This window comes from Macrotis lagotis, chromosome 1, assembly GCF_037893015.1.
Source record: "Macrotis lagotis isolate mMagLag1 chromosome 1, bilby.v1.9.chrom.fasta, whole genome shotgun sequence".
Lineage (NCBI taxonomy): Eukaryota > Metazoa > Chordata > Mammalia > Peramelemorphia > Peramelidae > Macrotis > Macrotis lagotis.
In genome coordinates, this window is record NC_133658.1 from 782,986,274 (window position 1) to 783,130,452 (window position 144,179).

Consider the following 144,179-nt stretch of genomic DNA (forward strand, 5'->3'; position numbering starts at 1 on the left):
ACTGCTGTTAACTCTAAAAATACCAAAGAGCTCCCACAGGTTGTCACAGTCACAGTTAGCTCTGAAAAATAAAATGAAAAAAACAAAATAAAACCAAAGAGATAACTCGATACATACACTAGAGGCTCCACAGGGAGCAGTAGACCTGACAAGGAAGGGAAACAGCAACAATAAGACACGTTTAATACATAGCAGGTCTTCATGACCAGAATACCAGTACTACAGGTATTTGTCCAAGCTCAGACACCACCTGGTTCTAGTGTGAAACAATTCTGGGATTCTTCTGTGTCTCCTAACAATAAAAAGAGAGGAGTAAAAAGAGGGGGATGGTCTTGACATGGGGATCCTGACACTTCTAATGACATCTATCACCCTTGCACACCTCACTTGGCAGGTCTCTCAAATATGTAACTAAATCATAATCTTCTTTTCTTTAGGAGGTAAAGCCTATCTACTGTCTTTTGGGGATAGATAGCTAGGTATTCTTTACTATTCAATATTCTTCTTTCCTAATCAAATAACTACAGGAAACCTTTCAGATTTATGGATTCAGCATTCAACTACAATCTATTTCTTCTAATCACTAACACTCTAGACTCTGATCCACCATTAAAAGGAGGATTGTTTCCAGAGTCCTCAGTTTCATTGTTGCAGCCAAGTCATCCATGATAAAGATTTTCACCCATTAGTGCCTTAGTAAACAGTTCTTTAGTAGCCAGGTAATAGAGTGAATAGTACCAGGCCTGGAGTCAGGAAGACTGTTTCCTGAGTTCAAATCTAACCTCAGACACTTGCTAGTTGGGTAACCATGGGTAAGTCATTTAACTTTATGTACTTCAGTTTCCTCATTTGTAAAATGGCCTGGAGAAGGAAAGAGCAAGCCACTCCAGGATCTTTCCCAAGAATTCCCAAATGGGGTCACAAAGAGCTGAACATGACTGAAACAACTCAACGACTATGAACAATTTTTCAGAGCTCCATGACTGAAGAAATTCACTAACTAAAGTAATATTTATTCTTTAGAAACTCTGTTCTTGGCCCTAACAATCCCTTCAATTTATTAGATCTCTTCTCTTACTCAGAACCAAACTTGGAAATAGTTTCATATCTTTACTTTCTCATTTTTCACTTCTCTACCCTTGAAATCCAGCTTCTGGACACATTATTCTCCTCCAATATTGCTTTCAAAGTTACCAGTAGTCTAATTGCCAATGGTCATTTCTTGACCATTTTGCCACTTTAAATACCTCTTGTTCCTGATATATTCTTTTCTTCCTTGGCTTCTGTAGTTTCACTTTCTGCCTGACCATACTTTTTCAATCTCTTTTATTAATTCACTATTCATATCCCATTCCATAAGCATAAGTATCCCACAATATCCTCAGCTTCCTATTTTCCTCTTAATTTTCTCTTTGTGATCTCATACAATTCAATAAATTTAATTATTATTTCTATATCAATGATTTCCAGATCTATTCATCTAGTCATAGTCTCCCATTCTAGCTCCATATCAGCAACTGATTACATTTGTATTCTCATATCCATTTAGATTGACATTACTTTAAACATAGGCCTTTATCATTTCTTGCCTGGTCTATCATAACCTAATTGATCCTCCTTTTTCACATTTCCCTTCTTCAATGTATTCTCCACAAAGCTGACAAAATCATTTTCCTAAAACACCAATCTGATAAGGTTATTCAAAAATCTTTAGTGATCCCCTTCACCTTTAAAATAAAATAAAATAAAACATAATATTCTCAACCTATCAGTCAAGTTACCAAAGGCTTACTATGTGCCGAGCAATAAATAAAATCTGGAAATAAACAAACCAAAAAAAACCCAGTCTCTGTCCCCAAAAAGCTCACATTTTAATGGGGAAGACAATATCCAGGTTGATATTTGAAGTCCTCCATAATCTGACTCCAAACATTTCAAATTACTCACCTCATATAATCTATATTCCTACCAAATAGACCAACCGACTGTTCTAAATTCAACATCTCTGTTCCAGGCTATTCCTTATGCCTGCTCCATTGAATCCAATTAACTTCCTTCAGGACTAAACTTAGTTTCCAATTTCCTTTCCTAATTTTCTTCAATTGTTATTACTTTCTTCATCTTTAAATTCCCTTGTAGTTACTTACCTGAGTACATATTATATTTCCTCAGCAGAATGCAAACTTCTTGAGGCCAAGGGTAGCTTTCTTTCTTGTCTTTATTATTCTCAGAAAATAGCACAGTGACTTAAACAAATTTAGCCATACTATCATCTTTTTCATTTCTGTGGATTTCTAAGGGCCCAGTAAATTTTTCACAAAGGAAGAAAGAACAGAAGTTATAAGATATATCAATGGAAATGTAACTGCCCAAGTTGCCTCTAGGATAGAAAAGACAAAGGACATTAGGCACTAAGTGTGCTCTAGGGGAAAACCCACAGGACTCAGACTTTTGGGAGAGGAAAAAAAAGAGGGGGAGCAGCAGGTGTGCCTGGGGACCAGAAGGAGGCCACAGTGAAGACACTGTGACTATACCTGGCCAAAATATACAGCAGCATATTCAGCTTTCAAACCTAGGGCAGAGACAAAGATCTTAGGGTTGCAAAGGGGGAAAAGAGTGGCCTATTCTACCAGATATGAATTCCAGTGGGTTTCTGATCTGAATCTGAGACAGGAAGAAGCCCTCTTCACCTAATCTTTTCCAAGCATTTAGGTTAGTAAAGATTGCCTCTTCTTATTGGAAAGTCTCATTCAGAAACAGGAGGGATAGAAAATAGTTGGAAATAAGTGTCCTCATATGGAATGTTTAATCTACTTATCATTTTATTCTATGCATGATAAATTATGTAATTATAGACTTCTAAATCTCCATATCTATGAAGGAATTGAGAAGTGACCTGAAGGAATGGCATCTACTGTGGATATATGATTTCATATTTTAATATTATAAGCAACATCCCCTTCTATTTATTTTTATTTAGATTATTCAATTCAATTAGATTATTCAATTGTCCTACTCTTCTATACCCTAGATTAAATCCAGACCTGGAAAACAAGGAATCAATTCAAACTATATTCACACCACAGGCACTTGGGCTTGTTGAGTGGAGAAAGCCAAGAGATGAGTATCCTCTGATGATCAACAAGGATACAGCAGACTGTTAGGAACGGGCTCTCTCCACATGCACAAAGGAGTAGTAACTTTTTTTTCCCATTGTTGTCATTCCCATAATTTTTTTTCAACATTCAGTCCTATGCACATGCATATTTTTAAGTTACAAAATTTCCTTTCATCCTCTCTTCCCACCCCACTCCTCTCAGGAGGGAACAATCAGAACATTGTGCATGCATATTTTTTTTATTTTTTTTAGAGATTTATTTTTTTTGAGTTTTACAATTTACCCCAATCTTAATTCCCTCTCCCCACCCCCCCATAGAAGGCAATGTGTCAGTCTTTAAGAGGAGTAACTTTTAAGATCAGGGTTGATCAGGCTAAATTAGTGCAACACCTGGTGGCAAATTCAGGTATTGAATCTAGTCAATTAAACTCCCTTGCAATGTAACTAACACAAATGGCAGAATTTAGAAAGCACTCACACCACACAACCAAAGGGCTCCCTAACCCGAGCAAGTGTTACACAGATTACTGGCCAGTTGAATTAGTGAGGAGTCTCTTAGAATTTTTGAATGCACACATAGAAACCACACAGAAGAATGCTTCTGACACGGAGTCTGTCTCTTTTCTAGGCAGCTTAAAAGTAAGATTTTAGCGGAGTTAAGAAGACATCAATAGATTTTATAGATATCAAAGACTTGAAAGCAGTACTTCAAAAGATCCACTGTAGGTATTCCCTATTTAGAGAATTTTGGGGTCATTAAAAATTATTCTTAATAAAGTAAGAGACTCATCTGAATTCTTCCAAATTCCCTTCCAAACAACTTTAAAATAACACCTCAAAATGAATTCTGACACAGCAGAACTAAGAAAAGGAAAGGATGAAAAGTTTTTCTAACTCAACAACTTAGAAGGTTAGCAGGGAAGGGGGAAAAGTGGAAAGTAGTCCAGTGCAGGCTGCACCTTGGCAAGCCAGCAGTAGGCTTAGGGGATAAATGAATTGGTAGTGGTGGCTTACAGATCTCCGAGCCCAGACACGGTAAGGGGCTCATTGGACAATTAGTCAAAGGGAGATTATTAAGGATCTCTTTGCTGGCACTGGGTGCAAAACTGTTGCAATAGTCACATGTGCATCCAGGTCACAGTTCTGGGTCTCAGTCCCAGAACAAGGAGAAGCACTAACATACCAGAACTTGTGACTGATAGGGAGCAGGGATATTGCCCTACTAATGGTTGGAAAAGAGTGCCTATGGTCATTCACAGACCAGATCATAGGCCAGGAGAGGTTGTAAACATACCTCTCCTTAGATTATACCATCTTGAAAAAGCTGAAAATTAAAGACCCCAGAACTAACTCTGAAAACAGCCGCACGCACACACACACACACACACACACACACACACACACACACACACACACACAGGAAGCTTGGGACAGTGCCCCCTCTGCCATGAATGTTTCACCTATAAATTCTTAAAGAATTTAAGCAATATTGAATAAATGTAAACAGCAACAGAAGCTTCATCTATCTTATGGAAAACTTATATGAGACAAAAGGCAATCCCTGGTACTCTGCCTTCTTTTTAATCCTTCTATAAATTACCTGACCTGTTCTAAGGAAGGTTCATGGATCCATCACTATTGTCCTATTGTCATTACAAAGACTAGTCATGTGAAAAAATTCTCTTTTAAAACCTAATTATTCCAATAAATCAACATATCTAACACATGCAGGTATGGACTCCTTCTATCTTCAATATACTTGAATCTTCCCAGTGGGACAGATCTTTAAAAACATAAAATTGAAAGTCAAGAAATAGTCTGGAAAAGTGAGAAAACAATAATAATGAACCTGACCATAGGAAGTTACTATGGTGATAGGGAAGATCAAAATACAAACTCAGAAGAAGACAATAAAGTCAAAACAACTACCTTTTAAAGCCTCAAAAAAAATGTGTGATTTTGTTTCAGGTCCAAAAATAATTCTGGAAGAGATCAAAAATGATTTTAAAAATCAATTAAGGGGGCAGCTAGGTGGCACAGTGAATAGAGCACCATCCCTGGAGTCAAGAGGACCTGAGTTCAAATCCAACCTCAGACACTTCATAATTGCCTAGCTGTGTGACTTTGGGCAAGTCACTTAACCCCTTTGCCTTAAATAAAATTTTTTAAAAATCAAGAGATTTCCTCTTGATTTTCTCTCTCTTTTTAAAAGAGTGGACTGATGCAGGAAAATCATGATTAAAAAAAGAGTCAATGGTTTGCTAAAGAAAGCACAAAAAAAAATACTGATGAATATAACACCTTAAAATGGTCAAACAGTAAAAGAGGCACAAAAATTCAATGAAGAGAAGAACTCCTTAAAAACCAGAATTGGCCAAATGGAGAAAAATGAAAAAAAAAATAACTGAAGAGAAAAACTTCTTAAAAAAGCAAACTGGATACACAGAAAAGTTGATACAAAAGCTCACTGAAGAAAATAATTCTTTAAAAATTAGAATTAAGCAAGTGGAATCTAATGATTTCACGAGACTTCAAGAAACAATAAAACAAAATAAAAAGAGAAAAATAAAAGAAAATTTGAAATATTTCATTGAGGAAAAAAAACTGATGAATAGAGAGAGGTGAAGCCAAGTGGCAGAGTAAAGGCAGGGACTCCCCTACTCTTCCCCCAAATTCCTGTATATGCTTTTAAATAATGACCAAACAAATTCTAGAGTGGCAGAACCCACAAAAAGACAGAGTAAAACAATTTTCTAGCCCAAGAAAACTTATAAGAATGGCAAAAAAGCCTGTTGTACCAAGGTGAGAAGAGTGCAGTCCAGTGCAGGCATAGTATGGGCCCCAGTAAACCAGGAGAAGGCCTCAGGTTAACTGAATCAGTGGCAACACTGGTGGTTTCTGGACCTCTCAGTCCACAGATGTTAAAGATAACTTAGAAACAAGAAAGGTTTGCCACACTAGGGTGAGAGAGGAACACAGTCTAGTACAGGCTATGCCAGAAAACCAAGAGCACTGAATCAGCAGTGGAAGCAGCTGCCTTTGGGGCTTTCAGCCCACAGACTTACTTGGTCAGGGAGTTAAACAACTGGACAGAAGGAGATTACAGGAGTCTCCTTGATAGCACTAAGGTCAGACTCTGTTGTTTTACCCATGATCAGATCCGGATCACAGTCCTGAGAGGCAGGTCCAGGGCAAGGAAGAAGATGAGCATACCAGAGCTGATAGCCACAGTGGAAAGAGAGCTTATGGTTGCTAACAGGCCAGAGCACAGACCAGAAGAGATCAAACCTCTTTGAAAGAACTGAAAACTTACAGATCCCTATAAGTATCTCTGAAAACAGCTATACAAAAACCCCTGAAATTTAGGACAGTGCATCCTCCACCCTGGGAGCAGAACCTTACTTCAACAAAGATTTCAGTAATAGGCTGGGGAAATGAGCAAAAAACAGGAGAAAAAAAAATCTGACCATAGAAAGTTACCATGGTGACAAGGAGGGTCAAAATCAAAATTTTCTCAGAGGAAGATAACAAAAGTCAAAACTCCTACATCCAAAGCCTCCTAGAAAAATATGAATTGGTCTCAGACTATGGAAGAGTACAAAAACAATTTTGAAAATCAAGTAAGAGAGGTAAAGGAAAATTAGTAAGTGAGTGATACAAGAAAATGACAAATATTGGAGGAAATGCTTAAAAACTGGGACACTGTCAGTGGAATTGTAAACTGATTCAACCATTTTTGAAGCATAATTTGATTTTATGTCTAAAGAGTTATAAAACTGTGTATATCCTTTGACCCAACAATACTACTATTGTCTGTTTCCCAAGTGATCAGGGAAAAAGAAAAAGGAAAAGGACTCATATCTTCTAAAATATTTGTAGCAGCTCTTTTTATGGCAGCAAAGAACCAGAAATTGAGAAGATATCCATCAACTGGGAAATGGGGAATGGACAAGTTTCAGTATATGATTGTGATGTAAGAAATGATAAGCTGCTAGTTGATCTTAGAAAAACATGTAAAAATGAATAAATTAACAAAGAATGAAATGAGCAGAATTAAGAGAATGTTGGCTACAGTAACAACAACATTATTCAAAGAATGACTGTGAATAAATAAACTATTCTAAATATTAGAATTATTCAAATCAATGATAAAGGATGTAGAGGGGAAAATGGTATTCACCTTCAGAGAGAAAACTGACAAATAGAAGTATACATGGATGATTTTACACATAAACATATGTACATATATGTATATGTTTATACTGTATAAGTGTGTGTATGCATTTCTGTATGAAATGGTGGCCTTTGATGCAGGGTGGGGAGGGAGAGAAGGAAATGGTTTGGAACAAAATGTAACAAAAATTAAATTTAAAAAAAAAGAATTCTTGGACTACCTGAAAGCCTTGCTCAAAAAAGGAACTTTATCATATTTCAAGAAATTATCAAGGAAAACTGCCCTGATATCCTAGAACAAAAAGATAAAATAGAAATTGAAAGAATCTACCATTCATGTCCTGAAAGAGATCCCACAATGAAAACTCCCAGGAATATTATAGCCAAATTCTGATCTAGAAGAAAGTAATGCAACCAGTCACAAAGAAACAATTTAAATATTATGGAGTCACAGATAACAAAATTTAGCAGCTTCTACATTAAAATACAATCAAGAATTCCCTACCAGCAAAACTAAGAATAAGCCTTCAGGGGAAAAAAATAATATTTTCTTGTATTCAAGATTCAAGCATAAAAAGATAAATAAGAAAGAAATTATAAGCGATTCAATAAGGTTTAACTGCTTAAATTTCTACATAGGAAGATGATCCTTATAACTCTCAAGAACTTTATCATTGTCATGGCAATTAGAAAGTATATACATTGACAGAGGACATGAGTGTGAATTGACTATGATGGGATATCTTAAAAACTAAATTAAGGAATGAGAAAGAGGTATGCACTGAGAGAAGGTAGAAGATGTAAAATTGGATAAATTATCTCATAAGAAAAGTGTGAAAGCTTCCACAGTGGAGGACAAGATGAGGAGGGAATAGGGGAGAGGGAGAGAAGGTAGTCAACACTTGAACCTTATTCACATTATTTTCATCAGAACTAGTTCAAAGAAGGAATAATATACACTCAATTGAGTACAATAATCTCTCTTACCTTACAAGAAAGCAGAGGAATGGGATAAGAGATTGTGTATGGGTAGGGCTGACAGAAAGGAGAACAAGTTGGGGGGAGGTGTGATCAGAAGCAAAACACTTTTATGGAAAGACATGAGGAAAGGAGAGAGAAGAATAAAGAGGAGAAAAAATGGGATAGAGGAAAACACAGTAATCATAACTGTCAAAAAATTTATAGCAAATTTCTCTGATAAAGGCATCATTTCTCAAATATATATAATTGAGTCAAATTTATAAGAATACAAGCCATTTCTCTAGTTGATAATGATCAAAGGATATGAACAGGCAATTTTCAGATGAAGAAATCAAAGCTCTCTACAATTATATGAAAAGAAAATCACTAATGACTAGAGAAATGGAAATAAAAACAACCCTAAAGTGCTATCACACCTATCAGATTGGCCAATATGACAGAAAAGGAAAATGACAAATGTTGGAGAGGATGTGGGAAAATGAGAAATTAATGCATTGTTGGTGGTAGTGTGAACTGATTCAACCATTCTATAGAGCAATTTGGAACTGTGCTCTAGGAGCTATAAAGTGCAAAAGATGGATTTCCTCCAAATGAGGAGAGGTCTTGGTTGAGTTTAACCTATTGAAAATAAAATGTTAACTTTCCAGAGTTAATCCTAATTAAGGACAAAAGTTATCACATCTTCAAGAAAGAGCAAAATAGAATTGGGCTAACAAACATGTTTAATGATACAGTAGTTTTCCAAGACAAGAAATATATGCTAGCACCAGTTCCCTTGCCATGAGCCAGTCTTCTAACTAAAATAGAAGAGACCATCAGGTGTGATCTGAAACATTACTTCTTGCTTGTCCAAAAGTAGGTAGGGAAGGGAGGCAAGGTTTGAAAGAAAAGGAAGGATCCCAGGAAGGGGGTTGGGGGAAACAGGACACATTTCTTGTCCCTTGTAAGACAAAGACAAACCTAGAGAAGCTTCTGATGGGATTAGAAGAGGAGCTCTTTCATTTGTTTTACATTAAAAGATTCATCTCTAAGCACCCTTCTCAAATGCTCATTGGCATTACCAAGAGATACTTTGGTTGGATCTTCCCCAGTCTTCCTGTTCTCTAATCTGATCAATAGATGGATTTATGAAATAGGACAATTTCTAGACATTGTCATAGAAATATGTTAAAATTTATTCTCTCTGACAAAAGCCATGCATATCCTTTGACCTAGCAACATCCCTACTAGGTCTGTATCCCAAAGAAAAAAGAAAAAAGAAGAAACCTATATGTACCCAAAAAAATAGTTATAGTAGCTCTTTTTGTGCTGGGAAAGAATTGGCCATTGAAGTGATGCTCATCAATTGGGGGGGGGGCAGCTATGTGGCACAGTGGATAGAGCATTGACCTTGGATTCAGGAGGACGGGAATTCAAATCCAGCCTCAGACACTTGTCACTTACTAGCTGTGTGACCTTGGGCAAGTCACTTTACCCTGATTGTGCCTCATCTGGGACTATCTCCAGTTGTCCTAACTCATATCTGGCTACTGGATCCAGATGGCTCTGGAGGAGAAAGTAAGGCTGGTGACTTAGCACAGCATCCCTCTCACTCAAATCTAATTCACATACTTATCATGGCATCACCTCTCGAATGCAGTGGTCTTCTTCAAAATGAAGGACAAACATTATTATCATTATTATTATTATTATTATCAACTGGGGAAGGGGTGAACAAGTTGTGATATACTATTGTGCTATAAGAAATAAGTAGGATACTTTCAGAAAAATCTGGAAGGACTTAACATGAACTGATGCAAAGTGAAATAAACAGAACCAGGAGAACAGAGTATATAACAACAGTATTGCAAAATGATCAACTCTGAATAATAGCTATTCTCAGAAATACAATGACCTAAGAAAATCCCAAAAGTTATTTGATTTAAAAAAATGCTATCTACCTGCATAGAAAGAACTGGTAGAACCTGAATGCAGCTTGAAGCATACTTTTTTAAAATTTTATTTTTCTTGCATTCTTTTGGTCTTTTTTTTATATGGAAACAACATGACAATGCATGTATAATCTATATCGTATTGCTTGCCTTCTCAATGGGAGGGAAGGGTGAGTAGAGAGAATTCAGAGCTCAAAATTTTAGAAAAGTAATATTTAAAATTTTTATATGTAATTGGGAAAATATTTTTTTTCAAAAATTATTCCTTAGATTTAATATTTTATTTTTTTCCAATAATACATAAAAACAGCTTTAACAGTTTTTCAAATTTGAGTTGCAAATTCTCTCTTCCTCATTCCCTCAATTGAGAAGTTAAGCTATTTGACATAAGTATGACGTATTTAGTCATGCAAAACCTATTTTCATGTGATTTGTGATGTGAAAGGAAAACACAGACAAAACACCTAAAGAAAAATAAAGAAGTAACTTTAGTCTATATTCAGACTCCATCAAGTCTTTCTCTGGAGATGGACAGCACTTTTCATCAGAAGTCCTTCAGAATGTTCTTGGATTTTTATTTTGCTGACAAGAACCAATTTATTCACAGTAGATAGATCATCATACAATATTGCTGCTACTGTGCAACATGTTCTCCTGGTTCTGCTCATTTCACTTTGCATCAGTTGATGTAAGTCCTTCCAGGTTAAAAAAATTATTCTTAAACTAGTCTATTTGGTGCTGTCTACATAGGGAGGCATATCCTCTATACTGTTTCCAAGATCTAAGAAGGAAGTAAGGGAGGAAGAGAGGAAGGGAGGAAGGGAAGGAAGGGAGGAAGGGAGGAGGGGAAGAAGGGAGGAAGGAAGAATTAATTTATTGAGTTCTTCCAAAGTGTCAGGCACGGGGGAATAAAAAAGATATAAAATTAGTATGGGCCCATATACTATAAGTATGCCCACATGGGCTATCTAAATCCAACTCAAAAGTGGGTAATACAAATGGAAAGTTCTAGAATCTGGCTGTACCCTCTCCAAGAAAGAATGCTGTTTTGGCTTCGAAGGAAGAAGGAGGAGGACTACAACTTTTGTTCATTCTTGTCGGTCTCCTAGAGGGGTTTTAACTAGGAATTATTGTCTATCTGCTGCTCCTTAAATATTGCTAGGTTAAGGGTTATGAATCTTGATCAGAATAAAAACAAATTCTTTGGTCATTTGTCTTTACTTTAAGCTCATTAACTTTGCCCCCTTCTGAAAGTTATTGTTTCAGACAATGAACTAGCATTAAGAAATGCTGAAAAAACTACTTGTGGAAAGCATATTTTGATTGAGATTTCAAGGTAGCCAGAAGTAGAAATAAGGGACAGCCTTTCAGACTCAGACATGGAGTACAGTCAGTGACAATTTAAGAGTCCTGGGATGTAAAATTATTTAAGGAACATGGAGGCCAGTGTCACTGAGCCTGGATCACTGAGTACCTGTTCATATCCTTTGATTATCATATCACACATATAGTTTCATATATATATATATATATATATATATATATATATATATATATATAGTGTGTGTGCGTGTATCACATTCCTGTATATAAAAGGTACTTAATAAAATGCTTATTTTCTTTCTCTCCTTTTGCTCTTCCTTATAGATATCATTGCTGTAGCTGGGAGTTGGGTTAGAGATAAGGTGATATTTCTGATGTAAAGATTGTGAAGTTTGCATTCCCAAAGGAATATATAACTTCTCCTTCTTTGGAGAATGAGATAGCTAGGGTGATGCATGTCTAGTTTTCTTTCTTTGTTGAATGGGCATGCTTTTACAAACTGTGAAAGAATCCCAGGGCTATTTCCTGGGTCTTCTTTTCTTTTCACTCATCAGTTTTCATAGATTCAATTATCAGCTCTATGCTGATGAATCTCAGATCTACCATTAAATTCCCCTAAACTTTCTTCCACATTTCCCAGTTATTGTTGGACAGTATTTCCTGTTATTGGGAGGATAGTATCTTCCCAGAGCCCTTTCCTCCTCAATTCTTCATAATCTTTCTCCCACATCCCATCTATTGCTAAGGCTTGTAGATTTCATAATACTGATTTTCTCTGGAATACCTATTTTCTCCTCTGCTACTGCTTCCAGTCTAATGCAGGCCCTCACCTTCTCATTCCTGAACTATTGTAATAGTTTGCTGGTAGGGCTTACCTGCCTCAAATTTCTCCCCATTCCAATCCATCCTCTGTTTTGCTGCCAAAGTAATTTTTCCTAAAGTGCCAGCCTAACCACATTTCCCCTGTACTCAACAAATTCCAGTAGCTCTCTTATTATTTTCAGGATGAAATACAAAAATGTTCTTGTTTGGTATTCAGTCCTTCATAAGTGAGCCCTCTCCTACCTTTACAATCTTCTTTCACCCTACTCCCTGATACATATTCGATCTAGTGCCTCCAGCCTCCTGAGAGTGTTCTAAGAACGAGGCCCTGTAGCTCTCGGCTCCTGGCTTTTTCTCTGGCAGTGGCCCATGCTTGGAATGCTGTCCCTTTTTCACTCTACCGACTGACATCCCGGGCTTCTTTCCAGTCCCATCTAAAAATTCCACCTTCTACGGGAAGCCTTTGCCAACCCTTTATTCTAGTGCCTTTCCTCATAAATTACTTCCTATATATCCTGCAGATTGCTTTTAAGTATGTATTATTGGGGACAGCTAGATAGTGGAATATGTTCCCAGCCTAAAGTCAGGAAGACTCATTCTGAAGTTTAAGTCTGGCCTCCGACACTTTCTAGCTGTGTGACCCGGGGCAAGTCACAGCCACCCTGTTTGTCTCAGTTTCCTCGTCTGCAAAATGAGACGGAGAAGGAAATGGCAAAGCACTCGGGTATCTTTGCCAAGAAAACTCCAAACTTACAATGAAGTCAGCGTCAGATAGTGAACAATAACGAACGTATTTAATGATGCCCATCGTGCTCTGTGCCAGGCTGGGCATGTGGCACATTTCCGTTAACACTTAGTTTTCACTTCACACTCCCTGTCCCTGGACGGTAAGCTCCCCGAGGCCAGGCACAAGGCTGGAAGGGCGCAGTCTGAGTGTGCTGGGTCTAGTCGGCCTGTCCGTCAGGAGGCCGGAGAGGCGGGCGCGGCGGCGGGCGGCAGGACGGGGCGCCGCCTCATCTTCTCCCGCCCGGCCCGGCCGGCCCGGGGGCCTGGCCCAGTCCTTCGCCTTGGCTCAGCTTCTTCATCTGAGAGGTAAGGACAGCAGCCACCTACAAAGCAGGCGGGGAAGCAGGGAGAGAATACAGTTTGCAGGTCCTCAAACCCCATTACAATGCTGTTATTGTGAATAAATACTCTTTTTTAAGTTTTTTGCTTGCCCACGGCCGCCGGCTAGGTGATGATTGGGCGTCGGAGGTCGGATTTGCACTCGGGGCTCCGGGCTCCGGGCTCCGGGGCTCCATCCCCTCCCAGCCGGCTGGGCGGGGGCCTGGGGCCAGGAGGCTCGCAGCGGCCCCCCCACCCCCCACCCCCCGACGCGGGGCCTCTGCGCCTTTAAGGTCACGGCCGGCAGCCGGCTGACCTCGGCAATCCCCGCCCCTCCCTCCGCGGCCCCCCCTCCCCGGCGCGGAGCCTCTGCGCCTTTAAGGTCACGGCCGGCAGCCGGCTGACCCCGGCGCTCCCCGCCCCTCCCTCCGCGCCCCCCCCCCCCGGCGCGGGGCCTCTGCGCCTTTAAGGTCACGGCCGGCAGCCGGCTGACCCCGGCGCTCCCCGCCCCTCCCTCCGCGGCCCCTCCCTCCGCGCCCCCCCCCCCCCCGGCGCGGGGCCTCTGCGCCTTTAAGGTCACGGCCGGCAGCCGGCTGACCCCGGCGCTCCCCGCCCCTCCCTCCGCGGCCCCCCCCCCCCGGCCCCGGCGCGGGGCCTCTGCGCCTTTAAGGTCACGGCCGGCAGCCGGCTGACCCCGGCGCGCCCCTCCCTCCGCGGCCCCTCCCTCCGCGCCCCCCCCCCGGCGCGGGGCCTCTGCGCCTTTAAGGTCACGGCCGGCAGCCGGCTGACCCCGGCGCTCCCCGCCCCTTCCTCCGCGGGCTCCCAGCTGCCCCCGGGGCTGGCCCAGGCCGGGCCCTCCCCAGCTCCGGGGCCACGTGACTCGGCCCCAGCCTGCGCCGCGGGGCGCCACCGTGACGGCCCGAGCCGGAGGCAGGGCAGGCTCGCCCCGGCTGCGGCCCGGCTGCGCCCCCCGCCGCCCCCGGGGCCTCGCCCGCAGGAGCCCCTCCCCGCGAGCATGTGAAGGGGAGCCGGCGAGCGAGCCTGCCCGCGGGGCCCGAGCCGGAGCGCCCCGCCCGGCGGCAGAGGCCGCGGCCCAGCCGGCGAGCCCTCGGACCGCTCGCGCGCTCTCGCGAGAGGAGAAGTTGAGGGAACATGGCGACGTCTAATCTGTTAAAGGTAAGAAGCGCGCTCCGCCGCCATCCCGCGCCGCCCCTCCGGGCTCGGCCTCTGCCGGCGCTGCCCCCGGGCCGCACCCGGGCCGGGTGCCGCGCAGGGCCGCCCCGACGGCGGCGCCCGAGGGGGCCGCTCCCGGGCGCTGGGGCGCCAGCGGCCTTGCCGCCCGGCCTCGCTGCCCACCGGTTGCCGCCTCCGTGGCCGCCCGGCGGGGCCTCGGGCCTCGGGCCTCGGGATCGGCCCGCTCGGGCGCGGAGCGCGGCAGGGGGTGAAAGCCCTGCGGAACCGCGGCCCCTTCCCCGGGCCCGGAGGGCCGGCGGACCCCCGCCCCTTCCCCGGGCGCGCAGCCACCCCCAGGACTCGAGCCCCGGCTCTACCGCCCTACCCAGGTGCTGCCAGAGGTTTTCGAAAATCCCTAAAGAAAGGAATTGCGCGTACCAGCAAACTTTTAGGTTTATTAGAGGCTTGGCAGGCGTCCTGGAGGGAAGGCTCCATTAGCCGGCTAAAGGGAAAAGGTCAGCGCATCCTTCTGTTCTTTTGTAATAACCTTCACATTGGAAACTTTTGGCCTATGTGGACCTGGAAGGGGTCCATCAATAACAGAACCCCGGCGTGTTCTTTCATCGAGGAGGAAACAGGCCTGCATAAAGAAGTTAAGTGACTTGCCCAAGGTCACATAGTCAGGTGGAAGAGTCACTGGACCTCACCTTGACTCTAGGGACCTTTTCTTCTTTACTACACATTATTTCTGAGTGGTTTAGGTTTTCGCTGATTTCGTTCTCTCTTTTTAGACTTCTCAATTATGGTCACCCCCCATGTCACAAATCACTTTTGCTCCTATCAGATCAGAGCACCGATTGAATAAATTTAGTTACCAATCACGATTTGATGTTTGAAGTCAAGACTGACTTGAACATGGTAATGGTTTGGATACCATTTTCCATGTTATAAAAATAGTTTAAATTAGTATGTGTATATATATTACACATATTACATATGTGTGTATAAATAAATTCTAAAGTTGATTTTTTTTAAAGGGATGATTAGTATGAGCAGATTTCTTTTTTGGTGTCATTTCAGGCTCTTTTAAGTTTGAAAGCTGTTTCTCTGTTGAGATTCTGTTCTGCTTTTTACCACTTTAATACATAGGGCCTGTCTGTCAACTTTGCTATACCTGTTATTTTCTAAATCTGGAGAGTATTAAGTGATCAGGGGATTTATGCACAATTCATCTAGTTCATTCAACAATTATTAAATACTGTGGGCTGAGTCTTAAGAGGGTCAGTAGTCTTAGAGCAGGGGTTCCTAATCTTTTTTGTGTTATTTACCCCATTTGACCTATAGACCCTTTCTCAAAATAATATTTTTGAATTCTTAAAATATATACAATTTCAAATGAAAACTAATTATGTTGGAATAAAGTTAACATTTTTTAAAAATCACATTCATGTACCCCAGTTAAAAGTCTGAAGACCTATTAGAGCCTAGAGAGGTAGAAGACTAACAGAAAACTAATGTACATTCTTCCATAATGAATAATTTGGGACTTGGGGATTTTTTGTGCCAAGAATGTCATCAATGAATCCAGTTCAATAAGTCATTGCAATTTATAATTTTAGAGACTTCCCTAAAATTAGGGAAGTTGTTCATGATCAAGCAAAGACAGACAGACACAGACACAGACACACACACACACATCCAAGGCAAGACTTGGAATTAGTTCTTCCTGAGCCTTCTTTTTTTTTTAGGTTTGTTTGGGTTTTTTTTTTACAAGGCAAATGGAGTTAAATGGCCTGCCCAAGGCCACACAACTAGTTAATTGTTAAGTGTCTGAGGCCAGATTTGAACTCAGATACTCTTGACTCCAGGGCCAGTGCTCTATCCACTGTGCCATCTAGCCACCCCTCTTCCTGAACCTTCTAGCCATACATTAACTTTAACTATCTGTCATGATAAATGCATTAGAGAACTGCAAAACAGGCTTCTCTGTGAGGTTCAGGTTGGGGGAACAAAAGAGGCATGTTGGAGGAAGGTTGATATTTGAACTGGATTTTAAAAGAGGGAAGGAATTAAACAGGTTAAGAGGGAAATGGAAGGTTTTCCAAGCATAGTAAACCATATGTGCAAAGGCACTAAGCCAGAGAGTGTTAACTGAGTGTGTTCAGTTGGCAGAGAAGAGTCCAATTTAACTCTGGGACAATAATGGACAACAACAAATAGGACATCAAGGTGGTTTATTGTATGTCATGCAGGACTCCTCTCTCAGATATCAGCAGTGTGATCCCAGGCACTTAAATCGATTTAACTTTTAGCCTCCATTTTCTCATCTGTAAAATGAGGGTGATAATGATATTTTATCTCCCAGGATTGTTGCAAGAATTAAATGAAATAATATATGTAAAGCACTTTGGAAACTTTAAGACAAAGCCCTGAGTGACAGGCAGAGGAGTTTTAATTTGGTGAAATAGGCAACAAATTGGTAGCCACTGAAGATTTTGGGGCAAAGTAGTGAATTTGTTAGATCTAAATATAGGAATATTTTGGCAGTAGTGTGCAAAGTAAATTAGAGGAGGAAAAAAATGGAGGTTCTTCTCAGTTGACATTGAATGCCTATTTTATGTTGAGGGATAAGACAAAAAAGTGGATGGGTACTCTCTATCTTTGAAAATAACATTTAATAGATTTTCTTGGTATACTTAGATTAGAAATACCTACCATTACTATATCTCCCAAACTCATATGTGTATATCATGTATATTTATGTATATATGTGTATATATATATATGTTTTAATTTTCAAAGAATTATAGTGCCAAAAAAAAGAATCTCTTATTTGAAATTAAGAACTATCTATCAAAAACATTTCAGAAAATAAGACTATGGGAACAGTGTTGAAGAAAATTTTAAATGTGTTGTGGGTTTTCCTGATTCTCATGGTGTGGGGAAATGCCATCTTTTTTGGTATAACTTTTAAGTGCTTGGAAGTTAAAGTAGTCAGATAATGCTAGTGTAACTGAAGTGAATTCTTCCATCTCTTAATTGAATTAAATTGTTGTGCATTTTGTAGGACTAAAGACTTTTAGAACTAGAAAGGACCATGGAGATCATCTAGCATAAACTCCTCATTTTTTCAAATGAGGACACTTAAACCTAGAAAGGAGAAGTGACTTGCAGAAGGCCACAAAGGTAATAGTAAGGTCCCTATGATTCTAATATTTGTATATTGATAGGTTATACTATATTAATCAGGAAATTAATTGAGAGAATTTCCAGCCAGTAACATTTCTTCAATGAGAGTTGACAGCTTGAGATAATATTTGCAAAGTGCCTGTCACAGTGTCTACACCACATAGTAGATGCTTTATAAATGCATGCTTGCTTCCTTCCTGCAGTTGGCACTTAATAAATGTTCATTTCCTTCCTTCTTGATCACTCAGGGGGAAAAAAGAAACCTAAAAATTGCATCAGAGCAATTAGTGATCAAGAAATCTACTGAGAAGAAATCTAAAAACTGTCATCTTTCATCACAGAACTGTACACAAATGTCATATGGATTAAGGGCAATAGGAAAGGAGGTCCCACCCTCAAAGTCAGTTCTCAATCTAGCAGTCTTCTAGGGAAACCAGAGAGACTGACTTGTAACTGGACACTTGTAGCTAAGAAGACTCTATCCAGAGACAGAGAAAACAGAATGGGTGTTGGAAGCTACTGGAGCAGCAGTAACATGTCCAAGTGTGGCATTACTCTGATTACTAGATCCAGGGACTCTGAGAGATGCTGAAGAGGGCCTGTGAAGTTCCAGCACTCCAAACTTCAAAGGGTCAGGCCTGGTGCTAATCCTGTAAACTGAAAGTTGTAGAAACCCAGGTCAAGATCAAAAGGGGCTGAACATCCCACCCCAAAGTATAGAGCCTGCCCAGACACAAAACCTCAATTCACAAACTAAGACTGGAATGCTGAATAAATATAAGAACATACAACTATTTACAGATTTATAATAGATCCAGAAATTCCCAATAATCTCATCCTAGAAGAAGAAAGTAACTTCACAATAGCTGTAAGCAAGGTGCAAAAGAAAAAAACTGATTTTTTTTTCACAAGTACTATATAAATTACTAAAGGGAATGAAGCAAAAGATAAAAAAAATAAAAGTTTTGGGAAAAAACTAGGAAAGGGTGAACAGTCTAGAACAGAAAATGGCAAAGAACTCTAAAATTTAGAATAGATAACATAAATAGTGACTTCATGAGACAGCAGGAAATAGTTGGAAAAAAGCAAAAGCCTGAAAAAATAGAAAAAATGCCTCTAGTTATTCTCTAAAACAACTAAATCTAATAAATTTGAAAACAAGTTAGAGAGAACTTAAGAATCATTGGGCTCTCCAAAAACCACATTTAAAAAAATTCTGGACACCATGTTTAAGAAATCATAAATTAAACTTCAGATTTGAAGTGTATTACTTTTCAGCTTACTTCTAGGAAGCGGTTGGGCATTCAATTGATCAAAAATCCATTCATCTGTGCACCTCCTTTGATCCAGCAATACTGGTTAAAGAAAGAGCATGAGTGCAAAAATTTATAGCAGTTCTTTCTGTGATGACAAAGAATGGAAATGGAGGGGATTCTGATTAATCTGGGCTAGCTTCAGAGAAACTTGAGTAGACTTAAATGAACTGATGAAAAATGAAGTGAACAGAACCAAGAGAAAAATTTTTGCAGCAACCACCATATTTTAAAGACAACTTTGAAAAACAAGAGTTCTAATCCCCACAATGACCAACTACAATTCCAGAGAATTTGAAATGAAACATGCTATCTACCTCCTGATAGGGAATGAATACAGTAAAGATTGAGACTTTCAGGAAAAAAATACAGTCAGTTCAGGAATTAATTTTAATTAATAGCAGATGATTGTTTACAGGGCTGTGCGATTTCTTCCCCTTTCCTTGCACAATTGGAGAATAGTTTGAGGTAATGAAGAGTGTGAATCTGAAGACAAAATAAAATTTATTAAAAGAAAAAAGGAGAGAGCCAAAGAACAACATAAATCTAGAAAGAAAATACTGGTGGTTAGAGAAATGTTAGATTCCTTGTTCCTCAGTTAAGTTTCTTTCCTGTTGTTTAGCCATGACAAAATATTCATAAAGGTCAAAAGACTTAAATGGCTTTAGTCTTATTGGCCCCCTTGGTATTCTTTTTCATGATATTCTGTCTCCTGGCACTGGACACAGACTGTTTCTCATACTTAAAATGTGTTCCCTACTTTATCTTTACCTCATAGAAGCCTCGATTTCTATTATCACCATTTGCCAGAATAGAACCAGATCTACTAGAGCCACTCAAACTAAAATGGAGAGAGGACAAGCAATAAAGGACTTTTGGTATTTTCATATTCAGACTAGAAAAGAGTAAAAATGAAGATGAAATTGTTGAGAAATAAATAAATTCAATATACTTTTTTTTTTTTAAGCTTTCAATAGTTGTAGGGAGAAAGCTGACTTTGGAGCCAGGAAGACATGGGTTTAAGTCTTGCCTCTGACATATACAGACTCTGTGACCCTGAATACATCATTTAATCTCTCAGTGCTTTAAGTAACTTTCTAAGCCTTTAAAGTGCAGAGAAAGTGCTAGCTTTTTATTGGTAGAAAAAAATTTACTTATCTAAGAATTCTATAGCAATAAAATCACAGCTTAAATGAGATCTCTAATACAAAATATTCCAGATGTCTTGGAATGATTTAAGGTAGTCAAGGGAACAACTTGTATTTGCTAGGAGGCATAGTGATGGTTCAAGGATGGATTAGATTGTCTCTGCTTCCAAGCAATTTACAATCGAAAGGGACAACATATAAAGTCCTCTTTGATATTCCCAAACATTTTACTAAATAACGGATTGGGAAGGATTGGTTTACCAGCAGTTCATATTAAAATGGCTTAAGTATATTAGATGAATATAGTTTCACTATAGTAATTAAGTACTGTTGACAGGAAAGTCATTTTAGATTTAGTTTGCACTGGAAACCATTTAATATAAGAATATTTCAGTACTTAAATAGGTTCATGATCATTGATGGTCATGTAGATTGTTACCACTCCAAAAAACTAAAATAACGAAAGGCCTTGAGTTCATGTCATTTTAGAATCATTTTAGGAAATGGTATGTTTAGCCTAGAGAAGAGAAGACTTGCAAGACCTGTTACTGATTTTAGATATTTGAAGGGCTGTCATGTGGAGGAAGGATTGATTGATTTGTTCTCTTTGGTCCCAGAGGACAGAATCAGGAGCAGTAGAAGCAAATTGAAAAGAGTCCAATTTAGGTTTGATATCAGAAAAAACTTGCTAACAATTACAGCTGTCCAAATATGAAATGGGTTTTCTGGAGAGATGATTGGTTTCTCCCTCCTTGGAGGTATACACATTTGTCAACTAAGTTATAGGGATTATTTTTTCCATCTTTCAGATTCTGTGATTGTGTGAAAGGCTGACAGGTAGAAGAGAAATTATTTTTGAAATTCTACATGGCAGAACAAAAACCAAAAGGTGGAAGTTGCAAAGAAGTAGACTTGAACTGTGAAGGTCTTTCAATGAAATGGAGTGAATGAGAGGATGAGCTCCTTGTTACTAATTTAGAGTAGATGCTTATCTGTGAAAGAAGTCATAGAAAGTTTCTTTGTGTGGAAGATTAGCCTAGATCTTTATCTGACTCTTAGGAGTCTGTGGTTTTATGTTTTGCTTGCCACTTGAAACTAGATTATTAGTAAACTAGCAAGCAGCACAACTAATCTAGTTTTTGAAGTAGTAATATTCTCCATCTCTGAGCTTCCTTACAGATACTCATCAAAAGAACATATTTTTGCACTAAAATTCCACCACAACAAATGTAAGGAACCTATTAAAAGTTGCCTTGTAAGGATGGAGATTAAGCTGTGACGATAACAATAATAAATTATTCTTCTCGTTTATTTGAAATAGACTAGAGGTTCTTTACCCTTTTTTGTGTCATTGACTCCTTTGGCAGTCTGGTAGAACCTATAGATCCCTTCTCAGTATAATATTTTTAAGTAAAATTATTTTTAAAATTTAAGATTAAAAAGGAAACTATATATTGAAAGTTATCAACACATCTTTTAAAAACAAGTTAGGCGTGGCTAGGTGGCTTAGTGGATAAAGCACCGGCCCTGGAGTCTGGAGTACCTGGGTTCAAATCCAGTCTCAAACACTTAATAATTACCTAGCTGTGTGGCCTTGGGCAAGCCACTTAACCACATTTGCCTTGCAAAAACCTAAAAAAAAAAGTTAGACCCAGGTTCAGAAGCCCTTTAATATTGTTACTTAGAAACCTTTTTTTTTGTTATATATAACTCTTTGTTATAATATTTTAAATCTAAATGTAGTTTGACCATTTTCTGTAATCCTGATCTAATTTTGCTATGTTCCTCTCATTTGATGATGAATGCACAGTGCATTGATTAATTACTGGTCTGAAGTCAGGAGACCTGAGTTCCAATGTAGGTTGTAAGAAGGGAAGAATAATAATAGCTCCAGTCTAGCAGCGTTGTGAGGAAATGAGAGAATTGTAGAGCAGCACTTGGCACATTGTAAATGCTGTGTAAAATATCAACTATTATTAACTATTCTAAGGGAACAGTTGGAATAGCCAGGCTAAAAGGGTAGACCAGGCCAGTTTATAGAGAGCTTTGATTGCCAGACGAAGGAATTCGGGATGACCCAAGATTTTCTGCAGGGGAGTGACATGATTGAAGCTACTGCTTTTGAACCACATTAATATCTGCACAGGCAGCCTGCACTGTAAGATCTTTAAGTACTTTATAAATGTTAATAGCTAGTAAAAACTATCTAAACATAAAATATTTTTGCATCTTTAATCAAATTTTTTACTCATAAATTCCAAGGAGAGCCCTCAACTATTTTTACTTGATACCTGTTCTTCCCTCTCTTCTTTCTGAAAACCAAATAAGAAGTTCCTTCCTTTGAAAAAAATGGACCTAAGATGGAAGAGAAATTGGTAGAAGATTCCCTTCTACCTACCTCATTTTTTCTATCCCGAAGAATCTGAAGTTGCCGAGGGAGAAATTTGAGAGAGTTATATTGAGCCTCTTCTCTCCTACCATTTTGCCAATTAAAGATAGTTGAGATAAATTTAGTAATTTCTGTTTAAAAAAGTGAAACATCTTAGATGGGCTAACACCCCTTCACTCATATCTTCCTATGTAGTGTTCAGATAGATTACCTAATACTTAGGCTAAAATAGGAGTTTTAGTTGGAACTTTTGAGAGGGAGGATTAATTTTGAATCTTGGAGGTTGGCCTGGATTGGGATTATTTTGGACATACAGGATGGCATTGAAATCAATGAGCACATAGTGAGTAAGGAAAAGGAATATCAGACAGGAAAAAGGCTAGGAGGTACTGTCTTCATGGTAGCAACCACTAGTGTTATATTTGAAGTCATGCTACCTCTCCAAGAGTTTTTGCTTTTGTGTCAAGGAACCCTTTGACAGTGTGGTGAAACCTATGAATCCCTTCTGAGAATATTTTAAAATACATTAAAAAATAGAATTACAAAGGAAACCAATTATATTGAAACACAGTATCAGAATATTAAAGAAAGCAACACTGAAGAGCCTAGGTTAAAAATGTTTGCTTTAGAAGATACTCATCCAAAAGATATTTGTCTAAATATACTCCTCAAAAGAACAACAATTCCACACTAGAATTCTATCACATACCTGGCATATCATTATAGAAAGTACCCTGCAGAATGAAATTTTGGCTTGTGTTATTTTAGTAATGGTGTTTTGACCTTATCATATAATTTGTTGTTACATTTTAATGTGACTTACTTTGTCCTGCAGTTATATGAACTTTTTTTTGTAATTTCAGATAATCCATGTTTTTATAGACTATTAAGCATACTGCAAGGGAATAAATATTTACTGGTAACAATAATTAGAAAAATTTATAGAATTCAGTCAAGTATGTATTAATTTTTATGTACCAGGAATTTGACCATGTGTTTGGGTTGCAAAGACAAAAATTAATCATCTTTGTCCTCAAGGTGCTTAGATTTTATTGAACAGAAACAACATACATACAGATTAATAAATTCAAAATATTGGTATTTGGCATTGGTGGCAAGAGAACAGTAAAAACTGGGAGAAACAAGAAAGAGTTTGTTAGAAGTAGCACTTTAACATTTAGCCATCTTAGGAGTCAAAACTGAGGAGAATCAAATCTGAGGAGGAGAGCAGAGATATAAAGGTGGGAATCATATATGACTATCTTTGAGCCTTACCAGTTTGGTTAGAATGGGAAGGATAAACCTGGCAGCAGTCATTGTAGAAAGATAAGTCAAGGGGTAGCTAGGTGGCACAGTGGATAGAACACCAGCCCTGGAGTCAGGAGGACCTGAGTTCAAATGCGGCCTTAGACACTTAATAATTACCTAGTTGTGTGACCCACTGCCTAGCCCCACCCCCCAAAAAAAAAGAAAAATTAAGCCAAATTGTGCAGTACTTTAAATTCCAGAAAGAAGTTTGATGGGTTTTGTTTTTCTGTTTTGGATACAGTAGGAAACTACTTCAAGCTTTACATAGAATTTCCTTTCAAGTTCATCATTATTTGAATTTTTTTCTGTGAAAATATGTGCTTTATTAGTATATGGTTCAGTATAGTAACATGTTATTAAAAAGTTTTTGAATTTATCATATTTTTGTTCATTTAAAATATATTGGTTTTAATGATATGTAAAGTATATGTGTATATATGTATGTACAGCAATTGTTCTACCTGTTCTGCCTTCCTGTTCTGTGTTTAATGAATATTTAGTTGTCAAAGAGTAAACAGTTCCTTATGAATAATGCTTTAACTTTAAAGATGTACTGATCCTGAGTAATAATAGAACTAAAAAATATTTATACATCCTCACCCTACCAATTTTGAGAAGAAAATTTTAATTTTTCCTCTCTGATTTCCCTTTCTCCAGCACACATTTTTTTCCTCCCTGCTTAAAGCCACAAATCAAGGAGGTATGCAAAGGTTATGGTGCTTGAATCATTAAGCACCTAGTCTTTGCTATTGCTAAGCAGTAATAATACAAAATGGGAGATTGAATTGGTCCTGCCTCTAAGTTCTAAATAGCCCTCTGTCTCACATGATAAAAATGATTTTGAAGTGAAAGGCACCATTTAATTCAATTTACCTATTTTATAGATGAGAAAAATAGTGCTTTCAGGTTTAAAAGTACTTTCTTCACAACCTTTTAGAGCTTGGTGGTGTTATGTATTATCTCCATTTTTATAGATTAAAAAAAAAGGTTTGCTCATAGTCAGATAATTAGTAAGTGGCAGATCTAGGCCTAAGTTAAGTTTATTATTTTCTCTTGTGACAGAATGATAGAATTATAGAATTTGAGTTGAAATGTATTTCATATAATTTTCTCATTTTATTTTATTTTTTGCTTTTTTTAGACTGACTTATATGGAAATATGATTTCATGTGTATAATTGATATCGTTCATTACTTACCTTCTCAGTGGGTGGGGAAGGGATGGGAGAGAATTTGGGAATTCAAAATTTTAAAAGAAAAGAATGTTATAAATAAAGAGGAAAAATAAAAGAAAAAAAATGCATTTCAGCAGTGATCTAACTCAACCCATACATCTAGTCTCTTGTTGAAGACCTTTAAAGAAGGGGAACATATGCTATCTCTGGTCAATCCTTTCTACTTTTGGATAGCTCCAGTTAGGAAATTTTTTCTGACTAACTTTACCTCTTTGCAATTTCCAACCACTGTCATTGTTTCTGGCTTTAGTCAGAACAGGTATAATACATCTTTCACAATACAGTCCTTCACATATTTGAAAAGAAGTATTATATTCTCCTCTGAGTCTTCTTGAAGATAAAAATTACTATTTTTCCTTCAACCTTTCCTCATGGCATAGACATAAGGCTCTTCACTATCCTAGTTGCCTTCTGGACATATTGCCAGCTTATCATTGTACTTCTGCAACTGACACCTTCAACAAAATTCAAGGTTCCAGGTTTAACATTTTATAAACTCAAGTTTATGTTATAATCTCCTGGGAAAAACATGACTAGAAATAGAAATATATAAAGTAACTAGGAGCAGTGAGTGGAAGTTACAGGTTCTTTGTGAAAAAAAACTGCAACAATTTGAGCTAAGTGGAAATCATATGCTTTAGGAAAGAGGCATTGACTTCCCTGTCATTAAGTGTCTTGAAGCAGAACCTGGAAAATCTGTAGTCAATAATGTCAACAGGAATCCATATTGGATATCAAGTTGCTCTAAGTAACTTTTTATATTCAACTTTTGAGTTGCTTTGATTATTGAAACTTATGTCAGATGAACAATTAATAAAAGTACTTAGCTTCTCTAAATGAGTTTAAACCCCAAAACTAGATATGTTGTATCTTAAAATGCTGAATATGCTTATAGCTGTGGGAACCTGTTGGTAACCTTTAAGGAATTATGGAGAATAGATATTTGAGACAGGGAATTGTTCACCTTTTAAAACCTGGAAAATCTAGATTGCCAAAATTATATAGCTGTTGAAAGTTGGTTTAAATTGTGCAGATTTAATTCTCAAAGAAATTAGAAATATCTGAAGTTGGCTTTTGAAGGCTTTGGAGAGTACTGACAATCTTCAATTTACTTTCCTCCTTCAATGCTAGCTTCTTTTCTCTTCTCTTTAGAATTTCCTTAATGATTTATTTAACTGCTGTTCCAGGAACTAGTGATCATACTGTCTGATGAAGGAGGAGGGAGTATATCCATTTAGTTGTTTTAGTCACTGTTCTCCTTTTCCTTCCTCCTACAATATTGATCCCATTCTTCCTCTGACTTAATTTATTAAATGTGTTTTGGGTCTGAGGACTATTGCTAAACAATTGAGGAATAGTATCTCTTGTTGGCATCTAGGGACCTCTTCTGGTTCACAGTGACAGAACAGCAAGCTCCCTTTCTGGGATGCTTGGCTTGGCCTGGTTATTCCTCTGTAGTTTTATGACTTGGGCTAAAAGTTAGAACTGAAACCTCATTCTACTCCTGGGATCAGAGCCACACTAATGTTTCTGGCTTCTGGACTTGGTTTTCTCTCTGTACACAACTTTGGACCAGAAATTGTTAGTTACTAGGATCGCCATCCCCAGGTACTGAAGTTTCCTCTCCTCATTCTGCCCCAGATCTGCCCTGCTTGTCACTATCCATCATGGCTCTACTCTGATGGGTTCTTATGGGAGTTACTATATACCCCATTACCCCTTTAAAAGTTCCTTTCAACCAAAAAAAAGTTCCTTTTCCCCAACTTCACCCTATATCATGTCTCTTGAACCTGGTGGTATTTTTTGCATTTCACCTTGTAGGCTGGAGCTACAGGAGTTTCAACCTAAACACAACAGGAGGAAATGCTTTCCTGACATTTCAATTTAGAATTCTTGTCTAAATATCTTCTAGAAACATTGTTTCACCTGGTGGTTTGGTTTTATTTGTATCATTAGGACAGCTTGATGTTTCTGGTACAAATTGTAGGTTGGCCTGAAAAACCTGCCATTTATAACATGGTTTCCTTGGAAAATTCAATATACAAACTGTTATTAAGTATCCATTTGGGTAGGGCAATAAAAAACAATAGCAAGGACAACAATAATACAGAAAAGAAAAAGATAATTCCCTGTCCTTCAGTAAGTTTAAGTGGATTTTAGCCAAATTAGACTGTTATTTTCCCTTTAAATTCAACCTTCCATCTCCACTACCCCCTTCATTCCTGAAATGAATTCCCTCCTCATCTCTACCCTTCAAAATCTTTTTCTTTAAGGATTAATTCAATTGCCTCTTTCTATTTGATGTCTCAGATATTTCAATCACCTTGTATTTAACTTTTCTTGATGTATCTTGTGTTTCTTCTTTAGAAGGTTAGGTTGCTTCTTGAGGCAGGAACTTTGTCTTTATATTTCCTGGCTTGTGTACCTGAGGGGGCCTAATCAATGTGTTTTGGACTTGCAGAGTTTGGGTAAACTGTAGATGTACCACAAGCATTTAAAGATTCTGTTCCGGAACTTGGAAAAAAGTTCAAGGCCAGAGACAGAGATTGGACTTGTTTATGTGTCATTCATAAAGTCCTGGGTTAGAGGACAGCAGTGAAACAGTCCTCCTTCAAGGACGCTCATAACTGGAGTAAACATGCATTCATTAATTCCTTCTTTTGTGCCAAGCATTAGTCTAAGTACTAATATTTCATTTGAGATTTACCACAACACTGGAAAACAGGGTGTCCTAGTTATTCAGTTACCCCTATTTTACACTTGATGAAACTGAGACCAGCAGGTTTAAGTACTTGTCAAGGGTCACCCAGCTAGTAAGTAGGACCACATTTGAACTTGAGTTTCCTTCACTCCAGACCCAGCACTCTATCTACTGCACCACTGTGCCTCTGAGAAACAGAACTTGAGCTAAACCTTGACAGAGTGGTAAAGAAATGCATTGCATGGTATGGGAGGCAGTTTGTACAAAGCAATGAAGATAAGAAAGTACAGTATTGTATGGGGGGGGTCAGTAAGTAGGCTGGTTTGACTGGCAGTTTATAATGGGAAATCATGTGCAATAATTCTAGAATGGAAAACTGGAGCCAAATACTTACTACAGGAGTTGGTTGAAAAGATTGACTAGAGAGAAGCAGTTGTGAAAATATGGAGAATTTTGTATGACTCAAGGAGAAGGACATTAATCTCTTATAATCTCTATGTTAAAAGTCATAGTTGGAGCAGGTTCAACTTCCAGGGCTTCTCTCTAATAATAATCTCTATGATGTTCATCTCTACCCAGGTTCCCCTGGGAATACCTAATTCTGCCTTGTCTCCCAATACAAAAAAAAAATTCTTTTGAACTCTTACCAAAGCAATTAGGAAAACCTCGTTTGGTGCTTTACACTTAACTCCTGTATCAGATTAAACTTGATACAAGTTGATCCTATCTAAAGTCAGACATTGAAATGAAGTAAGTTGTTTCAGTAAGTTAATACAATGTTTACTTTGCCACTGCATAGTAAAAACACTCATCTAGGCTATAAACCTGTTACTGGGGGCCCCCCCGCTCATTTTTCATATGCAGTTGGATAATGATGTGATTATTGTTGAAGTACAAAAGATCTTAGACCTGTCTCTAAACCTTAAAATGCTAAATAAATTATAGTTATTTTTCCGTATTGGATATTTGTCTGATAATAAGTTTGGGTATAGTGACTCAGGACATCTGGGGTCCCTTTAGACCACCTAGAATCAATGATTGTCTTGGTGAGTTGAGCCTTAGTTCTCTTGATTTAATCAATTCTTGGAAGCAGTCTTTTAGGAAAAGAATGAATCTTAACCTTCTTGCCGGAAAATCCCTCTGCAATGGGATATTCAAAGCTATCCCAAACAATGTGTAAGACATGATACTGAAGAAAGAGGCGGGGGAGGGGGGAATAAGTAGTTTAATAATCAAAGTGGGATACTCAATCAGGGTGATTTGGGGTGGCCTGTTGACAACATATTTGATCCCTCGCCAAAACCCCCCTCAAACTTTATGATATTATAGAAATCAGATAAAGGGAGAACTTACAGAGTATGTCAGTGCAGACTGGCCAATGTTTTTGGATTTATACTGCTTAGCATCAGCCTAAGGTCCCAAATACCTGGGAGCCCTATTAGTGCTGTTTGGACTGGAGTCCCAGGTATGTGAGGTATGGATTGAACATATACTGGTCAATGCTTTCTTTTGGCTTATTTTAATCTTGGTTTATATTAGACATGGCTTTCACTGATAGAAAATTTTGCTAGGAAACCTACATTATTCATGGCTTTTGTTGTTTTTGCTGTCCACATTTTGACTTCCACTAATAGGGACCCTACACTGACCTACAATAGAAATGGGGAAACCCAAAGATATCCTGATAAATCTGGATCATTTCAGGCCTTCTCAGGGGTTTAACACACAACTCTCACAATTCATGATGCCAGTTGGTGAAGTCTTGACCTTGAGTATATGGAGGAAATGAATTTATGAGGCTTCTGAAGATGCAGATTTAGGGTCTGAATTGCAAGCCCACAGGTTCAAGGACTTCATCTGCTTGTCCAATCCAGAAACTATTCAACATTTGCTATGCTTCTGCATCTCCTGCCTGACCTTAGTTGTACTTCAGATCTGAAAATCCTGTTACATACTTGTTATAGTCAGTTTAACAAGTATTTATTAATTTAATACTGGCTATTAAAAAGAATTGAGGATCTGAATTCTAGATAGATGGAGAGCCTCAGACACTTAATAATTACCTAGCTATGTGACTTTGGAAAAGTCACTTAACCCCATTGCCTTGCAAAACCCCCCAAAAGAAAAAAAAAGATAGAAGAGCAAAGGATAACCATTTGTTATACCTATGTATTCCAGAATGTTTCCTTCGTGTTGTATGGACCCCCCTATGATAGACTTATAAGAGGACATGGGCAAGAATTGCAAAGGATGCATTATGATTTACATAGCTGAAGTCAAGAATGCCTCAGTATGCAAAGTTGAAGGGGAAAATCTGAACTGATGGACTCACTCAACCATTGTCATATTGTTTTAGCTAGTATTTATAATGAAGTGTTTTAAGTGATAGAAAGAGGGGTCCTTGTAATATTGCTGTTCTTACTAGAAACACTTCATGTTTTTCCATTGGAAATAATGCTGACTCTTCTCTCCTTAGGGCAATGTTGAACACATGAACAGGTATTTTCAGGATATACTTTTTAGGACTTTATGAATGAATAAATGAATGAATGAATCCAGTATTTTGTCAAATGATTTTTCTGCATCTTTTTATATAATCATGTGACTTTCGTTATTTGATTAATTAGCAGGTTTTTTTTGCCAGTGTTGAACTATTTTTATATCCCTTATATGAGTACAACATGGTTGTAGTGGATGACTTTTGTCTATATTGCTGTATGTGGTTTCTTTAAGGTTTTATTTAATTTTCTTTTCTGCATTGATTATAAAATTGGTTTTTGTTATCATTCTCATTTTCATTTCAGTTGGTATGGTTACTTTGAGGGGAAAATTTGTTAATTTATACTATTTAAAAATTAAAAATTATTAAATAAAAATTTTGATTTTCTATACTTTTATGAATTTTAAGTAGATTTTACTGATTATATATCCTAGCATATTAAAATTGTTCTGTGACCAATGTACTGTTTCCTTAAATATTTTAAAAATTGATCATTCTTTTTATATCACCATTATTTTCAAATAAATCTTCCCATAGTCATCCCTTGTAATAAAATAAAAGAAGAGGGGAAAAGGCAGTCCAGAAAAAACAAAAACAACCCATTAAAAGAGCCTGAAAACAAATTAAATGTTGCAAGAGTGTGGCTCCCCATCTTTTCAAAAAAGGTAGAGCAGAGGGTCCAAGTTAGGTCATAATAATTATTGTAGTCATCACATACTCTTTTCCTAGTTATGTTTACTTCATTTTGTATACATGTTTTCAATAATGAGCAATTTCAACTTACCAAGGTTCTTTTTTAGGTAAGATTAAAAAAAATCTAGAATGTTTCTGATCTGATTTTAGATTCATCATCAGGTCAGGTATCTATACATGGATCTCAACTAATATCTGGAATTAAATCCATCCCTTCAACTTAATATGTTTTTCCTTTAGAATAACAAGGTCACTGGTGATTTTACTGCTGGGCTCACTCTGATTTCCAGTGGTATTGAATTCTGCAACCAAAGACTTTTGACTGAGACCAGGTTACTGCTAATTCCAGCCAGGTTAGTATGAGCAGTCTTTTGATATTAGTTGAGTTTATAGGGGCTAATCTAGACTACAGTGTAAACATTTAAAGTTAGATTTTTTTTTTACCTATATCATGAAAACTAAAGCAAATTAATAATGTCTATGACTTAATTACAGTATATTAGTGTGAAAATGACTCCAGGCTCCCCAAGACTATGCTTGCAAGAATATAAATCTTGCATAAATATATATGCATGTGTATAGATGAACATATTTATTATATATAAATTTGTACATAAAGATAAATATTTACATATTTGTGATAAATATATGTATAGATAGATAAAACATGTATATATAAACACTTTATGAATGTTTAAGTATATCCCATCAAGCTGGAAAGGATTTGATTGTTCACCTGGTGATAAGACAGATATCCAAGGGTTAGCCTAACCAGCCAAATCAGATATTGGGAGTAGGTGCTACTATATTGATACTAGATTTAATCAACCAGTAAGAATAAATTGAGCATGGACTATGAATAAATCCATGTGCCAGGTGTGGTGAACCATGATTAGCTTTCCTTTGTGGTATAATTCTAAGTGACCTTCAAGAAATTCACCTAGGTTGTGCAGTGGATAGAGCACTGGCCTGGAATTAGAAAGATCTGAGTTCAAATTCAGCCTCAGACACTTAATACTTAGCTGTGTGACCTTGGGCAAGTCACTTAAACCCATTGCCTTGCAAAAAAGAAAAAAAAATCCACCTTTCCTGGATATTTGAAGTAAAAAATTTGATGACTTAAGGCCTTATCTCCCTCTAAATTTTAGAGTATCTTGGGACAATAAGACCTTATCATTCATTATCAACAATACAAATTTGCTAGGTTATAATTTATCCTTTCCAAACTGCAGATTTTGATAGAGTGACAAAATGAGAACGCTTGATTTGGAAAAAAGCAAAAAAAAAAAAAGAACTTTGCTTACTTTGCAATTTTACCTATTGTTGGTTTTATGAGGTGTATAACTGAAATTATATTTCCTCTTTTAAAAACTGTTTTCACTTTACAAAGTATATCTCTACGTATGTATATAAACGTGCATATACATACTCATATATATAAGATAAATATAAACCCAAAGTATCAATAAATGCAGAATATCATGCAAATAAAGGTGGCTTTAGGCAGCTAGGTGGCACAGTGGATATAGCACTGGCCCTGGAGTCAGAAGGACCTGAATTCAAATCCAGCCCCAGACACTTAATAATTACCTAGCTGTGTGGCCTTGGACAAGTCACTTAATCCCATTGCCTTGCAAAAAATTTAAAAATTTTTTTTTAAAAATAATGAGTTCAAATAAAGGCAACTTCCTAGAGATGCTGAGTTTTGAAAAGATATGTTTGGCAGAGGTGGTTATGATGGGTGAAGGAATTAGTATGTACCTCAAAAGCATAGAGACTAATGCTTGTTCTTTATAAGGCCTGACAGGCGGATTTAAGTACCTTGGAGTAGTTGGATCCTGTTGAGAAAAAAATGACTGAAGAAGAAAGTTTCAATTTGAGTGGTTGGACCCAGAGTTTGTTTGAAACATTAGTCCTTTTTAAACTTTATGTTGTAACCTTTTAAAAATAGATTTTACTGATAATCTTTTGTTTTTACATTGCCTAGATTGTAAATCTGATGAAGAGGAAGTACTGAGCAGAAAGCAAATAGTTAACTTGTCTTTAAGCTGACTTTCTGCATCTTGGGTAACTTAAAGGAATGTTATATTGCTGTCATATCTCTGAGAAAACCTGTTATTTTGTACCTCTCTTTTCCACCCTTGGTAGAGACTGTCTCATTATCCTGTATCTGATCATAATCTTTCCCTTATTATGTACCTTGTTATTTGTACATTATGTCGATATCCCCATACAGATAGGGACCAGAACCATTTGGTCCCTGGAAGGAGACTGAGGTCTTCAGACTGTGTTGAGTTAACAAAATGTAGTTGCCTAAGTCATAAGCAAACTATCCTCTACTATTTTTGACGTGATTAGCTAAACCTCACTTGGTCAGAAGGTATCTTTCCCTTTAAATCTTTTGCTGTCCTCTCCCAAGTTGCTAGTTCTTTCCTGGAACTCAGCCTGCTTGGAAAAGCATAGATATATTTATCTTTCCCTCATATCTCTGGGTCATTGAGTCTTCATGAATTCTTTACCTATCAAATCCTAAAGCACTGCAACAAATCCAAATCCCTTTCCTTCTCCTCTCCTAGAGAGTCATCCTTAATTTTAAAAGGAGAGGCAAAACCAAGAACACCTCCTAATAGATTTAAAAAAAAAACACCTGTCATTGTATTTGATGCTCCCATTCCTCTGTTCTTTGTAATTTGACAGTATACATTTTCAGTTTTTATTTTGTTTTTAAGTTTAAGAGGAATTTAGTTTTTAAAATTATATATAGTAAAGATATGAAGAACAGAGGCACAGACATTTCCTCTTTAACATTATGGGGGTGGGGGAGGTACACATTCTCTTCTATACCCCTCTGATGAAAGTGGTTTCAAACTTAGTTTCCAGTTAACATTGGTCCACTTCCACATGTGACATAATTGATGGATAAGTCCTTATTTCAGCTATGATTGAGCCACCTTAATTCTTAGGACCTGACTATTAACAGGACTATGTCCTGTTCCTCAGAGCTGCCCTACTAGGCTATCTGGCTGTAAAATGCTGGCTTGAAATTTAGCCCTTGGGAATTCACAATTCTAACCTTTCAAAACTTAGAACATCCTAGCTGTCTCCAGTACTTCTTCACCTAATTTTGAAAGAGCAGGCATAACAGAGACAGAAGGAAAAGTTAGATTATGTCAAGGACAGTAGGAAAGATAAAGATCTTTCTAAGAGTTTTCAACAAGTTCTGTCACTTCAGAGGAATGTATCCAGACTAGAATGAGAATTAGCTTTAAATTGTTTTGTCATTACTGTTCTTTCTATTTCCATTGTCAAAACATATATATATTTAATTGACTATTCTTCACTTTGTATGAATTTTCTATATTGTTTTAATATAAGAGGCTTTAATGCCCTTTGGAATGAAACATGTAAAATACTGAGATATTCAGGGATCAAATTTTGAGATATTCTTTAGGGAAGGGAAAATAAGAAAAGTGTTAGAAAAATTCTTGAACCTTAGTATTTTGGGGTCTTAATACACAAAAAAGTGACTAAGAAAATACAGCTCCCAGTTCAAGAAGGCATCTGAAGAAACTCTTTCCATATCTTTTCTTAAAATTTTATTTATTTATTTTGAATTTTACATTTTCCCCCCCAATCTTGCTTCCCTCTTCCCACCCCCACAGAAGGCAGTCTGATAGTCTTTACATTGTTTCTAGACTATACATTGATCTAAGTTAAATGTGTTGAGAGAAAAATCATATTTTAAAGGGGAAAAAAACAATATAAGAGATAGCAAAATTACATAAGATACCTTTTTAAACAAAATTAAAGGTAATATTCATTGTTCTTTGTTCAAACTCCACAATTCCCTCTTTGGATATCCCTCTATCACAGGTACCTCCAAATTGTCCTTGATTGTTGCACTGATGGAATGAGCAAATCCATTGAGGCTGATCATCACCCTCATGTTGCTGTTAGGGTGTACAGTGTTCTTCTGGTTTTGCTCATCTCGCTCAGCTTCAGTTCATGTAAATCCTTCCAGGCTTCCCTGAATTCCCATTCCCTTCTGGTTTCTAATAGAACAACTTCACATACATATACCACAGTTTATTAAGCCATTTCCCAATTGATGGAAATTCACTCAATTTCCAATTCTTTGCCACTATAAACAGAGCTGCTATGAATTTTTTTTTTGTACAGGTGATGTTTTACCCTTTTTCATGATCTCTTCAGGGTATAGACTTAGTAGTGGTATTGCTGCATCAAAGGGTATGCACATTTTTGTTGCCCTCTCAACTTAATTCCAAATTGCTCTTTAGAAAGGCTGGATGAGTTCACAGCTCCATCAGCAATGTATTAGTGTCCCAGATTTCCCACATCCCTTCCAACATTGCTCATTATCCTTTCTGGTCATATTGACCAGCCTGAGAGGTGTGAAGTGAGATGCTTTAATTTGCATTTCTCTAATAATTAGTGATTTCATATGATATGGATCGCTTTGATTTCCTCATCTGTAAATTGCCTTTGCATATCCTTTGACCATTTGTCAGTCGGGGAATAGCTTGTTTTTTTAAAAATTTGACTCAGTTCGAGGGGTGACTAGGTGGTGAAGTGGATAGAGCACCAGCCCTGGAGTCTGGAGTCCCTTAATTCAAATCCAGCCTCAGACACTTGATAATTACCTAGCTGTGTGGCCTTGGGCAAGCCACTTAACCCCATTGTCTTGCAAAAGAAAAAAAAATTGACTTAGTTCTCTGCATATTTTAGTAATGAGTCTTTGATCAGGAAGACTAGTTATAAAAATTGTTTCCCAGCTTTCTACGTTTCTTTTGATCTTGGTTACAGTGGTTTTGTTTGTGCCAAAGCTTTTTAATTTAATGCACTCAAAATTACCTAGTTTGTTTTTAATGATGTTCTCCAACTCTTCCTTGGTCATAAACTGCTTCCCTTTCCATAGATCCGACAGGTAAACTACTTCTTCTAGTTTGCTTATAATATTGTTTTTTATGTCTAAATTCCCGTATCCATTTTGATCTTTTCTTGGTATAGAGTGTGAGGTATTTGTCTAATCCAAGTTTCTGCCCTGCTAACTTCCAATTTTTCCCACAGTTTTTGTCAAAGAGAGAGTTTTTAATCCCAAAAGTTGAACTCTTTGGGAACAGCAGATTACTATAATTATTTCCTGTTATTGCACCTAATCTATTCCACTGATACACCACTCTTATTTCTTAGCCAATGCCAGACAATTTTAATGACTGATTCTTTATAATATAATTTTATATCTAGTAGGGCTAAGCCGCCTTCTTTTGCACTTTTCATTAAATCCGTGGAAATTCTCGATTTTTTGTTTCTCCATATGAATTTACTTACAATTTTTTCTAACTCATTAAAGTAGTTTTTTGGAATTTTGGCACTAAATAAGTAGTTTAACTTAGATAGAATTATCATTTTTTATTATATTAGCTTGACCTAGCCATGAGCAGTTGATATTTGCCCAGTTATTTAAATCTGCTTTTATTTGTATGAGAAGTGTTTTGTAATTGTTTTCAAAAAGTTTCTTAAAGTTTTTGTAAAAGTTTTCAAAAAGTATTTTATATTTTGTCTGAAGTTACTTTGAATGGGATTTCTCTTTCTAACTCTGTCTGCTGTATTTTGCTATTCACATATAGAAAAGTTGATGATTTATGAGAGTTTATTTTACATCCTGCGACTTTTGCTAAAGTTACTAATTATTTCCAGTAGTTTTTTAGATGACTTTTTGGGATTCTCTAGGTATACCATCATGTCATCTGCAAAGAGTGAGAGTTTTGTCTCTTCGTTCCAAATTGTAATTCTTTCCATTTTTTCTTTTTCTTCTCTTATTGCTGAAGCTAACATTTCTAATATAATATTGAATAGTAGTGGTGATAATGGGCATCCTTGTTTCATCCCTGATCTTATTGGGAACGCCTGCAGCCTGTCCCCATTGCATATAATGGTTGTTGTTAGTTTCAGATAGATAACTCCTTATTATTCTAAGGAACAATTCTATTTATTCCTACACTCTCCAGTGTTTTTAGTAGGAATGGGTGCTGTGTTTTGTCAAAAACATTTTTGGCATTTATTGATATTATCATATAATTTCTGATAGGTTTGTTATTGATTTAATTATACTAACAGTTGTCCTATATTGAACCAACCCTGCATTTCTGGGATAAATCTTACTTGGTCATAATGTATTATCCTAATGATAACTTGTAGTCATTTTGCTAAGATTTTATTTAATATTTTTGCATCTATATTCATCAGGGAGATAGGTCTAATTTTCTTTCTCTGTTTTAACTCTTCCTGGTTTAGGTATCAGTATCATTGGTGTCATTACAAAGAGTTAGGCAGCCTTCTGTCTTCTATTTTTCCAAAGAGTTTATATAGCATTGGAACCAATTATTCCTTAAGTATTTGGTAGAATTCACTTGTGAATCCATCTGGCCCTGGAGATTTTTTTCTAGGGAATTCATTGATGGCTTGTTGATTTTATTTTTCTGAGGTGGGGTTATTTAGATATTTAATTTCCTCTTCGTTTAACCTGGGCAACTTATATTTTGTAAATATTTGTCCATTTCACTTAGGTTATCAAATTTATTGGCATGGAGTTGGGCAAAATAATACTGAATTGTTACTTTAATTTCCTCCTCATTGATGGTGAGTTCACCTTTTTCATTTATGATACTAGCAATTTGGTTTTCTTTTTTTTTTTTTAATCAAATTAAGGGGTGGCTAGGTGGCATAGTGGATAAAGCACTGGCCTTGGAGTCAGGAGTACCTGGGTTCAAATCCAGTCTCAGACACTTAATAATTACCTAGCTGTGTGGCCTTGGGCAAGCCACTTAACCCCGTTTGCCTTGCAAAAAAATAAAAATAAAAAAATAGTGTAAATCAAATTAACCAGAGATTTATCCATTTTATTGGTTTTTTAATAAAACCAATTCTTGTTTTGTTTATTAGTTCAACAGTTTCTTGCTTTAGATTTTATTAATTTCTCCTTTAATGTTTAGAATTTCTAATTTGATATTTAATTGGGGGGTTTTAATTTGTTTTGTCTCTAATTTTTTTGCTTGCATGTTTAGTTCATTGATTTCCTCTTTATCTAATTTATTCATGTAAGCATTTAAAGATATAATATATCCCCTGACAGCTACCTTGGCTATATCCCATAAGTTTTGGTATATTGTATCATTATTGTCATTGTCTAGGATGAAATCATTAATCCTTTCTATAATTTGTTGTTTGATCCACTCATTCTTTAGAATGAGGTTATTTAATTTCCAATTAGTTTTGGGTCCATATCTCCCTGGCCCAATATCCATGTGATTTTTATTGCATTATAATTGGAGAAAGACATTCACTATTTCTGCCTTTCTGCAATTGATTATTAGCTTTTAATGCCCTAATACATGGTCAGTTTTTGTGTAAATGCTTTGTACTGCAGGGGAAAAAAAAGTAGATTACTTTCTATCCTCATTCAGTTTTCTTCATAGGTCTTAATGCCTAGGTTTTCTAACAATCTAGTTACCTCTTTAACTTCCTTGTTTATTTTATGGTTAGATTTATCTAAATCTGAGAGCAGAACATTGAGGTCTCCCACCAATAGAGTATTCCTGTCTATGTTTTCCTGTAACTCCTTCAACTTCTCTAACAATTTGGATGCTATACCATTTGGTGCATACATATTTAGTATTGCTTTATTGTCTATTTTACCTTTTAGGAGAATATAGTTTTCTTCTGTATCTCTTTTAACAATATATATTTTTGCAGCTGCTTTGTCTAAGATAAGGATTGGTATCCCTGCTTTTTTTTCACTTCGACTGAAGCAAAATATATTTTGTTCCAACCTTTTACTCTTACTCTGCATATCTCTCTCTGCTTCAAATGAGTTTTGTGTAAGCAGCATATTGCAGATTCTGGTTTTTAATCCACTCTGCTATTTGCTTTTAAAGGAGAGTTCATCCCATTCACATTCAAAGTTATAATTACTAACTCTTTATTGTCCTCTGTGCTATCTTCCCTCTATTTGTATTTTCCCTTTTTTCACTTTGTTCATTTTCCCCAATATTTTGTTTCTAAATACACCACCTTCAGTGTGTTTGCCCTCTTATATCCAACCCCCCCACCTTGCTTTCCCCTTTCCCTTTTCCCCTTCTTCCTTACCTTCCTTCTGTTAGTTCCCCTTTTCTTCCCCCCTCTCCTTTCCCCCTTTTAATACTTGAAAGGTAAATTAGGTTTCTTAACTGAGTGTATGTCTGTTAACTTTAAACCAAATCGGGTGGCTAGGTGGCGCAGTGAATAGAGCATCGGCCTTGGAGTCAGGAGTACCTGGGTTCAAATCCGACCTCAGACACTTAATAATTACCTAGCTGTGCGGCCTTGGGCAAGCCACTTAACCCCATTGCCTTGAAAAATCTAAAAAAAAAAAAAAAAACTTTAAACCAAATCTGATGAGAGTTAAGAGTTAGATTCAGGTGGTTCTCACCTCCTCCCTTCTTCCCCTCTGTTTCAATAGGTCCTTTGTACTCTTAATGTAATGAGATTTACCCCACTCAATCTCCTCCATCCTCCCATCTCTTTACTGTCCCCATTTTTAAGGAGGTATTGTTTTTAAATCATTCTATCTGAGTCACAGAAAAATCATGAATGTCTATCACTTCTGGCTAAGTATATTCTCTCTAATAGAGTTAAAATTCTTGAGAGTTATTAGAGTCTGTCTCCCAGGTAGGGATATAGCCAGTTTCATCTTATTGGATAGCAGTTTTTTTCTTTATCCTTTTTTTTAACCTTTTCATGTGTCTCTTGAGTCTCCTGTTTGAAGTCCAAATTTTCTTTTAAGCTCTGATCTTTTCATCAGGAAAAGTTAGAAGTCTCAGCACACATTAGACATCAGCACTGTGTGGCCTGGCTCAGCACTGGGTAAGTTGCCAGACCCCTGTGGTCTCCAGCAACACCACCCCCATCCCACCCTATCCCTTCAGTGCAGTATCAGATACAAAGGCACCACCTCATGGGCCTTAGAGCAACATCAGTGCAACACCAGGCAAATAGGGCCGGTTAAAGAATCTTGAGACAATGACCATTTCACCCAAAGAACAGTGTGCAAATTAAAAATAAGGGGAAAGTCCAGAAAAGATGAGCAAAATAAAGCAAAAACAGAAAAGAATCTGACCATAGGAAGTTATACTGACAGGGAAACTCAAAACTCAAACTCAGAAGAGGACAACAGTGTCAAAACACCTATGGGCAAAGGTCTCAAGCCCAAAAAGAACTCTTAGAAGAGCTCAAAAAGGAGCTTAAAAATCAAATATGAGAGAGAAAAGGAAATTTGCGGAAAGAAATGAGTGAAGAAAGAGAATTATGAAAAAAGAGTTAATAGCATGGAAAAAGAAAACTCCTTAAAAAAGTAGCTTTGGCGAAGTGGAAAAGGAGGTACAAAATCCACTGAGGAATATAACTTTAAAAATTAGGATTGGGCAAATGAAAGCTAATAACTATGAGACATAAGAATCAATCAAATAACATTAAAAAATTTTTTTCATTTAAAAAATAGAGGAAAAATGCAAAATAACTCATTGGAAAAACAACTGTCTTAGAAAAGAGATCCAAGAGAAATTATGTCATACTCACTGGACTAAATGAAAGTCATAATCAAAAGGAGGACCTGGACAGCATCTTTCTAGAAATCTTATCAAAGAAACTGCCCTGATTTCTCAAACCCAGAAGGCATAATAGACATTAAAAGAATCATCCAGTTACCTCAAGAAAGTCATCCCAAAATAAAAACTCCAAGGAACATTATAACCAAATTTCAAAACAGGTCAGGAAAAAATTAGTGCAAATATTCAGAAAGAAGCAATTAAAATATCAGTTTTACACAGAGCTTAACAACTCCAACATTAAAAGATTGGAGGTCATGGAACATGATATTCCAGAAGGCAAAGGAACTAGAACTACAATCAAGAATCACCTACCCTGGGGTGGCTAGGTGGCATAGCAGATAAAGCACCAGCCTTTGAGTCAGGAGTACCTGGGTTCAAATCCAGTCTCAGACACTTAATAATTACTTAGCTGTGTGGCCTTGGGCAAGCCACTTAACCCCATTTGCCTTGCAAAAACCTAAAAAGAAAAAAAAAGAATCACCTACCTGGTGAAATAAACATAATACTTTGGGTTGGGGGGAAGGGGGAGGCCATTCAGTAAAATAGAAGGATTTCAGGCTTTTTTTATTTCATTTTTTAATTTAATGTTTATTCTCATTTTGTACAAATAATGTTTTTATACATTAATAAAATATTCTTGTTTAAGAGCAAACAAAATACCCCCTCCCCCAAAAAAATATAGACTTGCCAGGGATCTGTCTGCTGCTCAGCTACCCTACAGCAGATTTCAGGCTTTTATAAAGAAAAAAAACCACAATTGAACAAAAAAAATTCTCTCTCCATTGTCAAGACTCAAGAGAAGCATAAAAAGGAAAAAGAAAACAGATTCAATGTAGCTAAATTGTTTTTATCCCTTCATGGGAAAAAGATACTTGCAATTCTTAAGAATTATACCACTAAAGGTGCAATTAGAAAGACTATGCATAGAGGGTATGAGTATAAGGTGAAATTGAGGAAATGACAAAAAAAAAATTAAGCAATGAAAAAGGTATACATTGGATGAGGGCAAGAGGTAGATTGAAGTAGAAAGTTTTAAAAAGCTAGGGTAGCAGTCTTGATCTCAGACAAAGCAAAAGCAAAACAGATCTAATTAAAAGAGATAAGGAAGGAAACTACATCTTGCGAAAAGGTACCATAAATAATAAAGTAATCTCCATACTAAATATACATGCATCAAATGGTATGGCATCCAAATTCTTAAAGAAGATAGATGAGTTACAGGAAGAAATAGATAGCAAAACTATACCTAACTGTTCACCGTCAGTAGAAGAATGAACAAGAAAGAAACCAAAAAGGTGAATAGGATATTAGAAAACTAAGGTCTGACAGACTTTTGGAGAAATTTGAATGAGAACAGGAATATATGTGTATATATATATAATAATAATATATATATATGTGTGTGTGTGTGTGTGTGTGTGTGTGTGTGTGTATAATATATATATATATATAATCTTTTTTTCAGCAGCATATGGCAACTGCACAAAAATTGACCATGTATTAGAATATTATAAACCTCAAATTCAAATATAGAAAGAAATATTAAATGTATCCTTTTTTGGATCATAATGCAATAAAATTATATTCAACAAAGGGCAACGAAAAGAATGATTGAAAATTTAAAAGAAAATAATCCTAAAGAATAAGAGGGTCAAAGAATAAATCATAGAAACAATTATTTCATTAAAAAGAATGATGAGACTGCATACCAAAATTTAAAGGATAGAACCAGAGTAGTACTTAGGGGGAAATTTTATTTCTCTAAATTCTTAAATCAACAAAATAGAGAAAGAGTAGAGCAATGAATTGGGCATGCAATTTTAAAAAGCTAGAAAGAGAATAAATTAGAAATTGCCAGTTGTGTACCAAATTGGAAATCCTTAAAACCAAAGATTAGATTAATAAAATTGAAGGTAACAGACCTATTGGGCTAATAAATAAAACTTGGAGTTAGTTTTATGAAAAAATAAGATAGGTAAGGTTTTGATGAATTTGATTTAAAAAAGAAAGCAGAAAACCAAAGATCCAGGATCAAAAATGAAAAGGGTGAAATCACCAATGAAGAAGAAATTAAAACAGTAATTAGGAAATATTTTGCTCAATTATATGCTAATAAATCTGACAAATACAGTGAAATCAAGGAAAATTTATGAAAACATAAATTATCCAGATTAACAGATGAGGAAATAGAATACCTTAAGAACCCCATGTTAGAAAAAAAAATTGAATAAGGCATTAATAAATTCTCAGGTCACAGGGGTTCACAAGTGAATTCTGCCAAACATTTAAAGAGCAATTAATTCCAAAATTATAGAAACTATTTGGAAAAATAGGTTAAAAAAATAGTCCTACCAGATTCCTTTTATGAAACAAATGTTGTGCTATACCTAACCCAAAAAGAGCCTAAACAAAGAATAAAACTATAAACCAGGGCAGCTAGGTGGCCCAGTGGATAAAGCACCAGCCCTGGAGTCAGGAGTACCTGAATTCAAATCCGGCCCCAGACACTTAATAATTACCTAGCTGTGTGGCCTTAGGCAAGTCACTTAACCCCATTGCCTAGCAAAAAACTAAAAAAAAACCCTATAAATCAATCTCCCAATAATGAATATTGGTGCAAAATTTTTGAATAAAATACTAGTAGGTTGATTATAGCAAGATATTACAAAGATATGCTATAGCCAGGTAGGATTTGAATAGGACTGGTGGTTGGTTCAATATTGGGGAAAATATTTATTATTATTATTTGGAAATAATCAATTTAATTGACCATCTCAATAACAAAACCAATAGAAATTACATAATTATTTAAATAGATGCTGAAAAAGCTTTTTGACAAAGTATAGCACCCATTCCTTTTAAAACACTAGAGAGGCAGCCCAGCCTGGCTCAGGGATCACCTGGAACAGCTTGAAGGGGCAGTGATAGAACTCTGCTGCACCAGAATGAATGTGGAGAGGAGCACCAGCCTCAGAGCAGCCCTGTGGTGAGAACCTGCAGTGGAAATCTGGGGAAACCAGCCTGTACCTCCAGAGCACAGCTCACAGGTGGTAAAGGAGTAAGGGGAGACTGCAGAAATCTCTCTGCTCTCCCTGGGGCAGGACTCTGCTGTTTGCTCATGCTCAGATCCAGGTTGCAGTTTGGCCTTACATACTAAGGTAGCAGGGACCCTCCTCACAGCTCCAGGGCAAAGGGGAGTGCCTGTGGTCATCTACATATCAAAGCACAGGCAGGAGAGCATAAGACCTTGGAAGAATAAAGGTCCCAGTGGGGTATCTCAAAAAACCCCAATGTCCCAATAATACTCAAAAACTCAGGAAGCACCCAAAACTAGGCCCAGGTTGGAGAAATGAGGAAAAAAGAGGAATACCATTGAGAAATTCTTTGTCTGTGATACCAAGAAGGATCAAAATACTCAATCTGAAAATGAGGAAGTACAAGCTCCTCTGTATCTAAAGACTCAAAAGAAAAATGGAAGTTGGGCTCAGGCTGTGACAGAGCTCAAAAAAAGATTTTGAATATCAAGTAAGGGAGATAGAAGAAAAATTGGGAAAAGAGAGAGAGAGATGCAGGAAAAACATGAAAAAGAAGTCAGCAGTTTAGTCAAGGAGATCCAAAAAATTGCTGAAGATAATAACATGTTAAAAACCAGCTTAGGTCAAATGGATAAAACAATTCAAAAAAGTTATTGAGAAGAATGCTTTAAATAGCAGAATTGGCCAGATGGAAAAGGAGATAAGAAAACTCTGAGGAAAACAAATCCTTCAGATGTAGAATGGAACTAAAGGAAGCTGATGACTTTACAAGAAGTCAAGATACAATAGTTCAACATCAAAAGAATCAAAAATTAGAAGAAAATGTGAAACATCTCATTGAAAAAACAACTGATCTGGAAAACAGATTCAGGAAAGATAATTTAAAAATTATTGGGCTACATGAAAGTCATGATCAGGAAAGGAGCCTTGACCTCATTTTTAAAGAAATCCTATCAGAAAATTTCCCTGATATCCTAGAAGCAGAGGGCAAAATAGAAATTGAGAGAATCCGCTGATCTCCCCTGGAAAGAGATCCCCCTCCAAAAAAACCCTAGGAATATTATAGCCAAGTTCCAAAACTCCCAAGTCAAAGAGAAAATATTACAAGCAGCCAGAAGGACACAATTCAGATATTGTGGAGATGCAGTCAGGATCACACAAGGGCTAAGCAGCAACTACATTTAGGGCTTGGAATATAATATTCTGGAAGGCAAAAGAGCGTGGAATGCAACCAAGAATCAACTCCCCAACAAAACTGAACGTCCTCTTCCAGGGGAAAAGATGGACTTTCAATGAACCAGGGGAATTTCAGATGTTCCTGTTGAAATGACCAGAGCTGAACAGAAAGTTTGATCTTCAAATACAGGACTCAGGTGAAGCATAGAGAATGGAGGAGAAGGGTAAAATATTAGGGAATTAATGATGATGAACTGCATGTATTCCTGCATAGAAAAATGATACTGATAATACTCATGGAACTTCTCATTTAATAGAGCAAGTAGAAGGAGCTTTTATAGATGAAGCACAGGAGAGAGCTGAATTTGAAGATATAATATATTGTAAAAATGGAGTCAATGGCTAAAAGGGAAATGCACTGGGAGTAAAAGAAAGGAGAGGTGGAATAGGCTAAGATATTTTGTGTAAAAGTTTTTGGGTTTGTTTTTTTTTTGTAATGATATGGCATGGGGAATGAAGGAACCTTCACTCTCATCAGAAATGCCTCAGAAGGGGCTGTTAGGTGGCGCAGTGGATAGAGCACCAGCCCTGGAGTCAGGAGTACCTGAGTTCAAATCCAGCCTCAGACACTTAATAACTGCCTAGCTGTGTGGCCTTGGGCAAGCCACTTAACCCCATTTTGCCTTGCAAAAACCTTTAAAAAAGGAGAAAAAGAAATGGCTCAGAGAGAAAACAGCATACTCAATAGGGTATAGACATCTAAAGTAAAAAGGAGAGAAGGGAGAAAGGGGAAAGGTGGGGATGTGGGTGATAGAGGAGAGGGTAGATCATAGGAGAGAATAGTCAGATATAACACATTTTCTTTTTTACTTCTTGCAAGCTGGGATTGGGTGACCTGTCCAGGACCACAGGGCCGGGTGGTTACTGGGTCTCGGGCGTGCTATGTAGGCTCTGGGTCTCTTAGCCCCAGGGCCAGTGATCAGTCTGTTGTGCCACTCAGCTACCCTTACAGCACATTTTAGAAGAGGGACAGAGCGAAAAGAAAGAGAAAATATAATAATATGGTAGTGGGGAAAAATGGATGGAGAGAATTACAATCAGCTATAGCAACAGTGGAAAAAATATGGAAATAACACTTTTATGTTGTCCTTATGATAAAGAATGTGATCCACCTGAGACCGAGCTAATGGTATCAGAACACAGAGTGAAACACATTTTTTTTTTCTCTCTCCTTTATGGGGTTTTACTCTTAAACAAGAATATTTTAGTAATGTGTAAAAAAAATCACTTGTACAAAAATATTCATAGCAGCCCTGTTTGTGGTGGCAAAGAATTGGAAATTGAGTGAATGTCCATCAATTGGGGAGTGGCTTAATAAACTGTGATATATGTATGTGATGGAATACTATTGTTCTATTAGAAACCAGGAGGGATGGAAATTCAGAGAAACCTGAAAGAATTTGCTTGAACTGATGCTAAGTGAGATGAGCAGAACCAGAAGAATATTGTACACCCTAACACCAACATTGGAGCGATGATCAACCTTAGTGGATTTGCTCATTTCATCAGTGCAACAATCAAGTACAATTCTGGGTTATCTTCAATGGAGAATACCATCTTTATCCAAAAATGGAATTGTGGAGTTTGAACAAAGAACTTTAATTTTTTTTTAAAGTATCTTATGTAATTTTGCTATCTCTTATATTTTATTTTTTCCTTAAGGATATGATTTTTCTCTCAACACATTCAATTTTGATCACTGTATAGTATGGAAACAATGTAAAGACTATCAGACTGCCTTCTGTGGGGGGTGGGGGGCAGGAAGTGAGATTGGGGGAAATTGTAAAATTCAAAAAACAATAAAAAAATAAACAATTTAGTTAAATAATATGTGAATATAAATGTGGTAGCTTGAGAAAAATGGAAAGAGGCAGGGCTTTAGAGACTTGAACAGAATGTTTTATCCTACTGGAGTAGCTAAAGTTAGGAAGTGAGAAACTATCTCGGAAAATGGACAATTAAAATGTGACTTAAACTTTGGGATTAATTCACAGATTTGGTTTTGTAAGCTTTAGTGTGTGAAGGAAATATAGATTTGTTGAACTGAATAAGAACTATTCATTGTATATGAGTACATTAGAATTAGAACTAATGAGATGTAGCCTGTCTTCAATGATGGGTAGAGTAGGGTGGGGTCATGGGATAGAGACAAGAAATTTATTACATGAAAAGAGAATTTTTTTTAATAGTTTCTTAAATTGGGCCAGCTAGGTGGCACAGTAAATAGAGCACTGGTCCTAGAGTCAGGAGGACCTAAGTTCACTTTTGACCTCAGACACTTTAAAAAAAAAACAGTCGTGTGACTTTTGGGCAAGTCACTTAACCATTGCTTTGCAAAAAAAAAAAAAAACAAATAGTTTCTTAAATTAGAACTTAGGATCTATTCATGGAACCATTATTATAAATAGTAGCTTTAACTACATGAAGTGAGCAAGTTATAGTAAAACTGCTAATTAAACAAGAGAAACTTATTGAATAAGATGTTGTCTTTATTCATCTTCGTTGCTGAAGTTCAAGGAAAAATTTTAATAGAAGTTAATAAAAAAAGATCAGTAGTGACTTTAGAAAATTTTGAAGGAAATTTTGGAAACTTTAGTAGTTGGTGATATTGCTTCTTCTTTGTGCCTGATTTCTCTTAAAAGGAAGGCCTTTTCTGTGACAAATTGTTTTTATCACCCTATGTTTTTTATATCTCTTAGTCTCACAGGTTTACTAGTAATGGTTTGGGCTTATTTTTTGAGAATATGACTTGAGTAAAAAGAAAGGGAACTTTTCTTGGAGTCAATAATTTGGGTTTGGGAGTTAAATAAATATATGTGCATTTGAGAAAGATTGCCTTCATTGGAATTGGCATTATAATAGTAACTGGACTACGAGTGGTGAAAAAAGAGAATGTGGGAGAATTCATTTCTTCACATTCATCCTAGAGGGCAAGAGAGAGGGTGGTTGGTAAAAAATTTGGAGTCACAATTTGGTAATCAATCAGCATTCATTTATTACCAGGAGCTATGCTAGATTCAGGGGATACAAAGACCACAATAATATTATCCCTGTCCCTCTAAGAACTTTATTGTTTCTTAGAAGACAATACATGTGCGCGCACGCGCACACACACACACACACACACAAAATACAGGTACATAAGCTCAAATAAAAAATACAAAATCTCTCTTAGAGTCAATTAACGACAAATTGCAGCAGAGCAGAGAGATGATAAAAGGTTTCATTTAAAAGGTGGTAAATGAGGTGAATTTTGAAGAAAGTTTGGGATTTTACAGGTAAAAAGTAAGAAATGAGTACATGGGGACAGGGAAGAGATGTATGTATAATCCTGGTGCCAAAGCATGGAGTTGGGTGGTGAAGCATCATGTATAGGATGTACGTGACTATAAAGAGGAAATCTGCCATTTGGATGAATTGTAGAGTATATCTACATAAAGTGGAGGAGGAAATGATAATAAAACTAGGGGGGAAAAAGGTTGGAGCCTGATTCCTAAAAGCATTAAATGCTACACAGAGGAGTTTGGTTTTTTGATCCTGGAAACCAAAGGCAGCACTGGAGGGTTTTGGTCACCAACATGGTTAATCTGTGTTTTAGGAAAACTTTTTTGGCAGTTGTATGAAAGATGCATTGGAGAAAAGACAAAAGAAGCAGAAAGACCACAAGGACCATAATGTGGGTAGCCTTGTGAGTGGAGAAAAGAGAACAGATACAAGGGATATCTGTGTAGGAAGAGTCAAGAAAGCTTGGCAGTTGATTCGATATTTAGGACTTTCAGGACTTCTTAGTTGCTTTCTAGAATCATGGAAATAAAGCAAAGTGAAGCAGGCCTTAATTATATGCCTAACGTTAGAAAATTTGAATGACAGACACATGAAATTCTTTATATTTTAAAAAAGCAATCTTGATTGAAAGGATTTAATTTTGGCCTATATTTTAGCTTGTCTGACTCTTTGTGATCCTGTGAACCCTGTGTCATGGGGTTTTCTTGGCAAAGATTGGAATGGTTTGTTATTTCCTTCTACAGCAGATTAAGGCAAATAGAGGTAAAGTAACTTGCTGGAGGTCACACAGCTAGTGTCTGAGACCAGATCTGAAATCAGGTCTTCCAGGCCCAGCACCTGGAACACATGGGGGTGTGTGTGTGTGTGTGTGTGTGTGTGTGTGTGTGTGTGTGTATTGTAGGTAAAGATTTTTTTGAAATATTTTATTTTGAATTTTACAGTGTGTGTGCGCGTGTGCACACGCATGCGTGTTGTAGGTAGATAAAGATCTTTGTTTTGAAAGATTTTATTTATTTTGAATTTTACAATTTTTCCCCCTAATCTTGCTTCCCTCCCCCCCACCCCCACACAGAAGGCAGTCTGTTAGTCTTTACATTGCTTTCATGCTATACATTGATCTAAATTGAATGTATTGAGAGAGAAATCATATCCTTAAGAAAAAAATAAAATATAAGAGATAGCAAGGTTACATAATAAGATAATGGGATTTTTTTTAAGGGTAATAGTCTTTTTTTTTTTGGTTAGGGTTTTTGCAAGGCAACGGGGTTAAGTGGCTTGCCCACCAAGGCCACACAGCTAGGTAATTATTAAGTGTCTGAGGCCAGATTTGAACTCAGGTACTCCTGACTCCAGGGCTGGTGCTCTATCCACTGCACCACCTAGCTGCCCCTTAAAGGGTATTAGTCTTTGGTCTTTGTTTGAACTCCACAATTCTTTCCCTGGATACAGATGGTATTCTCCATTGCAGATACCTCAAAATTGTGCCTGATTGTTGCACTGAGGGAATGAGCAAGTCCATTAAGGTTGATCAACACCCCCATGTTGCTGTTTAGGGATAGTCTTCTTTTGGTTCTGCTCATCTCGCTCAGCATCAGTTCATGCAAATCTTTCCAGGATTCCTTGAATTCCCATCCATCCTGGTTTCTAATAGAACAATAGTGTTCCGTAACATACATATACCACAATTTGTTCAGTCATTCCCCAATTGAAGGGCATTCACTTAATTTCCAATTCTTTGCCACCACAAGCAGGACTGCTGTGAATATTTTTTGTACACGTGATGTTTTTACTCTTTTTCATAATCTCTTCAGGGTATAGATAGACCCAGTAGTAGGTATTGCTGATCAAAGGGTATGCACATTTTTGTTGCCCTTTGGGCTGGAGCTTCTATACTTTAGCACAATGGTATAATTATCTTCCTGATTTTAAATCTGGCTACAGATCCTTACTGTTTGACCCTAGACAAGTCACTAGCCCGTGTGCTGTAGTTTTCTTACCTTTATGAGAATGTGTGAGTTGAAAAAGGAAATGACAAAGCACTCTATTATCTTTGCCAGGAAAACCTTAAATGAGATCATGAAAAGTTGGACACACAGAAAACAACTGAACAGGAACAATTTAATGTTATACACAGCTTTTATAGAGGAGAAAACAGTTACCAATCATTTCACCTTATCTACCAAAAACTCAGTACTAAATTTAATGATCTACTCTTAGTATTTAACTAATCTCTTTATACTTTGACTTCTTTTGATGAACTTTGGTTCCATTGTTAGTTTACTTGTCCTTTCACTTGATTTTGTGTATAATTAAATCTTTTGTTGAGCATTTTCAAGTATGCCTATAATCCCCTTGCTATTGGGAGAAGCTGAGTGGTGGATCAGTTGAGTTCAGGAGTTTGAACTAAAGCCGGTTTGGGGGGGGGGGGGGGTCGGTGTTTGTGTGTACACATAATATGGTGAGCCTACAGGAGCAGGGACCCACCAGTCTAGCAGGTTAAAGTTTTCATTCTGATCATAATTAGGAGGATGCCCTTGAGTGATTGCTACCCTCTCAAACTGTGTGAAATAAAGAAATTCATTATCAAATCAAACATTATCCAGTCTGTTTCCAAACTGCAAAATAGTAGTATATCCCTTAATTGAGATTGCAACGATAAATTGAGTAGTACAGTATGGAGAACTAAAATTAGACCAGTTCTTGTATTTTAACTCCATGTAATATAAAACGCATATTCCAAAGATTTTGTTGATCTCTCTTATCTGTCACATTAACTACTTGTCTACTTTTTAATTCTGATTTACCATTATCTCTGGTACTTGACTTTTTATTCCTGTGTATTTGGTGTGAATGTAAATGTAGCTATTCTGGTTTCTTGTATCCAATTCAATCTTCTGATTTTATGATACTTTCCAAGCTGATTCATATTGCCCTATTTTATTGATGTTATTGTTTTCTTGGTTTAATTTTATTTCTTTAATTCATCAACAAGTATTAAATGTCTTCAGAATGCCAGATAACTGTGCATGGTACTAGAATACTTACCCTGTAAAGTACATTACCTGGAACCATTTGAGCAAAAATGAAGATTGACTTTATTTTTAGGCCTAACAGTATAATTTCAAATATTGCATAATAAAGGCACCAATATGATTTTTCCTCTTAAAAATATTAATCATGACATTGTAGTGATGCTTTGAATAATAGTAATATACAGGGTTTTTGGTTTTTTGTCAAGAAGAAAACCCTAGAATTTTGCTTTTAAAAATATTCATTGTTGGGGAGGCTAGGTGGCGCTATATATCTTCATATCTCCCCACTACCATAGAGCACTAGCCCTGGGGTCGGGAGTACCTGAGTTCAAATCTGGCCTCAGACATAATAATTACCTAGCTGTGTGGCCTTGAGCAAGCCACTTAACCCCATTGCCTAGCAAAAAAAAAACCTTTAAAAAAATATTCATTGTAAAGGATGACTTAGTATGATTTGATTCTGCCTTCTTTCTTTCAAGGATATTTAGCTGGTGAAAAGCCAAGAGAATTGAGAGATACTATATATGGTAAATAAACCAATAGAATCACTTCCCCGCCCCCAAAAAATTCACAACAAAATTAACTTTAAAAAAATTATTGTTTATTGATGTTGGAGTCATTTTTTGTTTATGTAAATTTTAAAGAAAAAAATGGAAAATCAATGCCAAATTAGGATGGAAATAACATGCTATGTAGGTAGTATCAGGCATTAATACTAAATTGACAAAAGAACAATCAGCACAGACTATCAGTATTTCTTAAGGAGGAAATTGAAAATGATTGCAGTAATTAGAAAACCAAACCTGCAGTAAATTCTTTTTTTATCTCCTTGAGGAGATTAAAAAAAACAGTAAAATAAAGAGGAGAGAGATATAGCATTAGAGGGAACTAAATGCCTATTTATGATATTAAATTCATTTTTTATGCCTCACAGAGTTTGACATCAGAAAATTAAAAGCAATTTTTGTTATTGCTTTTTAGTTGTTTCACTCATGTCCACCTCCCCATGACCCTATTATGGGTTTTCTTGGTAAGGAAACTGAAGTGCTTTCCCATTCCTTTTCCAGTGCATTTTAGAGATGAGGAAAGTGAGACTCAGGATTAAGTGACTTGTCCAGTGTCACACAGCTAGTTAAGTGTCTGAAGTTAGATTTCTACTGAGTCTTCCTGACTCCAGGCCCAAGGAGGTGGCCACTGAGCTGTCTAATAAAATTATAAGAAATGAAAAGAAGAAAAATATCTATAAGAGATTGGTGAGAGACCCAATAAGCCATATCCCCCAGGGCATTCCAAAATGAAACTGGATGGATAATCAATAGACGGGGGGGGGGGGGGGGGGGGGGGGGGGGTGGGGGGTGGAAAAGATCTGTTAAGATACTTTCTCAAAGACATTTTTCCTTAAATAGTCGACCTGGCTTCACTCTCTCACTAGCTGTATGACCCTGAACAAGTCATTTAGCCCTGTTTGCTCCAGTTCCTCATCTGTAAAATGAACTGGAGAAGGAAATAGCAAACCACTCCAGTATCTGTGCCAAAGGGGATCATGAAGAGGGTCAGATATGACTGAAAAATGATTGAACAACAATATATATTAAGTAAAATGACACCTAAAATTTATCAACAACTATTTATTAGATACTAATCTAATAGAGCAATGTATTAAACACATAATAGATGTATCCTTGCCAATATTATTTGCTTGTGACCAGAAAGATTCATCTTATAGAATAGATACTGGTGACCTTTTATGTTCCTGTTACAACTCACATTGGACTGATTGAATAAAGCCCTGGAGCACTGAAAGCCTACTAAATGAGAACTATAATATGTTAAAAGAGATTGTACTGTTTCAGGAAAAACTGAGTGGATGAAAAATGCCTTTTGTCCAGACTATGATATGAAGTTAGATTGCCAACCCACCCATCAGGTACATGAATATGAGACAGACACACTAAAGTTTCAGAGGAATAGTTGAATAGGAGAACTAACTGGATTTCAGTTGGGAAATTGAGGTGATTTAAAAAACCTCTGGTGGCTTCTCCCCTCTCTTCTTATTACCAGTGTTTTAAACATGTACATGAATATATCCTTCTTTGTCTATGTATATATTTTATATTATGTTCATATGCTTGTCTATATCCACAGATGTGTATATACATACATCATATATCACATTTTTTGTTAATTCAGAGGATTATTTTCTTCAATACCATGTTTCATTTAATATCTTCTAAGTAGCAAATAGTTTTCAAATTAGCAGTGGTTAAAAGGTAAAAACAGAATAATTTTATACATAAATTGATATTTATGAGCCCAGCTTGGTTTTTTCCTAACATATTGGCTAGAAACTCATTTTATAAATATCTTTGTGATTTTAGACTAATCACTTTAGTGATAATAACTTTAAATGATTTCCCTATTATTTCCTTCATTAAATTCAAAGAAATTATTTTTTGGCATTTAAAGCCACTTTTACTAGCCTTTATTCCCTTAAATACTTTTTGCCTCTATCTTGACTTTTTTTGTCATTCTGTATTTATTTGTTTGCATGATGCTTCCTCCATTTTAGGTTTTTTGAAGACAGGGACTATCTTTTACTTAATTTTGTGTCCCCCAGCACATAGCATGGGATCAGTGGTTAATAAATGTTTTTTGATTGATTTATTTCCCTTCTCTTTGTTCTTATCTGAATTTCTGGAAATGTACTTTTTTCTCACTCTATTGTCTAGAACCCTGTTTTCTTCGAAGTTCAGCTCCTGGCCATATTGTTCCCTTTTGTAGGACATAGAGACAGGAAGTCCTGAGTTCAAATTTTTCTCAACAGCTTGCTTACTTTTAGCTTTGTGATTCTAGATAAGTTCCTTAAATCTTCTGTTCTTCCATTTCTCCCTGGAAAATGGGGATAATAATATCACCTACATCACAGTGTTCTTTTGAAGATTAAAGGAGTTAATCGATAAAAGAATTTGCAAACCTTAAAGAATTATATAAATGCTAGCTATTATTATTCTTTGCTCATTTTTAGACCTTTTCCTCATCTCAGCTTCTATTGTCCTTCACACAGTTACTTTTTATTATATTTTGCATATAAATATATATATATATATATCACGTACTAAGTGAGAGAGAGAGAGAGAGAGAGAGAGAGAGAGAGAGAGAGACTCTTCAGACAAGAATTTCTTTATATTTCCTGTGCTTGGCATTCATTAGGTGCCTAATGAATATATTTTTTTTATTTTAGGCCCCAATTTGTGCATCTAAAAGATAAGGTAAATTAAATTACCATTATGATTTATCTATCAATCCTAAATTATATTATTTCTTTTATGTTTGACTCCCATTAGCTTTAAAAGAAAAGGGATGTAACTCCTGACTTTTATTCATTGTTCATTTCAGCAACACAATAATCAAAAGACAATTCTTCTGAAAGACAGGTGGTAAAAAATATCAACCACATCCAGAGAAGGAACTGAAATTTAAATGCAGGCCAAAGCTTACTATCTTCCATTTTTAAAAGTTGCCTTAGGTGTTGTTTTTTTTCCCTCTAATTTTTTTTCCATTTTGATTTGATTCTTCTTTTACAACATGATTAATATGGGGTCTATATTTGGGATGATTATACATGTATAATCTCTATTAAATGGCTTTCTATTGGGGAAGTAAGGGAGTGAGGAAGAAAAATGTAAAACTTAAAACCTTGCAAAAAATGATTGTTGAAACCTACCATTGGGTGTAGTTGGAAAAATAAATATTATTTTCTAGGGGAAACAAATAAAAGATGCCAAGAAGATTTGAAATTTTTAAAAAAGAGTATGATTCTAATTAAGTACTTATTTAGAGACTACTGGAGAGTCAGGGTAATAATGAAAGGCATCATGAAAAAAGTGGGACTTGAGGTGGACTTGAAGGACAAAAATAATGAACAAAAATAATGGCTCCTGATCTTTGGACTACAGAATTTTTTCTAGGGTTTCATCTTGCTAAATGAGACATTCTGTGGTTTGGGAATAGAGACTAGACTTGTGATTGAAATAATATTGGGAACATTCCCCTATTCCATAAACTCCAGTAAGTACCTGTTGCCTCTAGGGCATTCAGATTTGCCATTCAGAGACCTTCATAACCTAGCCCTCCTACCTTTTCAGTTTTCTTACACCTTGTTCACCAATGCATACAATGTGATCCATGAACAAGCCACTGGGCATTTTCTTTGGCTGTTCCCCCATACCTAGGAGGCTCTCACTTTTCAACTCTGCCTGTTGGAATTCCCTCTCTGCCTTTAAGTCCCAACTAAAATCCCATCTTTTACTGAGAGCGTTCTTCCCCCTTCTTAATTCTAGTGCCTCTCCTCCATTATTTCCTTTTTTCCCCTGTCAGTAGTTTGCTTTGTATGTATTGGTTTCCATATAATCTCTCCTATTAAATTATAAGCTCCTGTTGCAGGGGATTGCCTTTTACCTCTTTTTATATCCCCAGGGCTTAGCACATTGCCTAGCATAAGTACTTAATTAATATTGATTGATGCATGAGAAAATGTTTGATACTAGTATAGGCCTGGCTTTCTCTGTAATTTATAATCTTAAAATAGTTACCTAGGGCCCAAAGGCATTGTGACTTGCCCAGGGTCAAACTGGCATTTTGTGTCAGAAGCAGAATTAGATCAGTCAATAAGCATTTATTAAATTCTTATTATGTGTTAGGCACACTATTGCTAAACACTGGAAATGAAAGTAGAAGCAGAAATAAAGATAGCCCCTACCCACAGTGAGATAATGGAGGAGGACAATACATAGGGAGCTGAAAGAGGATAGAGAAGTAGCAGAGAAGAGATGAGACAGCACTGCAGCCTGAAGAGGGATCTAGCCTTAAATTGGGAGAAACCAGCCAGTCAGAATGGGAGTAGTAATAGAGAAGACAATTGAGCTTTTAGACTAAAGAAGTTTCTGTGGCATGGTAGAAAAAAAGTCCTGTGGAGTTGAGTCAATTTGTGCAACTTAGAGAGTGGGTAAAGCTTAGCTTTTCTTAGCTCTAGGGCCACTCTAACTGTTAAACCTTGTTGTTCCTTGAGGTAGTAGAAATGGAAATGAAAAGTTGGAATTTAAAGGAAATACCAAAGAAGAAATAATGCTGTTTGTTTACAGATTAGGGTATTTCCATGGCACTTTAATGCTATCTTTCTTTATCTTCAGTGTCCCTTACAAGTAGGTAGGGACTAAGCAATTTTTACTCTACTTTATGGAGATCTGAAGAGACTTGTTTTGAGGTCATATTGAATTATTAAGCTAATGCATCAATAGTTTGAAAAGGGGTAAGGTGGAGATAATAACCTAGAAAGGTGGTGACTTTTTCTTGAATTACCTTACATTTTAGTAATGTGGTAAAGTTGTTTGTGTTCATGGGTAAATAGAAGAAGAAACCTTTCAACATTGGGAATATAATTACTGATGAATCTAATCTAGGAAAATAGTCCTATAGTAACAATATTCTTTCATATACTAAAACAAGAACAAATGACATAGAAAGTTAAACACTTTAATAATAGCAAATGGCACATTTGAAAAAAAATTATTTCTGAGCAGACAACTACTATTTCTCAGTTTATGAAGAACAGATGATTATTTGATTTAATCTACAAAATATAATAGTACTAATGCTCATACTGTCTTCATCTGAAGGACCATGAGGGAAATAAATCTCGTTTTTTGCATCATTATAAGGCTGCAGTTTCTGATTGTTGTATGCAAAAGACCAATGTATGAACCAAGTTCATTAAAGATTATATTTCTATTACTTTTCTATTAGTGTTGTAAATAATGTTTTAAATAAGGCACTGATTTGGTTTTTGGTTTTTTTTATTTCTTTTTAGATACCTATCCTTTCACTTTACTTATCATAGTATTTATATAGTATCAAGATAGCTTTCCAAAGCAATTGCCACTATGGAACTTAATAGTATTATGAAAGTTTGGATTGGCCTGGGAGTTAGGGATCTAGTCTCAGCTCTGCCACTAAGTTGTGTGACCTTTGGTCAGCCACTTAACATCAGAGCCTCAGTTTTCTTATCTGTGAAATGAAGAAGGTACATTGAGAAAGATCCCTGGGTGGTGCAATGCATAGAGCACTGGCCCTGGACCCAAGTTCAAATATGACCTCAGATATTTGATATTTCTTAGCAGTGTGACTTTGGGCAAGTCATTTAACCCCTCTACCTTGCCCCCCCCCAAAAAAAAATAGATAGAAGAAAGATCTTTAAAAACCTCTAAAGTTCAATAATTTTAGCAGAATTTTACATTTATTTATACATGCTGCTTTCTTTTAACTTAAAGGGGATTTAAATTAAACTATTTTTCCTTTCTTTTTAAGAATAAAGGCTCACTTCAGTTTGAAGACAAGTGGGATTTTATGCGTCCTATTGTTCTGAAGCTTTTACGCCAGGAATCTGTCACAAAACAGCAGTGGTTTGATCTGTTTTCGTAAGTAACCTTTTTGTTCTAATTTTGAGGTAACAATAGGATTGTTGATGAAAGTGAATTTTTTTATTTTTTGACAAATCAAAAATAAATGTACCTTTTAAATTGACACATTTACATGTAAAATAAAATTAATGACAGTTTTTTTTTTTATTAAAATAAATGTGGCATTTTTTAATGAGATTCTTCAGGCTTTTTTCTTAGGTACCTTGAGAGAATAACATAACTTTCTTAGTTATATGCATAGCTGTCTTCTTCTGAGCTTTTTGTTGTTTTGTATATTAAGGCAACAGTTATATATAATGAATATAGTACTAGACTTAGAATCAGAAAGACCTGGGTTTAATCCTGCATCTAACACTGAGTAAATCATTTAATATTTATGTGCCTTAAACAACAATTTAGGATTTATTTATCAAGTTATAGTCAGTAGAAGGAATTTTTTTTGTGGAAGAAATCTCATAATCACCACTATAACTCTCATAATTTTATATAATGAGAATTAAAGCAATAAGAGCTAACATTTTGAATTTCCATTCTACATCAGTTCTGATGCCAGTTCTTCCACTAACCAATTGAGTGTCCTTAGACAAGTCACTCGCCTTCTCTAGATATTAGTTGTCTAATAAGTAGGATAAGGGGACTAAATTCTATAGTTTTTATTCTCTAAAACTTCCATGATTATATAATGTTCATTCATTCACATCTCTTTTTCTTTGTACTGGTTGTTTTAAGCCAACAAGAAAATAAGATCAAATGAGATTATATTTGTAAACTGTTTCCCAAATCCTAAAGTTTTGTGTTATTGTTGTGTTTGTTGTTACTAAATAAAAGAATTTTAGCCCATCGTGTGATACCAGCACAAAAATTATGATAGCTAAATGTTTCAGCCACTGCTTCATATAGGAATTGCATCTTATTTTATTGGTTAAGCCATCAAAAAATTAATGAGCATTCAGAAGTTTGCTGTTTAAAATGACACCTTAAGAATATTTTTTAGTAATGTGATTAATTATCCATTAAGTATCCTTTTTTTGTCAGGATTTTTCTTTTGGTTGCTCCTGGTTTTTTAAATAAGAATAAACACTTTTAAAGTAAATACCTTTGAAATGTGTAAATAGTAAATACCTGCAAATTGTGTATGATAGAGCTTGACTAGAGTTTGAATGACTGACCAGGTTCTGTAGAGAACATTGATAATGTATTATTTTATTATTAAGTAATAAAGCATGAACCATATCTTAGGAAATTCTTTCTAAAAATGTTGATAATGTATTATTTTATTATTAAGTAATAAAGCATGAACCATATCTTAGGAAATTCTTTCTAAAAATGTGTGTCTTACATATTTGTTTGTATATATACAATGATTACATATAAGAACTATGCCTTTAAAGATAACTTGCCTTCATTATTTCAAGGGATGTCCATGCAGTTTGTCTGTGGGATGATAAAGGCCCAGCAAAAATTCATCAGGCTTTGAAAGAAGATATACTTGATTTTATTAAACAAGCACAGGCAGTAAGTCTCTGAAAGTTAATTTAAAGCTTTTTTTTATGATGTTACTTTTAGAAATTAATATTTTGCTTTCAAAAAAGACTGCATTGTGGAATGTATTGTATCTTGTTTATTAAATTATTTGAGAACTCAGCAGGTCTCTAAAATTTTATGCCTAAAATATTTTCCCATATATATTTCTTCTTGCTTAGCTAATTTAGTGAGGGTTTTTTTTTTTGTTTTGGGGGGTTTTTTGCAAGGCAGTGGGATTAAGTGATTTGCACAAGGTCACACAGCTTGGTAATTATTAAGTGTCTGAGAATGGATTTGAACTCAGGTCCTCCTGACTCCAGGACAAGTCTATCCACTAAGCCACCTAGCTGCCCCTGCTAATTTAGTGTTAAACTTCTTCTTGCCCCAACAAGTTTCATTTTGGTTATTTAGTAACTATAGGTATGTCAGTTATGGGCCCTCTTAATGATGCTTCCTCTCATAGATAGCAGAATTTTTTTTTTTTTTTTTTTTTTTTTTTTTTTTTTTTTGCTACACTAGAATCCTTAATCCAGTGGGAAATTATTAAACTGTCCCTTATTCTGATACTGGGTCTAAAGTCCAAATGTTGTAGCTCAGTAAAAATTACCTGTAATTAAAATTTCTAATAGATAGCCAATTTTCAATTATTTAGGAATTTAGCCATTTTGTTCTATTTAGAGAACATTTATTGTACTGATTATATCTTACATAGTTTTTTTTGTTCTGCCTCCCTATTGCTTACTTTTAGCCATTTTACACCACATTCCTCTAGAAGCTGACAAGAGAGTCAAATCAGCCACATCAGTTACTTGCTGGAAGCTCTTGTAAATTGATTGGTAGGAGTCAGATTAAGCTGACTGAAATTATTTTTTGAATTATTAGGGGGTTTAAGTTAGCAAGAGACTGCTGAATTTTGACTTTTTCTGACATGGATGCTATTAATTCCAAAGAAACAGAAAAGAGGTAAAGGAAAATATTCTTGCACTGTATCCAAGCTTATCAGATTCTCATGATTTATTAAAAAATGTTTGAATCTGATGAAATAAATGAGTCCTCAATTTTTTCTGTCATAATGGCCAAAGTACTGCTCTGGGAATAAAGTACATTAATAATTGACCTATGTATATTTTTATACTTTGCAAAACTATTACTATTGGGGCGGCTAGGTGGCATAGTGGATAAAGCACCGGCCTTGGAGTCAGGAGTACCTGGGTTCAAATCCGGTCTCAGACACTTAATAATTACCTAGCTGTGTGGCCTTGGGCAAGCCATTTAACCCCATTTGCCTTGCAAAATCCTAAAAAAAAAAACAACTATTGCTATTAGTACCTAAGCTTTCTGAAAATAAACATTGAAGCAAAGTATTAATATCTCAATATCATATTGTTTTCGTACCTCTTAAGCACTGTTTTTATACCAATTAGAAAATTCCACAAGGTTTTGCTTTCTGTATTATAAATTTTAGAAACTAATGATAACTGGAGTTTCTGATCTTTTAATGAAATTTTTAAATGTCAGTGATTTATTTGCCAGTTCCAGTAATAGTTCAAACAAACCAATATTGTGAATTTACTGAATTAGCTCTTTAACAATTTTATATCTGTGCTATCTAGGTTAAGATAATTTTTTCTTTGCAATTAAAGGGGCTTAAAATATAAAAAATGAGATTGATAAGTCTTGTATTATAGATTAGGAATGATGGCATTGTGTGTAGACTTTCTTTATATTATTGACTGTTTTATTGATTATACAATTGAATTGGGGCTACTATATAGCATAGCAAATAGAGTGAGGATCCTAGAATCAGGAGAACCTGAGTTCAAATCCAGAGTGAGAATTACCTAACTGTGACTTTGACAAGTCACTTAACCTCATTGCCTTATAAAAAACAAAAAAGAAAAAAATTATTAATAGATAATGCAATTCAATCAAAAGCTTTGTTTCTATATATATTATTTCTAAATGCAATTTGAAATGTTATAGAAAAGCACTAATGGGTTTTTGTTTTTGATTTTAAATTTGTGACTTCTGGTGAAGTTAAATGCCTCTAAAAGTGAAAGGTGTTCATTTGTTAATGTATAAAAAAATTGAAATACCATTTACTGCATTTTTAACATTGGAGAAAAATCTCTGCTGAACACTAAATGTAAAATCCAGATAATGAAATACATTTTAATCTCTAAAACAGTCAAGAGTTAGAGTTCATTTTGTTATTCTCCAGCTTAGGAAGTATGATGTCCTGCAGTGTTGAAATTGAAATGGAATCGAATGTACGTGACTCAGAATTTAAATACTAGAAAGAGACATATTCATAGTTACAATCTTTGGAAGAGGGTACTTTTAAAAACTTTCAGTATAACTGCTTAGGAGATTAACACCAATTAAGATGAAAATATCAAATTAACCTTGTATTTTAAATTCATTTTGTTCTCTTAATGTTGGCTCTCTGTGTTCTTTTTAACTGAATTTTTTTTTTCTACAGAGAGTACTGAGCCATCAGGATGATACAGCACTCCTAAAAGCCTATATTGTAGAGTGGAGAAAATTCTTTACTCAGTGTGATATCTTACCTAAACCATTTTGTCAGCTAGAGATTACATTAATGGGCAAACAAGGCAGCAACAAAAAATCGAATGTGGAAGATAGTATTGTTAGAAAGGTAGGTAAAGTTGCCTCACTGTCTTGTCATATAACACTTCCCTCTCTTCAGATTCATATTCTTTCCACAATCCCTGCTGATTCTTACCTAAATAACAAAATATTAACTTCACAAGTCTGACTTTAATTTCAGCACTTTTTCTTATCTTTGACCATTTTATACAATTCTAATTCATTTTCTTCAGACATTACTACCTACCTCTCATTTATCTTTCCTCTTTTTCTCTTTCTGCAGCTATTATTATTTCATTTCTTGATTTCATTGTTTCTATTTTATTTTTAGTTTCTTTCTGTAATCTGATCACTTTCCCTCCCTTATATACTCTTTGTTTCCACTGCATTTAATTCTCTTCTAATCCTTTCTTTGATTAGTCATGCTTCACTTGTTTTCACCCTTCAGCTTTCATCGACTTGACATTACTTTTCTGAGTCTCCTCACTACATACATATACATATACACATACACATACACATACATACATACACATACATATACATATATATAGCTTCTACTATACTGTTTTGCAATATAGATGTTAAGTCATTTCATTTGTGGATTTTGTCTCCCTAATTAAATTTAAAGATTCTATTTTGGGTAGGGAATATCTGTTTGCAATTAATTTTCTTATTTGTCCATAGTATTTGCACCTTCCAGTGAAAAGAATGAGTATAATGTTGGGAGTGAAGAAACTTGATCTTAATTCCTTGTTTAATGATTCTATATGTTGCCTTACCCAAGTCATATTAACTTTTCTGGGTCCCTTTCCTCATCTGTCAAATATGACTATATCTCATCTTAGTGGGTAAAACAAGACAGATTTGATAGCACATTAAAGAGTTAGCACAATAGAAATGTATGTTATCATTTGTCCTTATTTTAGCTATAACTATTGAATGAACTTGCTTTTTCTCTCTTCTCATCTTCTTCCTTTTATAACTAGATTTGTTGAATATGACATTTAAGCCTGCTTTCAGTTTTGGTATTTTATATTCACCTTAACTTACATGTTTAGTTTTAGTAACTGTGACTTTGTCAAATTCTGTAGTATTTTCTTGACTTTAAAACCCTTGACCTTTTCTATCAGTCAATAGGTAATGAAGCAATAAACATTTATTAATTTTCTACTATGAACCAGGCACTAGGAAAAATAAAGGGGAAAAAAGAAACAAAAGATAATACTGCCTTCAGGGAATTTAATTTAGTAGTACAGACATCATACAAATAACTATATGGAGTGAAAACTATGTACAGGGGAAGTAAGAAATAAATTTCTCTATCTTAATCTCAGCTTCTAAACCTAGGGTAAAGTATTTGGTAGTGCCACAGAGAATGGTATATGTTAGCTTTTAACTAACTTTCTACAGTGAATAATGGACCATAAATGAATAATGTGAACTTTATGGATCTTACCACTTCTTGGATTGTTCCTTCATATTCTCACTTCTTGCCTTAAAATCTTGAATAGTACTAAGGGATATTAGAGTGGCAAATATTCAAACAGCTCTTTGATGGTTAACAGATCTAAAAGGTGATCACTGAACTTTGACAAAATTAAGGTCGTGGGGAAGTTGTAGAATAAAACAACAAATAACTATTTCTTTGATTTATTTTTTCCTTTCTCAATTTGTTTCTAACTTGCATTTCCATGGTAATGCCATACCCTCTGTGTCATTTCTGTAGTATTTCTGCTTCACCTAATTTTCTAAGGATTGTGACCTAGTACTTTAACAATGAGCAACTGATTATTTGTGTTTTTAGATGCTTTTGATCTATAATCTGTATCCTCTTGATAAATATATAGGTATGTGATCTAATTTGATTAACAATGAAGTTGGATTTAGTTTCTGAGGTTTCATTTTTCAATCATGCCTTATCTAATACAACAAAAAATATTTAACAGTACTAAACAGGCAACATAGTTAAGTATATTTTATTATAAGCTAGAAATAGAGAATGATACTACTTTTAATGGAAGGTCTAAACAATGGAACCTTATAATTCTGAAGGGATGCATATCATTGCTTGTCTTATAATGACTTGGAAGAAGGGGTAAAGGGCCAAAAAAAATCATATAAGATGGAACTATTTAAACCCCTTCATTATGTCTCTATAGAAACCATTCCTTGACATCACAACTCATTTTCCTCCCTTCAGGGACCTTTGGCACTAGCAGTTAGAATTTGACCTGCCTCTTGTTCTCTAGTTTGCATTTAAATGTTGCTTTTTAGAGAACAAAGTTGAATACTATGGATCAACATACTTGCAGCTTCATCCAATGTTGAGTGTGCCTATGGAGATTCAGTTTATCCATAAATCAATTATTGGGAGGAGTTATGAGAAGAAAACAAAATAAAACTTTATTTCAATCAAAATTCAAGTGATGACTTGGTTACAGAATATAGAGCTTAGAAATCCAGGATATGATAATTATAAATCTTGATAAACACCAGAAATTCTAACTGATAATATGAAGAACATCAGAATGGAAAAAACTGTTTTAACAAGTAAAAATTTTTGTCATCAAATTACTTTCAGATTTAATTGCTTATAAGTTTAGTATTATTAATCTCTTGACTAATTTAAGTAGCACTTTATGCATTTCTAAATGCTTTTATATTTATCTTTCTTAGGCCTACATTACAAGTTTGGTAAAACAGCTCATTTTTATGTGAGGAAATTGATATAGAAATAGACAAAGTGATTTATCAAGGCATAAAACTTGTTCATGCAGATCTGGGACTGGGGCATACATCTCTTGGTTCATAATCTTACTTTTTTTTAAAAAGCTGACTTTTCTCTGTACCAAATTAAAAAACAAAAAACCCTCATAATCAATATGCATGGTAAAGGAAAATAAATTCCTACCTTGAACATGTTTTAAAAAAAAAACATTTTTCTTGTCATTTTTTTAAAATTTATTTTTACTAAAAAGGACAAGAATGCTTAAGTTGTGGCTAAATAACTTAACAAGGACTGAAATTTTAAGCAACTTGAAGAGTTGAATGTTGGATATAAAGGTTGGATTTTGAGACATAATTGGCAAACGATTATAAGTGAGAATCAACATTTAACAAAAAAATTACTTAAAATGTATTCCATTCTGTAGTGACTATTAAGAACATGTTCTTAGGGGTGGCTAGGTGGCACAGTGGATAGAGCACCAGCCCTGGAGTCAGGAGTACCTGAGTTCAAATGCAGCCTCAGACACTTAATAATTACCTAGCTGTGTGGCCTTGGGCAAGCCACTTAACCCCATTGCCTTGCAAAAAGTAAAAAAAAAAAAAAATACTTATTTAGATAATTTTGATTTTTGGAAATTCATATTCAATCCTAGAAGCATTAGAAAATAAAAAAGTGTTTTAAGGATTTATTTGAACTAAAGCATTCCTTTAAATTATTTGATTTTTGATCTTTCTTTTTCCACTGTCTTCACCCCTATTCTTTATTTTTGCTGAAATTCTTTATAATTTATACTTACTGAATTTTTTTTTTTTTATGTAGCTCATGCTTGATACATGGAATGAGTCGATCTTTTCAAATATAAAGAATAGACTCCAGGACAGTGCAATGAAGCTAGTTCATGCAGAGAGATTAGGAGAAGCTTTCGATTCTCAACTGGTGATTGGAGTGAGAGAATCCTATGGTATGTTTTCAATTCTATGATATTAGGTTACCTTTTTGGGGGGGGGGGGACTTGTATTTTGTGGGACAGAACTTACTGTCATTTAGCATAGTATATGTAACTTTGATCTCAGATCGGAGATTCTTAATATGGATTCTGTCTACTATATATGTGTGTGTATATATATATACACACACACACATATATACATACACATGTATTTATATAGTTTGTTAATGTATTTCAAAATAATTGGCTTCCTTTTTAATCCTGTGTATTTTTTTAATTCATTTAAAAAATGTTATTCTGAGAAGAGGGCCATAGGCATCATTAGACTGTCAGAGTCCATGACACACAAAAGAATTAAGAACTTCTTAACTGGATAGATGAAAAATGAATGAAAAAGTATTTATATTAAGAATCTACTATATTGAAAGCTAAAGAGTCAAATGTTTACAGACCCTGCTCCCAAGGCATTTACATTCAAATGATGGAGACAAAACACAGGCAATTTTAGCTGCAGGACAGAAACTTGACAGATCATATAGGCACCAAGGGTGCTCATCATATCTTTGGGGCTTCATTGAAAGATGAATTAGTGGTTTGGTGGTTACTTCAACCCTCAGCCTCTTCAACCTAATGGCAACATATGATTGATTACTGGTTGATGGTAGTGGTAATGATGAAGAAGGTGCTTTAGAAAAAGAGCTTATATTGTGTTTACTCCATTTGTTACTTTCTGCTTGACATTTAAAGCTATACATTTCTGAATTTCTTAATAGTACATAATATATATGCCTTATAGATCAATTTTAAAAGGTAGTCATTTAACAAAGTAACCTTTACAATTTTATTTATTGAGTTTGAGAATTCCATTTAGAAAAAATTCAGAACCATGAGCCAGTACTAATTTTTTCATCTCTGACAATCTCTTAGGCAATCAAACTTAAGACTTTGGCTGTTTGACTCCTGTTATCACACTCTTTAGGTGTCCACTCTTTATTCTCACTCTTACAATCCTAGTTTAGGCTTCTTTTCTCTCATCCTGGAATAACTTCCTTGCCTTGTCCTTTATGTATCCCCTACCATGTATATTGATGCCATATTTATCTTTTTAAAACAGTGGGGTTTTTTCTGTGTCACTCTCTATTCAAATCTTTCATTGATCCTTCACTATCACTTTCAGCCTTTATAACCTAGAATTACAAGGCTTTATACAATATGACTTGAATGTGACATAGGGGAAAGAAAGGCTGTAGAGTCAGATATCCATAGTTCATATCCTGCCTGTAACATTTACTACTTTTGTCATCATGGTCAAGTCACATAACCTTCCTTGGCCTTAGTTTCCTAGGTAGCCTCCAGTGTCCCTTCCATCTCTAGATATGTAGTCCCAAATCCTTTATTTCTACCTACATATAAAGTGAAAACCTTATATCCCTCAACTCTATCATTCAGCCACCATACATCACCTGTTCTTTTGCACTTGTGTTTCTTCCCACTGCCCCTAGGCTATCTCCTCGCTTTCCTGAATTATCCAACATCTTCAGCTACATCCAGTTCCATAACTATCTTGAATATAACATTTTCCTCAAATACCATAACTGGAAATGGTTTCTTCTTTCCTCCAGACTACCAGATTACTTTATTGTCTGTACCATATACTTGCCATTTGTTTCCCATCTTGTATTATCGTTTTTATGCATTTGCGCCTCTTCCCAACTAAATCATGTGCTCTGTATAGACCCAGATTTGTATTGTTCTTGGCACTGTGTGTCTAGAGTCTCTGCATGTAGCATTTAAAATCTTGTGACCTTAGTTTTCTTTTTAAAGTCTACATATTTTTATTATTTAATTAAATATTTATATATGAATTTTATCATAACTAGAGTGAAATTTTTTTCTGGGTTTTTTCCTTCAGTTAATCTCTGTTCAAATCCTGAGGATAAGCTTCAGATTTACCGAGACAATTTTGAAAAGGCATACTTGGATTCGACAGAAAGATTTTATAGAACACAGGCCCCTTCTTATTTACAACAAAATGGTGTACAGAACTATATGAAATATGTAAGTCAGAACTTACCACATAAGATAATTATTATTATGCTGTTATTCTTCTTAAAATGATTGTCATTTTTGCTTTTGGACAGGCAGATGCTAAATTAAAAGAAGAAGAAAAAAGAGCACTTCGGTATTTAGAAACAAGACGAGAATGTAACTCTGTAGAAGCAGTAAGTATTTTTTGCAAATGAATATGCTATAGGTTTGGTTGACAATGCTACATTAAATAAGTGCAATTAATCAGTTACTTTGTATTATGTTTTATAAAATCTTGTTTAGAGGTTAGTCTTTAAAGTGACATTTATGTCCCCCAAACTAGCTACTTCACTGTGTTCAAATTTATCATCTTATCCAGATTCTAGATATTACCTGTCAACACCCAGGTATTGTGCTTTTTTCCTCAACAGTTTTAGACCTAGCTTGAAAGGTTTTCTGTTCATCCCAATTCCTACTCTCATACTAGTGTACTTCAATATGCATGTTGATGCTCCATCCATTACCCTAACTTTTCAATCCTTAATCTATTCAATTCCTATGACCTACTCCATTACATTTCAGCTATACCCAAGGGATGGTCATACCCTTGATATCTTGTCTTTTTTCTCAACTGTTCCACTTCTGTGTTCATGAATTCCAAAATTCCTTTATCTAATCATAGTCTTTTATCATTCCATTTTTCTCTCTGCCCTACAGCCATTAATCCTGTTCTTTGCTCTCACTGTGACTTCAAGCCCTCCAAAGCTAGTTCTTTTCCAGGCTATTATCCTTGTTTTACTATGCTCTCCTTCAGGCCTTTCCCCCTTAGTAAATAAATTCAGCTCTATACTCTATCCTCTACAATCTAATCCCATTTGCTTTTGTTCTACCATCAATTATCCCTAGACAAATCCTAATTTTGGATTATTTTCATTACCTTCCTCCTTCACTCCTTTTTTTTTTTAGGTTTTTGCAAGGCAAATGGGGTTAAGTGGCTTGCCCAAGGCTATACAGCTAGGTAATTATTAAGTGTCTGAGATGGGATTTGAACCCAGGTACTCCTGACTCCAGGGCTGGTGCTCTATCCACTGCACCACCTAGCCACCCCCTTCACTCCTTTTTGTGTGCTGCCAAATGGAGCTATAGAAAAATCATGAAACTGACTAAGCCTTCCCTGCCATCATTTTATATGTCCCTAATAAATTCTCTATCCCACTCCTCATGGCAACTATTACCTTCTATGACATCCTCTCCTCCATATCTTCTCACTTTGTATTGCACTGAAAAAATTGAAGCCATTCAACAAAAACTCTGTGTAACCTTGTCATGCTCACTAACTATATGAATCTGCCAACTTTCTATCCCAGTTCCCCTTTAATTTTCCCTCTATACTATCTCACTTGGTGATCTCATAGGTTCTGATTGATTATCATCTCTAGACAAATGATTCCCAGATCTATATATTAAGCACTAATATCTGTTGAGTTTTAAACACACATCTTCAATTGTCTGGTATACATCTTGAATGAAATGCCCCATAGACATCTCAAACTCAAAACATATAATATATTCTCCCAAATCTTCCCTTATTAACTTCTATATTATTGTCAAGAATACTGTTGTCCTCCTAATCACCAAGGCACACAATTTTAATGTCACTCTTAATTCCATACTTTCACTCCACATTATCAATCTGTCATCAAATCTTATAATTTCTACTTTCACAACATCTCTCATATGCATCCCCCTATCACCTTAGTACAGGCATTAATTACCTCACATCTAGATCAGTGCAATAACCTACTGGTTGGTTTCCCTGTTTCAAGTCTCATTTTGGTCTACCCTCTACTCAGTAATCAATAATTTTCCTAAAGCACAAGTCTGACTGTCTGACCTCACCCCCTTCACTTGTAAAAACATCAGTGGCTCCCTGTTAACCTCCAGGATTAAATATAAAATGCTTTGACACTTAAAACACTTCACAACCTAGGTCCTTCCTACCTTTCCAGATGTCTTACAGTGTATACTCTATAATAGTAAGTCATATTGTAGGTGCTCTGATCTTCTTGCCATTTCTTGTACAACACTCCATCCCTCAATTTCATGCTTTGGAATGGCTATTTCCCATTTATGGAGTGTGCTTTCTGGAGTGCCTCTGGGTTCATTCAAATTCAAGTTCAAATCCTATGGAAAACCTTTCCTGTTTGTTGTTAGTGCCTTTCCTCTGATATTACCTTCTATTTACACTGTATTTTTCTTGTTGCTATGTAGTTATTTATATGTTCTCCCTCATCAGATAGTGAATTCTTGGAGGACAGGGGCCATGTTTTTGCCTTTCTTTTTTTCTGCATATCCAAGCACTAGACTTGGATATAAGTTTGTCCTTCATTTTCAAAGAAGACCATGACATCAGGGAGATGATGTCATGACAAGCAAGTGAATTAATTTTGAGTAAGGAGTTGCTGTACTAAGTCACCAGCCTCTCTTTCTCCTCCAGAGTCACCTGGGTCCAGTGACCAGATATTAATCAGGATGACTGGAGATGGCCTTGGATGTGGGCAATCAGGGTTAAGTGACTTACCCAAGGTCACACAGCTAGTAAGGGTCTGGTGCAGGATTGAACTCAGTGCTTCCTGAGCCCATACTCTACCCACTGCGCCATCTAGCTGCCCTTTGAATATATAAGTGCTTCTTGACTGACTGACTGAAAAAATTATTTTCATTCATTTCACATTTAATCTAAAATTATCATGGAAAAGAAATTTTTTAATATAAAAAGACCATATTTGATAATAGAATTATAAATAGTTCATAATTGTGATTTGTTAAAAAAATCTTTTAGAAAAGTTAGAGTCATTTCATTTTGAAAGCAGATACAGCCTTTATTAAAATTGAATTATTTTGTTTCATGATTCAAGACATGAAAACATGAAATTTTTTTAATGTGTTTTCATTTGATTTGGATTTGGAATAACTTCAAAATGGTCGATTAATGGAAAGAAGTGTTTATTTTCTAGCAGAGTTTGGCATGGTTCATATCCTTGTTCTCATTGATCACCATGGAAGCTAGGTATTAGGATGTGAAGACTTCATTGCTGTTTCTACATAGAAAAAATCAAATGGAGAATGAAGGAAACTAACCAGTCCACAAACTGCTTTTAAACAGAAGAGTTTGGTATATGGTTTTGTTTTAAATCTCTGAACTAGTAGTACTGGTTACATATAATATCAGTTTTAACTTTGCCATAATTACTCAATTATTTATCTGCTTTATGTTAGACATTATTTTATATCTATAATCTATGTAAACACATATTGTGATAAAGACTAAACTACTTAAAATTGAAATAATTTTTTTTGTGTGTTCATCTGTTTAACATTATGGTAATTCCCTTTTAAGAAAATAACAATTATTTAAAGATGGTAACCGTGACAGATTATCATTTTTGAGTGTTTTCTTTCAGCTATGAAGAACCAACAAGGCTGCTCAAACAATATTTCTGTAGAATCTTGAGAGAGCACCCATAATCTGCTTGAACAGAGAAGTTAGTTTTCCCTATTTCAGTTTTTGATTTTTGGAGTTCTCAGATCGAACTTCAATTTTATATTTAAAATGTTAACACATCTCAATAATTTGCTTCAATTTAACCAATTTTAAATATGCATAAATCGAATTTTTCTCATTCCTAGTGTTCTTTCCAAAGTTGTTTTTGTCATTGTATACAGATTTCATTTTGCTTACTTCCCACTGCATCAGTTTTATATACTCTTTCCAATTTTCTATGTTAACAGTTCATTTCATTATTTTAATATTCTTCCTTTCCAAACCTAAATTTTCTTTTTTTATTCTTTCCTCATACAATAAACCAAATTTAGATTCTTTTTCCTATTCCAATTAGTTTTTTCTTCTTGAATTATTTTTTCTACTTATTCTTTTTTGGACATGCTTTATTTGAAAGGATTATTTGATGTTTGGTTAAAGATCAAGAGGAGTTTTGTACTATTTTTAAGGTTTTCAGTTTTTTCCATGATTGTTTGTATCGGAAATCTAAATTTTCTTCTTTTTAAATTAAAGTTTAGTAATCTGGCATGAACCATATCCACTAAAAACATGTAAACAGTAGAGTAATTCAGTTTTATTTGCTGTTATTTATTAAGCAGATGTTGTTGGATCATTCAATTGTAGCCAGCTCTTTGAGACCTTAAGGACCATAAAGCCACTTTTTTTTTTAGGTTTTTTTTTTTTGCAAGGCAAATGGGGTTAAGTGGCTTGCCCAAGGCCACACAGCTAGGTAATTATTAAGTGTCTGAGACCGGATTTGAACCCAGGTAGTCCTGACTCCAGGGCCAGTGCTTTATTCACTGCACTACCTTAGACACCCCCATAAAGCCAATTTTGTCTTCTACTGTCTCCCTTATTCTGCCCAAGCTCATGTTTGTTACTTCCAATGCAGTATTAATCTGTCTTATCCTCTCCTTTTCCCAGCATCAAAGTCTTTTTCAATGAGTCCTGTCTTCTCACTATATGGCCAGAGTATTTAAGCTTTAACTTATGTTTGTCCTTCTAATAAATAGTCAGTTAATTTCTTTAAGTATTGATTAATGAATGGAAAATGTCAAAAGGATTTTCACTTCTTTGAGCTCTTCAAGCAAACCTGGATGATCACTTGTCTGATATGATAAAAATGGAGTTTTCCTTTGACTATGGATTGAACTGTAATGGCTAAATTTCCTTCTGGCTATCAAATTACCTCCAAGGAGCTGTTACAGTCTCTTAAGTATATAAGGCAGATACACTTATGGTAGAATGAGATAAGTGTTTAGGAAATAAATGTTAATTAGGGAAAAATCTAAATTCAACTTCCATAAAATCAAGTCCAACTTTAGGTGTCTCAGTTTTCATTAATAGCACCATCATATCTTCCATTCAGAATTGAAACATTGGAATACCTTCCTTATCCTGCTATATCCATTCATATCTACAATGTTTCTCTTATCTCTTTGTTCCTCTCTGTCATCACTGCCACCAATCTAAGAGTCTTAGATAATGAGGAATAATACAAGGTTCTTAAAGATGAAATAGGAAATTTAGCTTGAATTTCTAAGGTGAACTTCTTGGCCAAACCAATTTTCATCATGAAGAATCTCATGACTCTATTCTGTGTTAGGCACTGGTGACACAAAGATAAAATGAAAAAGTTCCTGCCTTCATTGATGGAATGCATCATGCAAACATATAGGGATATACACACTAATTTAAAGAGAGGGAAAACACAGGAATTGGAATCAGAAAAGCTTTCCTTAACAAGTGGCACGTGAACTGTACCTTGAATGAAACTATGGATTCTAGGAAGTGGAGGTCAGAAGGGTAAGTTGGCAGAAATGTATATTGGAAAAGGTAGGATGAAGCCAAATTGAAAAAGATTTTAATGCCAAGCCCAGCAGTTTATATTTCACTCTAGGGAGAATACAGAACCACTGAAAATTATTCAGCAGAAAAGTATTATGTTTAGAACTTTGCTTTAATAAAATTATTTTGCTCCCTTTGTTTGTGAAGTCATGTGTAGCTTGTCTCTAAAGTCCTTCTGATTCTATTACTCTGTAGTGAAGTGATTCATCTTAGTTCAGGCCCTTGTTCTTTGTCAGTACTATATATATCTTCTTCCTCCTCCCCATATCCTTTTAATCTATCCTACATATTAAACTATCAAATTAAGTCTTCTAGAATACAGCTCAGTGAGGAAAGCAGAACCAAAAGTGATATATAAAATGACAACAGTAATGTAAAAGGTAATGCAAAAAACCAAAAACATGTTAATTATAATGAATAGTCTTTATTTTCAAGAACTGATAAGAAAATAGTTTTCTCAGTAAAGATTCACCATAAGTCCTTGAACCATCTACATCTGTTGTCTTATCCTATTGTTGAAGACTGTCATTGCTTTAGTTCTTAATCAGAAATTGTACTTCCTTACAAAGATGTTTTTATCTGTTCTGTGTTTCAAAGGGTTGCTGATCAAGTATCAAACATTTATTGGATATTTATTGTATACCAAATACTGTGCTAGGTGCTGAGGTTGCAAAGGCAGAAATAAAACGACATTTGCCCACATCCTCAGATTCTTTTGGGGGAAGCAACATGAACATAAAATATATACAAGGTTAATTTATGAAAAGGGCAACCCACAAATATTCAAACAGATCACACTGTCAGTATAGTATCATGGAATGAGTTTTTTTAGTTTTTTTGTTTATTTGGTTTTTTTTGCAAGGCAATGGGGTTAAGTGGCTTGCCCAAGGCCACACAGCTAGGTAATTATTAAGTATCTGAGATCGGATTTGAACCCAGGTACTCCTGACTCCAAGGCCGGTGCTTTATCCACTACGCCACCTAGCTGCCCCTCTATAGTAGATTCTTAAAGAGACATTGATATAATATGAATGAATATTTTTGACTCTTGGATCAAGAGACAGTTCATAAAGGTATTCTAGTTTTATTAGAAATTGTTTGTTTTTTGCTCTCTATATATAAGATTATCCTGATGATTGAATTAGGAGACTGCCTTAGAAAAGTGGAGTTAAAAATTAGTCATGGAAAGAAACTTCATAATACATTAATTTCTGTAGGTATTTTATATATAATGTTTCAGTAACTGTTCACTAGATAGAAATATCTTTATAAAAGTTATGAAGACCATACTTGATAACCACTAAACAAAGATTTGATAGACATTTGATAGACAATTGAAGGTAAAATATTAGGGTCAATTTATTTTCATATTGCAATTCAGCTAATAAGAGATAATTTGTAGCCCAATTCTAATTAGATATTAAAATTTCTAGTACTATCTGATCTTCTTAGGTAGTCTGACTTGGGGGGGGGGTTGTTTGTTTTTTGCAAGGCAATAGGGAGGTTAAGTGACTTGCCCCAAGGTCACACAGCTAGGTAATTATTAAATGTCTGAGAATTTGAACTCAGGATCTCCTGATTCCAGGGTCAGTGCTCTATTCACTGAGCCACTTAACTGTCCCCAATAATCTGACTTCTCAAACCTGCAAATTACTTTTGCAGAAATGATGAAAATGGAATTTTTAGAATTGATAGAAAACTTTAAAAATTACTTAGTTTTTAACTGTCTTAATTGGCACAGTATAAATAGACATAGATGGGTTATCATTTAAATCAATGGAGGGAAGTCACACACACACATCCATTTTAGTATAATAGTATAAAGTATAATTAATTTAGTATAATAAGCAGTTGAACTTCCTAATGTCATGCATTTAGGTCACCACAGCTTAAGGTATAATTTTTTAGAATGTGACCAATGAGGGAATTCATTTTGCTTCACTATACGTAATATAAAAGGGTAATGTTTTATTTTTAAATTAGGGTGGGGAAAGAGGAAAAGAAAATTGGTATTTATTAAATTTTTAAAATTAATTAAAAGGAGCAGCTAGGTGGTGCAGTGGATAGAGTACTGACCCTGGAATCAGGAGGACTTGAGTTCAAATGTAGCCTCAGACACTTAATAATTACCTGGCTGTATATGACCTTGGGCAAGTCACTTAACCCCACTGCCTTAAATAATTAAAAATTGATTTTTTTAAAGAAAATGTAATTAAAAAAAGATTTTGCCACAATCCAGGCATCGGGTACTGTCAGCTATATAAATATGGTTCCTATGCTCATGTAGCTTATATTTTTAGAATTTAGAAAATCATACATATGAATTCATACATATGAAAAAATAAGTAATTGAAGGAAGAGTAAATGCTAAGCAACAAATTAGTGATTCAGGATATTAATGCTATGTATTAATTCAGAGAAATAAAACATATTTTATACTGGGGGGAACTTAAGTGGACTCAGAAGAGAGTTGATCTGGTTTGAGTTTTAAAGCCTGGGCAAGATTTGTAGGGGTAGAGAAGTTGGAAAAGAATGTTCAAGGCTTGGGAATTAATTGTGAACAAAGATGCTAATGGAACAAAGCATAAAGCTCTCTTTGAGAACATTGTATAAAGTGGTTGTTTCACAATAGGTGAATTTGTACATAAAAGTTATAAAACTTAGGGTGGTTGAGACCACGCAGTGGAAAATCTTGAGATGGAGTTTTAAGGAGTTTGAATTTGATTTTATGGGCAACAGAATACCTTTGAAAATTTCTGAGTATGTGGCAGACATTGTTAACATGATATTTTACAAAGCTCAGTCTGGAATCAAAGTATAAAATTGGTTGAAGATGATTTAGATGTAGATATATATGTAAGTGATTCTTCAAAAGATGATATGGAGAAGAGCAAATAGACCATACTATGTATGTAGAAGGAAAATCATGTTGAAATTGACAGTTTTAAAACCATATGCAGATCAGTTCTCCAGATATTTCACAAACAGCTTTGTGGCCCAGTGGATAGAGCACCAACCCTGGAGTCAGGAAGACCTGAGTTCAAATGTGGCCTCAGAAACTTAATAATTACCTAGCTGTGTGACCTTGGGCAAGTCATTCGATAACCCCCTTGCCTAGAAAAAAAATTAAAAAAAGAATAGAAGCAAAAATCATGAAGAATATTAATGCTAAAAAAGCAACCAAGAATATCAGAAGGGAACAGACTTTAAAGCAATTAAAAGTCTAATGCAATTATAGAAAAGAATTTCTCATTGTTAAATGATTATTGGAGGAAAGGCAGACTTTAATATAAAATGAATTGTTGAATAAAAAGCTGCTTTTGTGCAAAGCTTTTAAAAAATATATTGGATATGGGGAAATGGGAAGGAGGTAATTTTTGCCATATTTATATGGCATCCATAATCTATAAGGAATTTACACAAGTGTATGATAATGATCTATGCTGAAATAATAAATGATCAAAGGATATGAAGTGGCAAGTTTTGAAAGAAACACAGATTATCAATAATTGCCTTTAAAAACCATTCCTATTATCTCATAATTAAACTAAAAACTAAAACATAAACTCTCAAAATTCTAAAGACCTTATCTCACTAAACTTTAAGCTAAGGCTTAAGCCTTATAACTGGTTATCTTCAGTTGATAAGAGAACATACTCTTAAAATGATAAATCACTATTAAAAATACAACTTGGAGATCCTATTTTACAGGTAAGTAACCTGTTTTGAGCACATAAGTTTTCATCATTGTAGACAAACTAGTTTCTAAATTGAAACATATGAGCTAAAAATCTTGAAATGCGTTAATTTAATTTCTAATATTTCAGCTGATGGAATGCTGTGTAAATGCCCTAGTGACATCATTTAAAGAGACAATTTTAGCAGAGTGCCAAGGCATGATAAAACGAAATGAAACTGAAAGTAAGTAAAATAAATAATAAATAACTTTGGTGTTAAATACAAACAATTGTTAAATAAATTATTGGTTAACTTAGATGTCAATGTGCTCTGTGCTTGAACAGTAAGTATACATTGTTTTTCACCGATTTTTTTCTTTTTGAAATATTGTTAAATTGATGCTATTTTCGTAACCTTTTAATTACTATTTGGAGTATTTGATACTAATAAAATTCTTTAAAGCTAATAGTCCATTTTTTAAAGACTGTTTTGCATTATAATTAAAAAGAGAAAGCTTTTTCACTTATGGCTTACAGGATTCATCTTGTTACTTTATAATAATAGTCCATTCTGTTTAATTGAAGACCATTTCTGCAGAAAGTGATGCAAAAATACACTCATAGTCAAAACTAGTATGACATAGTTTTGAGCATTAAATTATGCCCTAAATTTATAAATTTTTACTTTATGTATAACTTTTTATCTTAGATAGCTAGCAATGATCTTTTGATTTCATTGATTTGCTATCAACATATTGAGTATTATAAAAGATCTTTTTTTAAAAAATATATGTGGATATTCTCCATACAAATTCAAATCACAATTTTTTTCAACCTTTTTTGTACTTTTGGAGTCCTAAAAAAATTTGAAATACAAAACAAACTGTGAGGGATGGAGGCTGGTGTTATGTTTTTTCAGTATGGGAAAAGGGACTGGACCCAGTGTAGATTTGACACATTCTCTGCAACTTCTAGTCTTAAAAAGTAAACCATAAGTTTCCAAAATGTATCAGAAATGGAGTTGAATTCAAGTCAGCTTCAAGTCTTTCTGGTAGACCATGCTTACTTTCCTAAGCTATGATATTATTACCATATTATCTCTTAATTTTCCAAAAGCAATTCTCAATAAGACCTTCTTTTAAAAAATAAGGCTTTCATTATTAAAAGAAATAGTTTGTTATTTTCAGGAATACTTAGATCATATAAAACAGGGTCAACTGAGAACTTAATCATTTGCTGCCACCAAAAGAGCTTTGAAGTTCAATCACTTAATATTGTGCACAGGAAATCCACCCCACCCCTGCCATGGATCAAGCTGACCAGTACTCAAGAACATCTAATAAAGAGTAATGAGATATATTAGTCCAATGTCAAAAGATTATATAATGACAAAGATGCTCCTAAAATATGAATCTTGAGAAAAAGGTTATAGGATGACCCTTTTTTTTTTATCTTTGGCACTTTTTGGTGGAGGAATGTTAAAAAAAATTCATTTCTTCTCTATTACATAGAATAATTTATGTATTGTATTTTCTGATATCCTTTAACTTATACTTGAAAGAAATTGAGATTACATGATCTTTAATCTTAATTACTGGCTATACCTTTGCATTTATTCAGTTTTACTAATCTTCAGCATAAATTTGAATACCTTTTAATTCTAAGAAAATTGTTATTTAAATGGTGTCATTTCAGTATGTGATCACTTCTGAATTGTGGATTTTTCTTCATTTTTATATTTATTGAAAATAAACTGAAAAATTAAAACAGATCCTATTCCACTGTAATAATTCCTAAACTCATCCTTTATCAGAGAGAATTTCAGGTAAGTTGATTTTTTTTCCCCCTGATAGATGAGATAATTTTACTGACACATTTTTGTCTTTTCAGAGTTACATTTAATGTTTTCATTGATGGACAAAGTTCCTAATGGGATAGAGCCAATGTTGAAAGATTTAGAGGAGCATATAGTGAGTGCTGGTCTAGCAGATATGGTTGCAGCTGCTGAAACCATTACTACTGTAAGTTTTTTCTAAAAAATGTATCATTGGGGAAGATAGATAGGTGGCTCAGTGGATAGAGCACTGGCTCTGGAGTCAGGAGGACCTGAGTTCAAATGTGGCCTCAGACAGTTAATAATTACCTAGTTGTGTGACCTTGAGTAAGTCACTTGATCCCATTGCCTTGCAAAAACAAACCAAAAAATATGTCATAGAAATAAATTCATGTCAAGATGAGAAAATAAAATGACAAGTATTTAAAACATTATAAGTGAAATAACATTTACAATGTATCATTTCAAGAAAATACTCTTAGCACTTTAGATCTATAATAATTTAATTCTGATATTTTCAGTACATTTCTGTAGTTTCATATTTTAATCAATTTCACTAATATAACATTTTTATTAATTTTTAAACATTCTAAATGTTTTTTCTTTTAGGATTCTGAAAAATATGTTGAACAGTTACTTACATTATTTAATCGATTCAGTAAACTAGTCAAAGAAGCATTTCAAGATGATCCACGATTTCTTACTGCTAGAGATAAGGTATGTGACTTCCCTGAGTTTTGGGTTTTTTTCATTTTTTATTAAAAATGTTATTGTTACAGTTTATTTCTAATCAAAAAGTTTCCTTTATTAGACAATTAAAATTGCCCAATAAAGTGTTGTTCTTATAGCTAACTTACTTAATCTTTACCATCAGAGGAGAATACCATTTATAATATAAACATGGTTTGTTTAGTTTTGAAATATATACTGTACCTGTAATTGATTAGGTGTTATTTGGAAAGCCTTTTGATTCAAGAAAAAGTTGCTGTCCAGTTTCTATATCTTACTCTCCTGCCTAAAACACTACCCTCCTTCATATACTGTTCTAAAGAGAATTAAAATCACTTCAGAGTAAAGCAAAATATTTTTTAAAATTGAATTATTCTCTTCATAAATCACATTCATTGAACAAAATATTTACCCTAATACTTACTATATAGGGCATGTATTAGATAAATTCTAGGTCATACAGAAATATAAAAGACACAGTCCTTTTCCCAAAGGAGCTTCTAGTATAGATGAGAGAAATGAGACTTGGGAGAGAAAATTGGTTTTAAGAGGAATTTATACAGGTTATAGGCCATAGGAGGAGTGAAAAATAAACAGAAATAGTGAACAGTATTAAATAAAGGATTTTTATCATCTACCTCTTTTTTAGCTCTTCCAACAAAAACAGTAAATAATTTTTATTGAAAGCTAAAATGTGAATATAGTACCTGTGGAAAGAAACTAAATACTTATATTAATAGTATACTAGTTTTGTTGTCATTTTCTTTTTCTTTTGTTGTCTTAACCTTCACATCACCTCTAAATACTGTACTTCTCTTAACTTATCTCATTATAAGCCTCCACTCTAGTCCTTTTTACTATTCTTGAAGAGATAACCACCTAATTGATGACAATGAAAAGGTTGATATTTGTCCACTAGTCTGCATCCTTTTAATTCTTTATTTCATTAAGTCATATTTTTAAACTGCCTCTATAAAGAGAAGTTATAACTAGGTTGACCACTAATTGGACAGTATTCAATTGTATTGAGTGACACAGGATTTGCATATAGGACCTATAGAGCCAAGTATAATTAAAGTAATTTAGATCTTGCTTTAATATACTTGTATTCAAATTTTAATACCCTAATATAAATTTGTGACATGAGTGTAAGATTCCAGATTTCTATTAATTTTCAGAAGAGATATAATATGTATGTTTTTACTTTGACTTTTAAAATTCCATTCTGTCACTTTAAGTCACTTTAAGTCCTTTTTTCCTTCTTTGAGCTACCCTTTCTTGATTTCCTTTCTTCCCTTAACTTACGTGATTCTGTACTCATTTTCCTTTCTTTTTTTTTGAGTTTACAATCTGAGAATCTATGTTTTATTTTTAATTTTATTTTTTCCATTTGCATGTAAAGATAGTTTTCAACATTCGTTGTTTGTAAGATTTTGAGTGTTAACCGTAATTTTCTTAAACTAAAAATGAAATAATGAAGTTAGTTTAATAAATGAAGTTTAATATTCTAGGATCTTACTAAAACCCATGGGTGGGTGGCATCCTTGTGAACAACAAAAACAGAAAATTTTGGGGGGGGAGGGCAATTTATATAGAATAAATACAGAATCATAAAACTTTTGACCAGCTAACCAATCAGGTTTCACATTTGTATGTCATTGATTTACATTGAAGATCTGTTCTTATGTCAAAAGTGACAAGATCCAATTTGCCCCAAGACAACTGTCTTCTCTTTACCAGAGTCCCTTTCTTCTTGTTTTTCTCTAGGATAAGATAGATTTCCACACCCTATTAAGTGTGTGTGTTATTTCATATACATATATATATATATGTGTGTATATGTGTGTGTGTGTGTGTGTGTGTGTGTGTGTATATATATATGTATGTATACCTTCTAACAGCTCTTATAAATGAGAAAGTTCATATGAGTTATCAATATCTTCTTCCCGTGCAGGAATTCAAACAGTTCAATATCATTAAGTTCCTCATATTTAGTCTTTCTCTTCCACTCCCTCCATGGTTCACCAGAGTCCTGTACTTTCTGTTTAGCTCTGGTCATCTCAATAGGAAAGATTGAAAGTCCATCTTTTCCCCTGAAAGAGGATGTTCAGTTTTGCTGGGTAGTTGATTCTTGGTTGTAAACCAAGATCTTTTGCCTTCCAGAATATCATATTCCAATCCCTATGAACCCTTAATGTAGATGATGCCAGATCCTGTGTAATCCTGACTATGGAGCCTCGGTAGTTGAATTGTTTGTTTCTGGTAGCTTTTAGAATTTTCTCTTTGATTTGGGAGTTTTGGAATTTGGCTATAATATTCCTGGAAGTTTTTCTTTTGGGATCTCTTTCATGAGGTGACCAGTGAATTCTCTCAATTTCTATTTTTATCCTCTGCTTCTAGGATCTCAGGGCACTTTGCTGTATTATTTCTTGAAAAATGAAGTCTAGGCTCTTCTCCTGGTCATGACTTTCAGATAGCCCAATAATTTTTAAATTATTTCTTCTGGATCTTTTTTCAAAGTTGGTTATTTTTTTCCAATGAGATATTTCACATTTTCTTCTAATTTTTTTGACTTTTTTTGGAAGAGTTTTGTTTCTTCCTGATTTCTTGCAAAGTCATCAACTTTCTTTAGTTCCATTCTGCATTTGAAGGAATTATTTTCTTCAGAGAGCTTTTTAATCTCCTTTTTTCAGCTGGCCAACTCTGCTTTTTAAGGCATTCTTCTCCTTATTTTCCCTTTGTTTTGCTTTTTTCCATTAGACCTGAACTGGTTTTTAACATAATATTTTCTTCAGTATTTTTTTTGTATATATCTTTCACCAAGCTTTTGATTCGGTTTTCATAATTTTTCTGCATCACTCTCATTTGTCCTCCCAATTTTTCCTCCATCTCCCTTAATTACTTTTCAAAGTCTTTTTTGAGCTCATCCATAGTCTGAGCCCATTTTTTATTTCTCTTGGAGGTTTAGGATAAGGAACCTTTGATTTTGTGATCATCTGAGTTTGTGTTTTCATCTTCCATGGGACTAAAGTAATTCTCTATGGTCAGAGTCTTCTTTTTCTGTTGTTTACTCATTTCCTCAGCCCAAGACTAATTTACTGCACTTCCAAGGTTTGTGGTTTTTGATTGGGGGGGGGCATCCCACTGGGACCTTTATCCCTCCAAGGTCTTATGCTCTCTTGACTGTGCTTTGATATGTAGATGCCCCCTCCCTACTTCCCTTTGCCCTGGAGCTATAAGGAGGATCCTGCTATCTTAGTATGGAAGCCCAAACTGCAAGCTGGAACTGAGTGTAGGCAAACAGCAGAGTCCTACCCCAGGGAGAGCAGAGAAATCTCTGCAGACTTCCCTCTGGGGGTACAAGCTGCTTTCTCCAGATTCTCGCTGCATGTTCTGCAGCTGATGCTCCCTCACTCCCCATTCATTTTGGCATAGCAGAATTCTCTCCCTGCCCCTTCAAGCTCTTGCTGGTGATCGCTAGGCTAGGCTAGGCTAGGCTAGGCTGGGCTAGGCTGGGCTGGGCTGGGCTGCGCTGGGCTGGGCTGCACTGGGCTGCACTGGGCTGCACTGCAGCCCCGGCTTTTTTTCCAATCCCCAGTCCTGGTGAAACACACCTTTCTAGCGGAACTTCTAAGTTATCTTGGACTAGGAAAATGTATCACTCTGTCTTTCTGTGGGTTCTGTCCCTCTAAATTTTGGTTAGAGCCATCATTTGTTTGTTTTTTTGGAGTTTGGGGGAAATGAATTCCTGTGAAATGCTGCTGCCACCATCTTGGCTCCACCTCCACTTAACAATCTTATGAAATTCATGAGTCATATATGTCAAAAACTGTGATTAGAAAAAGCAACAATAATGTAAGAAATTTAGTTTTTCTTCATTCTGTTTGTTAATAGGACGATTTTAAGCTCCCAATTATTAAACAGTATTTCTTAATATTAGAACATTTATGAACATCACAATATCATGATTCAAATTTTGTATTTTCCAATTTAAGAAAACTTATCAAGTTAAATAATGTATAAGCTTAATAATGTACAGAAAATCAACCCATGTATGGTTATCTCATTAAAAAGGTGATCATATAGCCTTAATACATTTCTTATTTTATATAGTCCTGTTACCTTTTTCCTTCAGAACTAAATTTAGGATTAAATCAACCCAAAATCTGGACTTCTAGGTCTTTGACATATACATATAAGTTACAGATATTTTCTCTTTTATTACTATTTTTTTTTAAATTTCTTTAGCTGAAAATGGTTTCTAACTGAGAAACAGTATTAGAATAAGATTTTCAGCTTCCATTCTTTTAGCTTGACATCAACACTTAAATATTTTATGAAAACTCACCAAATCAGCACTGTTTAAAGACACAATTTTTCGTAGATCAAAGATTATACACTGGCATCCTGTATGTGTGAGATTTTAGGGGCTCTGGCCAACCCTATGGTCCAGGGACCTCTTAGATCTCCAGGCCAGAGGAGAAGAGTTGCTGGGGAAGCAACCCAGAGAGAGCTTTGATCTAAATTATTATTAGCTTTTTTAAAATATGAATTAAGACCAGTCATAAATGATTTTTAGGAATAATTTTGATTTCTTTAGGTCCCTTATACATATAATTTACCAAATCACTAAATAAAATCCTTCTAGTTAATCAGACCAAGAAAGAAACCATAGAAAATTATAGAACCCCTTTCTCTCCCAAAAACATGATTTTTCAGCAAAATTTGTCCTGTGGTACCAAATCATGAGTTTTTGGAAAAGAAAAATATCCACTTTTGAAAAGGGAGAATGAAGAGGACGATTGGCCAATCAGAATACAGAGAACACACAATTGAAAACAGACACATATCTCACATCAGAGGGTCCCCTAAACACAACACAGAAAAAGACAAGGGAGTGCCAGACAACTCCTTTATGTTTATCTAAGAATAAGTCTCCCAGTCAGAAAACAGAAACAAAAAGAAAACACCACCAAAGGTGACAACTCGCCCAACAAACCAGAGGTAAAAAATCCAGAGATCATTCCCTTTCCAAACAATTGAGTTGAGCCTCAATACATGCCAAAGCAAATTTTAAAAATAATTGTGTTCTATGCAGATTGCTGACCTTCCCATTTGAAAGTAAAAAATGTATTTACTGCTGAAAGAAGAGGTATAGAAAAATAATCATTGCAAAAGTCAGCCATAGTGAATACTTTACCAGGGGGAGGATTGGACACCACAGAAAAGGGAGACAGGACAATAGCTGAAAATGGTTCTGTCTAAGACAAGCAGAAAGACTGTGGGGAAGGACTTCTTAATTTCTGGTTTTTACTATGTTTTTAAATCTCCAAGAAGAGACCTACACTATTTTTTCTGATGTCCTGGTTTTTTACAATTATGACAAACCCTGGTTGCTGGCTCCTCAGACTGCCTCCTAGCTACAGGAGGGTCTTGAGTGGGGTCTGTCAGCTGCTTGAGCGACATAGTCAGGACCATCCTGCTTTGCTTGCAATTCTCTTTTCCCTTAGGTCTGATTCTTTTTGCTCACTCAAATTCAGACTTAATTTCTGAGCCAATTCGATCATGTATTGAGGATGCTTGTTCTGCCAGCTCTGCTCACTTATTCCTTATTGTGCTTTTTAGGCTAGGGGGATCAAAAAACCGAAACATTGTTTCACCTTCCTTCTGAACAATGGTTTTAATTTTTGAAAAGTCCTCTAGTTGGGGAAATGCCAGGGGAATTGCATCATAAAGGGTATCCCCTGTAGCTCGGGCTTCAACATAATGCCTTTCCTGATCTTCATACGCCACCCAATCTGTCTTTGGAGCTCTTCAAAAGTAGTTTTGATATCTGCCTTTTTAAACCAATTCTTTGCTTCCCCTTTGCCAACCAGACCCACAGTTAACTGGAAAATATCTGGGATCCCAGGGTATTAGGATTGATCACCAAAGGAAATAGGATCTTTTCAAGGATCAGGAAAATATTTCTTCAATTCCTGTAATTCACCCCTGACCTGTGACTTAAGTTTATAGTGAGGATAAGTGTAAAGTTATACATCAGATCCAGCCTTTCCTTCTCCCTCCTCATATGGAATAAGCCGAGGACATAGTGTATTTACTACTTTGTATAGATCCTCACTAATTCAGACTTCAGACTTTTATCTGGAACTGGAGAAATTGTATTGGGAACAGGATCTTTCGAGGAAAGTAAATGAGGAGGAGTAGGGACAATAGGATACATGGTAAAGTAAGAAGAGGAGTTAAAATGAGGGGAAAATAAGGTAGGAGTGTGAGTGAACAGGCAAGGAAGAGGGAGAGAAATGAGAGGAAATAGGAGGCAGATAAAGAACTGAAGCAGGAGGGGGCTGAGAGATTGGAACCCTTGAAGCAGAGGAAGAGACTGCCAGCTCTCCTGGCTGGGGCGGGGTGTCAGAGATCAAGGCTGGAGGAGAATCAGACACAGAGAGGAGGCTTGCCTCTTCTGTCTGATTGGGGAAAGAGACTTTGAAAGAGAAATTTTCCTTTGAGTTCTAAACAAGCCCTTCTCAGACTTGCTTGCCCTTTCTAACATTTCACCAAACCAATGATAGAAACATTCCCACTCTCTTTTAAATGTTTTAGACAATTAACTTTAGTCCCATCAAAGGATCTCCACGTTTGGTCATATAAAAAGCAGGAGTTCACTCTACTCCATCTCTGATTTTAGAATGGGTTGGCCCATATTTTCAACAGTCAATCAATAATAACTATACATAAAAACAATACACCAAAAAGACACTAAACAAGTAACATATAACACACACTAGACTTGTGACAAAAGATGCCAGGCAAATATTCTTTTATGTTTTTATCAGACAAAAACCACCAGAGATCTAACCATTGAGCTATCTTACCAAACAAGATACCTTCCCTTAGATCTAATGAGCCCTGGCACCTACTTTGACTAGAAACCAAAAACCAGGCAAAATCTCACCAAAATGAAAAAATTACCCAAAATCTTCAATAACAATCCCAGAGAACTTCACTTCAGAAAAGAACACAGTTCATAAACTAGGGCAATTTGAGTTTGAAAAATAACAATGTCACTTGTGTCAGGCTTAAAATCTGTCCTGGTTTTTTTTCATTTTAGGGATCCCTTTACTGAGTTGTCTAGAGGAAAAGTTCATCTTTTTTCAAATTCAAGCCTAGATCCGATGTCACATGCACCATTTACTGTTAATCTTAATTTTCTTAAATTAAAAATGAAATAACAAAGTTAGTTTAATAAATGAAGTTTACCAAAACCCATGGGTGATGGCATTCTTGAGAACACCAACAAAAACAGAAAATTTGGGGTGACAGTTTATACAGAATCATAAAATTCTTCTGTATGTCATTGATTTACATTGATGATTAACTAACCCATCCATAAGATCTATTCTTGTGTCAAAACTGACAAGATCCAATTTGCCCCAAGACAACTGTCTCCTCTTTACTGAAGTGTCAATAAGAATTCATCTCTTGTCTAGTTAACCAGAACACTTTTTCTTGACTTCTCAGGATGGCCTTCCATCTGATTGTTATACAAAACTTGGAAGCCAACCTTAAGATGCAAATGAGGGAAGGGCTGCATTTTCACAGACAGAGCTTTTCCCTCAGATCTATCTCAAATAACAGACCCTGTGGGGTGGTAGAGGTAAACATCTACAGTTCTCAGAGGCTGATAGAACACTTTTAATCAGAACTATAGAGATCAAGAAATGTTAATAAACTGTTAAAGAATATTAAATTAGACATGAGCATGAGTTCCACATTTTTCTGCCTCTTCTTCCCTCCCCTTCCCCATGACAGTAATTTGATATGACCATATTAGACATGACCAACTTTTTCTTTCCTAGCTTCTCAACATCTTTCCACTCCTTAGAATTGGTAGAGCTCTGTCTTTGACTTTTTTTCTTTATATTTTCTTTTAATTATTTCAATCATTTTTGTTTCATCTTTGCAATTGCATGTTGGATATCTCTACCTAGGTGTCTTACTTGCACCTCAGATTCCCACATTCAGAACTGAACTAATTTCTTTTGCTAAATCTATCTGTATCCCTAATTTTTCTTTATTATAATTGCACTATCATCCTCCTAGTCTCCTAGGTTTTTAATTTTTGGAACCATTTTTTGCGTCTTCTATTTTTCTATCTCCACTCAGCTAATCAGTAAGCCGAGTCATATTGTTTTAGATTCTTCACTCTGTTGCACATTTCTCCCCTTCTTTTCCTTCTTACTACCACCCTAATTCAGAAACTCATTTATGCTAGTTTACTGTTCTTTTAACTACCTTATTTGTTTATCTGCCTCCAGGTTGTCTTTCTGTCAGTCTATCCTTCCAACCTTAGATCATATTTCCCTTCATATATTCCATGTTCTAACAGAGTTGGATTGATTTTCTCCTTCCCACACCTTCTCCTTTCTCCTTGAAAGCATTGCTGTTTATGACTGCATAGCTCCAATGTGGCCTATTTTGTCCATATTTTGAGAAGCAAAATGGTGTTGGGTCTAGTTGGAAATTTGATGCATTGCTTGGAAAATAAGTCCTAGGAAAAGAGTCCTAGAAAGACAGTAAGTTGTAATGGAAAGAGTACCTGATAAAAAATACTTAATGCATTTGTTAAATTGAAAAAGTTCAGTGTTTAGAATCAGACTACCTGGGTTTGACTTCCTTCTTGTCTTAATCCCTACTTATATTTCTTTGGCAAATCAGTTAATTTCTCTGGAACTTGACTTCATTGAAAAAATGAAGTGACTGAACAAATAATCTCTAAATTCTATAGAAGTCAATTTAGTTTAAATATTTCCAATTTGAAAAATTCCTTTTGAAACCAGAAATAAAGCATAAAACATACAATTTTCCCTCTATCTTTGTTCTTTAATAATAACCATAACTATGGCATTATTGTTTCCAAGATAAGTTACCCAACTGTAGAATCAAACTTAAGAGGCCCTTAAGTATAGAGATTTGCAACTATTTTTTCTACCCCTATATCAGATATCATTCTGTTATAATGAGCATCCTGTTATTGACTTCCTACACACATTATGTTTCTCTTCCCTCCTTTTATTGAATTCAGTAGTATTCACAGTACTGGGGCAGCTTTGCATAATCTGTCTCCCAAATTAACAGTTTGATAAAAATTTAGAGCATTAAGACCTGCCAGCCAGAACAAAATAGTCTTAATTCCATGAGTTTTCTGTATCTCCAAATTTTTTGATCCTATAGGCACTCTCTATTGAAGCTTCTGCTTTCCTTCAAGGCCCAATTGAGGCATGATCTCTTCTTTTTAACCTTTCCTGACCCCCTCAACTGAAAAAAACTCTCCTTCATATTTCTCATGGTATTTTAAGTAGACTGTTCCTTTGTGCTTTTCATACTCTCTCTTATAATGGACAGTGAAGTGGTTTGGAACTTGAAATCAGTGAGACCTCAATTCAAATCCCACCTCATAGATAGACTTAGAAGCTCTGGGATAGTGGACAAATCATATAATTTATCTGTGTTTCAGTTTTCTCATCTATAAAAATTTATACACTCATCTCCCTGGGTTGTGACAACCAAATGAGTTAAACCTTAAAGTGCTTACAGAAATGCTAGTCTTTAAACGATGATGATGTAGTCATTGTAGTCTTTCCTTGATTATTGGATTAAAGTCTGTGTGATAGTCATCTTTATATGTCCCTGGTACCTAGCACAGCACCTTACTCATAATAAGCACTTAATAAATCCTTATTGAATGCTGACAGAAAATTCCTAATTTCATATGTATATATTTTTTTTTAAAATGTTAAAAAGTTTTTGACCTATCTTATTTTAAATTATTTCTAGGCATACAAAGCAGTTGTAAATGATGCTACAATTTTTAAGCTTGAATTACCATTAAAGCAGAAAGGGTAAGGAAATTTTTATTCAGGAAACATTCATTTTTAAATGAAAAAATGATCAAATTTACATTTAGAAACTTGCCATGTTTTAAATGGTCAAAGCATCATACTAACCCTTATTCTATTTTGTGTGTGTGTGTGTGTGTGGATCTTATCCAATGATAATAATAATAATAATCTTCATGCTATTTTTTTGTGTGAAGCTTATTTAAAATATATATTCATCTTTTTTTCCCCTAATTTTTAGATTTAGGGAAAATTCTATTGTTGAACTTTTCCCTTTAGATTTTCTCTCCTAAGAAGAAAATTATAAGAATAAACAAGAGAAATTGTTGGTAAAGTTTTGGACATTTTATCTTTTCTATATTCCTTATGTGTGTCCACATGTGAAAACAAACCTGTTCAAAAGTGTCATCTCATCTGCAATTCAACAAACTGAATCTATGCAAGCTCTAACTTAAAAGCATATTTGCATTTCTAAGGATTTCTCATTTCAATGTCAGTGAACATTGTCATTTCATTGTCAGTGAACATAATAAAATTCTTTTTTAATTTAGGAAAAAATGACTTGATATATTTAGAATTTTTCTTAAAAATAAAACCAAACCCTGAATTGATCTTTCACTGAGGTTGTTAAACAAGTCCAGTCTATTTATTTGCAGGTGGAAGACCTCTGCATTGGAGCCATTAAAAATGAGCCAGTTTTTACATATAAGCTGATGTTAGTACAGATAGTTCATTAAACTTTTTCTGCTACCCAGAGATAATTTTGGGGGGGGGGTTTCTTTATACTTCAACTCTTATTCCCCTCCCCAAAGAAATTAAGAAACAGGGAGTGGGGTATTATTATTTTTTTAATATCACATATATTTCCCTTACCTCTGATTCTACTTATAATTATTATAGAGTACTATTGTGCTCTAAGAAATGATGAGGGAGGGTCACTTAGGTGGTGCAGTGGATAGAGCACCAGCCCTGGAGTCAGGAGGATCTGAGTTCAAATCCAGTCTCAGACACTTAATAATTACCTAGCTGTGTGACCTTGGGCAAGTCACTTAACCACATTGCCTTAATAAATAAAATTTTTTTTAAAACGATGAAGGTGATGGTTTCAGAAAAACATGGCAAGACCTCTATGAAATGATACAAAATAAAATGAGATGAACTGGGAGATCATTGGCCACAGTAATATCGATGTTGTCATGATGATCTGCTGTAAAAGACATGACTACTATGATCATTATAGTGATCCAAGATAATTCCAAAAAGTCTCATGATATAAAAACTACTCGTATCTCCAGAGAGAACTGATGAATTCTGAAGTACAAATTGAAATGTAATTTGAAGCTACAGTTTTCTTGCTTTTAAAAAATTTGACTAATATGAAAATATGTTTTGCATGATTTCATATGAATCATTGATATGTTACTTGTCTTAGTGAGCAGGAAGAAGGGGAGATAGGGAAAGAATTTGAAAATCAAAATGTAAAAATGAAAAGAATGTCTAAATAATCAGTTGAAATGTTAAAAAAATACTTATTGAACTGCTCATAAGTTATATATAGAATAATTGATGACTTCAGACTGGGGCAATTGAAGAAGAATTTATAAAAGAGATAGGCCTTAATCTGATCTTGAAGACTAGGTAAAATGTAAAGTAGTAAAAACTGGGATGTTCACAATCCAGCATGTGAACAAAAGTGGGAACACAGCATCCCCAGTATGCTGGGTATACTAAATATACTAAATTTGACTAAAGTTGATGATTCACATAGAGAGTAGTGGAAGGTAAGAGAGAGTCGTAGTGAAGGATGAAGAATAGAAGACTTGATCTTTTAGGAAGTTAAGAACTAATGAACATTTTTATCAAGAAGTTATATGATAACAATTTTATTTTAAGAAGATAAATATAATAGTAATATATTGAATGGATTAGAGGTGAAAAAGACTGGCGCTTAGGATGCTATTGGAATAATTTGAGCATGACGTGTGAGAGGAGTCTGGATTTGAATAATGGCATTTGGGTGTAGAAAGAAAGGAATGGGTACATCCTAGATAGGAATAATACAAAATAAAATTTAGTATGTAAAAGACAGATTGCAGGAAGAATCTTCACAAATGGTAATGCAATTTAATGAATCGTCTGTATTTACCTTTAGGGTTGGATTAAAAACACAACCTGAATCAAAATGCCCTGAACTCCTTGCCAATTACTGTGACATGTTGCTAAGAAAAACACCACTAAGTAAAAAACTAACCTCTGAAGAAATTGAAGCCAAACTTAAAGAAGTGGTATGTGAAATTTTTTATATTGTGATCATTTATTTAAATGTCCCTTTTTTGATTTTGATCTTTGATGTCATCAGTATAATTAATGTAAGTGTTTAAGTGTAAATATAAGTTTATCAGTTTTTCACTTCAAATAATTTTATCCAAAAGCAACATTGAGAATAAACATCACTGTGTTGCTTTCTTCTTATTTTACTTTTGTAAAAAATTTTTTGTTCTTAACTAAGGGTTATAAGGAATAAAGTGGACCCAAGCTGCTGGAGAGCACAATTGGTACCCATTCTGACTGATGATCAGCCAAACAAGAACTGTACAAAGAGAACAGCTTTATTGACCTCATCATTGTAGCCAGATTTAAACAGAAAGGGGGGGAAAAATAATAGAAACAGCAAAGTACAGGAGTGAAAATGGCTGCATAGGGGCAGCTAGTTGGCACAGTGGATAGAGCACCGGCCCTGGAGTCAGGAACATCTGAGTTCAAATCAGGCCTCAGACATTTAATAATTACCTAGCTGTGTGACCTCGGGCAAGCCACTTAACCCCATTGCCTAGCAAAAAAAAAAAATGGCAGCATAAAGAATACCATAGAGACAGGTGGGAGGCAGGAAAGAAGGAAAATGGAGAGAAGTGAGAGTGAACCATTCTTCTTCAGCTGAAAAATTAACCAGTTGTCTTGAGAATTCTAAGAGTCTTTTTTTTTAATTAACAAATGTGATAGGGTAGTTTGTCTCAATCTCAAAACAACTTGACCAGTTTTTTAAACAGAAAACCAGTAGTCCAGTCAGGATTAATTACCTTATGAAATAAACTACATGGTTAAAAGAGACCTTCTCACTACAATACTGTTGTTTATTTGGGATGAAATATGGGGGCCAGCACCTAAGCAGGTAAGAAACTGAATTTGATCTTGTTTCCAATACAGCTCTTGGTACTTAAATATGTACAAAACAAAGATGTTTTTATGAGATATCACAAAGCTCACTTAACACGGCGTCTAATATTGGATATATCTGCTGACAGCGAAATTGAAGAGAATATGGTAGAATGGCTAAGAGTAAGTAAACTTCAATATTTTTATATGATTTTTCAGTTCCTTGTTTCCCAATCTACAATACTTAATTGATGCTGTTTGAAGTTGACACATTTGATTAATTTTCTGAGCCTTATGAGCTGCCCCTTTTGGAGAAGGAATAGGAAAGAGATTTTATAAAATTCCAGGTCTGTAAATCTCTCTTGCCTCTGCTTTATTTCTTCCCCTTCAAAGTTATCTTCTCATTCAAAGTTTCATTCTATCTACTCTGAATTTTTCTCATATGCTTTGACATACAGATGTTGTCTACAATACAATATAAGCTCCTTGAAGACAAAGATTGTTCTTGCTTTTTCCATGTAACCCTTGGCATATCACAATTATTGGCATATAGTATTCAGCTTAATACTTTTGATTGACTTCTTACAGAGGACCAGCAGCAGGATCCCTTTCAATTGAAGTTTAAAGAACTTTGAATACTTAAGAGTTGAAAGTGTCCTTAGAAGTTATTACATTCACTTGTCTTAATTTACAGGTGAAAACAGAGACCTAGAAAGGTCAAGTTGCTTGTCCAAGGTGAGATAAGTAAAATAAAAGACATAGTTGAGATTTGAACTCAGATTTTTAACTCCAAATTCCTGATCTTCTAATGCTACAATTAACAGTATCTGTACTATTAAAAGAATAAAATGGAAAGATCTTTAATTGATATAGAATAAAATAATGGCAAGCCAAAGAATAGTCTCCATGATTATTACAATGTGAACGGGGGCAGCAACTAGTGCAGTGGATAGAGCACAGGCCCTAGAGTCAGGAGTACCTGAGTTCAAATCCAGCCTCAGGCACTTAGTAATTACCTAGTTGTGTGGCCTTGGGCAAGTCACACCCCATTGCCTTGAAACCCCCCCCAAAAAAAATGTGAATGGAGGATCAGTAAAAGAAAGCTGAACACTGAATAATTTGTAAAATGTGAAAATTCTTGAGAACAAAAAATAAAATAAACCTCTTCTCAATCAAGAGATTATTGAAAGAGAATTGTTTCATATATTGCTAGATGTGACCATTGTATTGGTTGTTTTTACTTAATTTACCTTCCTTGTCATAACATAACATAACATTCGTTCATTTCTTAGAACCTCATATTCCCTTTGGGTAGAAACTTTGAAATGATTGTGTATATTTTTTTTTTCCTCCTGTTAGAATATTAGCTCCTTAGAACAGGACTGTCTTATCTAGTGCTTGCACAATGCTTTGCACATAATAAACTCTTAAAACTTTTTATTTATTTTTTTTACTTAAGCATTTATTTCCATTCATCCATGACTAATATAAGGACAAAAATTAATTAAAACATAAATAAAAATAATAGAATCTGCCTTTCAGAGATCATTATGATATATTTTGACCTGTATTTTATTTAATATGTTCCTTACCTCTGTTTCAGTTCCACATAACATAAATTCTAGTTTAACTTATTCTCTAGGAATAGAATTTAGTATGTGTAGACACTCTAGCAAGCTAGAAAAAATTTTATCTTACATAAGGCTAATTTAAGGGGCAGCTAGGTAACACAGTGGATAGATCACTGGCTCTGGAGTCAGGAGGACCTGAGTTCAAAGCTGAGCTAAGACACTTATTACTTACTTAGCTGTGTGACCTTGGGCAAGTCACTTAACCCCGTCGCCTAGCCCCCAAAAAACCCAACAATATAAAGCTATTTTATAATTTTAAAACTGATTAATTGAAATGAAATGTAGAAGATACAGTGAGCTTTGCCCTGTCCTGGCAGAGGCAAACAGATTATGCCATTCCTCCTCAGTGTTTCACATGACTCCTTTTTTGTTTCTTGGTGGGGGTTTTTTTTGCAATAGAGTTAAGTGACTTACCCAAGGTCACACAGCTAGGTAATTATTAAGTGTCTGAGGTCAGATTGGAACTCAGGTCCTCCTGATTCCAGGGCCGATACACTGTGCCACCTAGCTTTCCCTCAAATGATTTGTTGAGATTTATTCATTTTACCTTAGCTATTGAGGGACATGACTTGAAGCTTCCAAGTCTCAAAAAGTCAAATCAGCAAACATTTATTAATTCCCTACTGTATGCCAGGAAATGAGCCCAAAACTAAATATAAATAAAAAGGCCCAACCTTAAAGAATTCACAGGTGAATGGAGGAACCTCCAAGATTTCAGAAACATAAGAGGGGAAGAAACACAAGCTTGCCTGCCCCTTATTGACCTTAAACTGAATATTGCACACATATATGTGTGTGGGTGCATGCCCACATGCAAAGAATTGGGGCTCATCTAACAACTAAAACTAAAGGTAATTCACAGCTGTGAAAGTTCATTAAGCCTAATTAGTAGTACATTTATAAAGCCATAGGATACTAGTTCTAGAAGGGCTTTACCATACTGTAGAAGTTTAGGTAAGAAAACAAATTAGAGTTAATAATTTATTTATCAATTTACATTTACTTAAGTGTTGCTATTTTGCTGTTTTTAAAACTACATGAATTTGTCAGTTTTGAATGGTGACTTTCTGAGATGTTCTTTTTCTTATAAACATTGCATCTTCATAAATCAACACTTGTGTACATTAAAAATTGACCAAATGGGGAGGGGGCAGCTTGGTAGCTCACTGGATAGAGCACAAACCCTGGAGTCAGGAGGACCTGAGTTCAAATCTGGCCTCAGACCTTAATAATTGCTAGCTATGTGATCTTGGGCAAGTCACTTAATCTCATTGCCTTACATAAATAAAATTTCTTTTAAAATTGGCAAAATGAAGTTGCACTTGACTTGAAGGAATATCGTAAATCATGAGCAAAATATTAGCATTTTTATTTGTGTTTGATTAATATAAAGAAAAGAAATTTACCACATCCACAGAGCCAATATTTATTTTTAACTGAATTAGTAATTTTAATTGATATTTTATTATTCTCTTCTCTTTATTCATAGGAAGTGGGTATGCCAGCAGATTATGTAAACAAGCTCGCTAGGATGTTCCAGGACATTAAAGTATCAGAAGATTTGAACCAAGCCTTTAAGGAAATGCACAAGAATAATAAATTGGCTTTACCAGGTACTATTTTATAATCTTAAGGTTTTTTAGTAGATACGTTGAAAGAAAAGTTAATCTGCTATATCTTTGGTAACTTAAAAACAAATACTCAATTCAATTTAGCACACATTTATTGAACCCTGACTTTGCATAGCTTACTTTTGTCAGTTTATAGAACCAAAATAAATTCAAGGAATTTATTTCAGAATTTGAGATATTAATATATCTCTCACCTTTTGAAGCTTTATCATGGAAGAAAATTCTTGTATTCTTCATTATACATCTCTTTAAGTCTGTCAGAAACAGAATATTGGAATAATGGAGTTACTGATTTTATTCAGTGTGGCATTTTCTTGATTATAAAATCCCTTGTGTTTATCATCAAAATGCATTTATATTCTAATTGTTTTTGAGGTTTCTACTTGGCTTTTACATAAAGTGTATTTCGTATTTTAAAATATTTTGCTTATAGCTGACTCAGTGAATATTAAGATTCTGAATGCTGGTGCCTGGTCCAGAAGTTCTGAAAAAGTATTTGTTTCCCTTCCCACTGAACTGGAAGATCTGATCCCTGAAGTGGAAGAATTCTACAAAAAAAATCACAGTGGCAGGAAATTACATTGGCACCATCTCATGTCAAATGGGATTGTAAGTATATTTTTTATGTAATATGCATCATGTAATACCAATTTACTAGCATAAAAGTGATCATTACCAAATATTTTCACTGATTTTTAATGTTTACAGATAACATTTAAGAATGAAGTTGGGCAGTATGACTTGGAGGTTACAACATTTCAGCTGGCTGTTCTGTTTGCTTGGAACCAAAGACCAAGAGAAAAGATCAGCTTTGAAAATCTTAAGCTAGCAACTGAACTTCCTGATGCTGAACTTAGAAGGACTTTATGGGTATGGATTTTTCTTAATAACTTCTGAATCTATTTAATTTCCATCTGAATTTTCAGTCACTTTATTAAAAATAATCAACTTTTAATCTCTTATTCTCTGTGAATCTCTAAATTATGTTTGATCAAATCTAGCAATAAAATCTGTTAGATTAGATTCTTGATCAAAGTATTTTAACTTATCTTATGAGTCTCCAAATTTCAACATCCTCTTCCTACTTAGAATGACTACTGGCAACCAGATTTTTCTACCTGCAAATTAAAAGTTTTCACATTTTCCCCTCATCATCTTCCTTTACATTTTGCATTGGTGAAGTTTCAATACTGGTTGGACATAGAAGGGTTCTCTACACTCAAGTCACAAGTCCTGTTTTATCCATTTATGATTTTTTATATGTTTTCTGTCTTTCAAAACTCATATCACCTCTAGATTCAATGAATTCATTTCAGTTCTAGGGCTGTATACATTTCTTTCATTCCTGGAAGAACCACAATTTCCTACTGTTTTATATACTGGTAGAATAAATCAAGCTGCTGATAATAGTGCCTGGGCTTATGATAACTAATAGAGAAATCACAAATGATCTGAGAAACAAAACAAAACATTTCTGATGTTTCCTCTATCTTAGTGGAAAGCTAGCAAGATATCTTGGGTTGAGATATGGGCTAGATTTCTTTTTTTATGAACCATGCCTTAAACCCAAATCATTCTAGCTCTCATTGATTGGACAACAATGGGTTTCCAGCCCAAGCCTTACTTGGGCACTGTTTGACTCAAAGTGAATGTTATTAAGCAATTGGTTTTGGCCAGAAACCCTGAGGGTCATCCTCTACTAAGTTTTGCTTTTTTTACTAGTAAAAGAGGCAATTCTTTGCCTCATTTTTACTTAGCCTTATTCATTGAATTGGGGTTGCCTCAGACAAAATTAGATCTGAGAAAGACCTTAGCTTAAAAAGGCCAAGACCTCATACTGTATTCAGGGCCTTCTCCAGTCATCCTGATCCATATCTTTCAAATGGATTTAAATGGCTATAGAAAAGAGTGAGGCTATTGACTTTGCACAGCCCTCCCTCACCTAAATCCAGTTCACTTGCAAGTCATGACATCTCTTTCCTAATATCATGGTCCTCTTCAAGAATGAAAGACAGAGGCAGCTAAGTGACACAGTGGATAGAGTATCGGCCCTGGAGCCAGTAGGACCTGAGTTCAAATGTGACCTTAGACCCTTAATACTTACTTAGCTGTGTGACCATGGGCAAGTTACTTAACCTCATCGCCTTGCAAAAACCAGAAAAAAATGAAGGACAATACCTTTCCCTGACCTATCTTTATAATCCTCCCTCACTTCCTATTTCTATGTGTTTCCATTGTTAGCCACACAAGATCAGAAGATAGATTGTGAGCTCTATTATTGGAAAAAGTACTCATTCTGACATTCTGACCCTACTGAGATCACTAGTTCATTGAAGTAGGCAGCAAATACTTTTTAAATAGATTTTTATTAGCCTATATGGAAGAATTGGATAGAATTTTTCTGCTACTTTTTACAAACTAATGTGTTTTTTCCTTCTGCATAGTCTCTTGTAGCTTTTCCAAAGCTCAAACGACAAGTTTTATTGTATGAACCACAAGTCATCTCACCCAAAGACTTTACAGAGGGGACCCTCTTCTCAGTAAACCAGGAGTTCAGTTTAATGTAAGATTTATGATTATTGATCTAAAAATAAAATCCTTCCTATGATGGTTAGTGTTCTGTTTCCAGGATAAGGTTTTATTTTTCTTAGAGGAAATGTAAAATTAAGAACCTAACTGTTTTGTAATCTAGGGCCTAACATGTTCCCCTTTAGGAATGTATCAAATGACTAAGAACTTGTTCTACTCTGGAATTATATAATGTTGCTCTTCAAGTATAGTTCGAAAAAGTGTTGGGAGTGGTGAAAGGAATAATTGTTGTTTTTTGAGGATCTGTCAAAATCAAATAAACTATGGTAATAGACTTGATATATAGGCTTGTCAGTATTGTAACTTATGTATTATTTAAGTTTTATTTGTATTAAGCTTGGATTCTAGTCTGGAGGATAAATTAGATAGTTTCATAACTTACCATTTTTTACATTTGCACAAATTTTAAATTATATTTGAATGCTACTTGAAATTTATTATTTCTTAATTTTTATGTTAATCATTTTACATTTCAATATAGACTTCATTAAATAATACATTACAAATAAGACTTCCTTGTTCGATAGTTCAGGTTTTGTGTTTAATGTGTTAAATTAAAAATCACTGTAATTAACAGTCTTCATCCCTCTCCTGAGCCTTTAGACTTGTATCTCCAACTATGTATTTGATGATTCTTCTTAAATTCTTCTTAAATTGCCATAGGCTTATCATCAAATTTAAAAATCAAACTCATTTTCTTTTTGCTTTAAAGTTCTCTTCTCTCTTCATTCCCATTAAGGATCCTAGTGTTCTTTTCTCTCACTAGGTAGACAACTTAGAGGCCATCTTCAACCCTTCATGCTCATCTACCACTGTTCCATAACCAATTAGTTTTCCTCCTTCCCTCTACTCAATCCCAGTGGCCTCTAATTAGTCACCTTGTATCCTGTCTGTCTTCTCTCCAGTCCATCTTATAACTTGTTATAACAATAGGTTTGATTATGGAAGTTTCCTCTCCAAAAGGTTCCATGGCTCCTTACTACCCTTAATATAAAACGCAAATTCTCCTTGACATTTAAAGCCCTTTTCACTTGGATTCCCATCTTTTTTTAAGAATATCATGGGGGTAGATAGATGTCACAGTGAATAGAGCACTGACCCTGGAGTCCCCCATTACCTTGCAAAAAAAACTTTTTGAAAAAATATATATTTCATAGACATTCTAACCAAACTCTGCACTTCACTATTGCCCATATGTGATGCGCCCTCTGCCCAGTTTCAGGCCTAGTATAGGCTTCCTCATTCCTGGAATAATACTCTATTGCCTGACACTTCTGGGAACCTTTGTCTCCCATCAAGAAGAATTGACACCTTATTTAAGAAACATTTATTGATTCCTCCAGAGGTTTGTCATTGCTTGAACCCTAGTCAGATTTTTCTGTCTTTAATTTTAAGCAGCTAGATGGTGCAGTGAATAGATTATCAACCCTGGAAGTCAGGAAGACCTGAGTTTAAATTTGGCCTAAGACATTTAATAATTACCTAGTTTGTGTGACCCTGGGCAGGTCATTTAACCCCATTGCCTTATAAAAAATAAATAGGAAAAAAAATGTTAAGCATGTGACATTCTGCCCCAGCCAATGCCCTTCTCTGCCCTTGGTCAGTATAGTGTAATGTTCTGGAAAGGACTGTTGTATTCTCATTCTTCTAGGCCTATTGCCTCACATGCCACACAAACTGCTTAAATGCTTATTAATTTTATACAACTATTTACACGATAATAAAACATTGCTCGTGCAAACTTTGCCAAACTGTTTTTCTGCTTTTTTTTTTTTTGTTCTTCCCCTAGCAGGGTAGTTTGAAGTATAACTAGCAATTTGTACCTTCCTTAGGAGAATGGCTTGTGTTTGTGCTCAAGCCCATGTCCTCTTTGGGGAAGAGCCAGGTCCTCTACTTAGTTTGCAATTTTTAGTTTTACAGAGTAGCCTAGGTACCGTGAGATTATTTAATTTGCTCTTGTTCATACATCTAGTAAGACTATAGATCTAGAACAAGAAAGAACCCCAAAGGTCATATTTTCCACCTCCTCATTTTACAGATGAGGAAACAGAGGCCCAGAAAAGTTGTGTGATTTGTACTCAACTAATAGGATGATAGATTTAGAACAGGAAAGGTTTTCTTACCTAATTACTTTTTTTGGTTCTGTGACTTGTTCAAGATCACCAAGTAGTAAGTGGAAGATACTGGTTTTCCAATTCAGTTCCCATAACTCCAATTTCTACTCACTTATTTTCTTTACATATATGAGGCAGGACTTTAGCTCTTCTTCCATACTAGAAGGCCAGCCCTCTCCCTACAATATCATTCTTCTTTTCGGTTGTCATGGTTCAGTGTCTGTGTTATCTTGAAAACCTAATCTTGTCTGATCTCAGATACAATGAGCAAAAGAGAGAAAATTTGATAGACTTGATTTTGTTTTTTGGAGGAGAAGTATCATCATTACACATTTATCTATCTTTTCTCTTTACATTTATTTGGTGAATATTATTTCACTGTAGTAGTCATTTTAGCAAAATATCCCAGGAAGATCAGCTGGAAGCATTGGGGGCAATGGAAAGATAGATAGGTATTAGGATCTGAATTAAATTCCAACTCTGTTCCATATTATTTTTATGATTTTGGGCAAGTTATTTTGTGCCTCAATTTCTCCACCTGTAAAATGGGGGTATAGACTAGATGACCTGAGATCCTTTCCAACTCCAAATCTATGGCTAGCTCAACTGGGTCTAAGAATGTTTGTAATATATGTCAAAAGATTTAGGTTCGGGGCAGCTAGGTGGCGTAGTGGATAAAGCACCGGCCTTGGAGTCAGGAGTACTTGGGTTCAAATCCGGTCTCAGACACTTACAAATTACCTAGCTGTGTGGCCTTGGGCAAGCCACTTAACCCCATTTGCCTTACAAAAAAAAACTAAAAAAAAAAAAAAGATTTAGGTTCAAGATCCATTTAATAGGTATATAACTCTTGCATAAGTTGTGGTATTTCTTTGAACTTCACTTTTCTAATCTACACAATGTACTAGATGATCTCAGAGATTCTTTACAAATCTAACATCATATGATTATATTAACAAATTCTGTATTACTATAGAATTCTTTACATAATTGAGTATACTAGTCACATAAAATTATTTTTCATATATTGTTTGCCTTAATGAGACCTTCTGCTGTAAAATAGTTACTATTATATTAATGTAATTTATATGATCTTTACAGAAAAAATGCAAAAGTTCAGAAAAGGGGTAAAATTAACTTGATTGGACGGTTGCAACTCACCACAGAAAGAATGAGAGAAGAGGAGAATGAAGGAATAGTTCAGCTAAGAATATTAAGAACCCAGGTATGTAATAGGAACAGAAATAACTAAATTTTGAAGAAACTATTTTGGTAGACATCTTTGTTTCCGTCTTGATTTTTATAAAATAACTTTTGTTGTTATTTTTCTTAAGGCCTTAAGTTTCCTGGATAGAGGAATAAAGACGCAGAGCTTGGGAGGGTGCTGACACAGCTAGTGTTTTTCCTTTTTCTGCTGTTCTGCTGAAAAAACCTAATAAATTGAGGAAGGAAGTCATGATAATAGAAATGTTATATTGGTGAATTCTATTAGAAATCTGAGAGAGAAGAAATTTATGCTAAACCTAACAAAAATGTTCTTTAAGGTTTAGCATAAATTCCTTGTCTCTAAGATTCCTAATTTAAAATATATTTCTTCTGGACCTACAAAGGTGACTTGTAGTTGTATGGATCTGTGACTTCATGGGTTTTAGATTCTCCACTACGTATTTTAGCTATCCATACAGATCTTATAATTTGACAGTAATATTTGTGGGATCAAACTATTCAAACTATATTCACTCGTAGGCTATTTAGGTAAAAAAAAAAAATAGGTCTCCCACATAAGCATCAGATTTGTCTTATATCCCCCTGATGACATATCTCATCCTAGATGGTGAAATTTTTAAAAAGCTATGTCTGAAACAATTTTTATTTTCCTTGAGAATGTTCTGCTTTCATTTTTCTTACATCCAAAATGATCCTAATACTTAACTGAGTTTTCTTTCTGTTTTTAGGAGGCTATCATCCAAATAATGAAAATGAGAAAGAAAATTAGTAATGCTCAACTACAAACTGAACTTGTAGAAATTTTGAAAAATATGTTCTTACCACAAAAGAAAATGATAAAAGAGCAAATTGAATGGCTTATAGAGCACAAATATATCAGAAGAGATGAGTCAGATATCAACACTTTCATATACATGGCATAATTTTGAAGACTGGAAGATATGGAAAACCCAGATAGAGGTGTGCTTGGGCAGACAGTTGCAACAGTGTGTGCTGGAGAGTAACTCATTTGGACTTTTATAACGTAAATATCAAAATTCCTGCCTTATCTTACAAAAGGACTGTTTTGCCAATTCATCAACTAGCATGGTGGCATTCCCTTCATGTTGCACACTTTTAACAGCATGCTGTTTTGTGGGGAAACTTGCGTTCATGAAGAGCCCATGTGAGCTTTCTAAAGTTGATTTCATTTTTACCCACCAGGAGGATTACAGGTTTTTAGGAGTGGAGGTGGGGGTAGTATTGGGGAAGGGTATTCTTTTTTTTTCTTTTATTTCCTTTTTTATTTAAAAAATAAACAGTACTTGCACAAGGAATGATCTTTAAATATTCATGCACTGAAGAACTGCTGTTATTTTTGTTCTTTAAAGACAAATAGAACTAGAAACAGCACTTTCAGTTATTTGATCAACAGAGTAATGTACTATCTACCTTTGGTGAGCTGTTTTGTATTACACTGGGAGAAATGTACATCACAGTTTAAAAGATATGTCTTTGTTACAATAACAACTTGTTGACTCAAATAACACTTCAATATGTGGTAATTGAATCATAATGATACACAGATAATATATTTCCAACCTTTAAATCCTGGATTCCCTTAAGAAAGATATCATTCTCTTTGTTTGCTTAAAAAGTGGCATGAATATTTTTATCTCATTGGCCAAGTAGTTTAACAACTTTTTGAAGAAGTGAATGAAATGGTTGCTTCATTTATTTTAAAAAAATGTTGTTACACAGTTATTTTTTAGGGCCTGCAGTAGTAAAATGATATATGTTAAATGTGTTTGGTACAGTTAATATTTGTGATCCAAATATCTGCTACATACAATTAATATTTATGTTTCAGATATCTGATAAGTGCATTAAAAACAATACAAAAACCTCCTATTTGGAATGTGACACATTTACATGATTGATTTTTTTTTTTCATTTTTTTGTATTAGTAACATTTTGTTTTTTACAGCTCAAAATACCTGTTGGGGGGAGGAAGGGAGATAAGGAAGCTACATTTTTTTAAAGACCTGTAAATCACCTTGAGGTGGGAGATATGAGAAGCATCTTCATGGGATGACATAAATGAAGCAGAATTTTTACAACTTTAGTATGAGCACTTGCCAAATATTTAGGCTTACATATGAAAAATTAACATTTCAAGGTGTTCAGATAGCAGCAATTATCTTGTTTCTTTCTGTCAATCAATGCAAAGTAGTAACTTCATGGTTGCTGATACTCTGATGCCCAGAATAATATAGTTCTTTGGACTTGGGAAGATTAGTAATAATTTAAAAAGAAAAAAGGGAAAACATATTCCCCATTGGGAAAGAAAAGCTCAAGTTGGATTTTTATTCTTTGTGGTGCAAGTTTCAATTTTTCTTGCAAATAATTATTTTATATACTGTGTGATATGAAATATCAGAATTTTTCAGAAACTATGATTTTGATGAAAGAGTGGGAAATAAAATGCTGCTGCATTAAAAGGAGTACAGTATTATATAATTAGCAGCATGCGTTCAAGAGCATTTTGTAGACTAAATTCCCAACCCCCAAAATGTTACTGAAGGTAGCTGCTTTTAAGGAAAGAAAGTAAATTAAGACTTAGATTAAAGTTTTGCTATTTATATTCTTATGCCTGTTCTGAAGCTCATAGGAAATTGGAATTTTTTGTTTAAAAAGTTAAAATGTTGCAGTTCACTTTTTAAGGTAACTTGGAAGTGTCAAAAATGTTAGCCCAGAAGTGTTCAGAATTGAACTAAAATTAGTGCATATTGTTTTCTACATGAAGGCTAACAATGGATGAAATTTGGGAAAATAAAATTTGTAATAATAATGTGACTTTATATGTAACAAAGCTTTTAATATTGGCACATTTACTTGTAATACAAGAATGCCAGAATAGGAAATAATTGGGTAAAATTGACATGCCACTTGAAAGTTTAAGGTCTTTCTGCCATAATTGTCTTGAGCACTTTTTTAAAGTTCCTAATATTTCTGTCATTTAACTTAAGAATGAGAGCCATGATGTGTTGACCTGTGAGGCAAGCGAAATACAAAGTGGGTAGCTCTAAACCCATAGCAGACTTTTTCTATTAAATTTTGTAAAATTTTGTTTCATAGCTAATTATGTCCTAATTATATTTTGCGCATCCAGCCAGGAACAAATATGGTAGCATTATAGTTATCTTAAATTTTCTGGTACATATACAAAATTAATAACAGATAAGTTATCTAACTACTTTTCAGTGTTTGTGGAAACCATTAATTAACAAGGTGCCTATAACATTGTTTGGTTTTATTTAACTATGTTTTGACTACAAATTTGCTATGTTAAAAAAAAAAAAGAAAAATGACACCAGCAGCTTGCTAAAGATGCAGAATCACGTTTAGCATCCTTCATCAGGTCAGTTTCACCTATATGCACTTAAAGCTAGTGTTATCTGGGTTAGGGGAGATATCTGAAGTAAAGTGTTATTTGTGAGAATGAGTATTCACAGATAAAATGAAAGATGTTCTTCACTTGCAATATGGCAACAGTGCACTTTTAAAGCTTAATTTTAGCTTTGAATATTTATCTCCAAAGACCTAGATTACACAGGTGCTGCATCTGGAAAGTATAGACAAATGTTGCCACATACACTGCCATAGTGAATGGATGTGAGACAAAATTGACCAAATAAAAATGTGACAGCTTGTAAATCACATCTTTAATGAGTTTCAGTGAGAAAATATTACAATTTTTTTCTTTTCCAATGATTTAATGAAGATCTTTATATAAATTCTCAAGTCTTCCATATTTTTCATTATACAGGTGGTCTCCTTCATTTTTGTTGACCCATGTATCTCTTGCTTGTTTTGAGCATGAGCAAAATGTTCCAAAATGAACAAATATTAGCTTTCTTGTTTTCACTTAAAAATGTAAAATTTAGTAGAAATATGATCTGAGTAGTCAGAAAATCTTTTGCATTAGGACGTTATTTTTCCTGTAAAGTGCAAATGTTAACAATTCAATTTGGGCAAGAGATTTACTAGTTTTTCAGAAAGATTTACTAACTTAAACTCAAACTGTGTTTTTTCTATCTTCATGTAAATGACTGGGACGCTATCTTGTAAATTTTTCCAAAGTCATGTTTGTGAAATAAACAATACATGAAAGCTTTCCTGTCATATACATTATATGTAGTCTGGAGTGTTGAAAAAACTTGAGTTCCTAGGTTGTAATCTATCTATGTATGGTATTTACAATATTGAATGTGTGCCACTACATACTGAGATAATAATGCTGTACAATTTTTGAATGGTAGCAGTTTCCGTATGGCAGTCGGCTGAACTATTTTGATGTACTGCTTAATTTTTGAATTTTATTTTTTAAGTTGTATAATTTATTTTCTTGCAAAATAAAAAAAAAATGTAATACAAAGACTTCCTCTTATCCAAGAAATTTGGGTGTCCTATTATGAAATAATTTTTAAACTTGAATAAAATTTCTTGTGCTAGGTTTGTTGTGTTATATATTAAATGAAGTAAAAAACAAACCAAAAAACCCAGAATCATCCTGTAAGAGGGAGAAATATTGTGGCAATGAATCTGTTCATGTTACACATTTTATTTTGAAATAACATCTAGAGGTTAGAATATGTGGTCTTAATACCATTCTCCATCACTCTTTTCAAATGGAAAACAACAGAATCTGCAAACTGTTGACTATTTTAGAGAAAAATTATAGGAGAGAACATTAGAGAGATAGTTGTCAAATATTTTAGAAAGTACTTCAGTTGATCCAACATAGCTTCATCAAAGAACAGGTTAAAATGGACTAATTTCATTTTTTTTTTTTTGATAGTATTAGCAAACAAGTAGATGAGGGAAATGCTGTTAATACAGTTTCAGATTTTGCTAAATCTTTATAAAATCTCAGATTATTCTTGTGAAGAAGATGGAGAATTCAGAATTGGACTGCAATACAGTCATACAGATACAGAATTAGTTGTATGGACAAATTCTAAAAGTAATTTTAATGATTCAGGTGTCTTTTTAACAAGAGGTCTTTCTATTTGGCCCACAGCTGCTAACATATTTATTTATGGCTTGAATAAGGGCATAAATAGTATGTTTGTCACATTTACAGATGACATAGATCTAGATGGGTTGGCTAACCCACTAATAAAGACCCAGAGGAACCTTGACAGACTAGAAGGGTTAGGCTAAACTATATAAGAGGAAATTCAGTAGGGATAAATATTTGTTATATTTGATTATAAAAGTCAACTTCACAGATATCAGGTATGATAGCAATTGTTCTGAAAGGGGACCTTAAAGTTTTGTTGCAAGGTGAATAGATATGAGCAGTGTGATATAGTTACCTGAAATGTAATCTTGGACTTTATTGTTGCTGGTCTGTTGTTTGATCATGTCCAACTTTGTGACCCTCTAGATCATAGTATACCAATACTATCCATTGAATTTTCTTGACAAAGATACTGGAGTGGTGTGTGGCTTCCTTTTCCAGTAAATTAAGACAAGCAGGTTAAATGACTTGCTCAGGATCACACAGCTAGTAAGTGTCTAAGCTTGAATTTGAATTCAGATCTTTATATCCAGAACCAGCACTCAATCTACTATATTGCCTAGCTTCTTCCTAGGGCTTCATTAGAAATGATATGCTTGTGATTTATCTGACAGTTCTCTGTACTTGTCAGACCTCATCTCAAGTTTTGTATTTAATTGAATGACTAGAAAAAGGCAGCCAAGATGATGGAAGCCTCTCTTAAATAAGGATCATTTGAAGGATCTGGGATTGGAGAAATGAAAATTTAGGGAGTATGGGATAGCTTAGAATTTGAAGTTTTCATGGGGAAGAGGAATAAGACTTAATTCTTTTTGGACCCAGATGGCAGAACCAGGAGAAATGAGTAGAAATTACAGAGACAAGCAGAAGCTTGATTTTTATTTGCTCATGATAGTTCCTGTCATTATGCTTTACTCATTGGGCAGTTAGGTGGTTCAGTGGATAGAGCACAGGCCTTGGATTCAGGAAGACGAGAGTTTGGATCTGGCCTCAGACATTTGACTCTTAACTAGCTGTGTGACCTTGGGCAAGTCACTTAACCCTGATTGCCTCACATCCAGGGCCATCTCCAGTTGTCTTGATTCATATCTGGCCACTGGACTCAGGTGGTGCTGGAGAAGAAAGTGAGACTGGTGACTTAGCACAGCACCCCCCCACTCAAATCCAATGACTCTCTACCAGAGATGTGATTAACTAATGGAAGTAAAATTAGCAGGACTCCTTTAGGAGGACTACACTATAAGAGTTCTGCTCACCTCCAAACCGATAATTTTAACTGACTTTAATCAGTCTGGCTCTTTAGTTACAGCTGTATTGTTTTTTCTTCTCTCCTCCCCCTTATCTTGATGTTCTCATCAGTTTAGCTTGTAGGTGTTTGTTCTTTGCTTAATCTCACTACTTCTTTAACTTAACTCCCTTACTTGCTAAATAACTGAATTAATTTGTAATTTTTTAATTAAATTTTATGAATTTTTTGAAATAAAATTTATGCCTTTTATGATTTCCTCACTTAAAAGAAGCAAAAAGTTGTTTCTAGGCTCTCCTACCCTAGCCAACCTCTGGAACCCTATTGCATAGTGATTTTATTTTCTTTTACTATGGTAATGAGTTTGGATAAAATATCTCAAAGCTCCTTGAAAAAAAGTATAATTATAATTTAAGGATGTCTTTTTGGTTTGGTTTTCTTGTTTATGTTTTTTAGCCCTGCCTATGATTTTGACAATGTGGCTATAGATGGTTAATTTCTTCCTATCCTATAATCATAGAGAGTTGGCTTGGGGCAAATGAGAAAATTAAGCAATTTGCTCATGTTGACACACAGCTATGTCTCCTCAAAGGCAGGATTTAAATCTAAGTTTTGTTTTGTTTTGTTTTGTTTGATTTGGAGGATATCCCTCTTGTTGCTCAGTTGTTTGTCATGTCCAATTCTTTGTGACCCAATTTGGGATTTTCTTGGCAGAGATCATGGTGTAGTTTGCCATTTACTTCTCCAGCTCATTTGATAGATGAGGAAACAGGCAAACAGGATTAAGTGACGTGCCTAGGGTCACAAAACTAGTATCTGAGTCTGGCTTTGAACTCTATTCTTCCTGACTGCAGATCTGCTGCTGTAGCCACTATACCACCCAGCTACCCTATCTCGCTTGATATTTGAATAAAGTAAAATTCTGACCTCTGTGTGTGCACCTCCTTTCCTTGTGCATTAGTATGCATGCTGAAGAAAGATGTTAGAGTTTGTGAGAGAAGACTCAGAACAAATGGGGGAAAAAACTTCATGAGAAAGAAAAAAAAATTTAAAAAGTGAAAGTAGTATGTTTTGTTCTGCATTCAGACTCCATAGTTCTTTCTCTGGATGTAGATAGTATTTTCCATCAACAAATCTTTTAGAATTGTCTTTGCTTATTGAGCTTAACTCAGTTCTGCCCTACAGTGATCAAACACAGTTCTGAAAGACTTGTCATGGAAAATGCCATCCACATCCAGAGAAAGAACCTTGGTTATTTTTTTCTCTTTTGTTCTGAGTCTTATTTCACAACATGACTAATATGGAAATATGTTAAACATGATTGTTCATATATACCCTTTATCAGATTACTCATTGTCATAGGAAGGGGAGATGGAAGGGAGAGAGGCAGAAAAATGTGGAACTCAAATTCTTAAAAAAAATCAATGTTGAAAACTATCTTTATATGTAATTGGAAAAATTAAATTATTTTTTAAAAAGAGCTAAGTCTGTTATAGTTGATCATCACACAATGTTGGTATTAAAGTGTTCAGTGTTCTTTTTTTGTTCACTTCACTCAGAATCAGTTCATTTTTTCCAAGTTTTTCCGAAATCTATATACTTAACATTTTCTTGTAAAGCAGTGATATTCCATTATATGCTGCTACAAATATTCTTGTACATGTGGATCTTTTTCCATTTTTTGTGATCTCTTTGTGATATAGACCTAGTAGTAGTATTCTTAGCTTACTTTTTAAAATTATTTCACATAATTCTTTCACATCACATAACTCTTTAACATATACTAAATTCCAACTAAACTAGCCTTTTTTTTTTTTGGCTATTCCCTGAACTCATGCTGTTCCCTACTCTTAGTCCTGTTTCTTTGCACAGCCTGTCTCCAGTATTTGATACACATTCCCTGGGGTTAAAATGACTAAACATAATTCTAAAGGAAACATGATGAAACTGGTTAGAGATTTGATGAACTCCCCATGCTAACTAGGACATTTTTGATATGGTCTATACTGGAATTTGATTATACACAATTGCAACAGAGATCTTTTTCTTGCTTTTTCAATGGGGGAGGGAAGAAGAAGAGTGGAAGCGAGGGAAAATGAATCTTGATATTTATTAAGATAGTCATTTTTATTACCCTGACAAATGTCCATGAGGGCAGGGCAGAAGTTTGATTTTCATTTGTCTATAGTTCCTGCCAATATGCTTTACTCAGAGGACAGTTAGGTGGTGCAGTGGCTATGACACTGGCCTTGGATTCAGGAAGACGAGAGTTTGGATCTGGCCTCAGACATTTGACTCTTAACTAGCTGTGTGACTTTGGGCAAGTCACTTAACCCTGATTGCCTCGCATCCAGGGCCATCTCATCTCCAGTTGTCCTGATTCATATCTGGTCACTGGACTCAGATGACGCTGCAGGAGAAAGTGAGGCTCGTTACTTAGTACAGTAACCCCTCAAACTCAATTCATGTCATGGCATCACCTCCCTGATATCATGGTCTTCTTTGAAAATGGACAAGCATTATTTACTCATAGTGAGCTTAATTAATGCTTATTGAATTGAACAGAAAAATTGACTCTGTTTACCAGAGATGTGATATCTAATGGAAAGGACATCTAGGTGGTGCAGTGGATAGAGCACTTGTCTTGGATTCAGGAGGACAGGAGTTTGAATCCGGCCTCAGACACTTGCCACTTACTAGCTGGGTGGACACTTTGGACAAGTCACTTGACCCTGATGACTCCACATCCAGGGCCATCTCCGGTTGTCCTGATTTATATCTAGCTACTGGACCCAGTTGGCTCTGGAGGAGAAAGCGAGGCTGGTGACCTAGCACAGCACCCCCTTGCTCGAATCCAATTCATGTGCTTGTCATGGCATCACCTTCCTAATGTCATGGTCTTTGAAAATAGAGGACAAAATAGTATGATTATCTAATGGAATTAGAATTAGTAGGACTTTTGCTTACTGGTTGAATGTTAGGAAGGAGAAAGAAAAGTCAGAATTGCAGGTTCTAATCAGGGACATGGTGAATGGTGGTGTCACTGAAAAGGAGCAAATTTTGTAGGCAAGAAAATAAATTTGGTTTTGTGAGGTTAAACTTGAGAGGATGGTAAAATATCCTCATGGAGTTGTTCCTTAGACAATTAGAGATGTGGTCTAGAACACACAAAAGAAATTAGTATTAGAGATAAAGATTGTGAAGTCATCTACATAGAGGTGAGTTGAATCCAGGTAGGTGAATTATATTGCTTAGGGACAGAGTTTATGGAGAAGCAGAAGACCAAGTCAAAGGCAGAAATTTATGGAGAAATCCCACAATATTTGATCAAGGACCTGGTAAAAGAAGAGAATGAAAAGCAGGAATGAACACTATTTAGGAGGTGTAGAAGAATAAATAGTTAAGGAAGAAAAGGTCATCTAAATCTGTCTAAGGTCAATTTAAGTAAAGTGGCTTCTGTGTGGTTTGTTTTAGGATTATTGAGGGCCTAAGATTAGGCAGTTAACAAGGAGCCAATGAAGAAGGAAGAATTAAAGATGCATGGGGGTGAGAGAAGTCAAGATGGCAGAATAACAGAGAGGATAATCTGCTCCCCAGCCAAGCCTCCACAAAAATCAAGAAAAGGTGCTATATTAATTCTGATTGCAAATTCAAGGAAAAGGCACAATGAGACTTTTTTTTTCCCTGCCTTAAGTTAACTTAGGGAGATAGAGGAGAGGTTGGACAAGCAGTACTGGGGACTGAGTCTCAAATTTTTCATATGGAACAATCCAATTCCCAGGGAGTAGGAACGGATGAGATTCAGAACCAAGATAGGAAGAGGTTGCATGGTATCCCTGAACTAGGGGCCTGTGCACATGCCAACTGGAAGCTCTGTCTTCTACCTCTCTGTTCTGGGACACAGATCCAATGTGGACTGAGGGCACCGGCATCTAGGATTGGTAGAAGGGGAGAGGTCACAAGGGTTGTGTTGACCGGGTGCTAACTTGAAGTTGAGAAGCAGACAGTAGCAGTGTTTTTCTAAACCCAGGAACAGAACAAGAATTCATTTCTAGCTTCAAGTCCAGACTGAGGCCTGCAGGTAGAAAAATCAATTAGGAATCCTAATTCTTCCCAATGGGCTAATAAGGGCAGAATACTGCAGCAGTCTATTAAAATGTCCAAATATGGATCAGGAATTTACAAAACTCAGACCAGAAAGACAACATATTTTACTCCACACCACCCAAACATATCACTTTGGGAGCATTGAAAGTTTTTAAGTCCCCAACCTGAGATGTAAATATAGGTGAGAGATGCATAAGGACAAATGTTCAGACCAGACCTTAACCCCACCCCCTGACCAAAATCAAGACTAAGAACAAGCAAATGAAATAGAATCCGTCCAAAAAGGTGATGAGGTAGAAGAAATGACTCTTGTAGAAAACTACAAGCAAAGCCCCAAAAGCTCAACTTGGACATAAAGTCAACTAGAATTCCTGGAAGAGTTAAAGCAAGAAATTTTAAAATGGGGGAAAGTGATTTTAAAATCCAAGTGAGAACAATAGAGAAAATTAAGAAAAGAAATAAGAACTATGAAAGACCTGAATAAGAAAACTGCTCAAACAACAAACTCCCTGAAAATTAAGAATGAACCAAATAGCCAATGATTCTATGAGACAACAAGAATGTTAAAGAAACTGGAAAAAAAATTTTATGTTTCTCATAGAAAAAAACCCCAAAATCTAGAAAACAAATCAAAAACAAAATAAATTAGCATAATTGGGCAACCTGAAAGTCATGACCAAAAGAAACACTGGACAAAATTATTTCAAGATCTCTTAGAATCAGACAGTGAAATGAAAATAGAATTCATCAGTTACCTCCTGAAAGAAAGGTCAAAATGAAAATTAGCAATATTATAGCCTTTATCAGAAGAGTTCAAATTAATGGAGGTTAAATATTGCAGACAACTAGATGGAAAGAATTCAAGCCACAAAGATGCACAGTCAGGATCACACACATAGTAATCATCACCTTGCAGGAGTAAAAAGCTTGGAAAATAATATTCCAGAAGGCAAAAGAGCTAGGCTTACCATCAAGAATAATTTATCCAGCAAAACTGAAGATAATATATTGCAGGAGTATGAGAGTTATGGGGGGAATGAACCCTCAATGAAATGAAGAACTTAACATTTCAGATAAAAAGATCAGAACCTAATACAAAATCAGACATACAGATACAGGAGTTGAGAAGCATAAGGTTAAAAAGAATATTCATAAGGGGTTAAACATAGTTAAACTGTTTACATTCTTATATGGAAAATTAATACATGCATCCCCTTAAAAATCTATCAACATCAGGCATAAAGGAAGTCTAATTAGAAGGCCTGGAATTGGGGGCAGCTAGGTGGCACAGTGGATAGAGCACTGGCCCTGAAGTCAGGAGGACCTGAGTTCAAAATACACCCAAGACACTTAAGAATTACCTAGCTGTGTGACCTCAGGCAAGTCACTTAATCCCATTGCCTTGCAAAAACCAAAAAAAAAAAAAGCCCTGGGATTGGTTCTATTATGTTTTTTTTTCCAGACAATAAAATATCTTTTTTTCTAAATTAAAGGGAATAGTCCTTAAACTTTGTTCAAACTCCACCATTCTTTATCTGGATACATGGTTCTATTATGTTTTGATGATCATAAAAGAAAGATGGGAAGGAGGGAAAGATCACACTGGGAGTGAGAGAGGAAAGAAGAAGAATAATAGAGGAAATTATCTCATGGGAATGGGGAAAAATGGGATACACTTGAACCTTACTAATCCAAACTTATCAACAAAGGAAAGAATACACAAACACAAAAACTTAACAGGGAGATGAGGGAAAGTGAGACTGGGGGGGAAATAAAAGAAAAGGTAGATTAAGGGATGAATTAGAAGCAAAATAAACCCTTAAAGAATTGATAGGAAACAAGAAAATTTCAGTGAAAAGAGGGAAATGAACAATTGACAATCAGAATTGAATGAGGTAAACTTACCCATAAGACAGAAGAGAATGACAAAATGGATTAAAAAACTAATAAGATTGTTTATAAGTAACACAATTGCAATAGAAAGACACAAAAAGAATTAAGTAACCAAACTGGAGCAGAATCTATTATCATGATTACCAATCATGATCTCGGACAAAGCAACAACAAAAATAGACCTAATTAAAATAATAAACAAGGAAGCTACGTTTTGCTGAAAGGTACCATTAATAATAAATTGATAGCAATACTAAATATATACACCAAATTGCATGACATTCAAATCTTAAAGGAAATTAAGTTAGGTACAGGGAGAAATAGCAAATAAATTATAATGTGGAACTTCAGTTTATACTCTCAGACCTAAAATAATTCTAACAAAAAAATGGAAGTACCTGAAAAGGATTTTAGAAAAGTTAAATCTCTGGAGAATGGGAAGGAATGGAAATGAAATGGTACCAAAAAGAATATAACTATTTCTTAATATATATATAGCACCTTCATAAAAACTGGCCATGTATCAGGTATAAAAATCTCACAGAGAACAGAAATAATAAATGAATCTTTTATGTTCCATAATGCAATAAACATTACATTCAATAAAAAGCCTTTGAAGCAAAGATTAAAAAACAATTAGAAACTAAATAATCCTAAAGAATGAGTAAGTTAAAGAACAAACCTTAGAAACAATATTTTCATTAAAGGTGATGACATCAGGGTGGCTAGGTGGCGAAGTGGATAAAGCACCGGGGAGTCAGGAGTACCTGGGTTCAAATCCCATCTCAGACACTTAATAATTACCTAGCTGTGTGGCCTTGGGTAAGCCATTTAACCCCATTTGCCTTGCAAAAACCTAAAAAAAAAAAAAAAAGATGATGACATCAGTGTGAGACAATATACTGAACATCTAGCAATTCAGCCAAAACATTACTTAGGGACTCCTTTCATGACATAGCTATAATACTGATGCCTACATTGGGGTAATCAAAACGGAAATCTGACCAATATCTTTAATGTATATTGGTCCAAAAAAGTAAATAAAATACAAGGAAAATATAAAATCACAAAGATAATGCACTATTACATATGCATATATATGTATATATATATATATGCTTTCATCAATAAAAGTGAAAAAGAGCAGATCAGTGGCCATGCAACTCCAAAACAGTAGAAAATAAATTTTAAAAATTTTAAATAAAATAAAAACCCTGAAAAATCAAAGGAAATTGGAAGGAAAAAGAAAACAGGAAATCATTAAGTAAAACTACAAGCTACTCTTTTTTTTTTTGCAGGGGGAGAGAATGAAATAGATTTGTTAACTTGAAAACCAGATTACTAGTATCAACCAATGAAGAAGAAAAGTAAAAAAATTGAAGCTTTTTTGAGCCATCTATTATACCCCACAAAAAAAATCTAAATGAAATGGTTGGATATTTTTTAAAATATCAGTCGCTCATATTAACAGAGCAAGAAAGAGTACCTAATACTATCTTTGAAAAAAATTAAACAAGCCATAAATGAACTCCCAAAGAAAAGAAACCCAAGTCCAGATGGATTGACAAATGAATTCTATCAAATATTTAGAGAATAATTTCCATTGGAAAAAATAAGATCCTACCAAATTCTTTTTATGACAAAAATATAATCCTGATGCCTAAATGGGGGATAGTCAAACCAGTAAACTGACCAATATCCCTGATGTATATTGATCCAAAAAAAATTTGACCAAAATATAAGGGAAATACAATAGCACAAAAATTACACACTATAAGATTAGATTTATACATAGAATGTGGGTCTGATTCAATACTTGGGGGGGGTAACTCATTATTTTAAAAGAAAAATGATAATATTATTTTATTAGCATAGAAATAGGTTTGATAGGATGCAGCACTCATTTCTAATAAGACACTGTAAAAATTAGGAATAAATTGAACTTGATTCAAAACGATAAGTAGTATCTAAAACCAAGAGTCAGCATCTGAGTTTTGATGCAGATGTTTTCAGCTCTTTGTAGGCTCCAGCAACAGGGACAATCGTTGTGGGTAGGCTGACTTCTACATGGCATGTATCATACAGAAAAGAAACATAATACATGTTTATTGTTAACTAAACTAAACTAAAAAGATTTTAAACTTTGATCTATTGAGAATACTACTAGTTCTATAGCCATAAAGAAATCAAAGGAAAAGGAAAATGGACCATATATAAAATATAACAACTCTTTTCATAGTGACAAAAAAAATGGAAACTGGGGAGGATGCACATCAATTATAACATGCCTAATCAAGTTATGAGAGTTGATGGTTTAGAGAATACAAATTTCTTCTCTCTCCTTCCTCCCTTCCTTTCTTTTCTTTCAATCTTCCCTTCATCCATCCCTTCATTCTTTCCTTCCTCCTTCTTTCCCTTGCCTCCCCTTCTACCTTCTTTCCTCCCTCTCTTCAAACAGGGAGTCACTTTTGTCAAGGGGGGGGGGGTCTAAGTCAAGCAATATAACAATCCCCATACTTTTGGAATTGTGTTTGGTCATTACTACAATCAGAGTTCCCAGGTATTTCCATTTTTTTTGGTCTTTGCCATATTGTTTTCCTTATATAAACTGTGCTCCTAAGGAAGGAAGGAAGGGAGGGAGGGAGAGAGGAAGGAAGGAAGGAAGGAAGGAAGGAAGGAAGGAAGGAAGGAAGGAAGGAAGGAAGGAAGGAAGGAAGGAAGGAAAAGAAAAGATTTCTTTTTTTCCTCAAGAGGAAAATGGGAAATAAAGCAAAGACTATGGGAGGGGAGAATTAAGAGGATGGCAGATTAAAAGAGGGATTTGTTCTAAACATAATAAACTCTTAGAATGTTCAAAATATTAATTCATACCTTTTTTGTGGTAACAAAGAATTGGAAACTGAGTTGCTGATTTCAATAGCTGAACAAATTCCAGTGTGTAATGTGATGGAATACTTTGTTCTTTTAGAAGGAAAACCATAAGTAAAACAAAAATTTGAAAGACCTGGGTTGAGCTGCCCCCAAATTCTTCAGTTTTAAAGAATTATTTTTGCTATAAGGGTTGATTAAGAAATGTAAGTTTGGTTTCCAGACAAGATGGCGGAGAGAAGACAGGCACAGTTCTAAAGTCTCCTGATCTCTTCCCCATCTATCACATGAAACAAACCTCTTAAAAGAAATCCGAACCAGGAAACCCAGAAAGAAAAGCCAGGAGAGGAACATCTACCTCAGGATTTGTCTCCAGCAGCAGCCTTGGCTGAGTACCAGCAGGTGAGTCTGGGCTCCAAGGGAGGATCAGCCCAGGATCAGCCAGATTAACAGCTGAATTGGAACCAGGAGTCTGAGGGCCTGAGAGCCGGACCTGCTGGATCAGCAGTGGGGCTGGATGAAAGGGGCTTGGGTCCGCGGGGAAGCAGAGGCACTGGTGTTGCTGCTGTCCCCTTGGAGCTTAGGGACCAGGCTGGGGAAAGAGTTCTGGTGCAGGAGAACGGCAGACACCATCCCTGGGCTCCTCTGGTCTGAGAAACTCTGAGCCCTTGCCTCCATTGCACTGAGGCCTCTTCTCAAACAAATGCAAATTACTTCTGCCTCAGGCCCAGGTGTGTGAGCCGAAGAACCAGCCCAGCTGAGGAATGACCTCAGGCCAGGGTAAAGCCCACCATTGATTGAAGGCAAAAGAATTCAATAGGTCCAATTCCTACCCTCAAGCAAAGGGAGAAAGCCTCTCAACCAAGGTCACAGACACTCCAGAGAAAGCAACCAAAACCTCCTACTGGCCAGCCAGAGAAACTGCACTCAGTAAAGCCTTTGGCAATCCCAAGCCCAGGTGAACCAGCCCCCCCCCCCCAACTCAAGGTCTTAGCATAATTAAGAAGGGTCAGCGGAAAGGTGGATCCATAGAAAAATTCCTGGAAGGGAAAGACCCCAACTCGGAGAGACCTGGAACCTCTGAGGAGAATACAATCTGGTCTCCAGCACAGAAAGACTTCCTTGAAGAAATAAGGAAGGAGCTTAAAATTTGGGAGAGACAATTCATTGCAACAAGAAAACAAAACCTTAGAAAGTACAATTGGACAAACATAAAAGGAGAATAAATCTCTCAGATCCTCAAATGAGCAAATGCAAAAAGAAATTAATTCTCTCAAAACCTCAATTGGTCAAATGGAAAGCTCTTTCAAAAGTGGAATTGACCAATTGGAAAAGGAATTGCAAAAGGTTAATGAAGAAAACTCCTCCCCCAAAAAAAGAACGGAGTCTACAGAAACTAATGACTCCATGAGACAGCAAGAGTCAGTTAAACAAAATCAAAAAATAGAAAAAATAGAAGCAAATGTAAAATACCTCATCAACAAACCCACTTACCTTGAGAATAGATCGAGGAGGGGCAACCTGAAAATTATAGGACTTCCTGAAAACATTGAAGAGAAAAAAAGCCTGGACTTAATATTACAGGATCTAGTGATGGAAAACTGCCCTGATATCATGGAATCAGAGGGCAAAGTAGTTATTGAAAGAGTGCCTTGATCCCCACCAGAAAAAGATCCTAAAATGAAAACACCAAGGAATGTTGGAGCCAAACTGCAGAACTATCAGATAAAAGAGAAAATCCTGCAAGCAGCCGGAAAGAAACAATTTAAATATCAAGGAGCCACAGTAAGGATCATGCAGGACCTGGCTGCATCAACTTTAAGGGATTGAAAGGCCTGGAATGAGATATTTTGGAGAGCACGGGAGCTTGGAATGCAGCCAAGAATCTACTTTCCTGCAAAGCTGAGCCTTCTCCTCCAGGGAAAAAGATGGACATTTAACAAAATGGAAGAATTCCAAAAATTTCTCATGAAAAGACCAGAGCTAAACAGAAAATTTGGACATCAAACAGGAGGTTCAAGAGACACATGAAAAGGTAAAAAAAAAAAAGGGGGAGTGGTAAAAGGAAAAAAATGCAATCCAGTAAGTTGAAACTGGCTATATCCCAGCATGGGGGTGGGGGAGAGAGACTCTCATAAATCCTGAGAAATGTAACTCTAACAGAGAGAATATACCTAGCCATAAATGATGTACATCCATGACCTATCCATGAGACTGCTATCTAATAGGATGTAACTGGCTTTAACCCCATTTGGGAGAAAGACTCTAATAACTCTCAGGAATTTTGACTCTATTCAATAGAATATACTGAACTAGAAGGGACAGACACTCAGAATTTTCTATGACCTAGATAGAATGATCTAAAAAAAATACGCTACCTCCCTAAAAAGGGGGAAAGGAAAGAGATGGGACGAGGGAGGGGACTGAATGGGACAAATCTCATTACACTAAGAGGGACCAAAAAAACCTATGGTAATAGAGGGGAAGAAGGGAGCAGAGGAGAAACACCTGAATCTTCTTCTCATTAGACTTGGCTTAAAGTCAACCTACACATACTCAGTTAACTTATAAAACTTCTAACCTTTCAAGTATTAAAAGGGGAAAGCGGGGGACAGAGAAAGGGAAGGGGAGTGGGGGGAAATAAGGGGAAATAACAAAAGGAAGGGAAGAGAAAAAGGGAAAGGGGAAAGAAAGGGGAGGGTGTGATATAGGAGGGCAAACACACTGAAGTAGTTGGTATTCAAAAACAAAATACTGGGGGAATATGGATAAAAGGGGGGAAGGGGGAAATACAAACAGAGGGAAGATAGCACAGAGGGCAATAAAGAATTAGTAATCATAACCTTGAATGTGAATAGGATGAACTCTCCCTTAAAATGTAAGCAAATAGCAGAGTGGATTAAAAACCAGAATCCTACAATATGCTGCTTACAAGAAACTCATTTGAAGCAGAGAGATACATATAGAGTAAAGGTAAAAGGTTGGAGCATTGCTCCAGCTGAGGTAAAAAAAGCAGGGGTAGCAATCCTTATCTCAGACAAAGCAGCAGCAAAAATAGATAGTGTTAAAAGGGATAAGGAAGGAAACTTTATCCTCCTAAAAGGTACCATAGACAATAAAGTCATTTCAATATTGAATATATATGCACCCATTTGGACAGCACCCAAATTCTTAGAGGAGAAGCTCAAAGAATTACAGGAAGACATAGACAGAAAAACTCTACTAGTGGGAGACCTCAACCTCCCGCTATCAGATCTAGATAAATCAAATTATAAAACAAACAAGAAAGAAATTAGGGAGGTAAATAGATTGTTAGAAAAATTAGATATGGTAGACTTATGGAGGAAACTGAATGGGGATAGAAAGGAATATACCTTTTTCTCAGCAGTACATGGAATTTATACAAAATTGACTATGTACTAGGACATAAAAACCTAATGATCAACTGCAGAAAGGCATAAATAGTGAATACATCTTTCTCAGATCACAATGCAATAAAAGTCATATGCGATACTGGGCCAAGGAGATATAGACCCAGAGCAAATTGGAAACTGAATAACCTCATTTTAAAAAATGAGTGGACCAAAAACCAAATTATAGAAAGAATTAACCATTTTATCCTAGATAATGATAATAATGAAACAACATACCAAAATGTATGGGATTCATTCAAAGCAACTCTCAGAGGATATATTATAGCTCTAAATGCTTATATGAATAAATTGGAGAAAGAGGAAATCAATGAACTAAACATGCAACTAAAAAAATTAGAGAAAGAACAAATAAAAAATCACCAATCAAATACCAAATTAGAAATTCTAAAAATTAAAGGAGAAATTAATAAACTAGAAAGCAAAACAATTATTGAATTAATAAATAAAACCAAAAGTTGGTATTATAAAAAAAAAGCAATAAAATTGATAAACCTCTGGTCAATTTGATTAAAAAAAAGAAAGAAGAAAACCAAATTGCTAGTATTATAAATGAAAAAGGTGAACTCACCACCAATGAGGAGGAAATTAAAGTAATAATTTGAAATTATTTTGCCCAACTCTATGCCAATAAATTTGATAATCTAAGTGAAATGGATGAATATTTACAAAAATATAAGTTGCCCAGGTTAAATGAAGAAGAGTTTAAATACCTGAACAACCCTATCTTAGAAAAAGAAATTCAACAAGCCATTAGTGAACTCCCTAAAAAAAAAAATCTCCAGGGCCTGATGGATTCACAAGTGAATTCTGCCAAACATTTAAGGAACAATTGGTTCCAATCCTATATAAACTCTTTGAAAAAATAGGGAAATATGGAACTCTGCCTAACTCTTTCTATGAAACCAATATGGTACTGTTACCTAAACTAGGAATAGTTAAAACAGAGAAAGAAAATTATAGACCTATTTCCCTGATGAATATAGACGCAAAAATCCTAAATAAAATCTTAGCAAAACGACTACAACAAGTCATCACTAGGATAATACATTATGATCAAGTAGGATTTATTCCAGGAATGTAGGGATGGTTCAATATTAGGAAAACTGTTAGCATACTCAATTATATCAACAGCAAACCTATCAGAAATCATATGATCATATCAATAGATGCTGAAAAAGCTTTTGATAAAATACAGCATCCATTCCTATTAAAAACACTAGAGAGTGTAGGAATAAATGGACTGTTCCTTAAAATAATTAGCAGTATCTATCTGAAACCATCAACAAGCATTATATTCAATGGGGAGAGGCTAGAGGCATTCGCAATAAGATCAGGAGTGAAACAAGGGTGCCCATTATCACCACTACTATTCAATATTGTATTAGAAATGTTAGCATCAGCAATTAGAGAAGAAAAAGAAATTGAAGGAATTAGAATTGGGAAGGAAGAGACAAAACTCTCACTCTTCGCAGATGACATGATGGTCTACCTAGAGAATCCCAAGAAATCATCTAAAAAACTATTGGAAACAATTAGCAATTTTAGCAAAGTTGCAGGTTATAAAATAAACCCTCATAAATCCTCAACTTTTCTATATATGTCTAGCAAGAAACAGCAGGGAGAGCTAGAAAGAGAAATCCCATTCAAAGGAACCTCAGACAGTGTAAAGTATTTGGGAGTCTATTTGCCAAGACAGATTCAGAATCTTTTTGAAAACAATTATAAAACACTTCTCACACAAATTAAATTAGATTTAAATAACTGGGCAAATATCAACTGCTCATGGATAGGGAGAGCTAATATAATAAAAATGACAATTCTACCAAAGCTAAACTACCTATTTAGTGCCCTACCAATCAAAATTCCAAAAAATTATTTAACGAGTGAGAAAAAATTGTAAGTAAATTCATATGGAGAAATAAAAAGTCAAGAATTGCCAGGAGCTTAATGAAAAAAAGTGCAAAACAAGGTGGCTTAGCCCTACCTGATCTAAAATTATATTATAAAGCATCAGTCATCAAAAATGTTTGGTATTGGGTAAGAAATAGAGTGGTGGACCAGTGGAATAGACTAGGTGTAAAAGCAGGAGAGGATTATACTAATCTGCTCTTTGATAAACCCAAAGAGTCCAGCCATTGGGATAAAAAACTCCCTCTTTGATAAAAATTGCTGGGATAATTGGAAGTTAGTATGGAAGAAATTTAGATTAGACCAACACCTCACACCCTTTACCAAGATAAGATCCAAATGGTTACAGGACATAGACATAAAAAACAATACTATAAGCAAATTAGAAGATCAAGGACTAGTCTACCTGTCAGATCTATGGAAAGGGGAACAGTTTATGACTAAGGAAGAGTTGGAGAACATCACTAAAAACCAATTAGATGATTTCAGTTACATTAAATTAAAAAGCTTTTGCACAGATAAAACCAATGTAATCAAGATCAGAAGAAAAGTAGTAAATTGGGAAATAATCTTTACAATTAATGATTCTGACAAAGGACTCATTTCTAAAATATACAGAGAACTGAGTCATATTTTTAAAACAAAAAGCCATTCCCCAATTGACAAATGGTCAAAGGATATGCAAAGGCAATTTACAGATGAGGAGATCAAAGCAATCCATAGCCATATGAAAAAATGCTCTAAATCATTAATTATTAGAGAAATGCAAATTAAAGCTTCGTTGAGGTACCACCTCACACCTCTCAGATTGGCCAGTATGACCAGGAAGGATAATGATCATTGTTGGAAGGGATGTGGGAAATCTGGGACACTATTACACTGTTGGTGGAGCTGTGAACTCATCCAACCCTTCTGGAGAGCTATTTGGAACTATGCCCAAAGGGCAACAAAAATGTGCATACCCTTTGACCCAGCAATACCACTGCTGGGTCTATACCCTGAAGAGATGAGGGAAAAGGGTAAAAACATTACTTGTACAAAAATATTTATAGCAGCCCTGTTTTTGGTGGCAAAGAATTGGAAATCCAGTAAATGTTCTTCAATTGGGGAATGGCTTAGCAAACTGTGGTATATGTATGTCATGGAACACTATTGTTCTATTAGAAACCAGGAGGGACAGGATTTTAGGGAAACCTGGAGGGATTTGCATGAACTGATGCTGAGTGAGATGAGCAGAACCAGAAAAACATTGTACACCCTAACAGCAACATGGGAGTGATGTTCAACCTTGAAGGACTTGCTCATTCCATCAGTGCAACAATTGGGAACAATTTTGGGCTGTCTGCAAAGGAGAGTACCATCTGTATCCAGATAAGGAGCTGTGGAGTTTGAACAAAGTACAAGGACTATTCCCTTTAATTTGGAAAAAAAAAACCAGATATTTTATTGTCTGATCTTGGTACCTCTGAGAATTCTGTTCTCTTTAAGGATATGATTTCTCTCTCATCACACCCAATTTGGATCAAGGTACAACATGGAAACAAAGTAAAGACTGACAGAGAGCTATCTGTGGGGTGGGGGTGGGGAGAGGGAAGCAAGATTGGGGGAAAATTGTAAAACTCAAATAATATCTTTAATAAAAATAAAAAAAGAAATGTAAGTTTGGGGGCAGCTAAGTGGCACAGTGAATAGAGCATCAGTCCTAGAGTCAGGAGTACCTGAGTTCAGATCCGACCTCAGACACTTAATAATTCCCTAGCTGTGTGGCCTTGGGCAAGTCACTTTACCCCATTGCCTTGCAAAAAACTAAAAAAAAAAGTAAGTCTGGAGCTTAATAGTTATTATGATACATTCACTATTTATGTGAATTTATGGCTATCATATATTAGATACTAATAACTGCCTTTTAAATCAGGATAAGTTTTTAAGCTGTTCTTGAGAAAGAGACACACTAGTAGAGAGGAATGTTAAGCAAAAAATCTTGATGATTTTTAGAAGGCTTAATAAATTTTATTTTTTAGTCAATTTATTACAACAACTTGAAAAGATTGACAACAACTTTGTCCAGTCCTATTGTGATCAGTGAGATTTTGTTGCTTTAATTGAAACCTTTTTTGAGTTTGGTTTGAGCTTGTTTTGTTTGGCTCTTTTTACCAATTTTTACCAAATTTACCAATTTAACAATTTCCTTGCAAACAAAACTAGCTAGAGTCAAACCTAAATAACCACTTCAAGAAAACCATCAGTACTTCAATAGGAGTGATATCTGAATTCTAAAGTCAGTGGATATGTGTTCCTGGGAATAAAATTGGGAGGGTGACCTTGGGAAGAATAAGGTTTTACTCTCTTAATTCATTTTCCCATACAAGAAATCTGTGCACCTGGTTCCATACATTTGGCTTCCTTATGGTTCTTGTCCTTCATTATCAGAGAAGCCCGAAATAACATCACTATGTTTGAAATAAATTACAGTGTGTCTGACTGTGACTAAACAATTCAATATGAACCTGGAATGCTCTACCACAAATTAGGCACAAATGGTCCATGTGAACACCTGGGGTGGGTATTCTAAACTTATGTATGTCATGTTTCTTTTAAGCTGCTTCAATTCTGCCCTTCTCATAGCAAACAGCCCTCTCACTGATGAGGGCATGCTATGCTGGGTGGTCCTGTGCCAGAGTCTCCCATGCTGGACAATTAATTCTAAATTTCTTTAGAGAGATATTCAGGGTGACTTGGTATCACTTCTTCTGACCCCCTTGTGTGCATTTGTCCAGTGTGAGTTTTCCATAAAGTAGTCTTTTTTTTTTTTTTGGCAAGCGTATGTCTGACATTCTAACAACATGACCAGCCCATTGTAGTTGAACTCTGTAGGAATGTTGGAATACTGGGTAGGTTATCTTGAGAAAAGACCTCAGAATCTGGTATCTTCTCCTGTCAGGTGGTCTTCAGATGGGTGATGTCTTTTGATGCCTGTGTAAATTGGAATTTAGTGAGGTAGAGTTGAACGAAATCATTCACCTGACTCTCTCTTCCAAAGTCATCAAGATCCAATGTGGCAAGACAGAGTCAGGACAACTGGTGAAGGCACTACATGCAGTGGATGACCTTGGAATCTTCGATGTCTAACCAAGCTCTAAGCACCCACAAGCTGGCTTCATAGCCATTGGAATGAAGTGTTCTTATTCACCCATTCCACCAGTGAAAGACTTCACACTCACTGATGAGTTTGAGACCCTTGTTTAACCTCAATTTGGTTTCTTATAGTTATTCTGTGGCTTGGGATGCAGGCTTTAGGACCAATTTGATGTGTTATATTCATTCAGTTCCATAGCAAACATCTCCAACTAGAGCAAGATAAATTGTGATTTAAAAAAAAAAATGATTCTCTTACTGTTTTCAATCTGAGATTCTTCTCAGTGATTTGTGATCCTTAATACCTGAATTTGCCTAATGCTATGACAGAACTTGCTGTAACCATTATGGAATCACAACTGAATCTGATTCCAAGTATGATTATCAAGATAAACTGAAGCTGAAATTCTCATGGGGAAAGTTAGAACTGCGCTTGGCATGGGCTTAGGTAGGATTTGTATGATTTGATTCCCCCAAAATGACATTTCCTCTTGAATGGAAAGTATTCCATTATTTAAGCCTGGTTTAATGCAATTGACTCTCTATATGATTCTTGAGATTGATATGAAGTTAGGAGAACATTTTCCCTTTCTAAAGCAATGACCCTAAATTATTCTTATATGTCAAATTTCATTATGTCAGGTGATCGGTATGAATTCAATTACATCTGAATTACTTCAATAAGATGGAAGTATTAGATTTGAACTATTTAAACTAGAATTTTAGTCTTTCTATATCCTAAACAACTAAGTAGATAAGTATTTGACTTACCATCTGCCTGTTACTAGAAGTATATTTGTGTATAAAATAAAGTTCTTAAGAATATTTCACAATAAGGTCAGAATAATTGGGTATTGATGCAACAGTTTATGAGACCAAGTTGTTATATAAATAATTATTAAAACTAAATCAGGGGCCAGCTAGGTGGCATAGTGGATAAAGCACCAGCCCTGGAGTCAGGAGTACCTGGGTTCAAATCTGGTCTCAGACACTTAATAATTACCTAGTTGTGTGGCCTTGGGCAAGCCACTTAACCCCATTTGCCTTGCAAAAACCTAAAAAAAAGACAGAAACATTTTCATATTTATTTTAAAGAAAACAAATATTTTAAAGAAAATAAAGAGTCATTTAAGAAATGCTGTATGTTACCTAAAGGGAAAAATCAATTTTATTTGAGTTTATTATTTAATTTGGAATTACTACCTGGGTATTTAGCATATCTTGAGGTACAAACCTATTTTATTATAAGCAATTTTGATATTTATTGTTCTGAAATCAATTATTCAATACAATTTGTTACAATTACTAACTTTTAATTTGATTGTGAATTAATGGTCATTTTCTTATAAAAAGTGTTCTGTTATCATTAGTTCCTTAGCAGAATCTCATCCTCCTGAGGGTTGAATGAGCAGCTAAAAGTGAATAATTAAAAAGTAATAAATAAAATTTTGTTTTTGGTGAAATTTTGTTAAAAAAACACAAGATCACATATGTATATATGCCAAAACTAGGAATTGAGTTCAGAATTTTCTGATTTTTCAGTTTGTATTTGAATTTTCTAAATATACCAATATGACAATTTGCTAACCTACCTCACAAGGCAAAAATATAGGTGAAAAACTAAAGTTTCTTCTTGTTCTGGAACTTGAATCTCAGGAGAAAAATGAAAGAGATGAACACTAGAATAATGGTGCTCCCCAAAAGAATAACTATAAGAAGCCAAACTGAGGTTAAACAAGGGTCTTAAACTCAGCGGTAAGTGTGAAGTCTTTCACTGGTGGATAACACTTCATTCCAATGGTTTAATGATGGTGTAGTCTATACCAATTTTAGAGGCATCTTTTTTAGCCTTAGCCTATATAACTATGTTGGCAGATTATCAGATTTTATAACTAAAAGTTCTCCTTCTACAAGTCAGATCCTCATAAATTTTTTTTTAGTTCTCCCTTTAGCCTATTGCTGGTGATATCCAAATACCTGGTTTAGGAAAGGAGTAAGGAATATAGAAAAATATAAAATATATACATAAAGTTTCTAATTTGATGTTCTTATTAGGTATGAGCTAACTTTCACTGCCTGATCTAGTTAATTGCAAATTTGAATATTATAACAAATTTGAATTGTATTAAGATCATATTTTGTAAGAAATTTTAATAGAAGAAGGGATCCTGGAGAAGCAAATTCATTAGAAGCAAATTCACTAGTAACATGCAAGTCCCACTCATTCCAGAAGGTCAGAGGATCAGAGAACTGTATTAGATGTTTTGAGAAACCAGAAAGCAATATGAAATGAAATGTCTGGATCTTAAGATATGATGGATCAATGAAATGGCCCTTATCCTTTTACTTTTTCCTTCTGTGCTTCTATTCTGTATAATACCTATTTGTTTGTTGAAGAGTGCCCCCCCTCAAAGCTCCTATCAATGCCTCAGTCAATCCCTCTTCCTTTTCCCCACATTATTGAGTGTTATACCAATTAGCGATACATTGAGAAGAGTGTGTTTCTCAGAATCAGAGAGGGAAATGACAAAAAATTGTTACTATTGAAGATAATATGAACTGTCACAGGCTCCCGAGCTTAATTATCCTAGTAATGTCAGAATTCCAGTAAGACAAGGTTAGGGAACCTCTGACCTGTGGGTTGTATTGGTCTGGTATTACCAAGGCAATGCAGGCAGTGGGGGTAGAGGCAGGGGTTGAAATTCAATAAATCTAGTTGCCTTTTAGGGATGAATTAATGAAATGTTTAACCAAATATAGCCCAGGAATGACCTTAAAATATCCAAATGGCCCCTGGCATATAAAGAGGTGCCCACTTCTGCCTTAAGAGAATTAGGTTGAGCTGAGCTCAGCAACACTAGCTAGAGCCAGACCTGCTCCCAAACGTAGCAGCTGATTTTCTTACCCTTCTGTTGGGATTCATGGCATGAAGGACAAAGTCAGAATGAAGTGGTTTTCTTTGCTGTGATTGCAAGGCTGACTGGCATCTCATGTGACCTGGCCTTTCTACCTCATACTATCTTTTCCCCCTCTTAAAACTATAGAGAATCTTTTTTGTGAGTCTCTCAATTGGGCTTTGCATTCAGGGGGAAATCCTCCAAGTATTATCTCAGTTAAAAACACTTTATTCCTAAACTCATGACTTTGATTTGTTTCAGAGTCACACTTATTAGAAGAATGCCTTGAAATACTGAAAAGGAAAAGAACTGGGTTTGTGGCTGAAAATATCATTCCTAGAAAAGTTAAACATAATCTTGAATGAAAAATAAAGGACATTTAACAAATTGCTGCAAAAAGACCTGAACTTGGGGCAGCTAGGTGGTGCAGTGGATAGAGCACCGGCCCTGGAGTCAGGAGTACCTGAGTTCAAATCCAGCCTCAGACACTTAATAATTACCTAGCTGTGTGGCTTTGGGCAAGCCACTTAACCCCATTGCCTTGCAAAAACCCCCCAAAAAAAGAAAAAGAAAAAAAAAGACCTGAACTTATTAGAAAATTTGGCATAAAAAGCTAAGAGATATATAAGGTAAACATCAAAGAATAATTACAAGGGGACTCAATAAGGACAAATTGTTGATTATCTCTACATGGAAAAGTAAACCATATGTCCAAGATTATTAGTAATTGGGTAGTTTGAAAGGAAGATGGGGGGGTAGAGCTGAGTAGTATGGGATTCTTAAAAGTAAAATGGTCTAAGATTATATTAAAAAAGGGTATCATCTTATACAAATGAGATGTGAGAATTGATACAGAGGAATTAGATGGGGAAGAGTCCATAGTTCTGGAAACTTGTACATATATAGACACACAAGGCTATAAAATTCTAAATTCTGTAAGATAAGAGAAGGGAAAGAGTAATGGGTTAGAGGGTATGGGGATATAGAATGAAAGTATATAGAAAGGTATTTAAAGTGTATAGATTAATAGGGAGGGGTATATAGAAGGGTAAGTGAGGAATTCTTTGAAGGGCGGTTGATTTAGGAAAACAAGGCAGAAGTAATAGAAATAAGTAGAGGAGGGAGGAGGAGTCGTGGCTTTCAGGAAATGTTATATAAATGATACACAAGAGCCAAATATCTATGAATATGCATGTATGTGTATATATATCCATATTTCTATGTGTGTGTGTATATATATATATATCGAATGTATATGCGAGTGTGTATATATGTCTATATATTTATGTCATTTATGTATATATTTATGTATATGCATATATATATATATATATATGTCTGTGTCTATATTCATACTTAATTTTAGTCTTCCTGGCAGAGAACGAGAAAATCTACAAGGAAACAAAAAAAATGAACACTGCATAATATGATATAGGCTTTCTTGAAATCGAAATTTATTGCTTTATCTGATAAATCCTCTCATGTTTTGCGGCGCCCGTGACAATGTTTTTTTTATTATGTTAAAAATTAACATTAAAAAGAAGAAAGCCTCGGTTTGGAGGCGCAGCGCCGGTGCCAGTCTCCACTCCGGGGTTCCTCGGCCCGTCCCCCTCCCTTCTCCCGTTAGGCTTCCTGACCGAGGCCCCACACTTCCGTTTTATGGCTCGCAGCCAATGGCGTCTCCTCTCCTGGGAGCCGCGCTTCTATTGGTGGAGGCGGGGGGTGTGGCAGGCTTTCCCCTTGGCGGTAAAAGAGCTGGTTCCGGGACAGGTCAGCAGACGTTTGCCCGGGCCCGGTGGCTCCGGCTTGGGGAGGTCGTCGGCACGTGACCCCGGGGCGGGTCGCCGCCATAAGCGCGAGCCATGGCGACGTGGGCGCTTCTCTCGGGCCGGGGGTCCCCCGCGGCCGGCCCCGCCCTCCGGAAGCTGCTGCGGGTGAGGAGCCCCCGGGGCCCCGCGGGGCCGGGCGGATGGAGGAGGAAGGCGGGAGGCGGAACCGGGGGCTGGCGCTGGGGGCCGGGGGCGGGGGACCGGGCCCCGCGGGGTCACCGCTCTGCGCCCCGAGGGAAAGGGATCAGAAAAAACACTCTTGAATTTGACCTTAATTACCCGTCTAAGGTGTTTGATTTTTCTTTTTTGGTAGTCATTTGGGGAAAGATGTTCACAGTAGAAAAGGGGGTTTGAAAATTTTTAAACCAGGAGTGATATGATATGTTATGAAAATGCAGCATCTTTAGAAGTTATTTTCTAAGATGCCTTCTATCCATAAATCCATCATTCAAAATTCCTTGAAAAAGATAATAGAAATAACCTTGTTCATAAGCATTTGGGTGACGTAAAATAGGGAAACAGATGCTGCACAAAATTGTTGACCAATATAATGGAGGAATTATGTAAATTACAGTCGTAGTTGTTGAAAGATTTCCACATGAAGATGATATCTTTCAGGTGCTGTAACTATTGGGATAAAGTTGATCAGTTAGTCCACATAGGAAAAACCAGATGGTTATTGCTTAGATTGATATAATTAAATGAATTTCAATTTATATAGTGCAGACAGCATAAATGGACTAGTTTAATTCATCAGGGGCAGGAAAGCTGGTTGGATTTTCATTAGAAAAATTGAAAAGGCCTTTTAATAGCCCCACACCTCTCTGAGAATCAAAGGCCTGCTTTTTTTTTTTTTTAACCAGTATCTTTTATTGGTATATTGGTATTATTATTATGTCTGTGAGGGTAGGGAACACAACAGTTTCTGAAGAGAATTACTTTTATACAGAAGGAAATCGGAGAGGAAATTTTGAAGAACTGGTTATAAAAGGGTAAATCATCAGGAAAAATGTAATAGGAAAAAAGTTTAGTTGATCACATGTCAAGGGTTAGGAATGACAGTTGGACAGCTAGAATGACCATATCTTCATAATATCAAGAGAAACTGAGGAAGGTATCCATTTGGGTTGATTAGGTTGATTCCCCTTTGTCCAGCTTGTGAGAGAATGTGGACAAGAATTCACAGGATGATAAGACATGGAATAGCCATAATCTGCATCACTGAAGGGAAAATTCAAAGGTACGAGATCACTGATCCATCTGAGTTGTGTTAATATTGCATCAATATGTAGGGATGAATTAGAAAGGGAAAAGACAGAATGGCAGAATACATTGGCAAGATAATAGGATGTTATTGTGGGAATGAGAAAGAAAATTATGATAGGACTGGTGTGACTTAAAGGTTTGAATAGTTGTGTTTGCATAAGACACAGTCAAAGATGAACTTTGATGATGGGGGAAAAATAGTGTGACTAACAGACATGGGAAAATCAGAAGGAGCTGGTTTTGGTATAGGATTAAGGAAAATAAGATAATGTGGTTTTAGACATGTTGAACAGCATTCAAATGGAAACTTTTAATAGGTTTTTGAAGCTTGCAGAATGGATTCAGGATAGAAGAGAGAACAAAGCTGAAGAGAGAAAAATTTGTAGGCCTTCCACAAAGAGGTGGGGTCATTGAGTTTTCATTTATATAAAATCTCCACGGAGTAAGGTAGAGAAAAAAAGGTGGTGAGAAGAGAAGCCCCCTAAAGAAGACATCCCTGACCATGTCACTCCTCCTTAAAAATTTTCAGTGATTTCTTTTTTCTCTGTAAAGAAAAACATACTCCCTGGTATTTAAGCCCTTTGGGATCTGACTCTATTCTACATTGTCAGCTCTACTTAATAACAATATTAAAAAAATAACTAGTACTTATAGAGCTTTAAGGTTTGCAAAATACTTTACAAATACTATCTCATTTCATCCTAACAGCAACCCTGAGAGGTAGGTGCTATTATTTATTCCCCTTTTTTACAGATGAGGAAACTCAGGCAGATTGTGGTTAAGTGACTTGCCAGGGTCCCACAGCTAGCTCTAGTACCTGAAGCTGAAGTACTGTGCCATTGTATAATCCTCCTCGGTTGACATATTATTTGAAGACAACTGTTTCCTGCCTCTGTTCTCTTTAGGAATGAAATCTGTCAAAATTCCTAACAGGCCTATTTCAGTTGCCAGTCTTTTGAAGAGTTGAGTTTTCTTATTTCTTGTGTCTCTTTTCCTTCCCCTTTCCCTATCTCCTTATTTATTTATGAAGTTTCTACAGCAATTTGTCTTGGTCTCTTCTTTGCACATATTATACATCATGCTTATCTATATACATGTTGTTTCCATTGGGAAAACCTGTGTTTTGAAGGCAGAAACTCTTAAACTCAGTATTTGTACAGAGTCGTGCCCTTGCTTCCCCCCACCTTTTTTTTTTATGGAGAGGAGGAGATTAAAAGTTTTAGACTTGGGATTTCAATAAAGTTCCTCTACCAAGCCAAATATTATATCTATGTTTTTGAATGACATTTCACTGTTTGTTACTCCCAACATTAGTTAGATTCTTAGTCTAGAATTCTGTTCAGCCTCAATATCTTGAGGGAAAAGGTACTTTTTTTCTCTCAGAACAAATGCATGTATGAAAACATTTGTCCTTTTGGGGAATGGAAAGGAAAAATATGTGATCATCCTTTTGGAAACTGGTGAGCCGATCTGTGACAAGGGAGAGATAGGAAGGGCAGGCAAATAGGATAAAATACACAGGGAGATATTGGTGGACTTCATTGAGGAACACTAATATTTTTTTAAATGTGTACTTTTAGTATTGCATACATGTATTTATTTTGGGATAAATTGCTTTGTTATCAGAGGCTTCATTGTCTTAACTATTGATAGTAAGTCAGTATGAGTGGTGAGGGAGGAACTTTTAGGCAGAACAAAATACCTTTCATCTCTTAAATTCTAGCAATTGCACTTAAGAGAGGAAAATATTAGAGGGATTTTGTATCTTGAGTATAATTTGCAAAAAATCTTCAGAAAATATAATTTGCAGACAAAATGCTATATATCTAGACAGTCTAATTATTTGGAATAGTTTGTCTCAATCTATTAATGAAAACAATAATTAGATCCAGCAAGATCACAGGATATAAGACTACTCCACAAAGATCTTTTGCATTCTCATTCAGTAGCAATTAATATAAAAATGTAATTAAAAGGTAACAAGTTCCTGGCACGTCAAAACACCATTCATCATCGTGATAACTATCTTCCCTCAGATCTAGATGGAGTTAGCCCAAGACTATGAAGCAAAGAACCTTGGAAGTAATCATACTACCAATTCAGTGCCAGCAGCCATTGTCCTGGGAAGCTGCCTCTGTGGAAATGTTGCCTTGCATTTGTTCTTGGCTAGTGAAGACCAGAACTGAAAGTTCTTGTTACCAAAATCAAATTCTTTGGCAGTTGTCAGAAAGGAATATTGTTTAACATTGGAAATCCCATTAAAGAAGAAGCATTAGGTGGCGCAGTGGATAGAGCACCGGCCCTGGAGTCAGGAATACCTGAGTTCAAATCCAACCTCAGCCACTTAATAATTACCTAGCTGTGTGGCCTTGGGCAAGCCACTTAACCCCATTGCCTTGCACAAACCAAAAAAAAAGAAGCATTAGCATCTCCTATGTCATTGCCTCTTAAGGACCACTTTTCCATCTGACTTGGCCCTTAATCCATCTGTATTCCCCCAATCAGAATGCAAGCTCTTTAAGAGACATGTGACTGTTGCATATTTTTATTTGAATCTATTATCTTAGCACATTGCTTTGTTTATACTGAGTGCTGAATGCCCTATTTTCAATAATGACAAAAACCATCAAATATCTGAGAATTTAAGTAGCTCTGTACTGTATAAGGACAATTAGTTATAAAAGGGATAAGGACTGAAGGAAAGAAAATAAAGACCTAAATAGAGAAATGATAGTATTCATGGATGGATTGGATTATTAAAACAAAAATCACACTATACCCACAATTAATCTCTATTTAATGCAGTTTGGAAAAAGGAATTTAGACTGTAAGTAGTAGAGAAAAGGAGTTTGCAGAGACAAAAGAGCTCCCTATAACAAGTTATCAGACTAAATTCCTTTCCAAAACTGCAAATGTAGACCAACAAAAAGGTACTTTAAGAGGAGAAGGCACTGCCTGGCAGCTAAACTGAATTAAATCTCCATGTTGTGATTATTATTGTTATTATTATTCTTATTATTTTTTGGTTTTTGCAAGGCAATGGGGTTAAGTGACTTGCTAAGGTAACACAGCTAGGGAAGAATTAAGTGTCTGATGCTGGATTCGAACTCAGGTCCCTCTATGTCATGGGGCTGGTGTTCTAACCATGTACCACCTAGCTGCCCCTGGTTTGTTGTTTTTTTTTTTTTGATGGAAAGAAATTGAATAATCTAAGTAAAGAAAAAAATTTGCTATGTCCAAAAAAAAGATACACATTTCTATATTTTGATCTTGTTGGGAGCTATTCCTAAAAATAAAGTAGAAAGACCAAGACCCCCCAAACAGTCATTTCTCCTTGCCTAAATTTAAAAAAAAATCATTTTATGTAGTAAATAGATGAATTGTTATAAAATCTTCTAGAGATATTTACTATATTCCAGGACTACGTTTCATCCAAGTAAATATGCTTTTGTTTAGTTTATATAAAACAGTTCAAATAATTAAGGTTGATAAACCCATAACCAAAAATAGGTAATTTTCTGTGACAGTATCTCCGTTTTCTACGTTATTTTCATTTATACATTTATAAACATATTTCCCATTACAGGAATTGAATTTTTTGCACCGGAGCTATACACCAGGCACTAGTTTGAATGTAAGTACAAGTATCTTTTTTTTTTGTCATCTAGATTTTAAATGTTATATATATATAAGCTTTAGTTAGTATAGCGAGTTTAGTTAATATAGCAAGTTCAATGATTTTTACATGCTTATACCTTTTTAAAATTATTTTATTTTTCCCTAATTATACATAAAAACAATTTTTAACATAAAAAAATTTTGAGTTTCGAATTTTCTCCTTCCTTCCTCCCCATTGAAAAGGGAAGCAATTTGATATGGGTTATATGTAACATATTTCTATATTAGTCCTGTTGAAAAAATATTTTAAAAAACACCAAGGAAAATAAAAGTTTTAAAAATTATGCTTGATCTGTATTCAGACTCTATTAGTTCTTTCTGTGAAGATAGCATTTTTTCATCAAAATTCCTTAGGAATTGTCATGGATCATTGTTTCATCCACATGTCTAAATTGTTAGGAAATAAAGTATTCAGTCCAGGTCCAGTATGCTCTAAAATACCTCTCTAGCCTTAGCAGTGTTTTTTGCCTTAAATCAGTGGCATTTGTTTGTTTTCATGGCACTTATTGGAAATTCTCTCTCTTTTTTTGTCCTTGTGTTACCTTGGAAACTCTAGAAGAGTATGACAAGGGTATTAAAATGGAAGGAGTATACCTTTGCTTTTAGGGGGATGCCCATCAATTGGGGGAATAGATGAACAAATTGTGGATGAATGTACTCCTAATAAGAAATCACGAGGGATAGGATTTCAGAAAAAAACTGGAAAGACTTGCATGAACTCTGATGCTGAGTGAAATGAGCAGAACCAGAAGAACATTGTACACACTAACAACAACTTTGGGTGATTATCAGCTATAATGGATTTGTTCATTTCAGCAGCACGGTAATACAATTCTAAAAGACTTGTGATGGAAAATACCATCCATATCCAGAGAAGGAATTGTGGAGTTTAAATGAAGATCTTCAATTTTTAAAAGTTATCTTCTGTATATAATTGTTTTTTCTCTCTAAGGTTTTTTTCTTCTGTTTGGATTTAATTTTTCCTTCACAACATGATTAATTTGGATCTTATGTTTAGCATGGTTATACATGTAGAGCTATATTAGATTACTTTCTGTTAGGGGGAGGATGGTGAGGTAAGGAGGGAGAAAAATGTAAAACTCAAACCTTGCCAAAAAATGATTGGTGACAACTACCATTACATGTAGTTGGAAAGACAGATAATAATATTTAAAGGGAAAAAAAAGGGAGAATGTATTGCTTGCATGGTCTTAGGGACTCTTTTTTGTTGAATTATAAAGATTTTATTTATTTTGAGTTTTACAATTTTTCCTCTAATCTTACTTCCCTCCCCCCACCCCCCACAGAAGGCAATTTGCCAGTCATTACATTGTTTCCATGGTATACATTGATCCAAATTGAATGTATTGAGAGAGAAATCATATCCTTAAGAAAAAAAGAATAAAATATAAGAGATAGCAAGATCAGACAATAAGATTTGAACTATTAGAGACTCTTTCTAAGCATTCCTGTAGTGCATGGTACCATTTAAAGTTGGAGATATTTATTTTGCACTTTAAAAAAGGACAAGGTAATCTTTCAGAATTTTTATTTATTTTGAGTTTAAACTTTATTGATTATCAGCATATAACTGAATGAACAAAATTGTTATATGGGGAAAATAATAGATATATGTCAATCAAATGTGATTTCAGGGGCCATGGAATTTTTTGGTATTTTAAATAGTGATATGATTTGTCTCTCTGATGATAGATAGTTTGGGAAATCTTAAAAATACTTTTCTTCCTTAGATATATTTATATATCTTAATTTAATTTCTAAAATTACTTAGGACTATTATTTTTATACTTTTTACTAAATTCTGTCCTATTAGGATGTCGTCATAGTCAGTGCCAAAAGAACACCCATGGGCTCTTTTCTAGGATCTCTTTCCTCACTTCCAGCTCCTAAACTTGGTTCCATAGCAATTCAGGGAGCCATTGAAACAGCAGGTATGTAACAACTTTGTGCTTGGGGGAGCGATTGTGTCAGAGTAGATAGGGCACTGATCAAGAAGTAACAAATTAATGAAGTAGGGAGTTCAGTCTAACCTCAGAAAGCCAAAGAGATAGATTCAGTACAAAACTCTATAAAATACTTTATGGCTAAAACAACTGTGTGCTCACTTACTCACTTCAACCTCCAAACAGCAATATGATGATTTTTTTTTAAGGTTTTTGCAAGGCAAATGGGGTTAAGTGTCTTGCCCAAGGCCACACAGCTAGGTAATTATTAAGTGTCTGAGACCAGATTTGAACCCAGGTACTCCTGACTCCAGGGCTGGTGCTTTATCCATTGGGCCACCTAGCTACTCCAGCAATATGATGATGTTGATAAAATCCTTCATCCTTCTAAAACTCCTCAATGATTGTACATTTTTGTAATTTTTGTCTGACCTTTTTCTTTGCTTTTCACTATTTCTTTTTTACCTTTTTACCCTGTTAGACTTGGATATTATCCAAGATTTGGCCTCTAGTCCTCTGCTTTTCACTTTTACATTGTCTTCTTTGGGGAACTCATAGTTTTACAGTGGCAACCCTTACCTCTTCATAAATGATTCCTAAACTTCTCTCTAACTATGCCCTCTACAATCATCTCCACCTAGATTATCTTCAAATGTCCACTAGTCCAAAAAGTATTTTATAAAGTTATATGCTGAATTAGATTCTTTTGGGAGTATCTTTTTTATTTTAAATGATAAAATCAGATCATAGAAGTAAATATACATTTTTCAATTCAAAATAAGTTTATTAAGTGCCTGCTTGTGTGCAAGGCACAATCAATGTTTTGAGGCAGAAAAGTATTTTTCAAAAATTGGGTAAGTAATAAAAAATTTAAATTGTCTAACTCTTTTTGGCACTGAAAAAATGCTGTTTTCATTTTGTCCCAGTGCTGGATATTTTGTGAATTTCAAATGTGAATTTCACAAGGGATCAACTATAGTGGTAGTTTGTTAGTTTCTTCCTGACTGCCCAATAACTGAATCTAAAACAACTAAATAGCCAATGAAACTTGAAGAAAACATGTATTTTTCAACATTACATGCTCCTGTACTGAAAGAACTAAGCTTCTTGTATTTTTTATGAAGATGTGTTAGGTTACTTCAGGGAAAAAAACTTGAAACTGAACAAATGAGATTTACAACTTAGAACAAATGGGGCCAACTACTCTGTTATGTGATATGGTAATTATTCATTGAATTATTCAAAATGCTGATGTACTGATTGTTTTGCTTTAAGGAATACCCAAGGAAGAAATCAAAGAAGCATACATGGGCAATGTTCTGCAGGGGGGTGAAGGACAAGCACCAGCTAGGCAGGCTGTGCTTGGAGCAGGTATGATTAATGTTTTATTTTTCCTATCCTTGAGAAGGCATTTGGTTCACATATCATATCTGCCACATATTTTCTTTTTTTATTGTTTTTTTTTTTCCAAGGCAATGAGGTTAAGTGACTTGCCTGGGGTCACATACCTAGATAATTATTATTGAGTGTCTGAGGTCAAATTTGAACTCAGGTCCTCCTGACTCCAGGGTTCTATTCAGGGTATCACCTAGCTGCTCCTGCCACACACTTTCTGTGAAATATCCTGCACAAGACACTCAGAATCTTGGAGATATAAGCAACTCTTCAAGATTGCAACTTGTGGAACAGTTATCAGTCTTTGGTTGGTAGAAGAAATTTCTTACAATAAGAAAATCATGGTCTAATTGTTTTTTATTTAAAAGTTCTCAAGTTTAACAGATCTTAAAATTTCAATAGTGCAAGCTGTTATTTAAATAGATATTTGTAACTAAATAGTTCCTTATAATTTGATGAAATATGGAACTAGGAATGAAAAATCTGCTTTTAGTCCTGTCTGTACTCCCAAGTTTTCAGTGTGACCTTAGGCTATAATTCAGCCTCTCTGGGCTTCAGTTCCATTATATCTGTTTTTGTTTTTTTGTTTGTTTTTTGCAAGTTAAGGGGGTTAAATGGGGTTAAGTGACTTGCCCATGGTCACACAGCTAGGCAATTATTACATGTCCGAGGCAGCATTTGAATTCTTGTCCTCCTGACTCCAAGTCTGGTGCTCTATCCACTGCACCACCTACCTACCCTCTATTATATCTGTAATGAGGAGTTTAGTTTAGTTATTCATCAATGTTTGGGTAGGGATGGGGGAAGGGGGGTGTGTGATCTGATGTAGACTACTCAATTTATCCAGAACTAAAATTGCATGGTGGCATGGAAATGTTCATACTGAAGACATATATCAGGAAGTACAACTTTATACCACTTACATAATTAATAGTGATATTTAATTGGAAAAAAAGTATCTGAGTGATTTGGGAGAATGACCTAATTATCCTTGTTCTAGGTTTGCCTATCTCTACTCCATGTACCACTGTCAATAAAGTTTGTGCATCAGGAATGAAATCTATTATGATGGCATCTCAGAGCCTAATGTGTGGCCATCAGGTAAGATGAGTACTTGCTTTTTTATTTCATAATTAATATAGCAGAGGCATCAGAGTTAGAGCCTGCTGTTAGAATAGTAGAGCTGGCATCAGAATCAGAAAACCTAGATTCAAGTCTCACCTCATACACAGAATGTCTATGTGAGCCTGGGCTTTTTAGCATCTCTGCCCCAGATAGCCCTACTGATTTTATAGTACAGAGGAGTTCCCTGTGTCCAATGATAGAATGAATTTCCTCACCTGGAAATTCAGTATATTAACATAGCTACAGGTCAGAATTTAAAAAAAAAAGAGTATTACTGCTTCTGTCAAAAGATAGTGAAAATTTAAAACATATAAACAAATACATTTGCTAAAATTGATTAAGATTCTCCATTACAGAGATTTCTTGGTTTCCAGGGTAGTGAATTTCCTGCCACTGTTCTGCCCAGACTCTCACAGTATGTGTCAGGCAGGACTGGAACCTGGGTGTACTTGGGTTCAAGGCCACTTGGGCACATGGCTACCTCTGTACAAGAAATTTAATTTTCATGTAACTGATTAATTATAATCAACTTTTGACCAAATCCTAGCAACAAAATCTATTAGAGTACATTCTTGATGAAGTATTTTTAGCAGATTGATGCTCAGTAATATCCATTTAGGATAGTTACTGGCCCAAAAAACATTGTATATCCCAACAGCAACAGGGAGGTGATGATCAACCTTTATGGACTTGCTCATTTCATTGGTGCAACAGTCAGGGACAATTTTGAGGTATCTGCGATGGAGAATACCATCTGTATCCAGAGAAAGAATCTTGGAGTTTGAACAAAGACCAAAGACTATGACCTTTCATTTAGGGAAAAAAAAACCCTCTTATTATGTAATTCTGCTATCTCTTATACTTTATTTTTCTTCCTCAAGGATATGATTTCTCTCTCATCACATTCAACTTAGATCAATGTATAGACTAACAGATTGCCTTCGGGGTGGTGGGGAGGGAACAAAATTGGGGAAAAATTGTAAAACTCAAATAAAATCTTCTAGAATGTTACTAGCAACCACATTTTTCTACCTACAATCAAGAGTTTTCTCATTTTTTCCCCCATTATCTTCCTTTTAAGTCATTGTGTTCTACATTGGTGAAAAGTTTCTGTCCTGGATAGGCACAGAAGAGTTCTCTATACTCTACACTCAAGTGACATAAAACTCAAGTCCTTTATTTTATCTATTTATCCATTTTGTCTAGGTTCTCACAATCTTTCATAGCTCATATCATTTCTGCAATATACACGGTATATTTTTTAGCTTCATTTAAATCATTTCAGTCCTAGGGCTGTAAAACATTTTTCTTTCATTTCCCTTTGAAGAACCATCGTCTGCTTCTGTTCTTCATGCTGGTAGATAAGCTCAAGCTACAGATACTGGTGCCAGGGCTTGGGACAACTAATAGAGAACTCAAAAATGATCTTTGCTTAGTGGAAAGAGAGAAGGCAGAAGATGCAAAACAAAGCATTTCTAATGTTTCTTCTCTCTGATGTAAGCTAGCAGAATTTCTTGGGGGGGGGGGGTTGATGGGCTATATTTCTTTTTTAATGAACCATGCCTTAAACCCAAATCATTCTAACTCTCATTGATTGGTCAACAGTGGGTTTCAAGCCCAAGCCTGACTTGGTCACTTTGAATTCTGATGGCTTAGAGTGAGTGTAAATAGCAATTGTTTCTGTTTTGGTTAGAGACCCTGAGTGTCTTCCCCTTCCTAGATTGACTTTATTTTTTTGTCTAGGTAAAAGAGGCCATTTTTTGCCTCATTTTTACCTAGCCTTCCTCATGACTCAGATAAACAGACCTGGGAAAGACCTTACCTCAAAAAACCAAGACCTCTCACTGCATCCAGGGCCATTTCTAGTTGTCCTGATCCACATCTTGTGAATGGACCCAGATAGCTATGGAGGAGAGAGTGAGGCTGTTAACTTCGTGCAGATCTCCCTCACTTGAATCCAGTTCACTTGCAAGTCATGACATCTCTTTCCTGGTGTCACAGTGGATAGAGCATTGGCCCTGGAGTCAGGAGGACTTGAGTTCAAATCTGATCTCAAACAATAATTGGCTAGCTGTGTGACCTTAGGCAAGTCACTTAACCCTTTGTCTTAAATAAATTAAAAGAAAGAAAGAAAGAAAGAATAAAGGACAAGTAGTAAATTATCTATGACTGAAAAATTTTTGCCATTTATTTTTTATTATGCAGATAATTGGTATTAAATGTTTTTCTTCACATTTTATTTGGAATTCATATTTGTTGTTTTTTGTTGCTTCCAAGGTCCATACTTATGGATTCTGATCATTTTGGGACTTTTTGAGGGAGTTCTCCATTCTTGTTGGCTCTTAATACAGAGATACATAGCGGAATCTCTGACCTTTCTCTGGTCTTGGTCTTGCTACAGGTTTCTGTCTTATTTGCCTTCCTTGGTCGTAACTTTTTTTATTTTTGTGGAAGTTAGCCCCTAACTTAAGAAAGTAAGAAAATCAAAGCCCTCAGCCACAAAAATAAAGGCAAGCAAAACAGAATCCTGGATTATCCATGACTTAAAAATATGTCTTTTCCTGAACTCTTGTTTTCAGGAGGTGGACAGAATGTTTTATCACGAGTCATTTGACTTCATGGCTGGTCATTGTATTGATAGTTTCTGACTTTGAAAGTTAATTGCCTTTATGATGTTATTATTGTTCATATTTTTCTCCTAGTTCCTTTCACTTCATTTTATGCCAGTTTATACAAGTCTTTACAGTGTTCTCTGAAACTGGTCCCCTTCATCATAAAGTGTGTGTGTGTGTGTGTGTGTGTGTGTGTGTGTGTGTTTTTGTGTGTGTGTGTGTGTGTGTGTGTGTGTGTGTGTGTGTGTGTGTGTGTGTTTAGAGTATTTTTTTTAAAAAACAGGACAAGGTAACTAAGGATCTATCAAGAAAAATGCTCTTTTGTGTTCTTTATTCTATCCTGGATCCTTTTATAACTTGATTCTTATTTTAATTATAAGTTTGACTTGTACAAAGTGACATTTAATGGTAGTCACTTAAAACAAAGAGTTCTTATGTATATTTTGAAATTTTTTATGTATTTGTTGTTTACTCAATCTAGATGTGCATTTATTTATGATTTTTCATAGCAATTAATTTGCAAATATTGAATGCCAATTTTTTTTATAGGATGTAATGATTGCAGGTGGAATGGAAAGCATGTCTAATGTTCCATATGTAATGAGCAGAGGAGCAACTCCTTATGGAGGAGTAAGACTTGAAGATTTAATTGTGAAAGATGGACTAACTGATGTCTACAATAAAATTCATATGGTAAATGCTACTATGTTGTATAAAAATATGAATGATTTGTAATATCTGTGTTGAAGTATTTACCTATTTCATGAGATCTGGTAAATATTAATTTTAGAAGTAACACACATGTCAGAATCTTAGCTTAAATTTAATGCTGTTTTAACTAGAAAGATTTATTCATACAAGTATATTCGACAAAAATTTAGGTATTGCAAAATTTTTACCTTATTGAATATTTGATGTATTTAACTTATCAGTATTACTCCAACCCAGTGATCATTTTTTTGGGGGGAGGGGTGGGTTTGCAAAGCAGTGGGTTTAAGTGACTTGCCCAGGGTCACATCAGGCAATTAAGTGTCTAGAGTCACATTTGAACTCAGATCCTCTTGACCCCAGGGCCAATGCTCTATCCATTACACCACCCAGCTGCCTCTCAATGACCACTTGGGTTTTTTTGAAAGAAAATAAAAATTTATTAAAAGAAGTTATAGCACATAAGGAAATGGTAGGTAAATAAAGACTGAAACAAAAGACCATCAAGCTGAGCTTGACTGGATCAGCAAGTCAGAGAAAACTGGTTCCCTTAGGGAGTTCAACCCAGGTTTTTATGTCTTGCTTCTCATCCAGAGGGTAAAAGGTGAACTCCCTTCCCTTTATTGGACCTGGAATTAGGTAGAAAGTGAAGCCTAAGGAAATCAGGATCCAAATTTTACATTAAACAAGGAATCATTGGTAGTTGATTTATATCAAGAATGGGGATCTCTACCCAATTTGACAAGATTAACAGCCTTTGAGATATTACACATTTTGTTTCTGTTGCAATCATAATTCTCTACTTCTAGTCGATTTACATCTCAAGAGTAGGTGGGAGTCAATTTACATCTCCAACCCAATTTCTACATTTATAATTCTCTATATCTTTTCTCTGCATCATTCTCCCCTCAAAATTATTCATGACTCATATTCTTTTGGGCCTTTCAGAGTCCCGTTTGGCGAGGACTTTCATTGAGGCAGGGTCCAGACAATAATTAGCTGGCACAGCTGGTTGGCATCTTGTAGAGGCTGGTCTTGGAGATATACAGCTAGAGAAACAAAACTCTAGGGAAAAAGTTGATCAAGCAAAAACCAGAGATATTGTAACAGAGAAGGCTTTTTAACAGAGGTCTAATAATTAGGAAAGAAAACTAGGTCTGTAAGGGGCAAGAATTATACTTTATGATTCTAAGCCAGTATCAAAATGCTTTTTTTAAAAGCATGAGTTCCAATTTAATACAGATTCATTAATTAGTCACATTAAGTTGTAAACAAAGGCTCAAAAATAGTATTAAACAAATGTATTGAAGAATCATTTTAAAATTGCATGTGTCCAAAAGGTAATTTGCAGCAAAATTTTCTATTTTGCTTTGACCATGTTTAGAATGACCAAAAATTCCAGTTGAAGAATGGATCTCTCTTTTAAAGCATTTAAAAAAAATATGCCAGTAAGGCATTATCCTGATCCACTGGCTCACTCTTAT

At 35.4% G+C, this 144,179-nt stretch overlaps 2 protein-coding genes across 3 annotated transcripts in view; both read left to right on the top strand.

Annotated features, from left to right (window-relative positions):
- The first annotated feature begins 14,521 nt into the window (after window positions 1–14,521).
- Window positions 14,522–106,058, top strand: CUL5 (cullin 5). 2 transcript variants are annotated; one of them, XM_074216614.1, is made up of 20 exons: window positions 14,562–14,628; window positions 31,341–31,453; window positions 57,717–57,826; window positions 59,245–59,344; window positions 61,836–62,012; window positions 65,514–65,655; window positions 67,556–67,701; window positions 67,785–67,865; window positions 76,909–77,002; window positions 78,649–78,779; window positions 79,202–79,309; window positions 89,159–89,223; window positions 91,373–91,505; window positions 92,425–92,556; window positions 95,494–95,617; window positions 96,069–96,244; window positions 96,344–96,505; window positions 98,080–98,198; window positions 101,440–101,563; window positions 102,294–106,058. In XM_074216614.1, the coding sequence occupies exons 3-20, from the start codon at window positions 57,756–57,758 to the stop codon at window positions 102,486–102,488; spliced, it is 2,280 nt and encodes a 759-aa protein (XP_074072715.1). In that variant the 5' UTR covers window positions 14,562–14,628; window positions 31,341–31,453; window positions 57,717–57,755; the 3' UTR covers window positions 102,489–106,058. The 2 variants fall into 2 exon arrangements, with proteins under 2 accessions (XP_074072714.1, XP_074072715.1); XM_074216613.1 differs by lacking the exon at window positions 31,341–31,453 and having other exon boundaries at window positions 14,522–14,628.
- Window positions 106,059–129,897: 23,839 nt separating this feature from the next.
- Window positions 129,898–144,179, top strand: part of ACAT1 (acetyl-CoA acetyltransferase 1) — a 35,924-nt gene continuing 21,642 nt past the window's right edge. The window contains exons 1-6 of the mRNA XM_074216616.1: window positions 129,898–130,052; window positions 134,800–134,847; window positions 136,726–136,843; window positions 138,131–138,226; window positions 139,251–139,351; window positions 142,537–142,680. Of these exons, the coding sequence (XP_074072717.1) occupies window positions 129,981–130,052; window positions 134,800–134,847; window positions 136,726–136,843; window positions 138,131–138,226; window positions 139,251–139,351; window positions 142,537–142,680 (579 nt within the window). The 5' untranslated portion in view covers window positions 129,898–129,980. The remainder of the gene's footprint in view (window positions 130,053–134,799; window positions 134,848–136,725; window positions 136,844–138,130; window positions 138,227–139,250; window positions 139,352–142,536; window positions 142,681–144,179) is intronic.

What these genes read in the sequence shown, in the direction of transcription:
- CUL5 (XM_074216613.1), top strand. Translation starts at nt 14,605, where the DNA reads ATGGCGACGTCTAATCTGTTAAAG. An exon ending in AAAACGAAATGAAACTGAAA is followed by an intron (nt 77,003 to 78,648) that starts GTAAGTAAAATA and finishes TTGTCTTTTCAG; the next exon opens with AGTTACATTTAATGTTTTCA. An exon ending in AAGCCAAACTTAAAGAAGTG is followed by an intron (nt 91,506 to 92,424) that starts GTATGTGAAATT and finishes TTTCCAATACAG; the next exon opens with CTCTTGGTACTTAAATATGT.